Below are 144,179 nucleotides of genomic sequence, written 5' to 3'. Positions count from 1 at the left end.
GTTCTATGGCAGAATCACTGACTGGGTGGATCAGGGAAATGCTGTAGATATAGTATATCTTGACTTTAGCAAAGCATTTGACAAACAATATTTCACACAATCCTTATTGAAAAAATTATCAAGTATGGAATGGACAAGGCAACTTTTAGGTAGATTCATAACTGGCTTAGTGATTGGACCCAAAGAGTGGTCATAAATGGCTGCACATCCAGTTGGAAGAATGTCTCAAGTGGTGTACCACAGGGCTCTGTCCTGGGCCCTGTATTGATCAACATCTTTATCAACGATTTAGATGAAGGTATTGAGAGTAAACTGATTAAATTTGCTGATGACACAAAGCTAGGAGGGATAGCTAATACTAGAGAAGAGAGAAAGAAGATTCAAAAAGACATAAACAAACTGGAGCAGTGGGCAGCAACTAACATAATAATTTTTAACATGGAAAAATGCAAAGTACTACATCTGGGCAATAAAAATGAAAAAAGCATATATAGAATGGGAGGAATAGGGCTAAGCAACAGACTGAACATGATTCAACAATGTGATGCAGCAGCAAAAAGGGCAAATACAATTCTGGGATCTATTAACAGAAGCATACAGTCTAGATCACGTGAAGTCATTATTGCCCTCTATTTTAAAAAAGACATCAACAAACTGGAGCAAGTTCAGAGAAGAGCGACCAGAATGGTGACTGGTCTGCAAACTATGTCCTATGAGGAACGTTTACAGGATTTGGGAATGTTTAGCTTGCAAAAAAGAAGACTAAGAGGAGACTTAATAGCTGTCTACAAATATCTCAAAGGCTGTCACATTGTAGAAGGATCATCTTTATTCTCATTTGCACAAGGAATGACTAGAATCAATGGGATGAAACTGAATGGGAGGAGACACAGATATTAGAAAAAACTTTTTGACAGGGTGATCAATGAGTGGAAGCGGCTGCCACGAGAGGTGGTGAGTTCTCCTTCAATGGAAGTCTTCAAAAAGAGGCTGGACAGACACCTGTCTGGAATGATTTAGTGAATCCTGCTTTGAGCAGGGGGTTGGACCAGATGACCCAGAAGGTCCCTTCCAACTCTAACATTCTATGATTTATCATCCCCACCACTCACACCAATAATTCATGAACAGGGGTTGATTGTTTGCCCCTGGTTCTTTTCTGAAGGGGATTTATCTATCTCGCACTTCCCAGTTCCGGTTTGGAACTTGCACCTCTCTGGCACCCCCTTACCCTCAGGTCAGACAGGGTACTGCACCTAGGATAATTAGTCACCAGAAAGGCTGCCTTACTTTGTACTGGCTAATGGGCACACTGCAGCGAGGGCAATATAACTACTCCCACTCAGGAGAGAACAATAACTATCAACGCCGTCCATCGCTACCAGTTCCCCAAATGCGCAGGACAAGTCCGCTGCCACCAGCTCTGATTCCTTAATTAATAATGGGTCCAGAGCCAACCCAAATTAGTAGAGTGATTCACTTCAGAGGACTTGACAGTACGTTATAGAGCAAGGAGAAACAAAACTAGTAATTTTATATATTTTACTCCAAAAGGTAGGCAGTGTTTACAAAAGGATAAAGGATATTATAAAAGAAGACAAGTATCATATGTACTAACAATTACAAATAAAAAGGGACTAATGTTGAAAAAAACCCACAGTTCTCTCATATCATTTCAGGTCATGGCAAACCATGTAGCTGGGGGAGGTGCGAGCATCAGAATGCATTACAGAGCATCTCAGCTAGTTTTCTGGTAAAAGCCTAGTGAAAAATTAGCTCTCATGGTCTTATACCTCTTGGTCGTGACATCACTGAGTGGCGTAGCTATGGAAAGCACTCCTACTTTCTCAGTGGGACTCAGAGTTATGGAACATTCATATACACTGTAGCTCCAGAATAGCGACGACAGAATTATCATTGATCTTGTTTTGTGACTAGCATTCTATTAGGACCAAACATGACCTGGCTATGCACCGCGAGTAAGCAGTAATTCGTTTCTCGGATAGCAAGGGTGCAGGAAATTGGAAAACCCACTGGGTGATGGCGCGGCCGATGCACATATCAAATATATAACTTTCATATCTCTGTCACTAATTGGGGTCAAATTATGTCTTACTATTAAGTTTGCATATGAACAAAAGAGCACATGGTTTCAGACAAAAGACTGGTTTGCTGCACACTCCTGCCTTCGAGAGAGAGGGGGCACAGAGTCCCACACTGGAGTTTCAAGTTACAGCTGTATTGTCAGCAGGGAGCAAGAGTTGGGAGGAAGGGGGGTCAGAAAGCCCGCAGCGTGTGTCTGTGATCAGCTTTAATGGACGTAGCAGAGCTCAGTGTGCATGATCATAGACAATCAAATATATCACATTCCTGACAGCCAGTTATTCCAAACGCTTGATTGCAGTTGTTGTTGCTAAGGGCGGCCCAACCAGTTATCAGGTTTAGAGACAATGACTTTTTCACACAGGGCCCAGTAGGGTTCGATTTATTTTTCCCTTCATTTAAAAACTGCATTTTGTGATTACTTGTGTTATTTTTGTCTAATATTTACATATGTTTGGTGATCTGAAACATTTAAGTGTGACAATCATGCATAAGAATAGGAGATAAAAAAGGGGGGCAAACACTTTTTCAGACAACTGTATATACCCTGGCATGGTCACTGCTAATTTCCCGATAACCCAAGAACTACTCGCTACCACCACCAATCGTTTTCCTGCCGTTTTAGGTAGCGTATAGTTTCATAAGTGTGCATAAGTGTGGTTTACAGAACAAAAGGAACATAACTATAACATTTTATAATTAACCCCTTAATGTCCACCAATGCATCTTTTTACCGACCTGAGATATAAGAGGATAGCATCCCCATACAGGTAACAATCCATCAGCTGTTGGCTGTCCACTATAGCTGACAACTTGCTGCATCAGCCACGATCAGTGTTGGCACCATCCATATCTGGGTAACCCCTTAGATGCTGCTGTCAATAATGACTACATCATATAAATTGTTAACAGAGTGTGAGGGCTTCCTCTTTATCCCCATCGGTGCCCTCAGACCATGATTGTGTGCTCCTGATGTTTGCCATGCCAATTCACAACCAAATAGCTGCCTTAAGACTCTGCCGGCTACAGCAGCCTGTTCAGAAGTTAGCGACATTTAGGTGGTGAAAATCCACATTTTCATTCCTATCATGTCACTTTGCATTAATTCCTGAAAATCACCTGAAGGATTAATAAACTACCTGTAAGCAGTTTTCAATATGCTGGTGTCACGATATGGTATGAAATATCATAAGTAGTTCTCTTGCTAACCTGCGTGGGCTAAGCCCCCTTCTTGGAGTGATGCTGCAACAGTTTGTAGCTTCAAATTCCTTCCCTCTCACTCAGCCAAGAGCTGCTTTGCCAATGTAGATGGGGGAGGAAGAGTTTATTACCTCTAGCTCAGAGAGCCGAAGTATTTACGACCGGAATTCTTGCAGTGGAAAGTGACAGGCTAGAACTGGATTCTAACTTTCCAGAAATGCATGGAAGTCCTTTGTCTTGTTTTGTTAAGATATTACACAACCCGTTTACGTAAAAAACACGAAAATATATATTCTTTACACCCCTCGGTGGATCTATTTACCACGTAAAACCTGAGCTTCTAACTCCATCTGGTAAAGAAGTAGGGTTTTCTCTGTAAATATGTATCCCAGATAGGACATATTTGATCTCATTAGAATGCTCACGTTAATCCGAGATGAATGCTAGGTTTGTTATGACTCTGACATGTTTTGTAGTGAAGTTATAGAAATCAGAGAAAATAGTTTAAAGTTTACCCAGAATGTAGAGAGAGTAGGGTCTGGATAAGCCAGCCTTTCTGTGATGTCACAGCCTTAAAGTTTTAAGTTTGTGGCAGGCTCCCCAGCTCAGTCTTGTGCTTGATTTCTTCTTCTGGACTTCTTGTCTTCTCCTGAAGCCAGCAGCACGTCCAAATGAGCTGGGACGTATGGTTGCCTGCCATGCTTTGAACATGTGAGTGTTATCTTTTCTCCTTTATTCCCTTTGTTATAATTACCCGTGTACATATTTGCAATTGTCTCATTTGTAACATCTTTATAAAATATTTTTGATAAAGCACTGCCTAATTTTTATGGAATATAATATTTAATATTAGTTCGTTCTCCTGTTCTAAACCGTACCCTAAGTCTTCTGAATGGTAATACGCTACTGTTACTGTTGTGTTGGGTTAGCTTCGGACCCGTTTAATCGAAGCTGGTGGCAGTGATACCGATAGTGTGCAGACTTTTGGGTGATGCTGAAGCGGCTGCGGGGTTGATAATTATTGTTCCTGCCTGAGTGGGAGTAGTTTATCGCGTCGCTGCAGCGTGCCCAATAGCCAGTACATAGCAGGCAGCCTTTCTGGCGACTAATTACCCAGAGTGCAGTACCTAATCTGACCTGAGAGTAAGGGGGGCGCCAGAGAGCTGCAAGTGTTAAGTGGAACTGTAAGCGGGATATACATAAATCCCTGCAGTTGGTGGTATATTGAAAGCAGTGGGATACCTAGAATAAGCCCCTGCTGTAAACTAAGAGGTTAATAGCCTTGTGTGTGTTTTCTCATCACATTGTTAGCAGTGGAGGGATAACTAAGATTGGTGTCAGCAGTCAGGGGAATCCTGATAGCTGGTTTTAAAATGGTATGACTTTTGGGGGTTTTCCAATGTATAGGACCCTCAAAGTCACTTCAAACATGGATAGGTCCCTAAAAAAATTAATTTTGTAAATTTCCTTGAAATAATAAAAATTGCTGCTACATTTGTAAACCTCTTAAAATGTTAACAGAATAAGAGAACATTTTACAGATGGTGCTGACATGTGGGAAATATTATTCATTAATGTTTTTCTATGGTATGACTATCTGGATTAAAGGGAAAATCATTCAAAGTTTGAAAATTGCTATCTTTTTATACACTTTTGTCAAATTTGTGTTTATTTATAAAAGCTATCAGAAAACATATTGATCTAAATTTACCATTATCGTAAATTATAATGTTCCACAAAAAACAATCTTATAGGGAAGGTGCCACCAGTTTTCTTGTATTTTGTGAAATTAAGCTTAAAATAGTAATTTAAATGTATTAATGCAATGTTTGCACTGTTTGCAAACATTTCTATATGAAAAATATTATATATTTTTCTACAAATATACATATTTACCACTAGGGGGAGCATTTTCCGTTTTAGACCTCAAGCAGCTATAGTAAGATTTAGCAGCTTTACTCTTTGCTGGAAAATTGGGGCAGTAACTACTGACATCACCATTTCCCTCCCCTTTTAGGTGGTCTAATATCCCTGGGGCAGAATGAAGAGCAGCATCACAGGGCAGCACCATTTTGTGTGTGACTGCCCTGTGACCTGCTATCACCAGCAGTTACTGCATCAGAGGCACAGCTTGGTTACAGAGGAGCAGAACACAGTGGGCTCAGCAGCATTCTTTGTGAATAACATTCTTGCCATCCCCCTTCCCCCACCTTAATCCCTGTCCTGTCAGCTCCCCTGCTCTCTCTCCAGGTGTCACCTCCCTCTCTGCAGGCTGTGAGTGCAGCTTACCAGAGATCACAGGGACTGTGTGTAAGGCTACGTTCAGATTAGCGTTTCCCGACGCTGCGTCGGGAAACGCAGCGGCGACGCACGCGTCATGCGCCCCTATGTTTTACATGGGGGACGCATGCGTTTTTCTTGTTGCGTTTTCCGACACGTGCGTCGTTTTAGACGCTAGTGTCGGACGCAAGAAAACGCAACAGGTTGCATTTTTCTTGCGTCCGATTTCGTCAAAAAAACGACGCACGCGTCGCAAAACGCAGCGTTTTTGCGTGCGTTTGCACGCGTTTTTTCGTGCGTCGTGCGTTGCGTCGCCGACGCAGCAGCGCGCAACGCTAATCTGAACGTAGCCTAAGGGGGAGGCAGAGACACAGCAGGAGAAGCACACAGGGCAGCTTGTGAGGAGCAGAGGACGTGCCTGCCTGGAGTACAGAGGAGCAGTGAGGGCTTCTTCTGTCCTGTGATAGAGAGCACAGGGCTATAGTAAAATGGCAGCCAGTCAGACCTACAGCAGTGAGTTGTGCAGCCCACAGAGGCGTGCCCAGCTCACTGCTAATGCTGCTGCAATGTTACAGATGGGGTCCGTGCTGGTCTATTATCTCCTATGTCCATGGGGTGCCGTAATCTGACACTGATAGTGCCCTGCTACTGCTGCAAAACCAAGATGTCAGCCCCCAGTGCATTCTTTAAACTCATATAACACATGAAATCTGTTTCACATGCATTTCAAACTTGCTTATAGCAGCATGTTATGCTACATTACAGTGATTTATTAATGACCTACAAACGCGGTACCTTCCCTTTAAAATCACTGGGATATCTTGAAGCGTTCCAGAGTTATTACCATATTAAATGACATTGGTCAGATTTCAAAAACTTGGCCCGGTCACTAAGGGGTTAATCCAGAATAATAAGCAGGGTTTATAAAAACTATACAAAAGATTTTACAAAGGGGACAAAACATTGCAGCATATAGTTACTGTATGGAAAGTATTCAGATCCCTTTAAATTTTTCGCTCTTTATTTCATTGCAGTCATTTGGTAAATTCAAAACAGTTCATTTTTTTTCACATTAATGTACACCAGTTCCTATTTCTTATGATTTATAGCAGGTCAGGAGCCAAGCCAATCAGTAGCAATGGCTTAGATCGGACGACTTAGGGTATGTTTTAGAGCAGTGGTCCCCAACTCCAGGCCTCGAGGGCCGCCAACAGTGCAGGTTTTCAGGATTTCCTTAGTATTGCACAGGGGTTGGAATCATCACCTGTGCAGATGATCACATTACCACCGATGCAATACTAAAGAAATCCTGAAAACCTGCACTGTTGGCGGCCCTCGAGGCCTGGAGTTGGGGACCCCTGTTTTAGAGTAAGGAGAACAACACTAGTAAATAGTATAGCTTTTACTCCAAAAAGATTAGGCAGTGTTTACAAAAGGTAAAACAAAACAATATTACAAGATGAGACAATTATAGTATGTACAGAACGATTACAAAATAAAAGGGATTAAAGATGAAAAGCACTTACAGTTCTCTCAGATAATGGCAGGCCATGTGGCTGGGGGAAGGGCGACACATTCCAATGCATCAGAGCAGATTGCAGAGCTTCTGTTTGCTGACTCCCTAGGTAAAAGACTACCTTCTAAAATGAGGTTCCATATTTTATACCCTCTGCTCGTGACATCACTGAGGAGCTGGATATGCCCCCTTTGAAAAGGTATGGAAAACCATCTATTAAACATAACTCGGGGTATGAACCTCGTAGAAGGAATCCAAAACTATAATTCTCCCGAGCATGAGATGGGTGTTAATTTGAGCCCAAACATGAAGTATCTGTATGACCCGGTTAAGTAGTAATCCATTTTTTGAATTCTGCTGGTACGGGAAATTAGAAAACGCACTGGTGTGTTGACCCGGCCAGGGCTGCCACTAGAAATTTCGGGGCCCCATACTGGCAAAATTTTCGGGGCCGCCTTGAGACTCCACCCCAGCCCCGCCTCCACCCCTCGAACTGTCCACAGTCCCACCGCTCTCTCTTGGAAAAACTACACTTCTCTCCTATCACACATTAATAGTTCCCATCACCAGATCACACATATAGCCAGCAGCTTTTGATTTGGCCAAAAGATTTTTTAAGACACCACCATAACACGGTAGACACTTTTGGCCGGGCCCTACTCTGCTGTAACCTACTAAATATTTGTTAAAATATGCAATACAATTTAGGTATATTTTTATTTATTTTTCAATTTTTAAGATGACCAATAATATCACGTACAAGGAACAAATACCACCGCACCATGACCAGACCACATATTACCACCACATAGTGACTGAATACAATACTGATCAGTAATAAAAAAACCCCACAATACTAATATCACCATCAGTGCCATTATACACAGGAGATGTGTACTTAGTATGCAGTGTCTGTGTACAGGTTATACAGTGATCACCGGTGACATTATACACAGGACCTCTGTATATAGTATACAGTGTATAGTGTCAGTGTTTAGGTAACACACTGACTCACTAGTGACGTCTCTAGGTGAAGTCCTTCATCTTTCCTCCAGCACAGACCGCCATCACTTCATCCAGCCAGGACTTGTCTCTGTAGGAAATAACACAGTTATCTCGAGCTCCGCTTGCAGAACACATTACTTAATTTTTTCCAACTTCTACATTACACCACATGAAGAAAAAAAGGTGAGATAGTGTCACTCTACACAGTAACAGGACCGCCCCCCCCCCCCCCCCCCCATTTAAATTAGTGTCCTCAAGAAATAAAATAAATACATCACTGGAGTAATAATATCCCTTAATTAGCCCCTATGGTAATAATAATATCCCCCACCCTGGCACCGTGTGTTTCATTCCTGGCTTCAGCCATATGTTCACCCATCCTGCCCTCATGAGTATCCATCCTGCCCCATATGATCTCCCCATCCTGCCCCATCAGTCTCCATCGTATCCATCCTGTCCCATGATCCTGCACGATCTGTCTCCAACCCTGCTCCATCTGTCTCCAGTAATGCCCCCATGTCTTTCATCCTGCACCGTGTCTCCAATCATACCGTGTATCTCCATTCTGCCCCGTGTCTCCAATTATGCCCATATCTCCATTCTGCCCCCTATGGCTCCAATAATGCCATATACCCCCGTGTCCAGCATTCTGCCCCCATGTCTCACAGTCTTTCCCTGTGTCCAGCATTCTGCCCGTGTCTAGCATTCTGCCCCCGTGTCCAGCATTCTGCCCCGTGTCCAGCATTCTCCCCCCATGTCTCACTGTCTTTCCCCGTGTCCAGCATTCTGCCCCTGTGTCCAGCATTCTGTCCCCCGTGTCCAGCAGTTTGTCCCCCATGTCCAGCAGTTTGTCCCCCGTGTCCAGCATTCTGCCCCCCATGTCCTGCAGTCTGTTCCCCATGTCCATCATTCTGCCCCCCGTGTCCAGCATTCTGCCCCCGTGTCCAGCATTCTGCCCCTGTGTCTCACAGTCTGCCCCTCGTGTCCAGCCTTCTGCCCCTCGTGTCCAGCTTTCTGCCCCCGTGTCCAGCATTCTGCCCCCGTGTCTCAGTCTGCCCCTCGTGTCCAGCATTCTGCCCCTGTGTCCGCATTCTACCCCCGTGTCTCACAGTCTGCCCCTCGTTGCCAGCATTCTGCCCCTCGTGTCCAGCATTCTGTCCCTGTGTCCAGCATTCTGCCCCTGTGTCCAGCATCTCTGCCCCAGCGTGTCCAGCATTCTGCCCCGGGGTCCCCTGGATCGCCGCTCTCAAAAAAACCAAAACACGAGTTCTTACCTAGCTGCGCTCCTGCGGCGGGTGAAGCTCACTCCCTCCACGCAGGTGAAGCACGCACTCGCCGGCGGCAGACAATAACGTCATACGCTGGCGAAGTGCGCACTGCGGCTCAAGTCAGCTGCCAGCTTCCGACTGGCTGGCGGCTGTTAACTATTGACGTGCGGGCACGGGCACGCAGCGCCTGTAGGGGGGGCCCGGTGAGCAGATGACATGGGGCCCGATGCGGGCCCCCTCTGCCCACCGGGCCCCATATGACAGTCATGGCTGTAATGCCCTGATGGCGGCCCTGGACCCGGCCGATGCAGAGGCCAAAAATGTATTTGTCCTGCTTTCAGACCTAATATGCGCGATTATATACCAGTTTAAGAGAACAAAGGGAATGCCATGAGGCTGTAGGCTCATTTCAACCAGTTCTCTCCAGCTTCCAGGACCGAGGGGGGAGGAAGTCACACACTGGAGTCTCACGTTACAGCTATATTGTCAGCATGGTGAGGAGAAAAGCTGTGGGGGAAAGAGGGGGGTCAAATCTGCTGCATGTGTCTAGGCTGGCATGTCACTTACAAAGGCAGGAAGATGCAGCAGCCCTGAATGTGTGTATGTACTTTACACAGACCTAATGGGTGTAGCAGAGCTGTGTATGTTCATGACAGAAGATTACAGATGTTCGATATCCCCATCACATTTTTTATCAGTGTCAGAAAATATATAAATCTCTGGGATCCCACCCCCTTCTCACACAGATTTCTAGTAAGGAAACATATGGCTGACAGTCTGAGTCTCTTAGGCATGGACTAGTATAATGGACATAAAGAAGTAGGAAACTGGATATATTTGTGAAGTGACCATCCTAATTAAATTGAAGGCAGTTCCGTTTGAACCAAAAGACACTTGCAGTACGAACAAGGATGTCTACTGTGCAAAGAAAAAGGTACATAGATTGGGCAGGTAGTTAAGGCAGGAAAGGTCAGAGGGTTGGATAACAAAGGTGCATGTGTTTACACGTAGATAGAGAAGTGACAGAGCACCTTTTGTCCCCAAGAAATACTTTTTTCACTTCAGGAGAAATGTTATACATTGTCCCCAGACTTCTCTCTGTAACTTTTTTATGAATATTGGAGTTCGTATCGATCAGATAGTGATGAGACATACATTTTCAGCTTCAGGATGAATCAGGGAAGATGCTTTTCATAACTGTAACCCCTGCCTAAAAGCCACAAATCAATAGTGGGCAGATAACTAACGACAGCCTTGTCAAGTTTGGTCTCTGGTTAAAATGAACCTGTCACCCCCAAAAATGGAAGGTGAGCTAAGCCCACCGGCATTCTGGAATGCTGTAGATAAGCCCCCGATGTATCCTGAAAGATGAGAAAAAGAGATTAGATTGTACTCACCCAGGGGCGGTCCCGCTGCGGTTCTGGTCCGATGGGCGTCTGGGTCCGGTCCAGGGCCTCCCATCTTCATAGGATGACATCCTCTTGTCTTCACGCTGGGGATCCGGCGCAGACATACTTTGCCTGCCCTGTTGAGGGCAGAGCAAAGTACTGCAGTGCGCAGGCGCCGGGAAAGGTCAGAGAGGCCCGGCGCCTGCGCACTGCAGTACTTTGCTCTGCCCTCAACAGGGCAGACAAAGTATGCCTGTGCGTGAAGACAAGAGGATGTCATCCTATGAAGATGGGAGGCTCCGGACCGGATCCAGATGCCCATTGGACCAGAACTGCAGCGGGACCACCCCTGGGTGAGTATAATCTAACCTCTTTTTCTCATCTTTCAGGATACATCGGGGGCTTATCTACAGCATTACAGAATGCTGTAGATAAGCCCCTGATGCCAGTGGCTTAGTTCACTTTCGATTTTGGAGGTGACAGGTTCCCTTTAATGGTAAAATCCCAGTAAATATGGCTTTGATCTCGAACTTCTGCAATTATGAGGAGTGAAGTTATCTCATAAGTTGGGAATTTAAAAAAATCCTTAAGGGCTGAGTACATCCCAAATCCCAGCCTACATGAGCTAATCAGGAAGGGGGTGTGTGGGTGTAAATCAGGTGCTGATAAAAGATCTAGACAAATTATGATTTGTGTTTATATAGAGTGATACATATCAGTGTATGAATTAATCCCATTCGCTGGACGTTTTTCAATTAATGTAACATAGTAACATAGTAACATAGTTAGTAAGGCCGAAAAAAGACATTTGTCCATCCAGTTCAGCCTATATTCCATCATAATAAATACCCAGATCTACGTCCTTCTACAGAACCTAATAATTGTATGATACAATATTGTTCTGCTCCAGGAAGACATCCAGGCCTCTCTTGAACCCCTCGAGAATGTACTCTCCTTTGCTAGGCCGAATCAGATCTGTGATCAGCGTTATAAGTTTCTTATGTTTTATCTGTTTTATTCTATCTAATTGTAAATGCTGTGTAGTTTTGACCCCTTTGTAAAATCTTTTGTATATTTTTATAAACACTGCCTACTGTTTTGGATTAAATATAAAATCTAATAGTTCTGTTCATTTTGCTCTGTAACCCGCACCCCTGAAGCCATATGCTACCTGAACCAGGCCTCCAGTCAGCCTGCATAAAACACGACTGATGGTGGAATCGAGTAGCATGGGGTTATCTTGGACTTCGCAGTCACTTTATCTGGGGTATATACAGATATTACATAGGTTGGAATAGGAGGCGTATATAACATACTCTCACTGTTAGTTTCCCGACAACCGACCTATTAGTGGAAACAGTCTGCAGCCTTGTCCGTTGATTGTCGGTTAATTGCGACATGGGGCAGTAGAGCTGTTTGCTCCAAAGATAACAGGGGCTGGATCTGCATGATCTCCCAGGCTGCAATCATTTGACAAATTGGTGTCAGCAGTGAGATTGTGTGATCTCTCTGCTGCCCCCTCCTCGATAAATTGGCGGCAAGGGGTGGGATCTTACACAACATCAGTGATCTGGTTTAAGAAATCATCCCTGTCATGGGTACGGTACATGCAACCTTCAAGGCCACCATTGCTGATCTCAACCTATCCGCGGAGCGGGAGCTCCACCTCATGGTCAAATGGTTGGGTCCAGAATCCACAAACCGCATTAAAGGGAACCTGTCACCCCGAAAATTGCGGGTGAGGTAAGCCCACCGGCATCAGGGGCTTATCTACAGCATTCTGTAATGCTGAAGATAAGCCCCCGATGTTACCTGAAAGAGGAGAAAAAGACGTTAGATTATACTCACCCAGGGGCGGTCCCGCTGCTGGTCCGGTCAAACGGGTGTGTCTGGTCCGCTCCGACGCCTCCCATCTTCATTACAAGACGTCCTCTTCTGATCTTCAGCCACGGCTCCGGCGCAGGCGTACTTTGCTCTGCCCTGTTGAGGGCAGAGGATAGTACTGCAGTGCGCAGGCGCCGGAAAGGTCAGAGAGGCCCGGCGCCTGCGCACTACAGTACTTTACTCTGCCCTCAACAGTCTAACACTGTAACCTTAGTGTCAGGAATATGATGTATTTGATTGTCCATGATCATGCACACTGAGCTCTGCTACGTCCATGAACGCTGAGCACAGACACATGCTGCAAGCTTTCCGACCCCCCTTCCTTCCAGCCCTTGCTCCCTGCTGTGACAATACAGCTGTAACTTGAAACTCCAGTCCTTTATCTGAAACCATGTGCTCTTTTGTTCATGTACAAACTTAATAGTAAGGCATAACTTGACCCCAATTAGTGACAGAGATATGAAAGTTATATATTTGGTATGTGCATTTTCCTATTTCCTGTACCCATGGTATCCAAGAAACGAATTACTGCTTACTCACGGTGCATAGCTAGGTCATGTTTTGTCTTAACAGAATGCTAGTCGCAAAGCAAGATCAATGGTAATTCCATCGTCGCTATACGTGGTTGCATCCTGTAGCTATGCTGGATATGAATATTCCATAACTCTGAGTCCCTCTGAGTCAAGTTAATGGACAACGAGCTCCTTAAGGACGAGACTAATCACTGGGGTTTTCCCCTACTCTTCCGAGCTACTGGGGTAAGGCTCCCGAACGATTGTTAACAAGCCTTGTCCAGATTCAACTCTCTGCAGCGCACACTAAGCAACAAGCCGGAGATGAAAGAACACATCGTCACCTTTATGGGTAAAATATTCCATAACAACCATGGGGAGCCAGTGCCTCCCTTAAAGGAAAACGAGGAGTGCTAGTACCTACCCTCATTCGAAAACCTAAGCAAATTAAAGTTGTCTTTGATTCAAGCGCCAAACATCAGGGCATATTTCTCAACAACGTCCTCCTCACAGGTCCTAAACTGACAAACAACCTAGTAAGAGTGTTGATGAGGTTCAGAAAAGAGCCGATTGCCCTCACCGCTGACATTGAACGGATGTTCCACTGTTTCATACTCAGAAAGGACCACAGGAATTTCCTCAGGCTCCTGTTGCACAGGGGCAACGACCCCAGTAAAGAGATGGTGGAGTATAGCATGAGGGTGCACGTATTCGGGAACAGTCCTTCGCATGCTGTAGCAACCTATGGCCTGAACCGCACTAGAAGAAGAGTCCGAATATGGAACAGACGCGAGAGACTTTGTAGACAAAGACTTCTATGTAGATGATGGACTAAAATCTCTACCCATAGAAGAAGCGGCAATCGACCTACTTAGGAGGACCCAAGGTATGTTGTACCGAGCTAAGCTTAGACTGCACAAAATTGCTTCATGGCTGTCATGAGAGCCTTTGAGTCAAGTGACTACGCACCAGGATTCAAGTACATAGACCTGGGACCAGACCATCCGCAGAGAAACTTAGGTCTGAGGTGGAACCTGTCAGCCGACGCCTTCGGTTTCCAAATTAACTGTGCAAACCACTAAATGTGGTGCCTTTCAGTGGTAAATAGCTTATACGATCCACTAGGATTCATAGCACCAATTACCATACAAGGTAAATCCCTTCTGAGACAGCTTTCCAAATCCCTCAAGGACTGGGGTGCCCCACTCCCTCCTGATAAGGAACCAAAATTTGGAAACCTGGAAGCAGTCTTTGCTCTGGATGAAATCCACATACCGAGATGCTATGCCAGAATCTCACTTGCTGCTAGCACTAGGACAGAACTCCATGTGTTCTTGGATGCATCCACGGAGGCAGCTGTTGTCTACCTGAAGATGACAGGATCGGACAGTCGAGATCATGTTGGGTTCATTTTCGGCAAGGCCAAGTTGGCTCCCAAGCATGACTACACTATTCCCAGGCTTGAACTCTGTGGGACCATGCTTGCAGTAGAACCCGCAGACTTTATACAGCATGAGCTGGACACCAACATAGATGACGTACGATACTACAGTGACAGTAAGGTCGTCTTTGGTTACATCTACAACCAAACAAGGCACTTCTACGTGTACGTCAGTAACCGCATCGAGAGAATAAGGAGGTTTTCCAAGCCTGAACAGTGGCACTGTATCCCATCTGAGCTTAATCCAGCCGACCATGTTACTAGACCTATGTCTATAAGTTCTTTTGCTGACTCTTCTTAGGGTTCAGGTCCGAAGTTTCCGCTGGAGCCGAAGGGGAGTGAATGTTTCCAGGAAGCTTTCAGCATCCAGGATCCGGATGACGGTCCAGAAGTCCGTACGACGTCAGTGCTCTGGCCACGACCGCTAAACCAACCTCCAGCCTCGGTTGCCAGCGCTTCGAACGCTTCTCCAATTGGATGAAACTCATCAAGACTATCGCAAGGTTAGTCCACACTGCGAGATCTTGTCACACCTCACATGGAGACAAAGACGGTCATGGTTGGCACATGTGCCATAAACCGCTCTCTGCTGAGGACATTTCTCACTGCGAGACTCTCATAATACGCTATGTATAGCAGAGAATATTCAATACTGAAAGGTAATGCTTTAACCACAAACAGGATATCCCTCCGAAAAGCCCCATTGCCAATTTGAATCCAGTAATGGACAGCTTTGGTTTGCTGAGGGCCGGTGGTCGATTAAATCGAGCCAAGCTAGGGGTATTATACTTCCTTATATCTTTAGACACCAGCATATCAAAAGAATGAGAGTAAGGCAAAATTGTTCCAATTTGGTCGACTATAATAAAGAAGCCAACCACTTGACAAAACAATTTATAGATAAAGGCTACTCTAGACCCCTATTGGAAAAAGTACATAAAGACATAGCCCTTCTACCAAGGGAGTCTCTAGTAAAGAGAAACAGTAATGACAATGATAGTAATGGGAAGAAGAACCACGTTAGTAATGGGAACCTGCAAGAACAAATTTTAAAGCTTCCATTTATAACACAGTTCCATGCGGGGTATAAAAAAAATTGTTAACATTATACGGGGCAGCACGGTGGCGCAGTGGTTAGCACAGCAGCCTTGCAGCGCTGGGGTCCTGGGTTCTAATCCCACTAAGGACAACATCTGCAAAGAGTTTGTATGTTCTCTCCGTGTTTGCATGGGTTTCCTCTGGGCACTCCGGTTTCCTCCCACATTCCAAAGACATACTGATAGGGAATTTAGATTGTGAGCCCCAATGGGGACAGCAATGATAATGTGTGTAAAGCGCTGCGGAATATGTTAGCGTTATATAAAAATAAAGATTATTATTATACGGAAGCATTGGCCAATTCTAAAAAAGGATAAAATAGTAGGAGAACTTCTCCCCACCAATCCCAGACCCAATCGCTAGGCCACCTTAGAGCTCCCACAACCAAGATGACCCGTATGAAAACGGTGGATAATGCAGTAACCTTGAACAAATGAATATCTGGATTTCTACCTTGTGGGGGTTGCTTCGCATGTGTACATACTGCTTTGCTTTTAAAAAGACAAGGCAGCTGACATTTCTAGATTCGGATGGAACTAAGGAATTTGCTATTAAAGATAACATTTCATGTAACTCCAGGGGAGTAATTTATAAAATTCAATGCCCATGCAAAAAACTCTATGTGGGTCGCACGAAAAGACAACTCAGTGAATATATGAAAGAACATTTTAAGAATATTTTGAAAGGCTTTACGGGACACCCCCCCTCACGTCAATTTAGAGAGAAACATGGAAAATCACTTAAAGGCAGGGCCGGACTGGCCATCGGGCAGTTCTGGCAAATGCCAGAAGGGCTGGTGGCAGTAGTGGGCCGCTCGAGTGTGTCGCTGTCGGCACACTCCCCCCGCTGTCAGCACACTCCCCCCGCTCTCGTCACACTCCTCCCCGCTGTTGGCACACTCCCCCCACTCTCGGCACACTCCCCCCCCTCTCGACACACTCCCCGGCGCCCCGCATTCAACTGTACCGGCGTCTATGACGCCGGTACAGTTGAATGTAATGATGGAGGAGAGAGCGTCTGCTGACGCTTTCTCTCCCATCATTCCCCACTCTGCCTCTGACACTGCGGGTGCGCGATGACGTCATATCATCGCGCACCTGCTGTGTGTCGGGCGGGCAGACTGTAGCTGCTGAGACCAGAGCTTGGAGCAGCACGGGGCAAGAGGAAAGGTGAAGAGAGTGTTTTTTTTTCTTCTTATACAGTGGGGCAAAAAAGTATTTAGTCAGTCAGCAATAGTGCAAGTTCCACCACTTAAAAAGATGAGAGGCGTCTGTAATTTACATCATAGGTAGACCTCAACTATGGGAGACAAACTGAGAAAAAAAATCCAGAAAATCACATTGTCTGTTTTTTTAACATTTTATTTGCATATTATGGTGGAAAATAAGTATTTGGTCAGAAACAAAATTTCATCTCAATACTTTGTAATATATCCTTTGTTGGCAATGACAGAGGTCAAACGTTTTCTGTAAGTCTTCACAAGGTTGCCACACACTGTTGTTGGTATGTTGGCCCATTCCTCCATCCAGATCTCCTCTAGAGCAGTGATGTTTTTGGCTTTTCGCTTGGCAACACGGACTTTCAACTCCCTCCAAAGGTTTTCTATAGGGTTGCGATCTGGAGACTGGCTAGGCCACTCCAGGACCTTGAAATGCTTCTTACGAAGCCACTCCTTCGTTGCCCTGGCGGTGTGCTTTGGATCATTGTCATGTTGAAAGACCCAGCCACGTTTCATGTTCAATGCCCTTGCTGATGGAAGGAGGTTTGCACTCAAAATCTCACGATATATGGCCCCATTCATTCTTTCATGTACCCGGATCAGTCGTCCTGGCCCCTTTGCAGAGAAACAGCCCCACAGCATGATGTTTCCACCACCATGCTTTACAGTAGGTATGGTGTTTGATGGATGCAACTCAGTATTCTTTTTCCTCCAAACACGACAAGTTGTGTTTCTACCAAACAGTTCCAGTTTGGTTTCATCAGACCATAGGACATTCTCCCAAAAATCCTCTGGATCATCCAAATGCTCTCTAGCAAACTTCAGACGGGCCCGGACATGTACTGGCTTAAGCAGTGGGACACGTCTGGCACTGCAGGATCTGAGTCCATGGTGGCGTAGTGTGTTACTTATGGTAGGCCTTGTTACATTGGTCCCAGCTCTCTGCAGTTCATTCACTAGGTCCCCCCGCGTGGTTCTGGGATTTTTGCTCACCGTTCTTGTGATCATTCTGACCCCACAGGGTGGGATTTTGCGTGGAGCCCCAGATCGAGGGAGATTATCAGTGGTCTTGTAAGTCTTCCATTTTCTAATTATTGCTCCCACTGTTGATTTCTTCACTCCAAGCTGGTTGGCTATTGCAGATTCAGTCTTCCCAGCCTGGTGCAGGGCTACAATTTTGTTTCTGGTGTCCTTTGACAGCTCTTTGGTCTTCACCATAGTGGAGTTTGGAGTCAGACTGTTTGAGGGTGTGCACAGGTGTCTTTTTATAATGATAACAAGTTTAAACAGGTGCCATTACTACAGGTAATGAGTGGAGGAAAGAGGAGACTCTTAAAGAAGAAGTTACAGGTCTGTGAGAGCCAGAAATCTTGATTGTTTGTTTCTGACCAAATACTTATTTTCCACCATAATATGCAAATAAAATGATAAAAAAACAGACAATGTGATTTTCTGGACTTTTTTTTCTCAGTTTGTCTCCCATAGTTGAGGTCTACCTATGATGTAAATTACAGACGCCTCTCATCTTTTTAAGTGGTGGAACTTGCACTATTGCTGACTGACTAAATACTTTTTTGCCCCACTGTATATACATCAATGAGTGATAACTGGATTGTGGGGCTATGGGGGGGGGGCTGCATTACATTCTATGAGGGCTGTGCTGCATTACATTCTATGAGGGCTGGCTGCAATACATTCTATGGGGGCTGTGCTGTATTACATTCTATTGGGGCTGTGCTGTATTACATTCTATGGGGGCTAGCTGCATTACATTCTATGGGGCTGTGCTGCATTACGTTCTATGGGGCTGTGCTGCATTACATTTTATGGGGGCTGGCTGCATTACATTCTATGGGGCTGTGCTGCATTACATTCTATGGGTCTGTGCTGCATTACATTCTATGGGGGCTGGCTGCATTACATTCTATGGGGGCTGGCTGCATTACATTCTATGGGTGCTGGCTGCATTACATTCTATGGGGGCTGGCTGCATTACATTCTATGGGGGCTAGCTGCATTACATTCTATGGGGGCTGGCTGCATTACATTTTATGGGGGCTGGCTGCATTACATTCTATGGGGCTGTGCTGCATTACATTCTATGGGGGCTGTGCTGCATTACATTTTATGGGGGCTGGCTGTATTACATTCTATGGGGGCTGTGCTGTATTACATTCTATGGGGGCTGTGCTGTATTACATTCTATGGGGGCTGTGATGTATTACATTCTATGGGGGCTGTGCTGTATTACATTCTATGGGGGCTGTGCTGCATTACATTCTATGGGGGATGTGCTGCATTACATTCTATGGGGGCTGTGCTGCATTACATTCTATGGGGCTGTGCTGTATTACATTTTATGGGGGCTGTGCTGTATTACATTCTATGGGGGCTGGCTGCATTACATTTGATGGGGGCTGTGCTGCATTACATTCTATGGGGGCTGGCTGCATTACATTCTATGGGGGCTGTGCTGTATTACATTCTATGGGGGCTGTGCTGTATTACATTCTATGGGGGCTGGCTGTATTACATTCTATGGGGGCTGTGCTGCATTACATTCTATGCAGGGGCGGATTATCAGAGGGTCAATATGGGCGGTAACCCAGGGCCCAGTGGTCTGGGGGGCCCTGGGCTACCGCACAGATTGACCCTCCGCTAATTGTCTGAATGCCCGCCGGCATTTGTGTGCCCCCGGACCCGGTGGGCAGAGAGAGGGGGCCCGCATCGGGCCCCTTCTCATCTGCTCACCGGGCCCTTTCCGGCGCTGCGGCGTTTTCCTATTGACGTGCTGGCGCGCGCCCGCACGTCAAAAGTTAACAACAACAGCCGCCAGCCAATTGGAGGCTGGCAGCTGAAGTCGGCCGCAGCGCACACGTCGCCGGCGTCTGACGTCATTGTCAGTCGCCTGCGAGTGTGCGCTGCTGAAGGGAGCTCGCCGCCTGGAGCGCGGACAGGTGAGGAGACTGGTTTTTTTTTTATCAGTTAACGGTGGACACACTGGGGGGCAATGCTGGAGGACATACTGGGGGGCAATGCTGGAGGACACACTGGGGCAATGCTGGAGACAGTGGGGCAGATTGCTGGAGGACACACTGGGGGTAATGCTGGAGACAGTGGGGCAGATTGTTGGAGACAGTGGGGCAATGCTGGAGACAGTGGGGCAATGCTGAAGACAGTGGGGCAATGCTGGAGACAGTGGGGCAGATTGCTGAAGGACACACTGGGGGCAATGCTGGAGACACTGGGGCAGATAGCTGGAGGACACACTGGGGGCAATGCTGGAGACACTGGGGCAGATTGTTGGAGACAGTGGGGCAATGCTGGAGACAGTGAGGCAATGCTGGAGACAGTGGGGCAGATTGCTGGAGGACACACTGGGGGCAATGCTGGAGACACTGGGGCAGATTGTTGGAGACAGTGGGGCAATGCTGGAGACAGTGGGGCAATGCTGGAGACAGTGGGGCAGATTGCTGGAGGACACACTGGGGGCAATGCTGGAGACACTGGGGCAGATTACTGGAGACACTGGGGCAGATTGCTGGAGACAGTGGGGCAATGCTGGAGACAGTGGGGCAATGCTGGAGACAGTGGGGCAGATTGCTGGAGACAGTGGGGCAATGCTGGAGACAGTGGGGCAATGCTGGACACAGTGGGGCAGATTGCTGGAGGACACACTGGGGGCAATGCTGGAGACAGTGGGGCAGATTGCTGGAGACAGTGGGGCAGATTGCTGGAGACAATGGGGCAGATTGCTGGAGACAGTGGGGCAATGCTGGAGACAGTGGGGCAATGCTGGAGACAGTGGGGCAGATTGCTGGAGACAGTGGGGCAATGCTGGAGACAGTGGGGCAATGCTGGAGACAGTGGGGCAGATTGCTGGAGACAGTGGGGCAGATTGCTGGAGACAGTGGGGCAATGCTGGAGACAGTGGGGCAATGCTGGAGACAGTGGGGCAGATTGCTGGAGGACACACTGGGGGCAATGCTGGAGACAGTGGGGCAGATTGCTGGAGACAGTGGGGCAGATTGCTGGAGACAGTGGGGCAGATTGCTGGAGACAGTGGGGCAATGCTGGAGACAGTGGGGCAATGCTGGAGACAGTGGGGCAGATTGCTGGAGACAGTGGGGCAGATTGCTGGAGACAGTGAGGCAATGCTGGAGACAGTGGGGCAATGCTGGAGACAGTGGGGCAGATTGCTGGAGGACACACTGGGGGCAATGCTGGAGACAGTGGGGCAGATTACTGGAGACAGTGGGGCAGATTGCTGGAGACAGTGGGGCAGATTGCTGGAGACAGTGGGGCAATGCTGGAGACAGTGGGGCAATGCTGGAGACAGTGGGGCAGATTGCTGGAGGACACACTGGGGGCAATGCTGGAGAGAGTGGGGCAGATTGCTGGAGACAGTGGGGCAGATTGCTGGAGACAGTGGGGCAGATTGCTGAAGACAGTGGGGCAATGCTGGAGACAGTGGGGCAATGCTGGAGACAGTGGGGCAATGCTGGAGACAGTGGGGCAGATTGCTGGAGACAGTGGGGCAATGCTGGAGACAGTGGGGCAATGCTGGAGACAGTGGGGCAATGCTGGAGGACACACTGGGGGCAATGCTGGAGACAGTGGGGCAGATTGCTGGAGACAGTGGGGCAATGCTGGAGACAGTGGGGCAATGCTGGAGGACACACTGGGGCAATGCTGGAGGACACACTGGGGCAATGCTGGAGGATACACTGGGGCAATGCTGGAGACAGTGGGGCAGATTGCTGGAGACACTGGGGCAGATTGCTGGAGACACTGGGGCAATGCTGGAGACACTGGGGCAGATTGCTGGACACACTGGGGGTAATATGCTGGACACACTGGGACAGATTGCTGGACACACTGGGGGCAATATGCTGGACATACTGGGGCAGATTGCTGGACCCACTGGGGGTAATATGCTGGACACACTGGGGCAGATTGCTGGACACACTGTCTGGGGGCAATATGCTGGACATACTGGGGCAGATTGCTGGACACACTGGGGGTAATATGCTGGAGACACTGGGGGTAATATGCTGGACACACTGGGGGTAATATGCTGGACACACTGGGGGCAAGACTGGAGGCATGGGCAGAATTGAGACACGGGGTAGAATGAAAGACATTGGGTAGGATTGGATCATGGGGCAGGATGGATATGATGGGACAGATGGGGCAGGATGGGGAGATCATATGGTGTAGAATGGATACTCATGAGTGCAGGATGGGAGAACATATGGCTGGAGCCAGGAATGAGACACACGGGGCCAGGATGGGGAATATTATTACCATAGGGGCTAATTAAGGGATATTATTACTGCAGTGATGTATTTATTTTATTTTTTGAGTGTACTGTTTTAAATGGGGGGGCGGTCCTGTTACTGTGCAGAGTGACACTATATCGCCTTTTTTTCTTCATGTGGTGTAATTTAGAAGTTGTGAAAAATTAAGTAATGTGTTCTGCAAGCGGAGCTCGAGATAACTGTGTTATTTCCTGCAGAAACGAGTCCTGGCTGGAAGAAATGATGGAGGTCTGTGCTGGATGAAAGATGAAGGACTTCACCTAGAGACGTCACTGGTGAGTGAGTGTTACTTATACACTGACAATATACACTGTATACTATATACAGAGGTCCTGTGTACAATGTCACCAGTGATCACTGTATTACCTCTACACAGACACTGCATACTAAGTACAGATCTCCTGTGAATACTGGCACTTATGGTGATAGTATTGTGTTTGTTTGTTTTTTATTACTGATCAGTATTGTAGTATTCAGTCACTATATGGTGGTAATATGTGGTCTGGAAATGGTGTTGTGGTATTTGTCCCTTGTATGTGCTATTTGGTCACCAAGTGGTAATATGTGGTCTTGACACGGTGCGGTGGTATTTGTTCCTTGTATGTGATATTATTCGATCACTGTGGTTGTAATTTGTGGTCTGGTCATGGTGCGGTGGTATTTGTTCCTTGTATGTTATATTATTGGTCAAGATATACCTAAATTGTATTGCAGATTTTAACAAATATTTAATAGGTTACAGTAGAGTAGGGCCCGGCCCTTTTTCTGGAATAATCTGGTTCGGGTATATCATGACCCCCGTCACATGACCCCCGTCACATGACCGGGGGGGGGGCACAGTGTGTGAACAGCCCGGGGCCCTGGCTACCCTTAATCCACCCCTGATTCTATGGGGTCTGTGCTGCATTACATTCTATGGGGGCTGGCTGCATTACATTCTATGGGGGCTGGCTGCATTACATTCTATGGGGGATGTGCTGCATTACATTCTATGGGGGATGTGCTGCATTACATTCTATGGGGGCTGTGCTGCATTACATTCTATGGGGCTGTGCTGTATTACATTTTATGGGGGCTGTGCTGTATTACATTCTATGGGGGCTGGCTGCATTACATTCTATGGGGGCTGTGCTGCATTACATTCTATGGGGGCTGGCTGCATTACATTCTATGGGGCTGTGCTGCATTACATTCTATGGGGGCTGTGCTGTATTACATTCTATGGGGGCTGTGCTGCATTACATTCTATGGGGGTTGTGCTGCATTACATTCTATAGGAGCTGTGCTGTATTACACTCTATGGGGGCTGGCTGCATTACATTCTATGGGGGCTGTGCTGTATTACATTCTATAGGAGCTGTGCTGTATTACACTCTATGGGGGCTGTGCTGTATTACATTCTATGGGGGCTGTGCTGTATTACATTCTATGGGGCTGTGCTGCATTACATTCTATGGGGGCTGTGCTGCATTACATTCTATGGGGGCTGTGCTGTATTACATTCTATGGGGGCTGTGCTGCATTACATTCTATGGGGGCTGGCTGCATTACGTTCTATGGGGCTGTGCTGCATTACATTCTATGGGGGCTGTGCTGTATTACATTCTATGGGGCTGTGCTGCATTACATTCTATGGGGGCTGTGCTGCATTACATTCTATGGGGCTGTGCTGCATTACATTCTATGGGGGCTGTGCTGTATTACATTCTATGGGGGCTGTGCTGCATTACATTCTATGGGGGCTGTGCTGCATTACATTCTATGGGGGCTGTGCTGTATTACATTCTATGGGGTCTGTGCTGCATTACATTCTATGGGGTCTGTGCTGCATTACATTCTATGGGGGCTGTGCTGTATTACATTCTATGGGGTCTGTGCTGCATTACATTCTATGGGGGTTGTGCTGCATTACATTCTATGGGGACTGAGCTGTAATGCTGGATACAGCTGTAATTATATGCTGTATAGTCGTGTTACACTCCTCACTTCTAGGGTTGAGCGACCTTGACCTTTTTAGAGTCGAGCCGTGTTTCGCGAAACCCGACTATCTTAGAAGTCGAGTCGAGTGGAATCGGCCGATTATCGCGAAAAGTCGGGTATCGCCCGAAACACGAAACCCAATGCAAATCAATGGGGGAGAATAGTCGGCAGTGAGTGGAGGCCAGGAAAACACCTACACTGCCCATTTTAATGGCAAAAACATCCATTCTTGTTAAAGAAGCTTGTCAATCGTAATTTACCTTATAATAATTGGAAGGCATTTGAAATTGGGGGTCATTTGGCTAAAGTTGTGGGGGGTAGGGCTGGTTCAAGTAATTAGTGGGCCCAGTAAATCTGGACCACGTCACGGCAGTGGAGCAGGGAGAGGTAAGTATTTCAACTTTGCAAGTGCTGTGATCCTGAGCAAGCAGGGGGGGCCCACTCGTTGGCATTGGCACTGGCACAGGGCCCCTCAAAGTACAGCGGTGTGTTTGCACGGCGGGGGCGCCTCCCACCGGCAGCAACACTTTTGCGTACTATGAGAGGCCCTGCGCCAGTGACGTCGCCAACTAGTATTCCTCCCCCCACCTGATGAAGGAACCTGCACTTTCATCTGCACCTTCCTCTTTGTCCCCGTGTAAGGTGGTATGGTATGCGTGAAGAGGAACCTGACTTTCAGCAGGGTCACAATCTTGCTGTGTAGCGTGCACGGGGAATTTTGCGTTATGGGTCAATGTACCAGCAGACTCATCTATCACTGGCTGGGCAATGGGCAGGATGAGGAGGAAACACAGATATAGGCCCAAAGAATAAAGTGGGCTAAATGCAGTTCAAAATTGGTAACACAGGACTAACCAGGGGGCATTGCAGTGGAGGACAACTGGAATGAGAGGCTGACACAGAGAGTAGGCCCAAATCAGTAAGTAGTCGACATGCAGTTCAAAATTGGCAACCGTAGTAAACAGGCGACCCAGCTTTGTTCAGTTGAGGAGAACAGCAAGGAGTGGCAGACACCGATAGTAGGCCCCAACCCAACTAGTAGGCCAAATGCAGTCTAACATTAACAACTACTTAACAAGAGCCTGAAAATGGAATTTCAGGACAGGAAACCAGGAGAACAGCAAGGAGTGGCAGACACCGATAGTAGGCCCCAAACCAACTAGTACGCCAAATGCAGTTGTTCCATTTAACTACAATTTAATGAGAGCCTGAAGATAGAAGTTCAGGAAAGGCAACCTGGAGAACACCTTGGAGTGGAACACACCATCTCTCTACACCCCATACCCAATTTGTAGGCCTAATGCAGCGTAGTTTCCAACAACTACTAAACGAGAGCATGAAGATCGAAGCAATGGCGAGGAAACCTGGGGAACACCTTGGAGTGGAACACACCATCTCTCTACACCCCATACCCAATTTGTAGGCCTAATGCAGCGTAGTTTCCAACAACTACTAAACAAGAGCATGAAGATCGAAGCAATGGCGAGGAAACCTGGGGAACACCTTGGAGTGGAACACACCATCTCTCTACACCCCATACCCAATTTGTAGGCCTAATGCAGCGTAGTTCCAACAACTACTAAGCGAGAGCATGAAGATCGAAGCAATGGCGAGGAAACCTGGGGAACACCTTGGAGTGGAACACACCATCTCTCTACACCCCATACCCAATTTGTAGGCCTAATGCAGCGTAGTTCCAACAACTACTAAACGAGAGCATGAAGATCGAAGCTCAGGAAAGGCAACCTGGAGAACACCTTGGAGTGGAACACACCATCTCTCTACACCCCATACCCAATTTGTAGGCCTAATGCAGTGTAGTTTTCAACAACTACTAAACGAGAGTCGGAAGATCGAAGCAATGTGGACGAAACCTGGGGAACACCTTGGAGTGTAACACACCGTCTCTCTACACCCCATACCCAATTTGTAGGCCTAATGCAGTGTAGTTTTCTACAACTACTAAACGAGAGTCGGAAGACCGAAGCAATGTGGACGAAACCTGGGGAACACCTTGGAGTGGAACACACCATCTCTCTACACCCCATACCCAATTTGTAGGCCTAATGCAGTGTAGTTTTCTACAACTACTAAACGAGAGCATGAAGATCGAAGCAATGGAGAGGAAACCTGGGGAACACCTTGGAGTGGAACACACCATCTCTCTGCACCCCATACCCAATTTGTAGGCCTAATGCAGCGTAGTTTCCAACAACTACTAAACGAGAGCATGAAGATCGAAGCTCAGGAAAGGCAACCTGGAGAACACCTTGGAGTGGAACACACCATCTCTCTACACCCCATACCCAATTTGTAGGCCTAATGCAGCGTAGTTTCCAACAACTACTAAACGAGAGCATGAAGATCGAAGCAATGGCGAGGAAACCTGGGGAACACCTTGGAGTGGAACACACCATCTCTCTACACCCCATACCCAATTTGTAGGCCTAATGCAGCGTAGTTTCCAACAACTACTAAACGAGAGCATGAAGATCGAAGCTCAGGAAAGGCAACCTGGAGAACACCTTGGAGTGGAACACACCATCTCTCTACACCCCATACCCAATTTGTAGGCCTAATGCAGCATAGTTTCCAACAACTACTAAACGAGAGCATGAAGATCGAAGCAATGGAGAGGAAACCTGGGGAACACCTTGGAGTGGAACACACCATCTCTCTACACCCCATACCCAATTTGTAGGCCTAATGCAGCGTAGTTTCCAACAACTACTAAAAGAGAGCATGAAGATCGAAGCAATGGCGATGAAACCTGGGGAACACCTTGGAGTGGAACACACCATCTCTCTACACCCCATACCCAATTTGTAGGCCTAATGCAGCGTAGTTTCCAACAACTACTAAACGAGAGCATGAAGATTGAAGCTCAGGAAAGGCAACCTGGAGAACACCTTGGAGTGGAACACACCATCTCTCTACACCCCATACCCAATTTGTAGGCCTAATGCAGTGTAGTTTCCAACAACTACTAAACGAGAGCATGAAGATCGAAGCATTGGCGAGGAAACCTGGGGAACACCTTGGAGTGGAACACACCATCTCTCTACACCCCATACCCAATTTGAAGGCCTAATGCAGTGTAGTTTCCAACAACTACTAAACGAGAGCCGGAAGATCGAAGCTCAGGAAAGGCAACCTGGAGAACACCTTGGAGTGGAACACACCATCTCTCTACACCCCATACCCAATTTGTAGGCCTAATGCAGTGTAGTTTCCAACAACTACTAAACGAGAGCATGAAGATCGAAGCATTGGCGAGGAAACCTGGGGAACACCTTGGAGTGGAACACACCATCTCTCTACACCCCATACCCAATTTGAAGGCCTAATGCAGTGTAGTTTCCAACAACTACTAAACGAGAGCATGAAGATCGAAGCATTGGCGAGGAAACCTGGGGAACACCTTGGAGTGGAACACACCATCTCTCTACACCCCATACCCAATTTGTAGGCCTAATGCAGTGTAGTTTCCAACAACTACTAAACGAGAGCATGAAGATCGAAGCATTGGCGAGGAAACCTGGGGAACACCTTGGAGTGGAACACACCATCTCTCTACACCCCATACCCAATTTGTAGGCCTAATGCAGCGTAGTTTCCAACAACTACTAAACGAGAGCCGGAAGATCGAAGCTCAGGAAAGGCAACCTGGAGAACACCTTGGAGTGGAACACACCATCTCTCTACACCCCATACCCAATTTGAAGGCCTAATGCAGTGTAGTTTCCAACAACTACTAAACGAGAGCATGAAGATCGAAGCTCAGGAAAGGCAACCTGGAGAACACCTTGGAGTGGAACACACCATCTCTCTACACCTCATACCCAATTTGAAGGCCTAATGCAGTGTAGTTTCCAACAACTACTAAACGAGAGCCGGAAGATCGAAGCTCAGGAAAGGCAACCTGGAGAACACCTTGGAGTGGAACACACAATCTCTCTACACCCCATACCCAATTTGTAGGCCTAATGCAGTGTAGTTTCCAACAACTACTAAACGAGAGCATGAAGATCGAAGCATTGGCGAGGAAACCTGGGGAACACCTTGGAGTGGAACACACCATCTCTCTACACCCCATACCCAATTTGTAGGCCTAATGCAGCGTAGTTTCCAACAACTACTAAACGAGAGCCGGAAGATCGAAGCTCAGGAAAGGCAACCTGGAGAACACCTTGGAGTGGAATACACCATCTCTCTACACCCCATACCCAATTTGAAGGCCTAATGCAGTGTAGTTTCCAACAACTACTAAACGAGAGCATTAAGATCGAAGCAATGGCGAGGAAACCTTGGGCACACCTTGGGGAGGCAGACACCGTTAGTAGGCCCTACCAAAGTTGTACCCCCAATGCAGTTTTAAAATTCCTAGAGGCTGAAAACAAGACTATTGACGCTCAGCTTTTTTCAAAGGAGCACAGCTGAATTGAGTGGCGCAGACAGACACAGGTAGTAGGACTTAACCCAAAAATGTGGCTCACTGCAGCTTAAAAAAGTTACAGGGGTACACAAGCAGCAGTGCTCTGGGCAGTGGAGGACAATTTCAATAGTGGACCGCAGACAGACTTTGTACGCCTACTATTAAAAAAAGGATGCTCTATGCAATTAAAAATAGGTTCCAGGGGTCCACGGGCAGCAGTGGTGTGGTCAGTGGACGAGTATTGGAAGGAGGGACCGCAGACAGGCGTAGTAGGCCTAACCTAACAAACTTAGGCTGTAGACACTGTAAAATTGGTTCCAGGGGTACACGGGCAGCAGTGGTGTGGTCAGCGGAGGAAAATTGGAATTAGGGACTGCAGACAGACTTTGTAGGCTGTCCCCTGTGGACCATGCATCCAACACATTAACCCAGTGCGCCGTAATGGACACGTAACTTTTTATGGACATGCCTACTGGTCCATGCGTCTCTTGTCAGGTGCACCTTTCTACTGTTTGATTGCCTGAGTGCTATGACAATGCAGACTTTTTCATGCCGGTGGAGGGCTGGGATGGCTTTTCTCGCAAAAGAAATGTCGACTGGGTAGCTTGAACCGTTGCACAGCGTAGTTCATCTCGGCTTTCTAAATATAAAACAAAGAAAAAAAGGAGGCTACATGCACTTTCAGCTGGGTTCCAGGGGTACACGGCCAGCATTGGTCTGGTCAGTGGAGAACTATTGGAAGGAGTGACCGCAAACAGGCATCGAAGGCCTAACATAATAACACATTGCTGTTGGCAATTTTAAATTGGTTCCAGGGGAACACGGGCAGCAGTGGCCTGGTCAGTGTAGTAGTAGTAGAAAGAATGGACCGCAGACAGGCATCGAAGGCCTAAAATAAAAAAATTGGGCTGGCTGTAGGCAATTTTAAATTGGTTCCAGGGGTACACGGGCAGCAGTGGTGTGGTCAATGGAGGCATAGTGTAAGGAGTGACCGCAGACAGGCATCGAAGGCCTAAAATAATAACACATGGCTGTAGGCAATTTTAAATTGGTTCCAGGGGTACACGGGCAGCAGTGGCCAGGTCAGTGTAGTAGTAGTAGAAAGAACGGACCGCAGACAGGCATCGAAGGCCTAAAATAAAAAAATTGGGCTGGCTGTAGGCAATTTTAAATTGGTTCCAGGGGTACACGGGCAGCAGTGGTGTGGTCAGTGGAGGCCTAGTGGAAGGAGTGACCGCAGACAGGCATCGAAGGCCTAAAATAATAACACATGGTTGTAGGCAATTTTAAATTGGTTCCAGGGGTACACGGGCAGCAGTGGCCTGGTCAGTGTAGTAGTAGTAGAAAGAATGGACCGCAGACAGGCATCGAAGGCCTAAAATAAAAAAATTGGGCTGGCTGTAGGCAATTTTAAATTGGTTCCAGGGGTACACGGGCAGCAGTGGTGTGGTCAGTGGAGGCATAGTGTAAGGAGTGACCGCAGACAGGCATCGAAGGCCTAAAATAATAACACATGGCTGTAGGCAATTTTAAATTGGTTCCAGGGGTACACGGGCAGCAGTGGCCTGGTCAGTGTAGTAATAGTAGAAAGAATGGACCGCAGACAGGCATCGAAGGCCTAAAATAAAAAAATTGGGCTGGCTGTAGGCAATTTTAAATTGGTTCCAGGGGTACACGGGCAGCAGTGGTGTGGTCAGTGGAGGCATAGTGTAAGGAGTGACCGCAGACAGGCATCGAAGGCCTAAAATAATAACACATGGCTGTAGGCAATTTTAAATTGGTTCCAGGGGTACACGGGCAGCAGTGGCCTGGTCAGTGTAGTAGTAGTAGAAAGAATGAACCGCAGACAGGCATCGAAGGCCTAATATAAAAAAATTGGGCTGGCTTTAGGCAATTTTAAATTGGTTCCAGGGGTACACGGGCAGCAGTGGTGTGGTCAGTGGAGGCATAGTGGAAGGAGTGACCGCAGACAGGCATCGAAGGCCTAAAATAATAACACATGGCTGTAGGCAATTTTAAATTGGTTCCAGGGGTACACGGGCAGCAGTGGCCTGGTCAGTGTAGTAATAGTAGAAAGAATGGACCGCAGACAGGCATCGAAGGCCTAAAATAAAAAAATTGGGCTGGCTGTAGGCAATTTTAAATTGGTTCCAGGGGTACACGGGCAGCAGTGGTGTGGTCAGTGGAGGCATAGTGTAAGGAGTGACCGCAGACAGGCATCGAAGGCCTAAAATAATAACACATGGCTGTAGGCAATTTTAAATTGGTTCCAGGGGTACACGGGCAGCAGTGGCCTGGTCAGTGTAGTAGTAGTAGAAAGAATGGACCGCAGACAGGCATCGAAGGCCTAAAATAAAAAAATTGGGCTGGCTTTAGGCAATTTTAAATTGGTTCCAGGGGTACACGGGCAGCAGTGGTGTGGTCAGTGGAGGCATAGTGGAAGGAGTGACCGCAGACAGGCATCGAAGGCCTAACATAATAACACATTGCTGTTGGCAATTTTAAATTGGTTCCAGGGGAACACGGGCAGCAGTGGCCTGGTCAGTGTAGTAGTAGTAGAAAGAACGGACCGCAGACAGGCATCGAAGGCCTAAAATAAAAAAATTGGGCTGGCTGTAGGCAATTTTAAATTGGTTCCAGGGGTATACGGGCAGCAGTGGTGTGGTCAGTGGAGGCCTAGTGGAAGGAGTGACCGCAGACAGGCATCGAAGGCCTAAAATAAAAAAATTGGGCTGGCTTTAGGCAATTTTAAATTGGTTCCAGGGGTACACGGGCAGCAGTGGTGTGGTCAGTGGAGGCATAGTGGAAGGAGTGACCGCAGACAGGCTTCGAAGGCCTAACATAACAAAAATGTCAATACAATGGTATTGTCAGTGGCAGGCATTGAAGGATGTCAGCGCATAGACTAAACATTGGTGGAGCTGTGAGATAATTTTGCAAGTGGTAGAGCACTGTTTGAGCTGGGGGGGGGGGAACTGTCTTGTGGCCGGCGGTACAGGCCCAGGGCCCCTCATATTACAACGGTGTGTCTGACGTTGGGTGCGCACCACCACCGCCAGAGACACTTTATTGTACTAGGAGGGACCCAGTGGCAGTGCCGTCGACCAAAAGCGGGCACACCCACCTCTTCAGACAAACAGCACTCTCACGGGTGCTGTCGCCAAGTGTCGATACCATGGCCCCGTGTGGGGAGTTTGGCCATTTAGTGAGGTGTAAACATGTCGTATGCTGGACAATCAGGTGCAGAAAATTACGAGATTGGAAAAGGCATTCAGAATAGTCCACAGGCAAGACCTTTTCATAGGAAAGCTAGGTGTCAGCCGGGCAAGGTGGGGCAAAAGATTTCGAAATCCAGTTGTGGTTCATTTTAATGAAGGTTAGATCATCTACATTTTGGGTAGCCAGACGAGTCCTTTTTTCTGTTAGTATTGAACCTGCAGCACTGAATACTCTTTCTGATAGGACACTAGCTGCCGGGCAAGCAAGCTTCTGCAATGCATATTCTGCCAATTCTGGCCAGGTGTCTAATTTTGATGCCCAGTAATCAAATGGGAATGACGGTTGAGGGAGAACATCGATAAGGGATGAAAAATAGTTTGTAACCATACTGGACAAATGTTGTCTCCTGTCACTTTGAATTGATGCTGTAGTACCTGTCCTGTCTGCGGTCATAGCAAAATCACTCCACAATCTGGTCAGAAAACCCCTCTGGCCAACGCCACTTCTGATTTCTGCCCCTCTAACTCCTCTGGTCTGATGGCCCCTGCAGCTCGTGTGAGAACGATCACGGGCGCTGTGTGCAGGGAATGCCAGAAGCAAACGGTCAACAAGAGTTGATTGTTTGGTTGCTAATATTAGTTCCAAGTTCTCATGTGGCATTATATTTTGCAATTTGCCTTTATAGCGAGGATCAAGGAGGCAGGCCAACCAGTAATCGTCATCGTTCATCATTTTAGTTATGCGTGTGTCCCTTTTGAAAATACGTAAGGCATAATCCGCCATGTGGGCCAAAGTTCCAGTTCTCAAATCTGCGGTTGTGCTTGGTTGAGGGGCAGTTTCAGGCAAATCCACGTCACTTGTGTCCCTCCAAAAACCAGAACCCGGCCTTGCCGCACCACCAATTTCCAGTGGCCCCGGAAAAGCTTCCTCATTAAAAATATAATCATCCCCATCATCCTCCTCGTCCTCCTCCTCCTCTTTGCCCGCTAACTCGTCCTGTACACTGCCCTGGCCAGACAATGGCTGACTGTCATCAAGGCTTTCCTCTTCCTCAGCTGCAGACGCCTGATCCTTTATGTGCGTCAAACTTTGCATCAGCAGACGCATTAGGGGGATGCTCATGCTTATTATGGCGTTGTCTGCACTAACCAGCCGTGTGCATTCCTCAAAACACTGAAGGACTTGACACATGTCTTGAATCTTCGACCACTGCACACCTGACAACTCCATGTCTGCCATCCTACTGCCTGCCCGTGTATGTGTATCCTCCCACAAAAACATAACAGCCCGCCTCTGTTCGCACAGTCTCTGAAGTATGTGCAGTGTTGAGTTCCACCTTGTTGCAACGTCTATGATTAGGCGATGCTGGGGAAGGTTCAAAGAACGCTGATAGGTCTGCATACGGCTGGAGTGTACGGGCGAACGGCGGATATGTGAGCAAAGTCCACGCACTTTGAGGAGCAGGTCGGATAACCCCGGATAACTTTTCAGGAAGCACTGCACCACCAGGTTTAAGGTGTGAGCCAGGCAAGGAATGTGTTTCAGTTGGGAAAGGGAGATGGCAGCCATGAAATTCCTTCCGTTATCACTCACTACCTTGCCTGCCTCAAGATCTACAGTGCCCAGCCACGACTGCGTTTCTTTCTGCAAGAACTCGGACAGAACTTCCGCGGTGTGTCTGTTGTCGCCCAAACACTTCATAGCCAATACAGCCTGCTGACGTTTGCCAGTAGCTGCCCCATAATGGGAAACCTGGTGTGCAACAGTGGCAGCTGCGGATGGAGTGGTTGTGCGACTGCGGTCTGTGGACGAGCTCTCGCTTCTGCAGGAGGACGAAGAGGAGGAGGAGGGGGTGCGAACGGCTACAGCCAACTGTTTCCTAGACCGTGGGCTAGGCAGAACTGTCCCAAACTTGCTGTCCCCTGTGGACCCTGCATCCACAACATTCACCCAGTGTGCCGTGATGGACACGTAACGTCCCTGGCCATGCCTACTGGTCCATGCATCTGTTGTCAGGTGCACCTTTGTGCTCACAGATTGCCTGAGTGCATGGACGATGCGCTCTTTAACATGCTGGTGGAGGGCTGGGATGGGTTTTCTGGAAAAAAAGTGTCGACTGGGTAGCTCGTAGCGTGGTACAGCGTAGTCCATCAGGGCTTTGAAAGCTTCGCTTTCAACTAACCGGTAGGGCATCATCTCTAACGAGATTAGTCTAGCTATGTGGGCGTTCAAACCCTGTGTACGCGGATGCGAGGCTAAGTACTTCCTTTTTCTAACCATAGTCTCATGTAGGGTGAGCTGGACTGGAAAGCTGGAGATCGTGGAACTAGTGGGGGTGCCGGTGGACATTGCAGACTGAGAGACGGTGGGAGATGGTATTGTTGCCGCCGGTGCCCTAGATGCAGTGTTTCCTACTACGAAACTGGTGATTCCCTGACCCTGACTGCTTTGGCATGGCAAAGAAACCTGCACAGATACTGCAGGTGGTGCGGAAAATGGTGGCCCTACACTGCCGGAAGGGATGTTGCGTTGCTGACTAGCTTCATTGGCCGAGGGTGCTACAACCTTAAGGGACGTTTGGTAGTTAGTCCAGGCTTGCAAATGCATGGTGGTTAAATGTCTATGCATGCAACTTGTATTGAGACTTTTCAGATTCTGTCCTCTGCTTAAGGTAGTTGAACATTTTTGACAGATGACTTTGCGCTGATCAATTGGATGTTGTTTAAAAAAATGCCAGACTGCACTCTTTCTAGCATCGGATACCTTTTCAGGCATTGCAGACTGAGCTTTAACCGGATGGCCACGCTGTCCTCCAACAGGTTTTGGCTTTGCCACGCGTTTTGGGCAAGATACGGGCCCGGCAGATGGAACCTGTTGCGATGTTGATGCCTGCTGCGGCCCCTCCTCCTCCGCTTCAGAACTGCTGCCGCCTGCACCCTGTTCCCCCAATGGCTGCCAATCGGGGTCAAGAACTGGGTCATCTATTACCTCTTCTTGTAGCTCGTGTGCAACTTCGTCTGTGTCACCGTGTCGGTCGGTGGTATAGCGTTCGTGATGGGGCAACATAGTCTCATCAGGGTCTGATTCTTGATCATTACCCTGCGAGGGCAATGTTGTGGTCTGAGTCAAAGGACCAGCATAGTAGTCTGGCTGTGGCTGTGCATCAGTGCACTCCATGTCAGATTCAACTTGTAATGGGCATGGACTGTTAACTGCTTCACTTTCTAAGCCAGGGACGGTATGTGTAAAGAGCTCCATGGAGTAACCCGTTGTGTCGCCTGCTGCATTCTTCTCTGTTGTTGTTTTTGCTGAAGAGGACAAGGAAGCGACTTGTCCCTGACCGTGAACATCCACTAACGACGCGCTGCTTTGACATTTACCAGTTTCACGAGAGGAGGCAAAAGAGCTAGAGGCTGAGTCAGCAAGATAAGCCAAAACTTGCTCTTGCTGCTCCGGCTTTAAAAGCGGTTTTCCTACTCCCAGAAAAGGGAGCGTTCGAGGCCTTGTGTAGCCAGACGACGAACCTGGCTCCACAGCTCCAGACTTAGGTGCAATATTTTTTTTCCCACGACCAGCTGATGCTCCACCACTACCACTACCCTCATTACCAGCTGACAATGAACGCCCCCGGCCACGACCTCTTCCACCAGACTTCCTCATTGTTTTAAAAACGTAAACAAACTAACGGTATTTGTTGCTGTCACACAACTTACACGGTGAACTATAACTTCAGTATGATTTAGCTACCCCTTTACAGGTGAGTGAGACCACAACGAAAATCAGGCACAATGTTACACACTCTGTTGTTGGTGGCAACAAATGAGAGAGATGCCACACACGCTGGACTGTCACTGAAGCACAAATGTAAATATTAATCTCCCACTGATTTTTTTTTTTTTTTTTTCAGGGAGACTTTAGGAGAAAAAAATAATAGAATAAAATGATTTTTTCAGGAAGAATTTAGAAACCAAATAAAATAAAATGATTTTTTCAGGGAGAATTTAGAAAACAAATAAAACAAAAAAAGGCTTTCTATGGCCCACTGAGTGAGAGATGACGCACACAGGAGTCAGGAGTGGCACACAAGCCCAGAGGTCAATATTTATCTCCCACTGATTGATGTAGTGATTTTTTCAGGTAGATTTTGGAACCCAAATCAAGCTAAAAAAATATTAGGCTTTCTATGGCCCACAATTGGAGAGAGAGAGAGAGATGGCACACCCAGGAGTCAAGACTGGCACACAAGCAGAAAGGGCAATATTAATCTCCCACTGATTTGTTTTTGTTTGTTTTTTCAGGGAGACTTTAGGAGAAAAAAATAATAGAATAAAATGATTTTTTCAGGAAGAATTTAGAAACCAAATAAAATAAAATGATTTTTTCAGGGAGAATTTAGAAAACAAATAAAACAAAAAAAGGCTTTCTATGGCCCACTGAGTGAGAGATGACGCACACAGGAGTCAGGAGTGGCACAGAAGCCCAGAGGCCAATATTTATCTCCCACTGATTGATGTAGTGATTTTTTCAGGTAGATTTTGGAACCCAAATCAAGCTAAAAAAATAATAGGCTTTCTATGGCCCACAATTGGAGAGAGAGAGATGGCACACCCAGGAGTCAAGACTGGCACACAAGCAGAAAGGGCAATATTAATCTCCCACTGATTTGTTTTTTTTTTTTTTTTCAGGGAGACTTTAGGAAAAAAAAATAATAGAATAAAATGATTTTTTCAGGAAGAATTTAGAAACCAAATAAAATAAAATGATTTTTTCAGGGAGAATTTAGAAAACAAATAAAACAAAAAAAGGCTTTCTATGGCCCACTGAGTGAGAGATGACGCACACAGGAGTCAGGAATGGCACACAAGCCCAGAGGCCAATATTTATCTCCCACTGATTGATGTAGTGATTTTTTCAGGTAGATTTTGGAACCCAAATCAAGCTAAAAAAATAATAGGCTTTCTATGGCCCACAATTGGAGAGAGAGAGAGAGATGGCACACCCAGGAGTCAAGACTGGCACACAAGCAGAAAGGGCAATATTAATCTCCCACTGATTTGTTTTTTTTTTTTTTTTCAGGGAGACTTTAGGAAAAAAAAAAATAGAATAAAATGATTTTTTCAGGAAGAATTTAGAAACCAAATAAAATAAAATGATTTTTTCAGGGAGAATTTAGAAAACAAATAAAACAAAAAAAGGCTTTCTATGGCCCACTGAGTGAGAGATGACGCACACAGGAGTCAGGAGTGGCACACAAGCCCAGAGGCCAATATTTATCTCCCACTGATTGATGTAGTGATTTTTTCAGGTAGATTTTGGAACCCAAATCAAGCTAAAAAAATAATAGGCTTTCTATGGCCCACAATTGGAGAGAGAGAGAGAGAGATGGCACACCCAGGAGTCAAGACTGGCACACAAGCAGAAAGGGCAATATTAATCTCCCACTGATTTGTTTTTTTTGTTTTTTTTTCAGGGAGACTTTAGGAAAAAAAAAATAGAATAAAATGATTTTTTCAGGAAGAATTTAGAAACCAAATAAAATAAAATGATTTTTTCAGGGAGAATTTAGAAAACAAATAAAACAAAAAAAGGCTTTCTATGGCCCACTGAGTCAGAGATGACGCACACAGGAGTCAGGAGTGGCACACAAGCCCAGAGGCCAATATTTATCTCCCACTGATTGATGTAGTGATTTTTTCAGGTAGATTTTAGAACCCAAATCAAGCAAAAAAATAAATAGGCTTTCTATGGCCCACTATTTGTGAGAGAGATGGCACGCTCAGGACTGGCACACAAGCCCAGAGGCCAATATTAATCTCCCACTTTTTTTTTTTTTGTTCCAGGGAAAATGTATAAACCCAATAAAAAAAATAATAAATAGGCTTTCTATGGCCCACTATCTGAGAGAGAGAGATGGCACGCTTAGGACTGGCACACAAGCCCAAAGGCCAATATTAATCTCCCTCTGATTGATTTATTGATTTTTTCAGGTTGCATTTAGAACCCAAATAAAGCAAAAAAAAAAAAAAAAAAAAAAAGGGCTTTCTATGGCCCACTGAGTGAGTGATGATGCACACAGGAGTCAGGAGTGGCACACAAGCCCTGGGGCCAATATTTTTCTCCCACTGATTGATGTAGTGATTTTTTCAGGTAGATTTTAGAACCCAAATCAAGCAAAAAAATAAATAGGCTTTCTATGGCCCACTGAGTGAGAGATGTCACAGACCGGGATGGCACTCTAGCAGAAATGTCAATCTTAATCTCCCACAAAAAAAAAAAAAAAAAAAAAAAACAGGGAGTGTCCTTCAATTACTATCTCCCTGCAGTAATCTCAGCCAGGTATGGCAGGCAGCAATAAGGAGTGGACTGATGCACAAATTAAATAAAAAGTGTGGACAAACAAACAAGATAGCTGTGCAGAAAGGAAGGAACAAGAGGATTTGTGCTTTGAAAAAAGCAGTTGGTTTGCACAGCGGCGTACACACAGCAATGCAGCTATCAGGGAGCCTTCTAGGGCAGCCCAATGAGCTACAGCGCTGAGGGGGAAAAAAAAAATGTAGCTTCCACTGTCCCTGCACACCGAAGGTGGTGTTGGGCAGTGGAAATCGCTACAGCACAAGCGGTTTGGTGGTTAATGGACCCTGCCTAACGCTATCCCTGCTTCTGACGAAGCGGCAGCAACCTCTCCCTAAGCTCAGATCAGCAGCAGTAAGATGGCGATCGGCGGGAACGCCCCTTTATAGCCCCTGTGACGCCGCAGACAGCAAGCCAATCACTGCAATGCCCTTCTCTAAGATGGTGGGGACCAGGACCTATGTCATCACGCTGCCCACACTCTGCGTTTACCTTCATTGGCTGAGAAATGGCGCTTTTCGCGTCATTGAAACGCGACTTTGGCGCGAAAGTCGCGTACCGCATGGCCGACCCCGCACAGGGGTCGGATCGGGTTTCATGAAACCCGACTTTGCCAAAAGTCGGCGACTTTTGAAAATGAACGACCCGTTTCGCTCAACCCTACTCACTTCTTGTAACCTAAAGATATTATACAGTCACTATGTGACAAGTGGGCCTGTGTGACTTCAAATGCCAGGGCTGAATTTTAGTCCCAGTCTGGCCCTGCTTAAAGGTGTCCAATTTTGTGGGATTCAGGTGGTACATCAAAACTGGAGAGGGGGGGAGGAGGAGGGGGGATTTCATTAAACAAATGTCCAGAAGAGAATCGCAAAGGATCTTTACTTTAGTAACCTTAGTCCCTAAAGGTCTCAATTGTGAACTAGCGTTATATGCCTTCTAAAATACCACCTGGAGCAATGTAGATTATTGACCTAGAAGACATATCAGGACGTACTCGGATATAACCAATGGACCTTAGTAAAGATAACAAGGTGTGATCAATATTGGTTACATTGCTATGTTTGCCAGCATTGTTAGGGCTATTAAAAGCAATGCAATTAGTAACACAAGTACCATGACTTTTATAGGTATTTTTGGATGTATTATGGGCATTATTAGACTGATGTATTCCTCTTTTAATTTGAGATTGCAATAGCATATCAGTTTTTAATAAATCAGGAATCAATAGGGTATTTTAAATGTGGCTTTTAAAAAAACGTAATCGTAACTTCTTTACAAGGCTTTTTATCCTCTTTTTTATATCTTCTATTTATAATAAAGGTACATTTTAAATAAGCCAATTAAAGATTTAATTTTATGGAATAACATATTAAACAACTTCTTCACCGCAATGTGTAGCTGTGTTTCTGGCATGTGGAGGGTTAATGGGAGCAGACAGGTCACGCGACTGATCCTCTTGTATAAACGGAGCTACCGACAAGGCCGTAACCCTGACGAAGAAGTGCGGCACACTTCGAATCGCGTTGGTTGTTTCTGGCTCTCGTTAGACTCCGTAGACTTGTGACGTCACATGTGACAGAGCGGCTGAGCGGTATCGGCCATTTTTTTCCTTTTTCCGTGCAAACAGGGACGCCACCGGCCGGGACGTCTCTGGCTCTGCACGCACTTGGAATTACCCTCCACCTACCGTACTATCCCTGAGACCGTGCACGCACGATATCCACCAACAAAGCTCTGCGCGCACCCATAGTAAGTTTCCATCTACTAGGGGGCGCCGAACACCTGCACATCGCTTAATCTTTCACCTGCCAGATTGGGATATTTAACCGAACCGACTTCCATGCAATTCTCAGGTATGTTAAATATATAGATGTGCAATCTCAAACGTAATTAAAAAGACTATATCCATCAGTGCTTTGGTCACTAAGGTGGCACACACATCCGTGTATGGCAAAGTTCTAGTTTGACTATAGGGTAACAGACAAAAGTGTTGGATTTGAGTTGTACTTGGGAGCATGTGCATATGCAATTGTTTGTCTGAGTTACTAGCCTCAATTGAACCTTCATAGCGCGGTATTTCTAACCTTTTCATTGTTTATAACTGACGGAAATTGGCACAGTGTCTGTCGAATACCTGCAGCTTTTTCTCCTCTTCCCCTCCCCTTTTATTAGATTGTGTGTAGTGCCAGTGTGTTTTTATATATCCAGACGGGGAGTGTGCTGATCCGTGTAAGGCTAGTTTCACACTAGCATTTTGAGAAGCTGCGGACTTCCTCTGTGAAGCCCCGCCCGCGGCCGCTAGCTCCGCCTACTTCTGCATGCGGCCTGTGTACCTATCTTTAACATGCTTCAGCATGTGTTGTTTTGATGCGGAGAAGCAAAAATTGCTACCAGCTGCTTCCTACGCTGGTCGCCGCATCGTCAAAACGACGCATGTGGAAGCATCCGCATACAGCCGCACGACCTGCGTACCTAATGTTAAAGATAGGTACGCAGGCCGCATGCAGAAGTAGGCGGAGCTAGTGGCGAGGGCGGGGCTTCACTGAGGAAGTCCCCAGCTCATCAAAACGCTAAGTCCTCTTTCACACTTCAGTTGTTTGGCGTCAGTCACTACCAACATAGTGACGGATTGACGGATCCGTCACAATTGTTGAGAAAACGGTTCTAACGGATCCGTTTTTTTGACGGATCCGTTACTTGGGGGCTGTCTGGGAAAAGTATCTACTTTTTGGAGCATGCGCAATTGAAAAAACGGATTGGGGCGACGGATCCGCCAAAATGGCGGTTGTGACGGATCCGTCGCCCATAGTCGCGATCCGCCATTTCGGCGTTGACAAAAAAGTTTCAATGTCCGTCTATGTCCAGAAAACGTCCGCCAAATTTCGACGGATCCGTCGCATGGCGGATGGAACGGACGACCATCCGTCACAATCCGTCGCTAATGCAAGTCTATGGGAAAATAACGGATCCGTCAAAAAAAATTGACATCCGTTATTTGAGGAAAATGGCGGTTTTAGACTGACGCCAAACAACTGAAGTGTGAAAGAGGCCTAATGTGAAACCGGCCTTAGTTATGCTCTTCAGTTTCTATGTGTTGTTTTTTCATGTTATGTATGGTATGTTACATGCTGCTCTGCTGCCACCTAATGGCCCCTTTGTGTATAGCACTCTGTAATTAGTTTTTGTGGGTGTGCCTTCCACTTACGGTTCAATGGTCACCTTTTCATCCCAGCATCCATGTCAGTTTAGTTTCACTATCTGTGGGAGAGACAACCCTGAACTGAGCTGAGGAAGGCATCAGTTTTCGATCTCTTGCTGCTCACACTTGCGGCCACACTTGGTGCTGCACCTAGTTTACACCTGCATTCCTGTAAAATTACTGTATTGCCAATCATATGCTCTATGTCCAGATTTCCAAAATAAACAAGTCTGAACTGCGCAATTCCTGGTATGCATCAGCTCACCAGATGCTGAACAGCATCGGTCCTGTCTGCTCTGCATTGAGGAAAATGGAGGTAGGAACTCTCCCAGCACCAATTAATCAGCCACATCTTCATTCGCCTCATGTGGGAACAGAACAGTGATGACTTCTAGGCTCGGTATATGTGATCGGTGGCACTAGTGATGACTTCTGGGCTCGGTATATGTGATCGGTGGCACTAGTGATGACTTCTGTGCTCAGTATATGTGATCGGTGGCACTAGTGATGACTTCTGGGCTCGGTATATGTGATCGGTGGCACTAGTGATGACTTCTAGGCTCGGTATATGTGATCGATGGCACTAGTGATGACTTCTGGGCTCGGTATATGTGATCGGTGGCACTAGTGATGACTTCTAGGCTCAGTATATGTGATCGGTGGCACTAGTGATGACTTCTAGGCTCGGTATATGTGATCGATGGCACTAGTGATGACTTCTGGGCTCGGTATATGTGATCGGTGGCACTAGTGATGACTTCTAGGCTCGGTATATGTGATCGGTGGCACTAGTGATGACTTCTGGGCTCGGTATATGTGATCGGTGGCACTAGTGATGACTTCTAGGCTCAGTATATGTGATCGATGGCACTAGTGATGACTTCTGGGCTCAGTATATGTGATCGGTGGCACTAGTGATGACTCCTAGGCTCAGTATATGTGATCGGTGACACTAGTGATGACTTCTGGGCTCGGTATATGTGATCGGTGGCACTAGTGATGACTTCTAGGCTCAGTATATGTGATCGGTGGCACTAGTGATGACTTCTGTGCTCAGTATATGTGACCGGTGGCACTAGTGATGACTTCTAGGCTCAGTATATGTGATCGGTGGCACTAGTGATGACTTCTGGGCTCAGTATATGTGATCGGTGGCACTAGTGATGACTTCTGTGCTCAGTATATGTGATCGGTGGCACTAGTGATGACTTCTAGGCTCAGTATATGTGATCGGTGGCACTAGTGATGACTTCTGGGCTCAGTATATGTGATCGATGGCACTAGTGATGACTTCTGGGCTCAGTATATGTGATCGGTGGCACTAGTGATGACTCCTAGGCTCAGTATATGTGATCGGTGACACTAGTGATGACTTCTGGGCTCGGTATATGTGATCGGTGACACTAGTGATGACTTCTAGGCTCAGTATATGTGACCGGTGGCACTAGTGATGACTTCTAGGCTCAGTATATGTGATCGGTGGCACTAGTGATGACTTCTGTGCTCAGTATATGTGACCGGTGGCACTAGTGATGACTTCTAGGCTCAGTATATGTGATCGGTGGCACTAGTGATGACTTCTGTGCTCAGTATATGTGATAGGTGGCACTAGTGATGACTTCTGGGCTCAGTACATGTGATCGGTGGCACTAGTGATGACTCCTAGGCTCAGTATATGTGATCGGTGACACTAGTGATGACTTCTGGGCTCGGTATATGTGATCGGTGGCACTAGTGATGACTTCTAGGCTCAGTATATGTGATCGGTGGCACTAGTGATGACTTCTAGGCTCAGTATATGTGATCGGTGGCACTAGTGATGACGTCTAGGCTCAGTATATGTGATAGGTGGCACTAGTGATGACTTCTGTGCTCAGTATGTGTGATAGGTGGCACTAGTGGTGACTTCTGTGCTCAGTATATGTGATAGGTGGCACTAGTGATGACTTCTGGGCTCAGTATATGTGATAGGTGGCAATAGTGATGACTTCTGGGCTCAGTATATGTGATCTTTGGCACTAGTGACGACTCCTGGGCTCAGTATATGTGATCGGTGGCACTAGTGACGACTTCTGGGCTCAATATATGTGATCGGTGGCACTAGTGAGAACTCCTGGGCTCAGTATATGTGATCGATGGCACTAGTGATGACTTCTGTGCTCAGTATATGTGATCGGTGGCAATAGTGATGACTTCTAGGCTCAGTATATGTGATAGGTGGCACTAGTGATGACTTCTAGGCTCAGTATATGTGATCGGTGGCACTAGTGAGGACTTCTAGGCTCAGTATATGTGATAGGTGGCCCTAGTGATGACTTCTGGGCTCAGTATATGTGATCGATGGCACTAGTGATGACTTCTAGGCTCAGTATATGTGATCGGCGGCACTAGTGATGACGTCTAGGCTCAGTATATGTGATAGGTGGCACTAGTGATGACTTCTGGGCTCAGTATATGTGATCGGTGGCACTAGTGATGACTTCTGTGCTCAGTATATGTGATAGGTGGCACTAGTGATGACTTCTGGGCTCAGTATATGTGATAGGTGGCACTAGTGATGACTTCTGGGATCAGTATATGTGATTGGTGGCAATAGTGATGACTTCTGGGCTCAGTATATGTGATCAGAGACACTAGTGATGACTTCTGGGCTCGGTATATGTGATCGATCGCACTAGTGATGACTTCTAGGCTCGGTATATGTGATCTTTGGCACTAGTGATGACTCCTGGGCTCAGTATATGTGATCGGTGGCACTAGTGACGACTTCTGGGCTCAATATATGTGATCGGTGGCACTAGTGATGACTTCTGGGCTCAGTATATGTGATCGATATCATAAGTAGTTCTCTTGCTAGCCTGCGTGGGCTAAGCCCCCCTTCTTGGAGTAACAGTTTGTAGCTGCCAATTCCTGGCTTTCCTTCTCAGAGAGTGTGGGGAGTTTTATGGCCGAACGGAATTTACGACCAGGTTAGAATCTTCCACTAGCTGGACAATGGAAAAGTGGCTCCAAAAATTCATGAAAGATTCTTTGTTTAGTTTTTGTTAGATATTAGGCAAACGATTTAAGCTAGAAATACGAAAATATATATTCTTATTCTCACTCGGTGTATCTACACATCCCTTGAAACTCGGGCTTCTAACTCCGTCTGGTAAAGAAGTAGGGTTTTCTCTGTAAATATGTATCCCAGATAGGACATATTTGATCTCATTAGAATGCTCACGTTAATCCGAGATGAATGATAGGTTGAGTCTGACTCTGTCATCTTTTGTAGCGAAGTTATAGCAAGTAGATAAATTTAAGATTGAAATACTCAGAATGTAGAGAGGAGGGTCTGGATAAGCCAGCCCTTCTGTGATGTCAAAGCCTTAAGGTATTAAGTTGTGGCACACATCCCCAGCTCAGTCCTTCTGCTTGATTTCTTCTTCTGGACTTCTTGTCCTATTGTCCTGGAAGAGCTGAGTACATCCCATGGACTGGGATGTATGGAAACTGCACTAGCCTGGGGTGTCCGCCATGCTTTTAACATGTGAGTGTTATCTTTTCTCATTTATTCCCTTTATGTTATAATTACCCATGTACATATTTGCAATTATCTCATTTGTAACATCTTTATAAACTATTTTTGATAAAGCACTGCCTAATTATTTTTATGGGATATAATATTTCATATTAGTTCGTTCATCCATGCTCTAAACGTACCCTGTCTCTTGAAGAGAATTACGCTACTGTGTTGGGTTAGCTTCGGACCTGTTTAATCGAAGCTGGTGGCAGCGAGAAGTGTGCAGACTTTTGGGTTATGTTGTAGCGGCTGCGGCGTTAATAATTATTGTTCCTGCCTGAGTGGGAGTAGTTATCGCGTCGCTGCAGCGTGCCCAATAGCCAGTACATAGCAGGCAGCCTTTCTGGCGACTAATTACCCAGGGTGCAGTACCTAATCTGACCTGAGAGTAAGGGGGCGCCAGAGAGCTGCAAGTGTTAAGTGGAACTGTAAGCGGGATATACATAAATCCCTGCAGTTCGTGGTATATAGAAAAGCAGTGGGATACCTAGAATAAGCCCCTGCTGTAAACTAAGAGGTCAATAGCCTTGTGTGTGTTTTTTCATCACATCGTGGAGTGGAGGGATAACTAAGATAAGCCCCCCTGCACATGTGATAGCCGTCTGTTGGCCTACAGTCACCTCAATCTGTGACGTAGGGGTGACGGTCACGGTGGGAATCCTGACCAATTGGTGACAGCGGTCAGGGGAATCGTGACAATTGGTGGCAAGGCGGTGGGATATCTTAGAGCATTAGTGATTTGGTTTGAGTAATCATTCCTCTCACTAAAAACTTGCAGAAAGTTCTTGCGAGGACTCTGCGCAAATAAGTTTGGAGAACGAACTCAGTGTTTTATTAGTCTTGAGACAATTGCGTACTGGTAATTATCCCCTCCCTTTCTCTTCGTTTTTCTATCCTATCTTTTATTTGGCAACCATGGTTGTGCTGGGAGAAACCTTTTATGAGCAGCAGACCAGAGACACCCTTGTTGCCTTATGCAAGACACAGCACATTGACTTTGCAAGCAAAAACAAAGCCCAACTGGTCGCAGATCTGGTGCAATGGGAAGCCGCTCGAGACCGCTCTCAGAGCGCAGAGGCCGCAGAAGCCAGCACGAGCAGAGGTGCTGCAGCAGAGGTCCAACCACTGAATGCTGGCCTGTTAGCAATCCGGGCGAATTGGACCCCCATCTGCAGGCGGCCTTGAAAGAATTCCCCATTGACGACCATGAGGGACGTCGGCAGCTGATTCAGCAATACCGGCAGGAGGCCCAGGCCCAGCAAGCCGAGAGAGAGGCCCGAGCTGAGCGAGAGGCCCAGGCCCAGCGAGCCGAGCGGCAAGCGGAGCGGGAGTACCAGCTGCAGATGGCCCGACTGCAAATGCAGGGGTCGTCCCAGTCCAGCCGTGAGCCCAGCAGCGCTCAGATGCCTAAGCCCCGGCCCGATCACTTCCCTGTTATGGAGAAGGATGGAGACTTGGACACTTTTCTGCGGGCCTTTGAGAAAGCCTGCAGACAGTACCGGCTGCCTACAGATGAATAGGCAAGATACCTGACACCAGGGCTGAGAGGTAAAGCTCTGGAGGCGTTTGCTGCCCTCCCTCAAGAACAAGATGGTGACTATGAGGCCATCAAGCAGGCTCTGATAGCCAAGTACCAGCTTACACCCGAGGTGTACCGTAGAAAGTTCCGGACCCTCCAACGTGGCCCACACGACAGTTACAGTGATGTGGTGCATGGACTGGGAACCCACTTTGACCAGTGGATGCAAGGACTGTCAGTGACCACCTTTGCACAGCTGCGAGACCTGATGATCAAAGACCAGTTCTTTCATCTTTGCCCAGCTGAGGTGCGACAGTTCGTGATGGACAGAGAACCCAAAGACGTGACGAAAGCAGCGCAGATTGCCGATGCCTATGAGGCCAACCGTAGATCGGAAGTGCGGAAGCCAGTCACCACCAGCTGGAGAGGGGGTAAGCCTGCAACCAACACCAGTATCCCTGCCAGCCAACACACCAGAGGTCCTGGCCCTGTGGCCAACAACACCAGACCTACCACCGAACCTCGCACGTGTTTCACCTGCCATCAGACTGGTCATATCAGTCCCTCCTGCCCAACCAAGCAGAAGAACACCCCAGCCAAGGCCCCAGGGCCTAATGCAGCAGTTCTTTTGGTGGGTGGTGTGGTTGGGAGGGTGTGTGACAACGTACAGCCCGTCACTGTGGGAGGCCATGTTGCTACAGGCCTCAAGGACACCGGGGCTGAACAAACCCTCATCCGACCCGAACTGGTGGCCCCTGAAGAAATCATTCCGGGGAAAACCCTAACTGTCACTGGGTTTGGGGGCATCAGCTGTCCCTTACCGATGGCCCGGGTTTTTATTGATTGGGGTGCCAGGAGCGGGGTGAAGGAAGTGGGGCTGTCTGATAATTTGCCCACTGATGTTTTGTTGGGGACTGATTTGGGGAGGATGGTTGCATACTACTTCATTGATACCCCTCCCCAATCTACTAATAAGGGTAAAGTTAACGCTGATGATGATGATGATGGGAAATCGCATGTGTTACCTGACCATGCTTTATCTTGTAATGATGCATCTATTAACCATTTTTTTTCCTAGGATTGATGGTGAAAATGTTGTACCTGTGCCAGCTGAACCTGATAATGATTTTTCTGTGAAGGTTAATGTGTCCTTAGGTACAGGCGTGCCCAGCCACGTCGCTCTGCGGAGTGAGACGGCTGAGAAACCCCTAACAGGGGCAAGTGTCGGTGCTACAGGAAATGGGGAGATGCATGGGAACCGTGAGGAAGGTGATGCCATGAAAGTGACCAGTGCCACCGAGGAAGGTAACTGGCCCATAAGTAGCACTGCCCCTGGAGTGTTGGGGGTGGATGGGGAGGTAGAGCCCATAGCAGCGCCGGCTGATGGGCCTGTAGAAACCCCCGGGGAGACAGCCTACGTAGCTGCTGTCACCCGCAGTCAGAGTGCCCGGAACGCAGATAACCGTCAGCCTTCCGGACCCTCCTCAGTCACCACTGTGACTGAACCAGAGGTGGACCCAGAGCAGGTCCAAGAGGGTTCCCGTGGGGAAGGGACCCTGACATCGCTTCTGGCTTCCCCTAGCCAGGAGTTTCAGGCCGCTCTGCACACAGATGCAAGCCTAGAGAGTTTGAGACAACTTGCCGGGACGCACTTCTCCGAGGCTGATAAGGAGAAGGTGTTCTGGGAACAATGAAGGTTGTACCGGGAGACAATACCCGGAGAATCACAAAAGGAGTGGTTGAGGGAAAGACAGCTGGTCGTCCCACAGCAATTCCGGGGTGAGTTGTTGCGGATTGCCCATGAGATCCCGCTAGCTGGACACTTGGGGATCAGCAAAACTAAGGCCCGGCTGTCTCAACACTTCTATTGGCCTAAGATGGGGACAGATGTGTCAAACTACTGCCGCTCCTGTATCACTTGTCAAAGAGTGGTGAAGGCGGGGCCTGCTCTTAAGGCTCCCCTGATCCCTTTGCCAGTGATAGAGGAGCCTTTCCAGAGGATCGCGGTGGACATTGTGGGCCCGCTGGCCGTCCCCAGCAGCTCTGGAAAGCAATACATCCTTACTGTGGTAGACTATGCTACCCGGTACCCAGAGGCAGTAGCTCTGTCCTCAACTAGGGCAGATAAGGTGGCAGATGCCCTGTTGGCCATCTTTTCACGTGTAGGATTTCCCAGGGAAATGCTTACTGAACAAGGGACCCAATTTATGTCTCGCTTAATGGAGGCTCTCTGTAAGAGAATGCAGGTGAAGCACCTGGTATCGAATGCGTATCACCCACAGACCAATGGCTTGTGTGAACGCTTCAATGGTACCCTCAAACAGATGCTACGCATGCTGGTTGAGACCCAAGGGCGCGACTGGGAGCGGTACCTCCCACACCTGCTGTTCGCTTACCGAGAGGTTCCGCAGGCCTCGACGGGGTTCTCCCCCTTCGAGCTCCTGTACGGCAGGCGAGTCCGGGGACCACTTGGGTTGGTAAGAGAATCCTGGGAAGAGGAGCCGAACCCTTCTGAAGTGTCCATAGTGGAGTATGTCATGCGCTTCCGTGACAAGATGCAGACCTTGACGCAGTTGGTGCATGACAACATGACGCAGGCTCAGGCTGATCAGAAGCACTGGTACGACCAGAACGCCCGGGAGCGGACCTACCACGTGGGTCAAAAGGTGTGGGTGCTGGTCCCCGTACCAACGGATAAGCTTCAGGCAGCCTGGGAGGGCCCATACATCGTCCACCAACAGCTCAACCCGGTCACTTACGTGGTCACGCTTGACCACGCTCGGGGTAGGCGAAAGGCCTTTCACGTCAACATGATGAAGGCTCATCACGAACGTGAACCTTTCCTCCTACCGGTCTGCAGCTTGCCCGAAGACGGGAAGGAAGACACCCTCCTGGACATGCTGGCCCAAGCCAAGGCCAATGGGTCCATCGAGGACGTGGAGGTAAGCCCCTCGTTAACTGAACCCCAGCGGGTGCAGTTGCAAACCACACTGGAACCCTTCCGGGTCGTGTTCTCCAACCGACCTGGGAGGACTGAGTTAGCAGTCCACGAGGTGGACACCGGGAATCACGCCCCACTACGGCGAACACCCTATCGAATCTCTGACCAGGTGCAGCAGATTATGCGCCAAGAGATCGATGAGATGTTACAGCTGGGGGTGATTCGACGGTCAAAGAGCGCGTGGGCATCACCTGTAGTTCTCGTGCCAAAGAAGGACCGGACCACCCGGTTCTGCGTGGACTACAGGGGGCTCAACGCCATTACAGCCTCTGACGCGCACCCCATGCCGCGCATCGAGGAGTTGCTTGAGAAGTTAGCTGGCGCAAATTACCTAACAATAATGGATCTGAGTCGAGGATACTGGCAGATTCCCCTGAGCCCTGAGGCACAGGAGAAGTCCGCCTTTATCACACCCTTTGGACTGTACGAGTCCACGGTCATGCCCTTCGGCATGAAGAATGCCCCTGCCACTTTCCAGCGGATGGTCAACCTCCTGCTTCAGGGACTGGAGACGTACGCCGTGGCGTACTTGGATGACATTGCCATCTTCAGTTCCTCCTGGGAGGAACACCTGCAGCATCTCGAGGAGGTGCTCAGGCAAATTCACCAAGCAGGACTGACTATCAAGCCGGGAAAGTGTCAGATGGGCATGAGGGAGGTTCACTACCTGGGAAACCGGGTAGGCGAAGGCACCATGGAGCCAGAGCATGGCAATGGTGATGGGTTGGCCCACCAGGGTGAACCTGCTGAGGTGCGCATGGAGGAGAACCATCAGGTCCTGCCTCCCTAGCGCACACCAAAAGGGGGAGGTGTCACGATATGGTATGAAATATCATAAGTAGTTCTCTTGCTAGCCTGCATGGGCTAAGCCCCCCATCTTGGAGTAACAGTTTGTAGCTGCCAATTCCTGGCTTTCCTTCTCAGAGAGTGTGGGGAGTTTTATGGCCGAACGGAATTTACGACCAGGTTAGAATCTTCCACTAGCTGGACAATGGAAAAGTGGCTCCAAAAATTCATGAAAGATTCTTTGTTTAGTTTTTGTTAGATATTAGGCAAACGATTTAAGCTAGAAATACGAAAATATATATTCTTATTCTCACTCGGTGTATCTACACATCCCTTGAAACTCGGGCTTCTAACTCCGTCTGGTAAAGAAGTAGGGTTTTCTCTGTAAATATGTATCCCAGATAGGACATATTTGATCTCATTAGAATGCTCACGTTAATCCGAGATGAATGATAGGTTGAGTCTGACTCTGTCATCTTTTGTAGCGAAGTTATAGCAAGTAGATAAATTTAAGATTGAAATACTCAGAATGTAGAGAGAGGAGGGTCTGGATAAGCCAGCCCTTCTGTGATGTCAAAGCCTTAAGGTATTAAGTTGTGGCACACATCCCCAGCTCAGTCCTTCTGCTTGATTTCTTCTTCTGGACTTCTTGTCCTATTGTCCTGGAAGAGCTGAGTACATCCCATGGACTGGGATGTATGGAAACTGCACTAGCCTGCGGTGTCCGCCATGCTTTTAACATGTGAGTGTTATCTTTTCTCATTTATTCCCTTTATGTTATAATTACCCATGTACAGTTAGGGCCAGAAATATTTGGACAGTGACACAAGTTTTGTTATTTTAGCTGTTTACAAAAACATGTTCAGAAATACAATTATATATATAATATGGGCTGAAAGTGCACACTCCCAGCTGCAATATGATAGTTTCCACATCCAAATCGGAGAAAGGGTTTAGGAATCATAGCTCTGTAATGCATAGCGTCCTCTTTTTCAAGGGACCAAAAGTAATTGGACAATGGACTCTAAGGGCTGCAATTAACTCTGAAGGCGTCTCCCTCGTTAACCTGTAATCAATGAAGTAGTTAAAAGGTCAGGGGTGGATTCCAGGTGTGTGGTTTTGCATTTGGAAGCTGTTGCTGTGAGCAGACAACATGCGGTCAAAGGAACTCTCAATTGAGGTGAAGCAGAACATCCTGAGGCTGAAAAAAAAGAAAAAATCCATCAGAGAGATAGCAGACATGCTTGGAGTAGCAAAATCAACAGTTGGGTACATTCTGAGAAAAAAGGAATTGACTGGTGAGCTTGGGAACTCAAAAAGGCCTGGGCGTCCACGGATGACAACAGTGGTGGATGATCGCCGCATACTTAATTTGGTGAAGAAGAACCCGTTCACAACATCAACTGAAGTCCAGAACACTCTCAGTGAAGTAGGTGTATCTGTCTCTAAGTCAACAGTAAAGAGAAGACTCCATGACAGTAAATACAAAGGGTTCACATCTAGATGCAAACCATTCATCAATAACAAAAATAGACAGGCCAGAGTTAAATTTGCAGAAAAACACCTCAAGAAGCCAGCTCAGTTCTGGAAAAGTATTCTATGGACAGATGAGACAAAGATCAACCTGTACCAGAATGATGGGAAGAAAAAAGTTTGGAGAAGAAAGGGAACGGCACATGATCCAAGGCACACCACATCCTCTGTAAAACATGGTGGAGGCAACGTGATGGCATGGGCATGCATGGCTTTCAATGGCACTGGGTCACTTGTGTTTATTGATGACATAAGAGCAGACAAGAGTAGCCGGATGAATTCTGAAGTGTACCGGGATATACTTTCAGCCCAGATTCAGCCAAATGCTGCAAAGTTGATTGGGCGGTGCTTCATAGTACAGATGGACAATGACCCCAAGCATACAGCCAAAGCTACCCAGGAATTCATGAGTGCCAAAAAGTGGCACATTCTGCAATGGCCAAGTCAATCTCCAGATCTAAACCCAATTGAGCATGCATTTCACTTGCTCAAATCCAGACTTAAGACGGAAAGACCCACAAACAAGCAAGACCTGAAGGCTGCGGCTGTAAAGGCCTGGCAAAGCATTAAGGAGGAAACCCAACGTTTGGTGATGTCCATGGGTTCCAGACTTAAGGCAGTGATTGCCTCCAAAGGATTTGCAACAAAATATTGAAAATAAAAATATTTTGTTTGGGTTATGTTTATTTGTCCAATTACTTTTGACCTCCTAAAATGTGGAGTGTTTGTAAAGAAATGTGTACAATTCCTACATTTTCTATCAGATATTTTTGTTCAACCCTTCAAATTAAACGTTACAATCTGCACTTGAATTCTGTTGTAGAGGTTTCATTTCAAATCCAATGTGGTGGCATGCAGAGCCCAACTCGCGAAAATTGTGTCACTGTCCAAATATTTCTGGCCCTAACTGTACATATTTGCAATTGTCTCATTTGTAACATCTTTATAAACTATTTTTGATAAAGCACTGCCTAATTATTTTTATGGGATATAATATTTCATATTAGTTCGTTCATCCATGCTCTAAACGTACCCTGTCTCTTGAAGAGAATTACGCTACTGTGTTGGGTTAGCTTCGGACCCGTTTAATCGAAGCTGGTGGCAGCGAGAAGTGTGCAGACTTTTGGGTTATGTTGTAGCGGCTGCGGCGTTAATAATTATTGTTCCTGCCTGAGTGGGAGTAGTTATCGCGTCGCTGCAGCGTGCCCAATAGCCGGTACATAGCAGGCAGCCTTTCTGGCGACTAATTACCCAGGGTGCAGTACCTAATCTGACCTGAGAGTAAGGGGGGCGCCAGAGAGCTGCAAGTGTTAAGTGGAACTGTAAGCGGGCTATACATAAATCCCTGCAGTTCGTGGTATATAGAAAAGCAGTGGGTTACCTAGAATAAGCCCCTGCTGTAAACTAAGAGGTCAATAGCCTTTTGTGTGTTTTTTCATCACATCGTGGAGTGGAGGGATAACTAAGATAAGCCCCCCTGCACATGTGATAGCCGTCTGTTGGCCTAAAGTCACCTCAATCTGTGACGTAGGGGTGACGGTCACGGTGGGAATCCTGACCAGTTGGTGACAGCGGTCAGGGGAATCGTGACACTAGTGATGACATCTAGGCTCAGTATATGTGATCGGTGGCACTAGTGATGACTTCTAGGCTCAGTATATGTGATCGGTGGCACTAGTGATGACTTCTGTGCTCAGTATATGTGATCGATGGCACTAGTGATGACTTCTGTGCTCGGTATATGTGATCGATGGCACTAGTGACAACTTCTAGGCTCAGTATATGTGATAGGTGGCACTGGTGACGACTCCTGGGCTCAGTATATGTGATCGGTGGCACTAGTGACGACTTCTGGGCTCAATATATGTGATCGCTGGCACTAGTGAGAACTCCTGGGCTCAGTATATGTGATCGGTGGCACTAGTGACGACTTCTGGGCTCAATATATGTGATCGGTGGCACTAGTGACGACTCCTGGGCTCAGTATATGTGATCGGTGGCACTAGTGACGACTTCTGGGCTCAGTATATGTGATCGGTGGCACTAGTGACGACTTCTGGGCTCAGTATATGTGATCGGTGGCACTAGTGACGACTTCTGGGCTCAGTATATGTGATCGGTGGCACTAGTGACTTCTGGGCTCAGTATATGTGATAGGTGGCACTAGTGACGACTTCTGGGCTCAGTATACGTGATCAGAGACACTAGTGAGGACTTCTAGGCTCAGTATATGTGATCGGTGGCACTAGTGATGACTTCCAGGCTCAGTATATGGGATCGGTGGCATTGGCTCTTAGCCCCAGTGCGGGTTGATGAACGTTGCAGAAGACGTGGCCTCATACTTCTTGTAGACAACCTCCATCCTTTATTTGCTCATTCACATGTAACCGAGGAGTCGCAGCTACAACCATTTACAGACGTGGTCTTCAGTGTTGTCGGTCCTCAGAACAGAGAGCCATTCCGAATCTCCCAGAATATCAAGGTGTAACACTGATACAGAGACATGCCGCGGGCACAGCCCCCTTCTCCCGATGTCGGCCATCAGCCATGGTAAAGGGCATTATACAGGACCTGCCAGAGAAGCCCCTCTGAATGGGTGGGGGGGGGGGGGGGGGTATATACAGTTTGTGGCTTCACTTCTGCCTTTTGTAGATTTTACGTGCCAGCCCCAGGAAAATCTCTTTGGACAGACCATTGGCATGCTGAGAGATGAGGGTCTGCAGTCTCTGGTAACTGTCCTCCTTGTACTTCGTGTAAACCGCCGAGAGGCCCAGCTCCTCATACAACTGCTTCACCCGCTGCACCTTCTCTGGGTCATCCTGCCCATAGTTCTCCTGGTAACAAAAGCAAGGGTTTTGAACAATATATGCGATGACTTTTGGGATAAAAATAAGAACGCCCAGAATAGGTCGGAGGGGCACACTACAACATTTGGAACCTATGTGCGTGAATTAGGCATGATTGATCTATGGAGAGTCAGACATGTTGGGGAGAGAGGATACTCGTGCTATTCGCCGGCTCATGCTACGCTGTCCAGAATTGATATGGCACTGGGTAACCGCCTGTTGGACACAATGGTGGGGGAGGTGCGTTATCTGCCGAGGGCCCTTTCGGATCATAGTCCAATTGAGGTGGAGGTTAGGTTGTTGGGGACACGGACTACAAGCGGGAGAGAATGGAAGATCCACCCTAACTGGTTACAGAGTATTGACTTGGACGGTATAGGGAAAGAGGTGACGGAATTCTTTGCGTTAAATGATGGGAGTACTGATGCTCTGACTGTTTGGGATGCAATGAAAGCGTACCTGAGAGGGCTACTTTTTAGAGACATTAGTAGGTGTAAGAGGAGGACAAGGGAAGCGGAGGGAGTGGCATTGGAAGAGTTGAAAGCCGCGGAGGACGAGATGGTAGTACTGGGGACCTCCGAGGCAGAGAAAAGGTTGAGAACAGCGCAAAATTGTATGGAAAAGATTCTGCTGGGAAAAGCTGAAAGGAAGCGGGAGTTTCAGAGGGTGGCTTATTTTCAGGAGGGAGAAACAGTGGGACACATGCTATCGGTGGTAGCCGCGGCTCAGCGTAGTACCTCATATGTACACTCGTTGGTTTCGGATGGGGGGAGCAGGGTATCTGAAACACCTGATATTATAAAGGTCTTTGCGGACTTTTACGCGGACTTATATTCCTCCAGGGTCAATGAGTCAGCCGGAGATACGGAGACTTTCCTTGAGAGTCTGGGTCTTCCGAAATTGAGTGAGGAGGATAGGGTGAGCCTCGATGCCCCTATCACCGAGGAGGAACTGAGTCGGGCGCTGAAGTCTATGGCCAATGGGAAGGCACCTGGGGTTGATGGGTTACCAGCCGAAATCTATAAAAGTTTGGAGGAAGTGCTGATTCCCAGATTAAAGTTAGTACTGGAGGAGGCTGGATGTAAAGGGTATCTCCCAGCATCTATGAGGGAGGCTATTATAGTGGTTATTCCGAAGGAGGATAAGGATCTGGGGAAGCCTGAGTCATATCGGCCAATCTCTCTGTTAACCATTGATGTCAAACTCTTGGCCAAGGTGTTAGCTACCCGTCTGTCTAGTGTCATTACTAACCTTGTGCATCCGGATCAGTCTGGTTTTATGCCTGACAGATCTACAGCGGTTAATCTGCGGAGGCTGCATATGAACCTGCAGCTGAAGTCTGACAATTGTGGCCGAAGGGTTATTGCATCCTTGGACGCCCATAAGGCGTTTGACAGTGTGGAGTGGGGATATCTCTGGCGGGTGTTGAAATGTATGGGTATTGGCCCGCAATTTGTGGCGTGGACTCAACTGTTATATTCACTACCAACAGCTAGAATTAGAGTGAATGGGGAACTTTCTCAGCCTATAAAGCTGGCCAGGGGTACGAGGCAGGGTTGCCCACTGTCGCCCCTTCTGTTTGCCTTAGCTGTGGAGCCATTGGCCGCCAAGATCCGACAGTCGGATGAAGTCCCTGGGTTCAGTTATGGGAGTGTTGAGGAGAAGATTGCGTTATATGCAGACGACATCCTACTGTTCCTAGCGGACCCGGATGAAGCCTTGAATGGGGCTATCGAGATCGTTGGGAAATTTGGAGACTTATCGGGATTGAGGATAAACTGGGATAAATCGGTCCTCTTTGAGGTGGATGGGGTGGAGGAGAGCAGAAGTGAGCCATTGGGAGAGGGGCGGCTTAGGGTGGTATCCCTTTTCAGATACCTGGGAATATGGATCTCGATGCCAGTTACAGAGTTTCTGTATAGGAATTTGACACCTCTCGTGGGCGCCCTTAAAGCAAAAGTGGATGCATGGAATAAATTGCACTTATCGGTGGTGGGGAGGGTTAATCTAATTAAAATGGTTCTGATGCCCAAATTACTCTACGTCCTACATAACGCGCCAGTTTGGATTCCACGTGGGAAATTCCGGCAGATTAATGCTCTATTTAGAAGTCTGATATGGGGGAGGCGGTACCCACGTATTCGCCTGGAGACGCTTCAGCGACCCAAGGAAGATGGAGGATTGGCTTTACCCAATCCTGAGTTATACTTTCTTGCAGCCCAGAGCCAGCATTTGAAGGGCTGGGCGCGGGAGGCGTCTGCCAGTGCGCTGCAGCACTTGATGGAGAGGGTGACAGACCGACGACCGGTAGCGCAGTGTCTGGAGGATGGTTCCTTGGGAGTATTGGGGAAATTATACCCAACTATGTTTTTGATATATAAATTATGGACCAGACTGCGACAGATTCGGGGGGTTACGGGGCTGACTAAATTTACACCGATATGGTTTAATAATAATTTGGTTGAGTTTGCGGCCCTTGGAGTGCTGGCGGAGTGGAGGGCCAAAGGAATCCACTTGGTGGCTCAGATAGTTCAACAACGAGGATTAAAGTCCTTTTCGCAGCTGCAAGGGGAGTTTGGACTGAGACCGACTGGGGAGTATCAATATGCTCAGATGAAACATGCTTTTAAAGCTCAAAACAGGGGCGGTGGTGTTGAGATCCAAGAGGACATAGTTCTGGAATACGTGTGTGGGGAAGGGTCCACAAGGGGAGTCATTACCACCCTTTATAAGGACCTTCTACATGCATATTTGTTAGACTTCCCTTTAAAAGCGAGAGCGAAATGGGAAAGAGATTTAGGCCCAATGGAGGATGAAACCTGGGAATCGGTGTTGGAGTCGGTTCCACGAGTGTCGCTGAGCGAGCCGTATAGACTATCGCAGCTGTACATCTTGCACAGAGTCTATAAATCACCGGAAGTGTTGTGCAGAGCGGGGTTGCGAGCTGACTCTGAGTGCCCGAGATGTAAGACTGGGAATGCAGGAATATACCACATGATGTGGACATGTCCAAGACTGGTTGCTTTCTGGTTGGTGGTAATGAGCCGTGTGGAAGGGGCGTATAAATGCAGAGTGCCGAGAGATCCGATAGTGTGTATACTAGGATATGTAGAGGAAATTAGAGTGGATAACATCTGGAAGATAGCAATAGCTAGGCTATTATACATGGCAAGGAAGGTAATAGCAAGGAACTGGATCAAGGAGGAGCCGCCTACGAGGGGTGAATTCCTGAATTATGTTAAACATGGTCTCAATCTGGAAAAGGGGGTCTATAAAAGACGTGGGAAAATAGAAACGTTTGACAAAATGTGGTCTCCGTGGCTCGAGCTGGGATGAATAGTTATGGGAAACGGGAGAGTGAGAGCCTCTGAAAGGAAGAGAGTGCCAAAGGAACAAGCGAACATAAGTGAGTCAAATGGCTCAAGGAACCATCAATACTGGTAACAAAAGTATAACTGGGAAGGAGCTGTCAGGGGAGGGGGAGGTTTGGGTATGGTTGGGATTGTTGGGGGTTTGGAAAATGTTAAAATTTTTGTAAAATACTGGACAGTGCATAAATTGTATTGTGCATGTTTGCTTTCAATAAAAAACTATTTAAACAAAAAAAAACAAAAGCAAGGGTTAATGCACGGGGTGGGAGATGGCGTGAAGCCCACCAGGCCTGATAGCAGGTGGGGTGTGATGAAGTGTACAGCGGAGGTGATAGCTGCTCTCTGTGGAGTGTGATGTAGTGTACGGCGGAGGTGACAGCTCCTCTCTGGTGGGGTGTGATGTAGTGTAGGGTGGAGGTGACGGACGATCTATGGTGGGGTGTGTTCTAGCATATGGCTGAGGTGACGGCTGCTCTCTAGTGGGGTTTGATGTAGTGTATGGCGGAGGACACGGCAGCTCTGTGGTGGAGTGTGATGTTTTGTACGGCGGAGGAGACGGCTACTCTCTGGTGGGGTGTGATGTAGTGTACGGCTGAGGAGATGACTTCTCTCCGGTGGGGTGTCATGTAGTGTACGGCGGAGGAGATGGCTGTTCTCTGGTAGGGTGCGACATAGTGTACGGCAGAGGTGATGGCAGCTCTCTGGTGGGGAGTGATGTAGTGTATGGCGGAGATGATGGCAGCTCTCTGGTGGGGAGTGATGTAGTGTACAGCGGAGGTGACGGCTGCTCTTTGGTGTAGTGTGATGTAACGTATGACAGGGTTGGGTTGACTGCACCCCTCTTTACCCGGATGACATCCCGCTGTTCGGGGGTCACTCTCTTCAGGGCCTCCACCACCAGCCAACAGCACTTGTTGTCCTGGATGTCGGTCCCGATCTTCCCTGTGATGCTGGGGTCCCCGTAACAGTCCAGATAATCGTCCTGGCCACACACAAGGACATTAACACCAGTAGATATTGTGGTCACCGCAGCCCACCATCACCCACATCACCTGGATCTGGAAGAACTCGCCCATTTCCAGCAGGATAGTTTTGGCGTTCTGGTGATCATCCTCAGTGTCTATCCCGGCCTGTGAGGAGAGAAGACGGATAACATCTGACTGCCCAATCCTCCACCGAAGCAGCAGCCCCATATACTCACCATATACATGGCGGCAGCCACCGGCAGGTAGAAGGAGTAGAAGGCTGTCTTGTACTTCACAATGGACTTATACCTAAAATGGAGATGGGTGTGAGATGCTGAAGGGCAAAAACAGGGCAAGAAAATGGGTCATCGCTCACCTACTCTCTGTGTACCGATCCAAATCAACCTTCCCCGGATGAGCCGTAATCAGATCCAGTGCCTGCCCCAGCTCTGTCTGATAGGAGGTCTGCGAACAGAAGAGAGAACGTGACTGCCAGGCACAGCGCCTCCTACATGCACAGTGGTATGTACCGCCTGTCCCAGCTCTGTCTGATAGGTCTATGAGCAGAAGAGAAGTGGCAGGCACAACACCCCTCCCGTGGCACCAGGCACAACACCCCTCCCGTGGCACCAGGCACAACACCCCTCTCGCACAGTGGAACGTGACACCTCCCAAGATCTGGGGGTGACGATTGGAGGTCCCTTATCACCTCCAGAAAAAGCTCCAGCAGGCTGAGGTAATATGGATGCCGTTGGCAGTACTTCTTCAGGACACGGTATATGGAGGCCTCCAGTAGGAAGGAATCATTGATGGCGTCCAGTCCGATGCCGGCCTACAGGAGAAGTAAGATCAGGATATCCATCGTGTAACAGCATATCCCCCTCATCTCTATAACCACCTACCCTCCTGTACCAGCATGGCTGCCCACGACGGGTCACAGAGTTATCCATAATGTCATCAGCAACCAGGAAGAAAGCCTGGAGCTAAAAGAAGAGAAGATGAGGATGAAGAGGTCCAAGAATAGCAGGGCAGGAGCCACAGGGCAGGCACACCTACCAGCTCCACACACCAGCCCACCGCCAGTGCCCTCTGGATATTCTCGTCCTTCTGCAGCTCGGGACCCACCAATTCTAGATACGAGGCCAGAACGGTCATCCCGCGATTACATTTACCCCCAGGAGCGTTATATTCCAGTACCTGCACAATAAACTGCCATGTTAGACACAGAAGGACCGTGGCAAATAATCTCTGCGCAACAACCAATCATGAATCTCACCTGCCGCAAACGAAGCACCGCATCGCCAATCTCAGGGTGACCCCAATCCTCCGCAGTCAGATCCTGCACAATCTGATCAAAGAAACCACAGAACTCCTGATGCTCATCAGATGCGAAAGTTCCAGCCATTGAGCTCAAAGTCCAGTCCTGCGGGGAAAGAGAAAGCTAGAGCAGGAGAGGACCACCCGAGGCCAGATCATCTACTCAACCAGAAGAGACCGTCCTTCTAATACCTCTACATCTAAAATGTCTTCATCTATATTCTAGACATCTAATACTTCTATACACCTCCTACATGTAATACCGCTATATTTCCCCCCCAAGAGATAATGCCTCTACTCACCTACATGTAATACCGCTATATCTCCCCCCAAGAGATAATGCCTCTACTCACCTACATGTAATACTGCTATATATCTACACCTCCAAGATATAATGCCTCTATACACCTACATGTAATACAGCTATATCAACAGTCTGGCACATAATGCCTCTATACACCTACATGTAATACTGCTATGTCTACACCATGACATATAATGCCTCTATACACCTCCTACATGTAATACTGCTATATCTACACCCCGACATGTCTCTATACACCTACATGTAATATTGCTATATCTACACCATGACATATAATGCTCCTATTCACCTACATGTAATACTGCTATATCTACACCCCGACATATAGTGCCTCTGTACATCTCCTACATGTAATACCTCTATATCTACACCCCGACATATAGCAGTATTACATGTAGGTGTATAGAGGCAGTATATGACGGGGTGTAGATATAGCAGTATTACATGTAGGAGGTCTACATAGGCATTATATGTCAGAGTGTAGATATAGCGGTATTACATGTAGGTGTATAAAGGCATTATATGTTGTGGTGTAGATTTAGCAGTATTACATGTAGATGTATAGAGGCCTACACCTTGACATATAATGCCTCTATACACCTCCTACATGTAATACCGCTATATATACACCCCAAAATATAATGCCTCTATACACCTCCTACATATAATTCCGCTATAACTACACCCCGACATATAATGCCTCTATACACCTATATGTAATACCGCTATATCTACACCCCGACATATACTTCTATAAACCTCCTACATGTAATACCGCTATATCTACACCCTGACATATAATGCTTCTATAAACCTATATGTTAAACCGCTATATCTACACCCCAACATATAATACCTCTATACATCTCCTACATGTAATACCGCTATATCGACACCCCAACATATAATTCCTCTACATCCACAACTCAACGTCTCTATATCTACAGATTATACCTCTTGTTTTTCTGAATAGTCAACCTGCTTGGACTTGTTCCTATGTTGAATGCTTGGCTTTTTGGATCCAATTCTTCTTTTTCTGGACGCAATTCTCTTGAGTGGTGAGTGTGCATACAGACCATGGTGATTGAGTGTATTACTAATCGTTTTCTTTGAAACAATTGTTCCTTCTGATTCCAGGTCTTTCTGTAGCTCTCCACAGGTGGTCCTTGGCTCTTGGACTACTTTTCTGATCATGGTTTTCACTCCTTTGGCTGAAATCTTGCGGGGAGCCCCTGGCCGTGGCCGGTTTATGGTAAAATGATGTTTTTTCCACTTCCGGATTATGGCCCCAACGGTGCTCACTGAAACCTTCAGTAGTTTTGAAATTTTTTTGTAACCAATGCCATCAGTATGTTTTGCAACAATAAGTTTGCGAAGGTCTTGAGACAGTTCACTGGTTTTACCCATCATGAGATGTTTCTTTCCCTGTGTGGATTGGATGAGTTGTTACTAACATCTGTGGAGAATTCCATGTCAATAGCATCTTTACCAATATATTTACTTATAAAATTGATGACGTGTTCACTACTTATTTCTCCTGCTAAATGTAAAGTAATGGATATGTGTATATGCACTACATATGTGTGTAATGTAGGGCTGTGTGCAATATATACTGTATATGTATAGTGTAGCTCTACACTGTACATGTGTGTAATGTAGGGCTGTGTGTAATATATACTGTATATGTATAGTGTAGCTCTACACCGTACATGTGTGTAATGTAGGGCTGTGTGTAATATATACTGTATATGTATAGTGTAGCACTACACCGTACATGTGTGTAATGTAGGGCTGTGTGTAATATATACTGTATATGTATAGTGTAGCTGTACACCGTACATGTGCGTAATGTAGGGCTGTGTGTAATATATACTGTATATGCATAGTGTAGCTCTACACCGTACATGTTTGTAATGTAGGGCTGTGTGTAATATATACTGTATATGCATAGTGTAGCTCTACACCGTACATGTGCGTAATGTAGGGCTGTGTGTAATATATACTGTATATGTATAGTGTAGCTCTACACTGTACATGTGTGTAATGTAGGGCTGTGTGTAATATATACTGTATATGTATAGTGTAGCTCTACACCGTACATGTGTGTAATGTAGGGCTGTATGTAATATATACTGTATATGTATAGTGTAGCTCTACACTGTACATGTGTGTAATGTAGGGCTGTGTGTAATATATACTGTATATGCATAGTGTAGCTCTACACCGTACATGTGTGTAATGTAGGGCTGTGTGTAATATATACTGTATATTTATAGTGTAGCTACACCGTACATGTGTGTAATGTAGGGCTGTGTGTAATATATACTGTATATGTATAGTGTAGCTCTACACCGTACATGTGTGTAATGTAGGGCTGTATGTAATATATACTGTATATGTATAGTGTAGCTCTACACCGTACATGTGTGTAATGTAGAGCTGTGTGTAATATACTGTATATGTATAGTGTAGCTCTACACCGTACATGTGAGTAATGTAGGGCTTTATATAATATATACTGTATATGTATAGTGTAGCTCTACACTGTACATGTGTGTAATGTAGGGCTGTGTGTAATATATACTGTATATGCATAGTGTAGCTCTACACTGTACATGTATGTCAGAAAAATTTCACTTTTAGGCTATGTGCACACGTTCAGGAATTCATGCAGAAAATTCCTATGGAAATCCGGACATTTCTGCCAGATTTCCGCATGAAATCCGCATGCTTTTTTTGCGCGTTTTTTGCGCGGTTTTTCCCAGACATTTCCCAATGCATTAGACAGTGGGAAAACCGCGAAAAAAACGCAAAATTAATGAGCAGGTTCATTATTTTTCCGCAATGCATTTTTCATGCGGAAAAACGCACATCATGTGCACAGAAATTGCGAATTTCATTAAAAATGATAGGATGCTTAATGTATGCAGATTATTTGCGGTTTTATAGCGTTTTTATAGCGCAAAAACGCTAAAAAACCGCAAATAATCTGCAACGTGTGCACATAGCCTTAGTCATGAACTTGCAGCTCCCTTGCGCCCCCCTACCCTGCTGGCCAATAAGTGTATTGAAAGAGGATAAGAAAAAGGACGTGGCAGCTCTAACTAGTCGAATATTGTGGCACGTGAAGTGACGAGATGTATATACACCACTGGATAGATAGATATATATATATATATATATATATATATATATATACATATATATATATATATATATCTATATATACACATAGTGGGGCAAAAATGTATTTAGTCAGTCAGCAATAGTGCAAGTTCCACCACTTAAAAAGATGAGAGGCGTCTGTAATTTACATCATAGGTAGACCTCAACTATGGGAGACAAACTGAGAAAAAAAAAATCCAGAAAATCACATTGTCTGTTTTTTTAACATTTTATTTGCATATTATGGTGGAAAATAAGTATTTGGTCAGAAACAAACAATCAAGATTTCTGGCTCTCACAGACCTGTATCTTCTTCTTTAAGAGTCTCCTCTTTCCTCCACTCATTACCTGTAGTAATGGCACCTGTTTAAACTTGTTATCAGTATAAAAAGACACCTGTGCACACCCTCAAACAGTCTGACTCCAAACTCCACTATGGTGAAGACCAAAGAGCTGTCAAAGGACACCAGAAACAAAATTGTAGCCCTGCACCAGGCTGGGAAGACTGAATCTGCAATAGCCAACCAGCTTGGAGTGAAGAAATCAACAGTGGGAGCAATAATTAGAAAATGGAAGACATACAAGACCACTGATAATCTCCCTCGATCTGGGGCTCCACGCAAAATCCCACCCTGTGGGGTCAGAATGATCACAAGAACGGTGAGCAAAAATCCCAGAACCACGCGGGGGGACCTAGTGAATGAACTGCAGAGAGCTGGCACCAATGTAACAAGGCCTACCATAAGTAACACACTACGCCACCATGGACTCAGATCCTGCAGTGCTAGACGTGTCCCACTGCTTAAGCCAGTACATGTCCGGGCCCGTCTGAAGTTTGCTAGAGAGCATTTGGATGATCCAGAGGAGTTTTGGGAGAATGTCCTATGGTCTGATGAAACCAAACTGGAACTGTTTGGTAGAAACACAACTTGTCGTGTTTGGAGGAAAAAGAATACTGAGTTGCATCCATCAAACACCATACCTACTGTAAAGCATGGTGGTGGAAACATCATGCTTTGGGGCTGTTTCTCTGCAAAGGGGCCAGGACGACTGATCCGGGTACATGAAAGAATGAATGGGGCCATGTATCGTGAGATTTTGAGTGCAAACCTCCTTCCATCAGCAAGGGCATTGAAGATGAAACGTGGCTGGGTCTTTCAACATGACAATGATCCAAAGCACACCGCCAGGGCAACGAAGGAGTGGCTTCGTAAGAAGCATTTCAAGGTCCTGGAGTGGCCTAGCCAGTCTCCAGATCTCAACCCTATAGAAAACCTTTGGAGGGAGTTGAAAGTCCGTGTTGCCAAGCGAAAAGCCAAAAACATCACTGCTCTAGAGGAGATCTGCATGGAGGAATGGGCCAACATACCAACAACAGTGTGTGGCAACCTTGTGAAGACTTACAGAAAACGTTTGACCTCTGTCATTGCCAACAAAGGATATATTACAAAGTATTGAGATGAAATTTTGTTTCTGACCAAATACTTATTTTCCACCATAATATGCAAATAAAATGTTAAAAAAACAGACAATGTGATTTTCTGGATTTTTTTTTCTCAGTTTGTCTCCCATAGTTGAGGTCTACCTATGATGTAAATTACAGACGCCTCTCATCTTTTTAAGTGGTGGAACTTGCACTATTGCTGACTGACTAAATACTTTTTTGCCCCACTGTATGTATATATATATATATATATATATATATATATATATATATATATATATATATATATATATATATATATATATATATATATATATATATATACACCTCGATCCACTCACCACCAAGTCCCCAACCCCTCATAAATAGAAGAACTATGCTGCTACCATTGACCTCTTATAGGTGGATCGGACACGCGTTTGGTAACGTGACTGATGTGGCGGATTGCTCATAGAACAAGAAGAACTACCAAATTTATAAGTTTACTTCAGGGAAAAAAAAAAAAAAATCGGCAGTTTACAAAAATGTCACGATACCCGGGTATTAATGCTGCAGGGTAAACTGCACCCAGCAGCAACAGAGCTGGACCAGAAACCGGGTAACTAACCTGATCACCAATGGGACCTTTCACATGAGACAGAGTGAGCAGGAAAAGCAAAAGGACCTACGATCATGCGACAGAGTGGGAGGTGGTCACGTGGGCGGAGCCAGATGCTGGGGAAACAGAGAAGGGACAGGCATAAAAGAATAGTGAAACAAGCCGAGGTCATAGCCAGGAGATTACAAGATACAAACAGGCAGAGTCAGAGAATAGCCAAGCCAGGGGTCAGTAATCCAGGAAAGCGAATAAAGCAGGTAACAGCAAGACACTAAGCAAGCCAGCATACACTACAGAAGTCAAGCATACAGACTGCTGAAAACCTACAGCTGACTAGGATACCAGGTAAGGAGCGAGTATAAATAGCCCTCCCATCTTGAAAGAGAAGCTAAGAAAATTAACCCTGATAGTACAAGAGATAACCTTGTCCTAACCATGACAAAAATGATACAAATGATATTACAAAAGAGACAAAATACAAGTATGTACAAACAATTATGAAATAAAAGGGATGAAAATATGAAACGTACTAAATCTCAGTCACAAGTATGACGTGTCGATAAAGGGGAGGAGAGATCCCAAAGAAATGATCCAGTACCCCAGCATGGTGTTCAGCTGTCTCTCCTGGCTTTGATAATTGCCAAAGATGGACGTTCCTGTTTTATGCTTCGGCCATAAAATTAGGAACTACCACTTTGCTGACCTCACATATGGGCTGTTTTCTGGGAGGTACACATAACTTGGAAAGTTATGGATAACTCCTTTTCATTATATCTTTGGTCTGGAACCTCACAGGCCAACAGTTTGCATTATTTTTCCTGTGATTTTACTGTTCTTTAGCGTCCAAACACAATATGTCTGAGATTTGCTGGTGGGTAGAAATTCATTTCCCAAGTTTCTGATGGCCCTAAATGCCGCAAAACGCTGCCGTACCTAACCCCAAGTGCCCCAATCCTGGAAATCTAATTTTCATGTTTCTAGGATTAATGTGTGTTATTGAATTTGACTATCAGGCTCCTGTCAGCACAGGCGCACTGCCACGGCTGAACAGGGTGACTCACCCACACTGCGGGAGTACCCGGGGTCAGATACCACAGGGAATGCTCAGGCAGACGGGACCTGAGCAGCATGCTGAGGATGGCAGAAAATAGAAGGACCTGCGATCATGTGACCACAAGGGGCGGGGCGTAGCGTCCTGCTGCTGCAGAGGAGTGCAGGATTCTACAGGGACACAGAAGTACAGGAGAGGGAAACTCAGGTCAGACAGGTGGGGGTCATACATGGAGAGGGCAGCGCGGTACAGGAGGGGCGAGCAGAGAATAGTTAGAACGTAAGCAAGGAGTCATACACTGAGATAGCAGCGCAGTACAGGAGGAACAGACAGAACCAGATCAGAACCAGACAAGAATAAATTAGCACAGGCACAAAGCACAAGCACAATGCACACAGTCACAACAGGGTCACACACACTCGGCCAAGGGTCAGAGTATAAGCGACGAGGAATGACCTCACACTGATGCTATGAGAAGCCTCCCAGAATCCCATAGTGAGGCCGCCAAATTTAACTTCTGAACTACCTAATCCCACAAACTAAGCAGATCATGACATTGACTTTGAGCATTATGGCTAGAAGACAAAGGGATTTTTGGAGGGAGAACTCATTCAGCTCTGCTAGTCCTGGCAGGCAATAAAAACTCTGCATTCCAAACTGACCATTTGCTGGAAGGGAAGGGGTTGGAAATTCACAGAGAGAGAGAGGGAGCTGTATGCAAGACTTGGTCCTACAGAAACCAATGGTGGGTGGAGCAGTAGGCCAGCTCTGGTGGTGTGCCCAGAACCATGGAAAATACACTACCTGTCACAACTCACAGGGAAGATATCTTTATCATCCCCACCGCTCACACTAATGTGTCATGAACCGGGGTTGTTTGGTTGCCCAGTTCTTTTCTGAAGCGGAATTATCTATATCCCACTTCCCAGTTCCGGTTTGGAACTTGCAGCTCTCTGGTGACCCCCTTAGGCTACTTTCACACTTGCGTTTTGTGCAATCTGTCGTTTTGGGCAAAAAACGGATCCTGCAAATGTGCTCGCAGGATGCGTTTTTTGCCCATAGACTTGTATTAGCAATGGATCGCGACGGATGGCCACACGTCACGTCCGTCATGCGACGGATCCGTCGTGTTTTGGCAGACCGTCGTCACAAAAAAGTTCAATGTAACGTTTTTTTGTCTGTCGCGTCCACCATTTTCTACCGCACATGCGCGGCCGAAACTCCGCCCCCTCCTCCCCGGACTTCAGAATAGGCAGCAGATGAAAAACTGCATCCGCTGCCAACGTCGTGCACAAATTTCACAACGTGCGTCGGTACGTCGCCCCGACGCATAGCGACCGACCCGTACCGACGCAAGTGTGAAAGTAGCCTTACCCTCAGGTCAGACCGGGTACTGCACCTAGAATAATTAGTTGCCAGAAGGGCTGCCTTAGGCCGGAGTCACACTCAGCGTAGGGAAATACGGTCCGTATTTTACATGCGTAATACCCGGAAATTATCCCAAAACAGTGATCCGTATGTCATCCGTAGGCAGGGTGTGGCAGCGTATTTTACGCATGTCATCCTCCGTATGTAATCCGTATGGCATCCGAGATTTTCTCAATGGATCCATGTTCTCAAAAAATCATAAAAACATATATACTGTCTATATGTATGTATGTATGTATGTATGTATGTATGTATGTATGTGTATGTATGTATGTGTATGTATGTATGTGTATATATATATATATATATATATATATATATATATATATATATATATATACATACATACAGTGGGGCAAAAAAGTATTTAGTCAGTCAGCAATAGTGCAAGTTCCACCACTTAAAAAGATGAGAGGCGTCTGTAATTTACATCATAGGTAGACCTCAACTATGGGAGACAAACTGAGAAAAAAAATCCAGAAAATCACATTGTTTGTTTTTTTAACATTTTATTTGCATATTATGGTGGAAAATAAGTATTTGGTCAGAAACAAACAATCAAGATTTCTGGCTCTCACAGACCTGTAACTTCTTCTTTACGAGTCTCCTCTTTCCTCCACTCATTACCTGTAGTAATGGCACCTGTTTAAACTTGTTATCAGTATAAAAAGACACCTGTGCACACCCTCAAACAGTCTGACTCCAAACTCCACTATGGTGAAGACCAAAGAGCTGTCAAAGGACACCAGAAACAAAATTGTAGCCCTGCACCAGCCTGGGAAGACTGAATCTGCAATAGCCAACCAGCTTGGAGTGAAGAAATCAACAGTGGGAGCAATAATTAGAAAATGGAAGACATACAAGACCACTGATAATCTCCCTCGATCTGGGGCTCCACACAAAATCCCACCCCGTGGGGTCAGAATGATCACAAGAACGGTGAGCAAAAATCCCAGAACCACGCGGGGGGACCTAGTGAATGAACTGCAGAGAGCTAGGACCAATGTAACAAGGCCTACCATAAGTAACACACTACGCCACCATGGACTCAGATCCTGCAGTGCCAGACGTGTCCCACTGCTTAAGCCAGTACATGTCCAGGCCCGTCTGAAGTTTGCTAGAGAGCATTTGGATGATCCAGAGGAGCTTTGGGAGAATGTCCTATGGTCTGATGAAACCAAACTGGAACTGTTTGGTAGAAACACAACTTGTCGTATTTGGAGGAAAAAGAATACTGAGTTGCATCCATCAAACACCATACCTACTGTAAAGCATGGTGGTGGAAACATCATGCTTTGGGGCTGTTTCTCTGCAAAGGGGCCAGGACGACTGATCCGGGTACATGAAAGAATGAATGGGGCCATGTATCGTGAGATTTTGAGTGCAAACCTCCTTCCATCAGCAAGGGCATTGAAGATGAAACGTGGCTGGGTCTTTCAACATGACAATGATCCAAAGCACACCGCCAGGGCAACGAAGGAGTGGCTTCGTAAGAAGCATTTCAAGGTCCTGGAGTAGCCTAGCCAGTCTCCAGATCTCAACCCTATAGAAAACCTTTGGAGGGAGTTGAAAGTCCGTGTTGCCAAGCAAAAAGCCAAAAACATCACTGCTCTAGAGGAGATCTGCATGGAGGAATGAGCCAACATACCAACAACAGTGTGTGGCAACCTTGTGAAGACTTACAGAAAACGTTTGACCTCTGTCATTGCCAACAAAGGATATATTACAAAGTATTGAGATGAAATTTTGTTTCTGACCAAATACTTATTTTCCACCATAATATGCAAATAAAATGTTAAAAAAACAGACAATGTGATTTTCTGGATTTTTTTTTCTCAGTTTGTCTCCCATAGTTGAGGTCTACCTGTGATGTAAATTACAGACGCCTCTCATCTTTTTAAGTGGTGGAACTTGCACTATTGCTGACTGACTAAATACTTTTTTGCCCCACTGTATATATAATATAACGCTGGGAGCGTCACTCTATCCGAAGCCTTTATAGACTGCGCAAGCGCCGGCGCAGTCTGGCCCCCACAGAGTGACACTCCCAGGAGATCGCGGTATGCGTAAACACTGAACGCACACCGCGATCTCCAACAGAGAAGCAGGGACCGCCAGGAGGGTAAGTATCGGCTATATTCACCTGGCCCCGTTCCACCGCTGCGCGCCGCCATCTTCTGGGTCCTCTGCCTGTGACGTTCAGTTCAGAGGGCGCGATGACGCGCTTAATGCGCGCCGCCCTCTGAGTGACCAGTCACAGCCAGAGGACCCGGAAGATGGCGGCGCGCAGCGGTGGAACGGGGCCAGGTGAATATAGAAAGTGCTGGGGGGTGTCTGCCTGCTCAGGCCCCCCAGCACTCGGCGCACAGCGACGATAGGTGAGTATGGTATTTTTTTTTTTTTCATTTATTGCAGCAGGATACAGGGCATATACCATGGAGCATCTTATGGGGCCATAAACCATAATGGAGCAGTGTACGGGGGCATATACAATGGAACATCTTATGGGGGCCATAAACCTTTATGGGGCAGTGTACAGGGGCATATAATATGGAGCATCTTATGGGGCCATAAACCATAATGGAGCAGTGTACGGGGTCATATACAATGGAGCATCTTATGGGGCCATAAACCATAATGGAGCAGTGTACGGGGGCATATACCATGGAGAATCTTATGGGGCCATAAACCTTTATGGAGCAGTGTACGGGGGCATATACAATGGAGCATCTTATGGGGGCCATAAACCATAATGGAGCAGTGTACGGGGGCATATACAATGGAGCATCTTATGGGGCCATAAACCATAATGGAGCAGTGTACGGGGGCATATACAATGGAGCATCTTATGGGGCCATAAACCATAATGGAGCAGTGTATGGGGGAATATACCATGGAGCATCTGACGGGGCCATAAACCATAATGGAGCAGTGTACGGGGGCATATACAATGGAGCATCTGACAGGGCCATAAACCATAATGGAGCAGTGTACGGGGGCATATACAATGGAGCATCTTATGGGGCCATAAACCATAATGGAGCAGTGTACAGGGGAATATACCATGGAGCATCTTATGGGGGCCATAAACCATAATGGAGCAGTGTACGGGGGCATATACCATGGAGCATCTTATGGGGGCCATAAACCTTTATGGAACAGCGTACGGGGACATATACTATGGAGCATCTTATGGGGGTCATCAACCTTTATGGAGCAGTGTACGGAGCATATACTATGGAGCATCTTATGGGGCCATCAACCTTTATGGAGCAGTGTACGGGGCATATACTATGGAGCATCTTATGGGGGCCATAAACCTTTATGGAGCAGCATATGGATGGGCGCAGCAAATTAAAGAACGGTGGCGCAGGATGGGAGCAGCACATGTCAGAATGGAGGCGCAGGATGGGTGCAGCACATGTCAGAATAGAGGCGCAGGATGGGAGCAGCACATGACAGGATGGGGGCGCAGGATGGGTGCAGCACATGACAGAATGGGGGTGCAGGATGGGTGCAGCACATGACAGGATGGGGGCGCAGGATGGGTGCAGCACATGACAGAATGAGGGTGCAGGATGGGAGCAGCACATGACAGAATGAGGGTGCAGGATGGGAGCAGCACATGACAGGATGGGGACGCAGGATGGGTGCAGCACATGACAGGATGGGGGCGCAGGATGGGTGCAGCACATGACAGAATGGGGGCGCAGGATGGGTGCAGCACATGACAGGATGGGGACGCAGGATGGAGCAGCACATGGCAGGATGGGGACGCAGGATGGGTGCAGCACATGACAGGATGGGGGCGCAGGATGGGTGCAGCACATGACAGAATGGGGGCGCAGGATGGGTGCAGCACATGACAGGATGGGGACGCAGGATGGAGCAGCACATGGCAGGATGGGGGCGCAGGATGGAGCAGCACATGACAGGATGGGGACGCAGGATGGAGCAGCACATGGCAGGATGGGGACACAGGATGGGAGCAGCACATACCAGGATGGAGACCATATACCAATATAAATGCTCGACACCCGGGCGTAGAACGGGTTCAATAGCTAGTATATATATATATATATATATATATATATATATATATATATATATATATATATATATATATAATGTCAGTGAGACACACACATTATAAATAAATATATGTATGTATATATATATATATATATATATATATATATATTTTACAGACCAAAAGTTTGGACACACCTTCTCATTTAAAGATTTTTCTGTAGAATTTGTATTATGGCAAGAAAAAAAGCAGCTAACAGTCTATTCAGTAGGACTATCAGCTGTGTACCCACCAGACTTCTGCACAACACAACTGATGGTCCCAACCCCTTTTATGAGGCAAGAAATCCCACTTATTAAACCTGACAGGACACACCTGTGAAGTGAAAACCATTCCCGGTGACTACCTCTTGAAGCTCATCAAGAGAATGCCAAGAGAGTGCAAAGCAGTCATCAAAGCAAAATGTGGCTACTTTGAAGAACCTAGAATATAAGACATATTTCAGTTGTTTCACACTTTTTTGTTAAGTATATAATTCCACATGTGTTAATTCATAGTTTTGATGCCTTCAGTATGAATGTACAATTTTCATAGTCATGAAAATACAGAAAAATCTTTAAATGAGAAGGTGTGTCCAAACTTGTGGTCTGTACTGTATATATGTCAGTGAGACAGTAAACTATTTCATATCCCTTATTTTTGTATTATATATATATATATTCCTCATTAGTAATGTTACAAGTGTATGTGTGTAAAATTGCTGCTGCTGCTGCGCCCCCTGCTGGTATAACCTCATATGAACTCGAGCGTGGGAATTTTTCTGAATATTTTCTTACGCTCGAGTTCATATGCGGCTATACCAGCAGAGGGCGCAGCACCGCAAGTCTAGGTAGCTACGTTCCCCTTCTTCACATTCATTCCCCAGTTTTTACAGGCAGGGGCGGCTGCATTACCAGAGCTCCTGCTTGTAAAATTATTTAACCCCTTCAGATGGATTTACAGCGTGGGACATGACTGAGCATCGGAGAGGTATGGGATATTGTTATTTTTTTATTTTAACTTTGTTTCAGGTGACAAGGGTCTTCAATTGGATTGAGAGTATAATAAATTATTACAACACCCTGTGTATTTATTTCAATAAAATACTTTTATCATAATATGTGTGTTTTATTAACCATGTACTACTATTGGATTAATAATGGATAGGTGTCTTATTGACGCCTCTCCATTATTAACCTGGCTTAATATCACCTTACAATAGCAAGGTGACATTAACCCTTTATTACCCCATATCCCACCGATACAGGGGAGTGGGAAGAGAGGGGCTAAGTGCCAGAATAGCCGCATCCTACAGATGTGCCTTTTCTGGGGTGGCTGGGGGCAGATGTTTTTAGCCAGGGGGGGGGGGGCAATAACCATGGACCCTCTTTAGGCTATTAATATCTACCCTCAGTCACTGGCTTTCCCACTCTGACGGATAAAATTGCGCGGGAGCCCACACCAATTTTTTCTGTGATTTAACCCTTTATTGTAACAGCCAGAGCCTCCAAATTTTACACACATACACTTGTAACATTACTAATGAGGAATATGTACAAAAATAAGGGATATGAAATGGTTTACTGTATGTAATCCATGCCTCATATCCTGTTGGGTTTGAGCAGGAGATAGAAAAACCCGGCAATTGAATTTCTGCTATCTAGCGCTCTACGAAATATAAATATATACAGGCCCTTCTCAAAAAATTAGCATATAGTGTTAAATTTCATTATTTACCATAATGTAATGATTACAATTAAACTTTCATATATTATAGATTCATTATCCACCAACTGAAATTTGTCAGGTCTTTTATTGTTTTAATACTGATGATTTTGGCATACAACTCCTGATAACCCAAAAAACCTGTCTCAATAAATTAGCATATTTCACCCATCCAATCAAATAAAAGTGTTTTTTAATAACAAACAAAAAAACCATCAAATAATAATGTTCAGTTATGCACTCAATACTTGGTCGGGAATCCTTTGGCAGAAATGACTGCTTCAATGCGGCGTGGCATGGAGGCAATCAGCCTGTGACACTGCTGAGATGTTATGGAGGCCCAGGATGCTTCAATAGCGGCCTTAAGCTCATCCAGAGTGTTGGGTCTTGCGTCTCTCAACTTTCTCTTCACAATATCCCACAGATTCTCTATGGGGTTCAGGTAAGGAGAGTTGGCAGGCCAATTGAGCACAGTAATACCATGGTCAGTAAACCATTTACCAGTGGTTTTGGCACTGTGAGCAGGTGCCAGGTCGTGCTGAAAAATGAAATCTTCATCTCCATAAAGCATTTCAGCCGATGGAAGCATGAAGTGCTCCAAAATCTCCTGATAGCTAGCTGCATTGACCCTGCCCTTGATGAAACACAGTGGACCAACACCAGCAGCTGACATGGCACCCCACACCATCACTGACTGTGGGTACTTGACACTGGACTTCAGGCATTTTGGCATTTCCTTCTCCCCAGTCTTCCTCCAGACTCTGGCACCTTGATTTCCGAATGACATGCAAAATTTGCTTTCATCAGAAAAAAGTACTTGGGACCACTTAGCAACAGTCCAGTGCTGCTTCTCTGTAGCCCAGGTCAGGCGCCTCTGCCGCTGTTTATGGTTCAAAAGTGGCTTTACCTGGGGAATGCGGCACCTGTAGCCCATTTCCTGCACACGCCTGTGCACGGTGGCTCTGGATGTTTCCACACCAGACTCAGTCCACTGCTTCCTCAGGTTCCCCAAGGTCTGGAATCGGTCCTTCTCCACAATCTTCCTCAGGGTCCGGTCTCCTCTTCTCGTTGTACAGCGTTTTCTGCCACATTGTTTCCTTCCAACAGACTTACCATTGAGGTGCCTTGATACAGCACTCTGGGAACAGCCTATTTGTTGAGAAATTTCTTTCTGGGTCTTACCCTCTTGCTTGAGGGTGTCAATGATGGCCTTCTTGACATCTGTCAGGTCGCTAGTCTTACCCATGATGGGGGTTTTGAGTAATGAACCAGGCAGGGAGTTTATAAAAGCCTCAGGTATCTTTTGCATGTGTTTAGAGTTAATTAGTTGATTCAGAAGATTAGGGTAATAGGTCGTTTAGAGCAGGGGTCCCCAACTCCAGTCCTCAAGGCCCACCAACAGGTCATGTTTTCAGGATTTCCTTTGCATTGCACAGGTGATGCAATTATTACCGGGGCAAGACTAAGGAAATCCTGAAAACATGACATGTTGGTGGGCCTTGAGGACTGGAGTTGGGGACTCCTGGTTTAGAGAACCTTTTCTTGATATGCTTATTTATTGAGACAGGTTTTTTGGGTTATCAGGAGTTGTATGCCAAAATCATCAGTATTAAAACAATAAAAGACCTGACAAATTTCAGCTGGTGGATAATGAATCTATAATATATGAAAGTTTAATTGTAATCATTACATTATGGTAAATAATGAAATTTAACACTATATGCTAATTTTTTGAGAAGGACCTGTATATATGTATGTGTCTCACTGACATTATACAATCTCCAGGTAGGCCGTGCTATCCATCTTCCCATGGATGCGGACCAGATGGCCAGGCCCCTTGGCTGACTGTAGGGATGGTATTCTTGGGGTCGTATGCAGTGCCATCCAGTCTCCAAACGTCACGTGTGTGGTTGGCACCAAAGATCTCGATCTTGGTTTCATCAGACCAGAGAACCTTGAACCAGTCAGTCTCAGAGTCCTCCAAGTGATCATGAGCAAACTGTAGACGAGCCTTGACATGACGCTTTGAAAGGTACCTTACGGGCTTGTCTGGAACAGAGACCATTGCGGTGGAGTACGTTACTTATGGTATTGACTGAAACCAATGTCCCCACTGCCATGAGATCTTCCCGGAGCTCCTTCCTTGTTGTCCTTGGGTTAGCCTTGACTCTTTGGACAAGCCTGGCCTCGGCACGGGAGGAAACTTTCAAAGGCTGTCCAGGCCGTGGAAGGCTAACAGTAGTTCCATAAGCCTTCCACTTTCGGATGATGCTCCCAACAGTGGAGACAGATAGGCCCAACTCCTTGGAAAGGGTTTTGTACCCCTTGCCAGCCTTGTGACCCTCCACGATCTTGTCTCTGATGGCCTTGGAATGCTCCTTTGTCTTTCCCATGCTGACCATGTATGAGTGCTGTTCACAAGTTTGGGGAGGGTCTTAAATAGTCAGAAAAGGCTGGAAAAAGAAATAATTAATCCAAACATGTGAAGCTCATTGTTCTTTGTGCCTGAACTACTTCTTAATACTTTAGGGGAACCAAACAGAATTCTGGTGGGTTGAGGGGTTGAATAATAAATGACCCACTGAAAAGACTTTTCACAATAAAAAAAAAAAAAATAAACAAAGAAATAACATTCTTTTTTGCTGCAGTGCATTTCACACTTCCAGGCTGATCTACAGTCCAAATGTCACAGTGCCAAGTTAATTCCAAATGTGTAAGTAAACCTGCTAGTATATTGCCCAGCCACGTAGTATATTGCCCAGCCACATAGTATATTGTCCAGTCACGTAGTATATTGCCCAGCCACGTAGTATATTGCACAGCCACGTAGTATATTGCACAGCCACGTAGTATATTGCCCAGTCACGTAGTATATTGCCCAGTCACGTAGTATGTTGCCCAGCCACGTAGTATATTGCCCAGCCACGTAGTATATTGCCCAGCCACGTAGTATATTGCCCAGCCACGTAGTATATTGCCCAGCCACGTAGTATGTTGCCCAGCCACGTAGTATATTGCCCAGTCACGTAGTATATTGCCCAGTCACGTAGTATGTTGCCCAGCCACGTAGTATATTGCCCAGCCACGTAGTATATTGCCCAGCCACGTAGTATATTGCCCAGCCACGTAGTATATTGCCCAGCCACGTAGTATATTGCCCAGCCACATAGTATATTGCCCAGTCACGTAGTATGTTGCCCAGCCACGTATGTTACAGGTTAAAAAATAAAAAATAAACATATACTCAACTTCCAAGGGCCCCTTGTAGTTCGGTCACATGACCGTGACGTCATGACAGGTCCTTCTCGCGCAGGCGCGCAGGACCTGTGATGACGTCCCGGTCACATGACCGTGACGTCACGGCAGGTTGCTCTCGCGCAGGCCCTGTGATGACGTCGCGGTCACATGACCGTGACGTCATGGCAGGTCCTTCTCCCATACCAATCTTGGTCGCGAAAGGTGAGTATATAATGATTTGTTATTTTTTTTATTATTTTTAACATTAGATGTTTTTTCTATTGACGCTGCATAGGCAGCATCAATAGTAAAAACTTGGTCACACAGGGTTAATAGCGGCGGTAACGGAGTGAGTTACCCGCGGCATAACGCAGTCCTTTACCGCTGGCATTAACCCTGTGTGAGCGGTGACTGCGGGGAGTATGGAGCGGGCGCCGACAGCAGGGGAGTAGGGAGGGACTAATCGGACTGTGGCCGTCGCTGATTGGTCGCGGCAGCCATGACAGGTATCTGGCGAGACCAATCAGCGACTTGGATTCCATGACAGACAGAGGCCGCGACCAATGAATATCCGTGACAGACAGAAAGACAGAAGGACAGAAAGACGGAAGTGACCCTTAGACAATTATATAGTAGATTCTAATAAAACCTGTCAGTGTGATTTTACTGTACACCACACTGAATTGCCGGCTTTTCTCTAGAACACCGCTGCGTATTTCTCACACTGTTGGTCCGTGTGTAATCCGTATTTTTCTCGCACCAATAGACTTTCATTGGTGGATTTTTTGCACAATACACTGACAAACGCAGCATGCTGCGATTTTCTACGCCCGTAAAATACGGCCGAGAAATATACGGCAGATAGGAGCTGCCCCATATAGAATCATTGGTCTGTGTGCAATGCGTAGTTTTTGCGCCTCTCATATGTCCGTAAAACTTGCTAGTGTGACACCGGCCTCATTTTGTACTGGCTAATGGGCACATATAACTGCTCCCACTTAGGCGGTAACAGTAATTATCAATGCCGTCTGTTGCTACCAGGTTTTCCAAATGCGCAGGACAAGTCTGCTGCCACCAGCTCCGATTCCTTAATTAATAACGGGTCCAGAGCCAACCCAAATTAGTAACGTAATTCACTTCAGAGGACTTGACAGTACGTTATAGAGCAAGGAGAAACAAAGCTAATAATTTTATATATTTTACTCTAAAAAGGTAGGCAGTGTTTACAAGAGGGTAAAAAGATATTATAAAAGAAGACAAGTATCGTATGCACAAACAATTACAAATAAAAAGGGATTAAAGTTGAAAAAACACTTTCAGTTCCGTATGTCATTTCATAGCAGAACATGCGGTGCGGGGGAGGGGCGATACATCAAGATGCATTACAGAGCATCTCTCAGCTAGCTTCCTGGTCAAAGGCTAGTGAAAAATTAGCTCTCAAGGTCTTATACCCCTTGGTCGTGACATCACTGAGTGGGCGGAGCTATGGAATGCATTCCTACTTTCTCAGAGGGACTCAGAGTTATGGAACATTCCTATCCACCGTAGCTCCAGGATGCAAATTCATATAGTGACGACGGAAATACCATTGATCTTGTTTTGCGACTAGCATTCTATTAAGACCAAACATGACCTGGCTATGCACCATGAGCAAGCAGTAATTTGTTTCTCGGATACCAAGGGTACAGAAAATTGGAAAACTCAGTGGGTGATGACCCGGCCAATGCACATACCAAATATATAACTTTCATATCTCTGTCACTAATTGGGGTCAAGTTATGCCTTACTATTAAGTTTGTACATGAACAACAGAGCGCATGGTTTCAGACAAAGGACTGATTTTCTGCACACTCCTGCATTCGAGAGGGAGGGGAGACAGAGTCCCACACTGGAGTTTCACGCTACAGCTGTATTGTCAGCAGGGTGCAAGAGCTAGAAGGAAGTGGGGTCGGAAAGCATGCAGCATGTGTCTGTGCTCAGCTTTAATGGATGTAGCAGAGCTCAGTGTGTGGGATCATAGATAATCAAATACATCATATTCCTGACACTACCGCTCAAAATTTAGGGTCACTTAGAAACCTCCTTATTTTTGAAAGAAAAGCACAGTTTTTTTCCAACGAAGCTAACATTAAATGATTCATAAATACACTCTATACATTGTTAATGTGGTAAATTCTAGCTGCAAACGTCTGGTTTGTAATGCAATATCTTCATAGGTGCATAGAGTCCAGTGTTTTTATGGGACTTTGTCTTGGCTGTGTAAAAAGGGAGACTCCCTGATGAAATGTGCGATGGAGTGGTGTGTGCAGGGGCAGATGAGTGTCAGGCCGTCTGGTATGTGACCTTTTATGTATTACTATTGTGAAGGAACAAATTAAGAAGGATTCTCCATTTTGTGCTTTTCGACTCCATTTTGTTGTTTTGAATATAAATTTTGTTAGTAGACTAAAGTTTACAGATGTTATGAGACCTTGATGAGACCTTGATTGTTGCAATCTGCCAGGACATGAGACTGAGGGTGTATTGTTCTACGAGACTTTGACGTACAGACTGTTCCTGCATTCTTATAGGTTAAGAACTGTGAACGTGTTCTTATGCTGATTGGTTGAAGTATAATTTCTATGACTATGAAAAGTCAGAGAATAAACGGGGGCCCAGAGATCTGCTCGATCCCCCACACAGAGGCACGAGTCTCCGTCTGGTCATTTTCAGTTGCCGGCAACGCCCTTTAGATTAATTTGGAAATCACTGAGTCAACCGTGAAGGATCACTTTAGATCCTCCCTCAACAGCTTGGCGCCCAAAAACGTGGGGCCCCAAACAGGAACGCCTCTGCCCCCTGGAGGACAACAAGACAAAGGACCCTCGGAGCGGACACAGGCACTGGAAAATTGGGACTGATCATCCCCCACAACAACCACGGTAAGTTGGCAGTTATACTGTCCAGACTGACCGTTTGGTGTGGTTTTCCTGTGTTTGTTGCTGCAAAGAGGATCTGAGGTTTGTCCCCGATGGTGGGGTGATTCTTGGGTGGAATCATATAGAGGTGTAGTTCCGTTGGGAGCCCAGTGCTCGAACCGTACCTCATAAGGGACGGACACCCCGGATTGACCAGTGATGTAATTCTCTTTATAGTCAAAATATCCTGAATTCCTGATCACTGTTAGAATCAGGCGCGGTGAGGTGATCGAAGATGGGTAGGATGCGTAACTCAGGAATATATAGATATATATATGTATTTCTAGAGGTATCCGGAGGGTTAGTTTGAAACACCCTCCTCCTTTCGCTGAGTACCGCGTTTTTGGGTTGTCCCAGAGGGGGACAGGTAAACCTAGTGGAACAAAACGAATACAGCTGCTCTGGTATTGTGCACGACTAAGTAAGGATATTTAGCTCTAAAGTAGAATCAGTTTCCGTGTGTGTGATGAATCTGATATTTTTAGCCCAAAGACGGGGAAAGAACTCTGTCAGGAATGCAGGAAAATATTCTGAATCATTGGTTTTTCTAAGGTGTTCTGGCATGTGAATTGTGTGATGAAGGTTTTGTAGAAATTAATTAAGTCTGAGAACTGCTGTATTCTGCTTCTGTGTGTAGATTTCCAAAATATCCGATGGGAGGGGTAGGTCAAACCGCTGCGCTATTGCTTTCTTTTGTGTTGAGGAATGCTGTAAATTCTTATCTGTTCCGTGTTTCTGGTATGGAGGGGGCGAGTCGCTGCCTCCTCTCCTTGTGTAGTAAGAATTATTGTAAATTTAAAGTAAAATATGGTGTCTTGTTTTAGAAGGAAACCTGTAAATGATAGTTTGGTTTTGTTTTTGTTATGTTGAAAAAGGGAAGCTGTCTACTACTATGACAAAGACTGAGAAAGTGGCTGAATGTTTTGTGGTGCAGGAAGGAATTGAGAAAGTGATTGAGGGTAATGTGTTAGAAAGACAAATAATTAAAAAAATAATAATCTGAAACAGGGGGGCTCCCTGTTAGATGATATGGTCCCTCCCCAGGAAATCAAGCCTCTCCTCCCGACTGTAAGCTCCGTGCCCCTCAATCCCAAAGTACCAATATATTCTGGGTTGCCAAAACTCAGTGCGCACCCACCCTATGATCCTGCCGGGTGGATTTGTGATGTATGCGGAGTTATTAATTCTCAGTGGAGACAGGTCTGTTACAATTGTGGAGCGAGGAGACTCGGGGTCGTAGCCCCCACCTTTCCCTTGCTAAACGCTGACGGCACCTATCGGCCGCCGCCAGCACCAGCTCCTGTTATGCCTAGTATTGCGAGTGGTTATGAGTATCCGCCCCCACCTACCTTAGTCACTCGGTCAGAGACAGGATACACAGAGGAGATAGAAGATTTCCAGGAAATGTATTCTAATGTTATTCCTGGACCCCACAGCCATGATGTGCTCTTTAGGATAGGGACAGGGGATCTCACAAGACAACATGTTGGGGCCATAGTAAATGCCGCAAACAATCAACTCCACCATGCTGGAGGACTGGCTGCAATGATTTCACAGAAAGGCGGACCCATGATACAGGAAGAATCTAATTCGTATATACAAACTTATGGCCAGGTAGAAACAGGACAGGTCGCAGCAACCAGAGCAGGACAGCTGCCGTGCCAATATGTGATACATGCAGTGGGACCACGATATAATCCTACCAACATTCCCAGGTCCCAACAATTACTTACTGAGGCTGTCCAGAATGCAATCCTGTATGCCTCCTCTGTTCCCCCCGGTACGATGCCTCAGCGTACAATGGCCATACCATTAATCTCTGCCGGTATCTTTCAATATCCCAGGAAGGATGCCGCTATGGTCATAGTATCAGCAATAGAGCGCTGTATACAGGAAAACCCCATAAAATTGGAGGAGGTCCGATTTGTTCTCGATAGCCACCTAACGGCCCATCAGGCAATACAATTTGTAACTGTAACAGAGCCTCCTGCCCCGCTTCTGCAGCAGATGCCTCTTACCGCACCTCCTCCCGCCCCTGAGTCAGTAATATCAGAGCTTGAAGAAGATGATGTGAAACCTACTCCTGACAGGCCAAAGTATACCCCCTTTTCTCCATCCCAGATAGACCTTCCCCATGGCCTTCTATAGACAAATGGCAGCGAATCGAGAGATTTATTCCACTCCCCGGATAGATCTGTTACTTACTCCAGGTGAAGGCTGGAGAGGGATATTTTCCAATTATTGAGGGTGGCATAACCTATAATGTAAATTTGGACGAGGGAACCTATGAGAGTGGTGTTGATTTCTGTAATGCTTTAAAAGTTTGGGCACAAGATAGATTAGCGGACCAAGCTACCTCCCTCACAGATGTCACACAGGACAAGGGGGAGACTGCCGAGAAGTTTTATGGGCGTCTTATGGTAGTGTTTAAAGATTTGGGATTCTCATTGTATAATAAAGCCCATTCACACCTTTTTGCAGTAGTTTTGACTTCCGAGCCTTAAATCTGAATTGAAAGAGGCAATAATGTCAGTTAGACCTGACATTGAGACTTCCACTCCAGATGATGCATTAAAAATAGTAAAGAGTTTTCAAAAGAACTTAGCCCGTTCTGCATCAGCAGGAAAGGCAAAGGTTAAACCAGTAGCCACAGCGATCTCCACTCCAACTCTAGCCCCCACCCCAGGAACAAGGTCGCAGCTGGTTCCTTATCAGTGGCACACACAACAGACTTCAGCTCCAGTCCTCCCACCATACACGAATTCAGCTCTCTACTCCAGTATTCCTTTTAACCCTATGTCCGGGAATCTCACTCTCCAGCCCCGCCCTGCCAATTCTCGCTTGCAGTGTTGGCGCTGTGGCCGGCCCGGTCACTTTCAGAGAGATTGTCATACCCCTGCTGACAGATGTTACCTTCCAGTTCCCCCTTCTACCCGTAATCTGAATACTGGGAACTCTGGGGGATACTCTGGTTACAGACAGTCTCAAAATCCTGATAATCGCCCATACTGACGGGGTGGCAAACCAGGGTCTGCCATCACAATGTCCTCCACCAAGCCTGGGGCATGCTCATCCGTCACGCTTCCTGTCGGGGACACCCTTGTCAAGTTTATGGTAGACACTGGGGTGGCCAATTCCATAATCAAGTCATCAGATGTACCTACGGATATCCCTATTCAATTCTCAGACCAAGAGCTTGTTTTAATTGGAGTAGATGGCAGACCCAATAAACATACTCTCACAAAACCCATCCCTGTGGGACCTTTCCCTGAAGTTACTGCTCAGTTCGTAATCTCTCCCTCATGTCCGGTAAATTTACTGGGGGCAGATGTATCATCACAGTTCCGCTCCAGAATATAATTCCAAGATGATAGTGAGATGGTATTTATGTTATATAACCCCTATGCAGATGAACATAATGAGATGTATATCTTATATGCCCTTCCCACGGTTATGATGGCCCTGATAGGCCCAGATCCACCCCCAATAATGCCTGTTGAACCAGTAAAAGTGTTTCTCAAACCTGGTGCCCCTTTTCCCAAAGTCCATCAGTACCCTTTGAAACATGATCAGGAGCGGGGCCTCAAGGGTCAAATACAAACGTTACTCGATAATGGTACTGTGTTTCCCCATGTAACACGCCTTTGTTTCCCGTTAAGAAAAAGACCCCACCCGGCCAACCCCCTGTGTACCGGCTGGTACAAGACCTATGGGCAGTTAATGCAGCTACTGTTCTAGAAACTCCGGTGGTGCCTAATCCACATACTTTTGTCCCAGATATCTCAGGATGCTGCTTGGTTCACAGTTATCGACCTCGCCAATGCCTTCTTCAGCATTGCATTACACCCAGATTGCCAGTTTCTGTTTGTATTCACTTATCAGGGACAACAATTGATGTGGACAGTTATGTCACAAGGGGCCCAAAACAGTCCCAATCAGTTTGCAAAAAAATATGGGCGAGTGTCTTTTACCCTGGCAGTTAGAATATCCTTATGTCACGCTGCTTCAGTATGTGGGTAATCTTTTGTTGTGTGCACAGACAGAGCAGGAAGCCATTGTTGCCACTGTTAGTCTTCTCAAGTATCTGGTAGATCTGAACTGTCGGGTTTCGGCCTCGAAACTTCGGTTCTGCCTTGGTCAAGTGATATTTTTGGGTCACTGTCTCCTTCAGGGTGCCAGACACCTCACAGAAGAAAGAAAAATAGCCGTCAGCTCCCTTTCTTTCCCAAAAGATGAGACTGAACTCCAGCGTTTTCTTGGACTATGTACTTATTGTTATCAGTGAATGCCGGACACATCCCGCATAATGCAATCTCTCTACAATGCCCTGAAAGACTGTTCAAGATATGCTGATGATTTTGGCAGATTCCACACAGGATACGCTGTTACTACGGAAGACACCGTAGTGCACGCAGCTGCACTCACTCCCTCACTGTCAGGACAAGAAGTAGAATTTCAGGATCTGTCTACTGCATGTGTTCTGGCCAAAGACAGGCGGGCTAATATACACGGACTCACAGTATGCATTTGGTATTGCTCATGATTTCGGAGCCCTATGGGCTAATCGAGGATTTGTTACTACCGCCGGGACTCAGTGAAGAATGCTGAAGCTGTTAAAACCCTCATGGGCTCAATCGAATTACCTACCCAGGTGGCCATTATCAAAGTTAAGGAGCACGGTACTATGGAACAGTCCACAGACTGTTGGTAACGCCTCTGCGGATATGCAAGTAAAAGCCGCTGCTCTCCTACCCGTTGAACCGACCATACCAGCTATGGTGACCACACGCTCTCAGTGTAAACAGTTACAAGAAACACTGACTCTACAGGAACCTGATGATCCATGCCAGACTGAGGTTTTCTGCCGGACCCCGCGAGACCGTTTAATGACGATGCAGAGAATGTCCCCAAAGGAAGAAGTGACGCAGTGGAAGGCTGATGGAGCATGTATGGACATGGTCTCTGGAAAAAGGACCAACTTGTGTGTCTCCCTAAGCGGATGTACCCTGCTATTGCCATGTGGGCACATGGGCCCACACATCGAGGAAAAAAACAGGCCCTAGCACAAAAATTCTACTGGACTCCAGGTATTTCTACAGTCCTGACAGCACTCAACCGTGCATGTAATATCTGTCTGCAATCCCGGTCAACTTCAACGTGTACCCCCGAAGCACCTTGCTACGCTCGACTATCCTTTCCAAAGGCTCCAAGAGGACCACATCACGTTGCCTAAGTCTGGAAGGTATAAATATTGTCTGGTGGTTGTCGACATGTTCTCCAGTTGGCTGGAAGCATTCCCGGTTACCAACATGACTGCAAAAACTACAGCAAAGAAACTGGTGATGGAAGTTATATGCAGATATGGTGTTCCAGAAGTTGCTGAAAGTGACCAAGGCCCGGTCTTTTCTTCTCATGTGTATCAGGAGGTTCTGACAATGCTTGGATCCACTGTAGCCCTCCATGCTCCGTACCATCCACAATCCAGTGGGAAAGTTAAGAGGCTGAACGGCACACTGAAGGGACAATTGACCAAAATGATGCAGGAGACTACGGCTCCATGGCCAGGGCTCTTACACATTCGTACTACCCCTATTGCAAAACATGGCCTGTCCCCATAGGAGATATTGTTTGGTGCTAGGTCCTCAGTTGCAAATTTCCAGTCTCAGTAGTTGTCAGAAGAAACTGACCGTGCTGTTCAATATGTTATTCAGCTTAGTAAAAATGTTGCTAACACCCATGTTTTAGTTTCTTCTTCCTTTCCAGATTAAGCAGAAACCGACACTTGTCACAATTTGAAGCCTGGTGGTTTATGGTCGTGAAAAGCTATGTCAGAAGACACGGACTAGAACCCTTGTATGATGGTCCCTACCAAGTTCTCCTCATTACTCCTATGTCAGTAAAGCTGGAAGGAAGGCCGACATGGATCCACGTATCGCAGTGCAAGCTGGTCAAACAGACTAGTAGCAAATAAGGGGGACAATGTTTTGTTTTTTTGTATTTCTATATAATAATATTGATAACCACATGGGACAGCCTAAATTCCCCAACATCCTTGAATAATAAGTTTGTACAATATCATGAAAGATTAGTAGTACAGATGGGTATAGCTAATAAAATTGTCAGTTCTATTTCCATTTACCCTATCATTACACAAATGTGGGATAAATTGCTTAGGGTCACAGATTATCTAGATGATCAAATTTGGGATATATTGGATATACTTAATACTACTGTTGCTGTCCAAAACCCACTTATTATAGTCACTAATCAACATACTGTAGTACTGGACTACTTAACAGGAGCACAGGGTGGTATGTGTCAGGTTATTGGACCCGCTTTCTGTTATTATACAGATCCCAATAGTACTCTAAAGTTAAAGTTAGAAGATATTCAAAGACTCAGAGATCAATATGATAAAGACAATGACTGTAATAAGGACAGTTGGTGGGCAGACACCTTCTCCTTTTTAATCCAGCCAATTGGTTTGAGGGATTTGGGGGCTGGATAGCTGGAATCTTGCAAAGTTTGTTTCACATCGCTGCCTTTATCCTTGTCATGTATGTAATACTAAAACTTGTTCTTTGGTGTATTTCTGTATGTATTAGGAAATTCTGCACTAAGACAACTAATGATGAAACCAAAAGCGTTGCCACCCCTGCTCTTCTCTACACCGATTTCACAAAGTTATCAGATGAAGATGTTGAAGCCAAGCGTATGGCTATCTTCAAAAGATCCCCACCACCGTTATCAACAATTGTTATTCGTAAATTCTAGTATACAGGGGGGACGGGTACGCCGCAACAGCCATGGCTGGTAACATGGCACCAGTCATGTGAAGACCAGTACCCCTCGAGCTTATAGCTTGGGATAGTACCTCTGATGCTGGACATTAATTAACAAAATTTATCTAGGGGGGAATGTGAAGGAACAAATTAAGAAGGATTCTCCATTTTGTGCTTTTCGACTCCATTTTGTTGTTTTGAATATAAATTTTGTTAGTAGACTAAAGTTTACAGATGTTATGAGACCTTGATGAGACCTTGATTGTTGCAATCTGCCAGGACATGAGACTGAGGGTGTATTGTTCTACGAGACTTTGACGTACAGACTGTTCCTGCATTCTTATAGGTTAAGAACTGTGAACGTGTTCTTATGCTGATTGGTTGAAGTATAATTTCTATGACTATGAAAAGTCAGAGAATAAACGGGGGCCCAGAGATCTGCTCGATCCCCCACACAGAGGCACGAGTCTCCGTCTGGTCATTTTCAGTTGCCGGCAACGCCCTTTAGATTAATTTGGAAATCACTGAGTCAACCGTGAAGGATCACTTTAGATCCTCCCTCAACACTATTATCTTCACTGCAGGTAGTTCTTTTCCTTTGCTGGCCACTTGGGTGTTCATAATGCTCATTACAGCTATCTTCCATTAATGTGCACTATTTCACCTTTTGGTGATATTGATTTTTGATTAATTTCTTAAATAATTTATATATTATTTAAAATATATTGATTCTTATTAGTTTTTTTGGATGCACTTTTTGTGATTGTATTTACCAATGGGTATTTAATATTCATTATAATTTTTTTTTATAATAATTTTGTGTATTATAATTTTTCACGTTTTTGTTTTTTTTATGGAGTAGCTTTTTGTGCCACATTTTTTTTGCCATCAAGGTTCTTTTGTATGCTTTTATGGTGTGTCTGATATTCTTTGCCCCGTTACACATAGGTTTGCTATCATTCTTTTATGCTGTCTCTTTTTAACCCTTTCACGACATGCGCAGTAATAGTACGGCGCATGTCGTGTCTCCCCCTTTGATGTGGACTCCGGCGGTGAGCCTACATCAAAGTCGCGACATGTCAGCTGTTTTGTACAGCTGACATGTGCGCGCAATAGCGGCGGGTGAAATCACTATTCACCCGCCGCTATTAACCTGTTAAATGCCGCTGTCAAACGCAGACAGCGGCATTTAACCGGCGCTTACGGCCGGAAATGATGTCATCGCTGACCCCCGTCACATGATCGGGGGTCTGCGATGCATCAGGAAGGTAACCATAGAGGTCCTTGAGACCGCTATGGTTACTGATGCAGGCCTGCTGTGAGCGCCCCCCTGTGGTCGGCGCTCACAGCACACCTCAATTTCTGCTACATAGCAGCGATCTGATGATCGCTGCTATGTAGCAGAGCCGATCAGGCTATGCCAGCTTCTAGCCTCCCATGGAGGCTATTGAAGCATGGCACAAGTAAAAAAAAAGTTTTTAAAAATATGAAAAAAATATACAAAATATAAAAGTTTAAATCACCCCCCTTTCGCCCCATCCTAAATAAAACAATAATAATAAAAAAAAACCTACACGTATTTGATATCGCCGCGTTCAGAATCGCCCGATCTATCAATAAAAAAAATCATTAACCTGATCGCTAAACAGTGTAGCGAGAAAAAAATCCAAAACGCCAGAATTACGTTTTTTTGGTCGCTGCGACATTGCATTAAAATGCAATAACGGGCGATCAAAAGAACGTATCTGCACCGAAATGGTATTATTAAAAACGTCAGCTCGGCACACAAAAAATAAGCCCTCACCTAACCACAGATCACGAAAAATGGAGACGCTTCGGGTATCGGAAAATGGCACTTTTTTTTTTGTAAGCAAAGTTTGGAATTTTTTTTCACCACTTGGATAAAAAATAATCTAGACATGTTAGGTCTCGTGAACTCGTAATAACCTGGAGAATCATAATGGCAGGTTAGTTTTAGCATTTAATGAACCTAGCAAAAAAGCCAAACAAAAAAAAAAGTGTGGGATTGCACTTTTTTTGCAATTTCACTGTACTTGGAATTTATTTCCCGTTTTCTAGTAAAAGACATGGTAAAACCAATGGTGTCGTTCAAAAGTACAACTTGTCGCGCAAAAAATAAGCCCTCACATGGCCAAATTGACGGAAAAATAAAAAAGTTATGGCTCTGGGAAGGAGGGAAGTGAAAAATGAAAACACAAAAATGAAAAAGGGCCGCGACTTGAAGGGGTTAATAAAGATTCTTTTTATGTCAATTTCCTTGTAGCCAAAGATTTTGTTTTTTGGTATTCTTGTGTATAATCAGGTATTTTTAATAAACGTCAATATAATTTTTCATTGGTTTATCTTTGAATACTTTTTTTGGGTGATATATTATGTTTGGTATTCTTTGTTTTTTATGAACAATATATTTATGGTATTTATTTTCTATATAGGTGTTTTACCTCAGCAAATTAACTGCACTAGATTTTCAATTCATTTGGCAACTCACGTGATTAATAAAAGTATGAGTTTTCATGGAGAACACAAAATTGTCTGGGTGACCTTAAACGTGTGTGTGTCCCTGCACTGTATATACGGCTCCCTGCAATACATATATAGGTCACTGCAATGTATATAGGGCTTCCCACAATGTATACGGCCTGCAGTGTATATATTGGGCAATGCACTGTATACATCCTGCAGTGTATATATAGGGCACTGCGCTGTATACGGCCTGCAGTGTATATATAGGGCACTGCGCTGTATACGGCCTGCAGTGTATATATAGGGCACTGCGCTGTATATAGCCTGCAGTGTATATATAGGGCACTGCGCTGTATACGGCCTGCAGTGTATATATAGGGCACTGCGCTGTATATAGCCTGCAGTGTATATATAGGGCACTGCGCTGTATACGTCCTGCAGTGTATATATAGGGCACTGCGCTGTATACGTCCTGCAGTGTATATATAGGGCACTGCACTGTATACGGCCTGCAGTGTATATATAGGGCACTGCGCTGTATACGGCCTGCAGTGTATATATAGGGCACTGCGCTGTATATAGCCTGCAGTGTATATATAGGGCACTGCGCTGTATACGGCCTGCAGTGTATATATAGGGCACTGCGCTGTATACGGCCTGCAGTGTATATATAGGGCACTGTATACGGCCTGCAGTGTATATATAGGGCACTGCACTGCATACGGCCTGCAGTGTATATATAGGGCACTGCACTGTATACGGCCTGCAGTATATATAGGGCACTGCAATGTATACGGCCTGCATTGTATATATAGGGCACTGCAATGTATACAGCCTACAGTGTATATAGGGCACTGCAATGTATACAGCCTACAGTGTATATAGGGCACTGCACTATATATGGCCTGCAGTGTATCTACAGTTACATGAAAAAGTTTGGGCACCCCTATTAATCTTAAGCTTAATGTTTTATAAAAGTTGGGGGTTTTTCAACAGCTATTTCAGTTTCACATATCTAATAACTGTTGGACACAATAATGTTTCTGCCTTGAAATGAGGTTTATTGTACTAACAGAAAATGTGCAATCTGCAATCAAACAAAATTTGACAGGTGCATAAGTATGGGCACCCTTATCATTTTCTTGTTTTAAATACTCCTACCTACTTTTTACTGACTTACTAAAGCACTTTTTTTTGGTTTTCTAACCTCATTGAACTTTGAACTTCATAGCCAGGTGTATGCGATCATGAGAAAAGCTACTTAAAGTGGCCACTTGCAAGTTGTTCTCCTGTTTGAATCTCCTCTGAAGAGTGGCATCATGGGCTCCTCAAAACAACTGTCTAATGATCTGAAATCAAAGATTATTCAACATAGTTGTTCAGGGGAAGGATACAAAAAGCTGTCTCGGAGATTTAACCTGTCAATTTCCACTGTGAGGAACATAGTAAGGAAATGGAAGAACACAGGTACAGTTCTTGTTAAGGCCAGAAGTGGCAGGCCAAGAAAAACATCAGAAAGGCAGAGAAGAAGAATGGTGAGATCAGTCAAGGACAATCCTCAGACCACCTCCAGAGAGCTGCAGCATCAACTTGCTGCAGATGGTGTCACTGTGCATCGGTCAACTATACAACGCACTTTGCACAAGGAGAAGCTGTATGGGAGAGTGATGCGAAAGAAGCCGTTTCTGCAAGCACGCTACAAACAGTCGGCTGAGGTATGCAAAAGCACATTTGGAGAAGCCAATTTCTTTTTGGAAGAAGGTCCTGTGGACTGATGAAACCAAGATTGAGTTGTTTGGTCATACAAAAAAAGTTATGCATGGCGGCCAAAAAACACAGCATTCCAAGAAAAACACTTGCTACCCACAGTAAAATTTGGTGGAGGTTCCATCATGCTTTGGGGCTGTGTGGCCAATGCCGGCACCGAGAATCTTGTTAAAGTTGAGGGACGCATGGATTCCTCTCAATATCAGCAGATTCTTGACAATAATGTTCATGAATCAGTGACAAAGTTGAAGTTACGCAGGGGATGGATCTTTCAGCAAGACAATGATCCAAAACACCGCTCCAAATCTACTCAGGCATTCATGCAGAGGAACAATTACACTGTTCTGGAATGGCCATCCCAGTCCCCAGACCTGAATATCATTGAACATCTGTGGGATCATTTGAAGAGGGCTGTCCATGCTCGGCGACCATCAAACGTAACTGAACTGGAATTGTTTTGTAAAGAGAAATGGTAAAAAATACCTTCATCCAGGATCCAGGAACTCATTAAAAGCTACAGGAAGCGACTAGAGGCTGTTATTTTTGCAAAAGGAGGATCTACTAAATACTGTATACGGCCTGCAGTGTATATATAGGGCACTGCACTGTATACGGCCTGCAGTGTATATATAGGGCACTGCACTGTATACGGCCTGCAGTGTATATATAGGGCACTTCACTGTATACGGCCTGCAGTGTATATATAGGGCACTGCACTGTATACGGCCTGCAGTGTATATATAGGGCACTGCGCTGTATACGGCCTGCAGTGTATATATAGGGCACTGCACTGTATACGGCCTGCAGTGTATATATAGGGCACTGTATATGGCCTGCAGTGTATATATAGGGCACTGCACTGTATACAGCCTGCAATGTATATATAGGGCACTGCACTATATACTGTTATGATACGGTGGTCTAGGAGCAACATGGAACGAGCTCTGAAGGAAGTGGTAACTGTACTGACCGCAGTCCCTAAGCTCAACACAACACTAGAAGTAGCCGTGGAATGCTCCTAACTCTCCCTAGGCATCTCGTCACAGCCTAAGAGCTAACTACCCCTAAAGAAAGAAGCAGGAAAGCTATCTTGCCTCAGAGAAAATCCCCAAAGGATAGATTAGCCCCCCACAAATAATGACTGTGAGTGGAGAGGGAAAAGACATACACAGAATGAAACCAGGATGAGCACAGGAGGCCAGTCTAGCTAAATAGATAGGACAGGATGGAATACTGTGCGGTCAGTATAAAACACTACAAAAATCCACGCAGAGTTTACAAAAAAACTCCACACCTGACTAAAGGTGTGGAGGGCAAATCTGCCTCCCAGAGCTTCCAGCAAGACAGAATTAATTCACACTGATAAGCTGGACAAACATAGAAAGCACAGAATGGATAAGTCCACAAACTATGGACAGAAAAGAGCAAGCAAAAACTTAGCTTTGCTGAACTGGTCAGGATAACAGGGAACTCCAAAGAGATGTGAATCCAACCAGGAACCATTTACAAGTGGCACTGGCTGAAGAAAGAGCCAGGCCTAAATAGCAGAGCAGAAGAGACGATAAGTGGAGGCAGCTGATGACAGCTAACTCCAAGGAGCAGCCATACCACTAGAAACCACAAGAGGGAGCCCAAGAGCAGAACTCACAAAAGTGCCACTTACAACCCCCGGAGGGAGCCCAAGAGCGGAATTCACAACAATATACGTCCTGCAATGTACATACAGAGTACTGCAATGTATACATCTTGCATTGTATATATAGGGCACTGCACTGTATATGGTGTGTCAGAATTTTTTTTCACTTTTAGTCATGAACTTGCAGCTCTCTGGCTCCCCCCTACCCTGCTGGCCAATAAGGGTATTGACAGAGGATAAGAAAAGGGGCACAGCTGCTCTAATTTATGTTGCATATTGCAGCATGTGAGGTGACAGGATGTATATATACCACCGGTTCCTGATAGGAACACATATATATATATATATACCTCGATCCAGTCACCACCAAGTCCCCAACACCACATAAATACGAAAACTCTTACAGGTGGATCGGACACCCGTTTGGTAACGTGAATTTGCGTGGAGTACGTGGTGGATCGCTTATAGAGCAAAAAGGAGGAAACTAGCAAATTTATACGTTTACTCCAGAAGAATCGGCAGTGTTTAGAAAAGATACAAATGATATTACAAAAGAGACAAAATACAAGTATGTACAAACAGTTATGAAATAAAACAGGATGAAAATATGAAACGTACTAAATCTCAGTCACAGCTATGACGTGTCGATAAAGGGGAGGAGAGATCCCACACAAATGATCCAGTACCACAGCATGGTGCTTCAGCTGTCTCTCCTGGCTCTGAATAATTGCCAAAGATGGACGTACCGGTTTTATGTTTTAGCCATAAAATTAGGAACTACCACTTTGATGACCTCACATATGGGCTGTTTTGTGAGAGGTAAACATAACTTGGAAAGTTATGGATAACTCCTTTTTCATTCATATCCTTGGCCTGGAAGCTCGCAGGCCAACGATATTGGCATTATTTTTTCCCTTGCGAATTTACCGTTCTTTAGAGTCCAAACATGGTATGTCTGAGATTTGCTGGTGGGCAGAAATTAATTTCCCAGGTTTCTGATGGCCCTAAATGCTGCAAAAGGTTGCCATGAGTAACCCCAAATGCCGAGATCCTGAAAATCTAATTTTCATGTTTCTGGGTTTAATGTGTGTTATTGAATTTGACTTTGAGTATTTAGCTTATAAGACAAAGGGATCTTTGGGGGAAAAACACACTCAACCCTGCTAGTTCTAGCAGGCAATAAAAACTTACATTCCACACTGACCATTTGCCTGAAAAGGGGGGGGGGGATTCGCAGAGAGGGAGAGGGTCTGCAGGAAGGATTTGGTCCTACAGAAACCAAGGACGAGACGAGGAGTAGGCTAGCTCTGGTTGTAGCCCCCAATGGAAAATAATTAATATCTTCCTGACATAGGGAACCCTGCACTGTATATGTCCTTGTGTAGTGAGTTATCTTTAATGGATACAAACACTCCAATTAATTAATACTAATTATTGATATATATTGATATTGTTTTCAATCAGTTATAATATTCAGTATATCCTTAATTATGGAGTTTGCATAAGTGTCATGATCCCAATGGCAGGGGATCACAAAAAGGACAAGCACAGATACAAACAAGCTCTAGGGCGATGGAACCTGAGCTGACCGCGACCCTGAACCTAACACACAAATAAAAGTAGCCGGGGAACGTGCCTACGATGATCCTAGACGTCTCGCTCCAGCCGAAGATCTAACTTCCCCTATCAGAAGAAACACAGACCTCTCTTGCCTCCAGAGAAATACCCCACAGCAAACAGCAGCCCCCCACATATAATGACGGTGAAATGAGAGGAAAGCACATACGTAGTATGAAAACAGCTTCAGCAAAATGAGGCCCGCTAAAGCTAGATAGCAGAGGATACAAAAGTGAACTGCGCGGTCAGCGAAAAACCCTTCAAAAAACCATCCTGAAATTACTTGAACTCATGTGCCAACTCATGGTACATGAAAAGCAATTTCAGCCCACTAGAGCAACCAGCAGCAGAGAATCACATATCTGCAGGCTGGACTAAAAACCAAATTAAGCAAAACACAAAACAGGAAAATCCAAACTTAGCTTGTCCAGAAGGTTCTAGGAGCAGGGAGCAGAGGTAACAAGACACACTGGATACATTGATAACCGGCGAGGAAATGCCAGCAAAGCCAGGTTAAATAGGAAACTCCCATATGCTGATGGAACAGGTGGAACCCAGAAACCCAGGAAAGACAAGTCACCCAGTACCATCAGTAACCACCAGAGGGAGCCCAAAAACAGAACTCACAACAGTACCCCCCCTTGAGGAGGGGTCACCGAACCCTCACGAGAACCACCAGGGCGACCAGGATGAGCCCTATGAAAAGCGCGAACCAAATCATCAGCATGAACATCCGAGGCAACCACCCAAGAATTATCCTCCTGACCATAACCCTTCCACTTGACCAAATACTGGAGTTTCCGTCTGGAAACACGAGAATCCAAGATCTTCTCCACAACATACTCCAATTCTCCCTCCACCAGCACTGGAGCAGGAGGCTCAAGAGAAGGAACAACAGGTACCTCATACTTCCGCAACAACGACCGATGAAACACATTATGAATAGCAAACGATGCCGGGAGATCCAAACGAAACGACACAGGGTTAAGAATTTCCAAGATCCTATAGGGACCGATGAACCGAGGCTTGAACTTAGGAGAAGAGACCTTCATAGGAACAAAACGAGAAGACAACCACACCAAGTCACCAACAAGAAGTCGAGGACCCACGCGGCGACGGCGATTAGCAAACTGCTGAGCCTTCTCCTGGGACAACTTCAAATTGTCCACCACATGACTCCAAATCCGATGCAACCTATCCACCACCATGTCCACTCCAGGACAATCAGAAGGTTCCACCTGACCAGAGGAAAAACGAGGATGAAACCCCGAATTACAAAAGAAAGGAGAAACCAAGGTAGCAAAACTAGCCCGATTATTAAGCGCAAACTCGGCCAGCGGCAAAAAGGTAACCCAGTCATCCTGATCAGCAGAAACAAAACACCTTAAATAAGTTTCCAAGGTCTGATTAGTTCGTTCAGTCTGGCCATTCGTCTGAGGATGGAATGCAGACGAAAAGGACAAATCAATGCCCATCTTAGCACAGAAAGTCCGCCAAAATCTAGACACAAACTGGGATCCCCTGTCAGAAACGATGTTCTCAGGAATCCCATGCAAACGAACCACATTCTGAAAAAACAGAGGGACCAACTCAGAGGAGGAAGGCAACTTAGGCAAGGGTACCAGATGAACCATTTTAGAAAAGCGATCACACACAACCCAGATGACGGACATTTTTTGAGAGACAGGGAGATCCGAAATAAAGTCCATGGAAATGTGCGTCCAAGGCCTCTTCGGGATAGGCAAAGGTGACAACAATCCACTGGCCCGAGAACAGCAAGACTTAGCCCGAGCACAAACCTCACAAGACTGCACAAAAGAACGCACATCCCTCGACAAGGAAGGCCACCAAAAAGACCTGGCCACCAAGTCTCTAGTACCAAATATTCCAGGATGACCTGCCAACGCAGAAGAATGGACCTCGGAGATGACTCTACTGGTCCAATTATCCGGAACAAACAGTCTCTCAGGCGGACAACGATCAGGTTTAGCCACCTGAAACTCCTGCAAAGCACGTCGCAAGTCTGGGGAGACAGCAGACAAAATCACCCCATCCCTAAGGATACCAGAGGGCTCAGAATTTCCAAGGGAGTCAGGCACAAAACTCCTAGAAAGAGCATCCGCCTTCACATTCTTTGAACCTGGCAGGTATGAAACCACAAAATTGAAACGAGAGAAAAACAGTGACCAACGAGCCTGTCTAGGATTCAGACGCCTGGCAGACTCAAGGTAAATCAAATTTTTGTGATCAGTCAAGACCACCACACGATGTCTAGCACCCTCTAGCCAATGACGCCACTCCTCAAATGCCCACTTCATGGCCAAAAGTTCCTGATTACCAACATCATAATTCCGCTCAGCCGGCGAAAACTTTCTAGAAAAAAAACGCGCATGGCTTCATCACTGAGCCATCGGAGCTTCTCTGTGACAAAACCGCCCCCGCTCCAATCTCGGAAGCATCAACCTCAACCTGAAAAGGGAGCGAAACATCTGGCTGACGCAACACAGGAGCAGAAGAAAACCGGCGCTTAAGTTCCTGAAAGGCCTCCACAGCCGCAGGAGACCAATTAGCAACATCAGCACCCTTCTTAGTCAAATCCGTCAAAGGCTTAACAACACTAGAAAAATTAGTTATAAAACGACGATAGAAATTAGCAAAGCCCAAGAACTTCTGTAGACTCTTAAGAGATGTAGGCTGCGTCCAGTCACAAATAGCCTGAACCTTGACGGGATCCATCTCAATAGTAGAAGGGGAAAAAATATACCCCAAGAAAGAAATCTTCTGGACTCCAAAGAGACACTTTGAGCCTTTTACAAACAAGGAATTGGCCCACAGGACCTGAAACACCTTCCTGACCTGCTGAACATGAGACTCCCAGTCATCAGAAAAAAACAAAATATCATCCAAATACACAATCATAAATTTATCCAGATATTCACGGAAAATATCGTGCATAAAGGACTGGAAGACTGAAGGAGCATTAGAAAGTCCAAAAGGCATTACCAAATACTCAAAATGGCCCTCAGGCGTATTAAATGCGGTTTTCCACTCATCACCTTGCTTTATTCGTATAAGATTATACGCACCCCGAAGATCAATCTTAGTGAACCATTTAGCCCCCTTAATGCGAGCAAACAAATCAGTCAACAATGGCAAAGGATACTGATATTTTACGGTAATCTTATTCAAAAGACGATAATCTATACAAGGCCTCAAGGAACCATCTTTCTTGGCCACGAAAAAAAAACCTGCTCCCAAAGGGGACAAAGATGGACGGATATGTCCCTTTTCCAAGGACTCCTTAACATAATCCCGCATAGCAGTATGCTCTGGCACTGACAGATTGAACAAACGACCTTTAGGAAATTTACTGCCCGGAATTAAATTTATAGCACAATCGCAATCCCTGTGAGGAGGAAGCGAACTGAGCTTAGGCTCCTCAAAAACATCCCGATAGTCAGACAAAAACACAGGAATCTCAGAAGGAGTAGATGAAGCGATAGAAATCGGAGGTGCATCATCATGAACCCCCTGACAACCCCAGCTTAACACAGACACTGATTTCCAGTCAAGGACTGGATTATGAGTTTGTAACCATGGCAGACCAAGTACTAGAACATCATGCAAATTATACAGTACCAGGAAGCGAATCACCTCCTGATGAACGGGAGTCATACGCATGGTCACTTGTGTCCAGTACTGAGGTTTATTCATAGCCAAAGGTGTAGAGTCAATTCCCTTCAAAGGAATAGGGACTTCCAGAGGCTCCAGACTAAACCCACAGCGATTGGCAAATGACCAATCCATAAGACTCAGGGCAGCGCCTGAATCCACATAGGCATCGACGGAAATGGATGATAATGAACAAATCAGAGTCACAGACAGAATGAACTTAGACTGTAAAGTACTAACCCCTGACGAAGCCACTGAGTGTGGCGACACGCGTCGGGTCAGCGTATCCCCTGTCTCCACTCCCCAGGTGGTCCTGAGTGTGTCCAGCAGCCCTTGGCTCTATTTTACATGCCGTGATTGAGCTTTGGTCATCTAGCCCCAGAGGCTTTGGTAACTGTGTGCATGCCTCTTCAGCATGGGAGTCTCTGCAGCTTTGGCACATTGAGTCTCGTACTTACTCTGCTAATAGATCTATTAGTCTTTGAACCTGATTCTGCGCTCAGCTGGGCTGGTTATCTGCACCTCCATATGTATCTTTATTCATTTCTATGGCAATTGGGGTTCATGTCTAGATGACTTTTTTTTTTTTTTTTTTTTTTTTTTTTTATGTGTTTGCACCATGGATACTGCCTTCACTATAACATGGTGCATCTAGGCATTGTGGATCTCCTTACAAGTCATTGTGACATATGCTGAATGTGCTAGCTATATGACTATTTGTGTACTTGCCATTTAGCTCTCTTTTTCAATATATTTTTTGTATGATAAAATAAGGTGCTGTTCACATAGACATCACACTCGGTAATAGTTAGGATTTTCTTTATATTTGTCATCTATTGATACTGGGGAGTTGGTTCATACAGGGGGATGGCTCTATTTTGGGCCTAAGTGTACCATGTGTAGGTCACATGGATGACCAATGTTTTAACCCCTTCATGACCAGGGGATTTTTCGTTTTTCCGTGTTCGTTTTTCGCTCCCCTCCTTCCCAGAGCCATAACTTTTTTATTTTTCCGTCAATTTGGCCATGTGAGGGCTTATTTTTTGCGGGACGAGTTGTACTTTTGAACGACATCATTGGTTTTAGCATGTCGTGTACTAGAAAACGGGAAAAAAATTCCAAGTGCGGTGAAATTGCAAAAAAAGTGCAATCCCACATTGGTTTTTTGTTTGGCTTTTTTGCTAGGTTCACTAAATGCTAAAAATGACCTGCCATTATGATTCTCCAGGTCATTACGAGTTCATAGACACCAAACATGACAAGGTTATTTTTTATCTAAGTGGTGAAAAAAAATTCCAAACTTTGCTAAAAAAAAAAAAAAAAAAAAAAATTGCGCCATTTTCCGATACTCGTAGCGTCTCCATTTTTCGTGATCTGGGGTCGGTTGAGGGCTTATTTTTTGCGTGCCGAGATGACGTTTTTAATGATAGCATTTCGGTGCAGATACGTTCTTTTGATCGCCCATTTTAATGCAATGTCGCGGCGACCAAAAAAACGTAATTCTGGCGTTTCGAGTTTTTTTCCCGCTACGCTGTTTAGCGATCAGGTTAATACTTTTTTTTATTTGATAGATCGGGCAATTCTGAGCGCGGCGATACCAAATATGCGTAGATTTGATATTTTTTTTATTGATTTATTTTGATTGGGGCGAAAGGGGGGTGATTTAAACTTTTATGTTTTTTTTATTTTTTTCACATTTTTTTAAACTTTTTTTTTAACTTTTGCCATGCTTCAATAGCCTCCATGGGAGGCTAGAAGCAGGGACAGCACGATCGGCTCTGCTACATAGCAGCGATCTGCTGATCGCTGCTATGTAGCAGAATTGCACGTGTGCTGTGAGCGCCGACCACAGGGTGGCGCTCACAGCGACGGGCAATCAGTAACCATAGAGGTCTCAAGGACCTCTATGGCTACAATGGAGACGCATCGCCGACCCCCGGACATGTGACGGGGGTCGGCGATGACGTCATTTCCGGCCGCCCGGCCGGAAGCGGTAGTTAAATGCCGCTGTCTGCGTTTGACAGCGGCATTTAACTAGTTAATAGGTGCGGGCAGATCGCGATTCTGCCCGCGCCTATTACGGGCACATGTCAGCTGTTCAAAACAGCTGACATGTCCCGGCTTTGGTGCGGGCTCACCGCGGAGCCCTGCATCAAAGCAGGGGAGCCGGCATCGGACGGTATAGTACGTCCGATGCCGGTAAGGGGTTAAATGTTTTTAATGTGTGCTCTATGTGGTTTTCTGTGTCCGTTTATACACTTTTGAATAAAATTTGCCTTTTTTTACTTGATCCGTGCCTCCGGTGATCCCCGATTTTTGGTCTATTTCTTTCTCTTCTTTTTTGAGACTGTAAAGTACTAATGGCAACAGACTTATCAACCTTTTTTGTGCGTTTAGAGCATGCTGATATAACATGAGCTGAATCACCACAATAAAAGCACAACCCTTTTTTCCGCCTATACTTTTGCCGTTCACTTCTGGACTGAATTCTATCACATTGCATTATCTCAGGTGACGGTTCAGACGACACCGCCAAATGATGCACAGGTTTGCGCTCCCGTAAACGCCGATCAATCTGAACAGCCATAGTCATAGACTCATTCAGACCAGCAGGCGCAGGGAACCCCACCATAACATCTTTAATGGCCTCAGAAAGGCCATCTCTAAACTTTGCAGCCAGAGCGCACTCATTCCACTGAGTAAGTACCGACCACTTCCAAAATTTTTGACAATAAACAAAATATAACAGAAAGCATGGAAAGTCTACTTCTAAAGCAGATAGATGAAGCTGCAACCCATAATGAGGTCCTGGTTATGGGGGACTTTAACTACCCGGATATTAACTGGGAAACAGAAACCTGTGAAACCCATAAAGGCAACAGGTTTCTGCTAATAACCAAGAAAAATTATCTTTCACAATTGGTGCAGAATCCAACCAGAGGAGCAGCACTTTTAGACCTAATACTATCTAATAGACCTGACAGAATAACAAATCTGCAGGTGGTTGGGCATTTAGGAAATAGCGACCACAATATTGTACAGTTTCACCTGTCTTTCACTAGGGGGACTTGTCAGGGAGTCACAAAAACATTGAACTTTAGGAAGGCAAAGTTTGACCAGCTTAGAGATGCCCTTAATCTGGTAGACTGGGACAATATCCTCAGAAATGAGAATACAGATAATAAATGGGAAATGTTTAAGAACATCCTAAATAGGCAGTGTAAGCGGTTTATACCTTGTGGGAATAAAAGGACTAGAAATAGGAAAAACCCAATGTGGCTAAACAAAGAAGTAAGACAGGCAATTAACAGTAAAAAGAAAGCATTTGCACTACTAAAGCAGGATGGCACCATTGAAGCTCTAAAAAACTATAGGGAGAAAAATACTTTATCTAAAAAACTAATTAAAGCTGCCAAAAAGGAAACAGAGAAGCACATTGCTAAGGAGAGTAAAACTAATCCCAAACTGTTCTTCAACTATATCAATAGTAAAAGAATAAAAACTGAAAATGTAGGCCCCTTAAAAAATAGTGAGGAAAGAATGGTTGTAGATGACGAGGAAAAAGCTAACATATTAAACACCTTCTTCTCCACGGTATTCACGGTGGAAAATGAAATGCTAGGTGAAATCCCAAGAAACAATGAAAACCCTATATTAAGGGTCACCAATCTAACCCAAGAAGAGGTGCGAAACCGGCTAAATAAGATTAAAATAGATAAATCTCCGGGTCCGGATGGCATACACCCACGAGTACTAAGAGAACTAAGTAATGTAATAGATAAACCATTATTTCTTATTTTTAGTGACTCTATAGCGACAGGGTCTGTTCCGCAGGACTGGCGCATAGCAAATGTGGTGCCAATATTCAAAAAGGGCTCTAAAAGTGAACCTGGAAATTATAGGCCAGTAAGTCTAACCTCTATTGTTGGTAAAATATTTGAAGGGTTTCTGAGGGATGTTATTCTGGATTATCTCAATGAGAATAACTGTTTAACTCCATATCAGCATGGGTTTATGAGAAATCGCTCCTGTCAAACCAATCTAATCAGTTTTTATGAAGAGGTAAGCTATAGGCTGGACCACGGTGAGTCATTGGACGTGGTATATCTCGATTTTTCCAAAGCGTTTGATACCGTGCCGCACAAGAGGTTGGTACACAAAATGAGAATGCTTGGTCTGGGGGAAAATGTGTGTAAATGGGTTAGTAACTGGCTTAGTGATAGAAAGCAGAGGGTGGTTATAAATGGTATAGTCTCTAACTGGGTCGCTGTGACCAGTGGGGTACCGCAGGGGTCAGTATTGGGACCTGTTCTCTTCAACATATTCATTAATGATCTGGTAGAAGGTTTACACAGTAAAATATCGATATTTGCAGATGATACAAAACTATGTAAAGCAGTTAATACAAGAGAAGATAGTATTCTGCTACAGATGGATCTGGATAAGTTGGAAACTTGGGCTGAAAGGTGGCAGATGAGGTTTAACAATGATAAATGTAAGGTTATACACATGGGAAGAGGGAATCAATATCACCATTACACACTGAACGGGAAACCACTGGGTAAATCTGACAGGGAGAAGGACTTGGGGATCCTAGTTAATGATAAACTTACCTGGAGCAGCCAGTGCCAGGCAGCAGCTGCCAAGGCAAACAGGATCATGGGGTGCATTAAAAGAGGTCTGGATACACATGATGAGAGCATTATACTGCCTCTGTACAAATCCCTAGTTAGACCGCACATGGAGTACTGTGTCCAGTTTTGGGCACCGGTGCTCAGGAAGGATATAATGGAACTAGAGAGAGTACAAAGGAGGGCAACAAAATTAATAAAGGGGATGGGAGAACTACAATACCCAGATAGATTAGCGAAATTAGGATTATTTAGTCTAGAAAAAAGACGACTGAGGGGCGATCTAATAACCATGTATAAGTATATAAGGGGACAATACAAATATCTCGCTGAGGATCTGTTTATACCAAGGAAGGTGACGGGCACAAGGGGGCATTCTTTGCGTCTGGAGGAGAGAAGGTTTTTCCACCAACATAGAAGAGGATTCTTTACTGTTAGGGCAGTGAGAATCTGGAATTGCTTGCCTGAGGAGGTGGTGATGGCGAACTCAGTCGAGGGGTTCAAGAGAGGCCTGGATGTCTTCCTGGAGCAGAACAATATTGTATCATACAATTATTAGGTTCTGTAGAAGGACGTAGATCTGGGTATTTATTATGATGGAATATAGGCTGAACTGGATGGACAAATGTCTTTTTTCGGCCTTACTAACTATGTTACTATGTTACTATGTTGCTTCATCTTGCCCCTGAGAGAGGGCCAACAAAGCTTTTTCAGCCTGAATCTCTTGGTTAGGTTCCTCATAGAGCAAACCCAATGCCAGAAAAAACGCATCTGCATTAAGCAACGCAGGGTCCCCTGGTGCCAATGCAAATGCCCAATCCTGAGGGTCACCCCGCAGGAAAGATATAATTATCTTGACTTGCTGAGCAGGGTCTCCAGAGGAGCGAGATTTCAAAGAAAGAAACAACTTGCAATTGTTGCTAAAATTCAGAAAACGAGATCTATCTCCAGAAAAAAACTCTGGGACAGGAATTCTAGGTTCAGACATAGGAGCATGTACAACAAAATCCTGTATATTTTGAACCTTAGTGGCAAGATTATTCAGGCTGGAAGCCAAACTCTGGACGTCCATGATAAACAGCTGAGATCAGAGCCATTCAAAGATTAAGAGGAGGAGGAAGTAGCCAGGCTGCAATAAGGCTAGGCAGCAAACTCTGAGGGGGAAAAAAAAAAAAAAAAAAAAACTTCCTCAGACTACTTATCCTCCTACTTCAGCCAATACAATTAACACTTTGTGGGCCGGTTATACTGTCATGATCCCAATGGCAGGGGATCACAAAAAGGACAAGCACAGATACAAACAAGCTCTAGGGCGATGGAACCTGAGCTGACCGCGACCCTGAACCTAACACACAAATAAAAGTAGCCGGGGAACGTGCCTACGATGATCCTAGACGTCTCGCTCCAGCCGAAGATCTAACTTCCCCTATCAGAAGAAACACAGACCTCTCTTGCCTCCAGAGAAATACCCCACAGCAAACAGCAGCCCCCCACATATAATGACGGTGAAATGAGAGGAAAGCACATACGTAGTATGAAAACAGTTTCAGCAAAATGAGGCCCGCTAAAGCTAGATAGCAGAGGATACAAAAGTGAACTGCGCGGTCAGCGAAAAACCCTTCAAAAAACCATCCTGAAATTACTTGAACTCATGTGCCAACTCATGGTACATGAAAAGCAATTTCAGCCCACTAGAGCAACCAGCAGCAGAGAATCACATATCTGCAGGCTGGACTAAAAACCAAATTAAGCAAAACACAAAACAGGAAAATCCAAACTTAGCTTGTCCAGAAGGTTCTAGGAGCAGGGAGCAGAGGTAACAAGACACACTGGATACATTGATAACCGGCGAGGAAATGCCAGCAAAGCCAGGTCAAATAGGAAACTCCCATATGCTGATGGAACAGGTGGAACCCAGAAACCCAGGAAAGACAAGTCACCCAGTACCATCAGTAACCACCAGAGGGAGCCCAAAAACAGAACTCACAACACATAAGGTCATTGAAGTTTAAATGTCAAACCAGATGACCCATCTTGTAGAAGGTCATTTGTTGTTTAGTAACTGACCAGTTATTTATTAGTAAATGTACGTATTTGTTGTCAGTAACTGACTGGTTTAAGGGTATGTGCACTGTTATGATCCGGTGACCTTGGAGCAGCATGAAAACTTTCACTGGAGTAAGTGGTAACTATACTGACCGCAAATCCTGATCTTAACACCACAACTAGAAGTAGCCGTGGGATGTACCTAACAACCTAGACACCTCGTCACAGCCGGAGGACTAAATACTCCTATAGATGGAAATAGGAAGACTATCTTGCCTCAGAGCAGAACCCCAAAGGATAGGCAGCCCCCCACAAATATTGGCGGTGAGTAGGAGAGGAAAGACACACACAGGCAGAAAAACAGGATTTAGCACAAGAGGCCACTCTAGCTAAAATAGGAAAGGATAGGACAGAGTTCTGTGCGGTCAGTATTAAAACCCTTCCAAAAATATCCACAGCAGATTATACAAAAATTCCTCCATCTAACTAAAGACGTGGAACGTATATCTGCTGCAACTCCAGAGACTAATACACTCAGAGCAGGAATACAATCAAAAACAAAGCACACAGCTTGTGTGCCATGGAAAAAGAAACATACACTTATCTTTGCTGAATTGGCAGCTAAGCAGGAGAAGCCAGGCAGAGATCCAACACTTCCCAAGAAACATTGACAACTGACAAGGACTAATGAGTCCTGCAAACCTAACTACCCCAGTCAGAATTGCAATTAGCAGATACACCTGTCCAGGACTGCAGCCCCGGGACAACTGCATTACCACCTACAACCACCGGAGGGAGCCCAAAAGCAGAATTCACAACAGTGCACACGTTGCGGATTCTGCTGTGGATTTTTCCGCAGCGGATTTGGAAAATCCGCAGTGCAAAACCACTGCGGTTTTCACTGCGGGTTTTGTAGCGGTTTCTTCTGCGGATTCCACTGCGGTTTTACAACTGCAGTTTCCTATTGGTGCAGGTGTAAAACCGCTGCGGAATCCGCACAAAGAATTGACATGCTGCGGAAAATAATCCGCTGCGTTTCCGCGCGGATTTGTCCGCAGCATGTGCACAGCGTTTTTTTTTCCCCATAGGTTTACATGGTACTGTAAACTTATGGAAAACTGCTGCGGATCCGCAGCGTCAAATCCGCTGCGGATCCGCAGCAAAATCCGCAGCGTGTGCACATACCCTAAGGAGGTTTCCTCCTGGCATTCCAATGACCATCAAAGTTTTTTACTGAAATACATTAGACAGTATCTACTATATAATTGTCTAGGGGTCACTTCCGTCTTTCTGTCCTTCTGTCTGTCCTTCTTTCTGTCATGGATATTCATTGGTCGCGGCCTCTGTCTGTCATGGAATCCAAGTCGCTGATTGGTCTCGCCAGCTGCCTGTCATGGCTGCTGCGACCAATCAGCGAAGGCCACAGTCCGATTAGTACCTCCTTACTCCCCTGCAGTTAGTGCCCGGCGCCCACTCCATACTCCCCGCAGTCACCGCTCACACAGGGTTAATGCCAGCGGTAACGGACCGCGTTATGCCGTGGGTAACTCACTCCGTTACCGCCGCTATTAACCCTGTGTGACCAAGTTTTTATTATTGATGCTGCCTATGCAGCGTCAATAGTAAAAGGATCTAATGTTAAAAATAATAATAATAAAAAAAATCATTATATACTCACCTATATACTCATGTGACTGCGACGTCATCACGGATCCTGCGCTACCAATCCTGGGACCGGAAGCTGCCGAATGCACCGCACACAGGCGACATGACTACAAGGGCTCCGTCGGAAGGTGAGTATATGTTTATTTTTTTATTTTTTAACCTGTGACATACGTGGCTGGGCAATATAGTACGTAGCTGGGCAATATACTACGTGGCTGTGTGCTGTATATTACTTCGCTGTGCAATATACTACGTGGCTCTATGCTGTATACTACGTCACTGGGAAGTATACTACGTCACTGGGCAATATACTACGTCGCTGTGCAATATACTACGTGACTGGCCAATATACTACGTGGCTGGGCAATATACTACATAGCTGGGCAATATACTATGTAGCTGGGCAATATACTAAGTGACTGGGCAATATACTACGTGACTGGCCAATATACTACTTGGCTGGGTAATATACTACGTAGCTGGGCAATATACTACGTAGCTGGGCAATATACTACGTGAGTGGGCAATATACTACGTGACTAGGCAATATACTACGTCGCTGGGCAATATACTACGTCGCTGGGCAATATACTACGTGACTGGCCAATATACTACGTGGCTGGGCAATATACTACGTGACTGGGCAATATACTACGTGACTGGGCAATATACTACGTGACTGGGCAATATACTACGAGGGCTGTGCAATATACTACGTGGCTGGGCAATATACTACGTTGACATGCATATTCTAGAATACCCGATGCGTTAGAATCGGGCCACCATCTAGTAAGATATAAAAGGGAGACATGCAACAGGGAGAGGGGCTGACAAGGAACACTCACATGGAAGAGAGATGAGAGAGAGAGAGAGAGACAGACTGATGACCTGTACCATAATGTAATGTAAGAATAGTGTTATTTTACTGTTTTTAGTGACTGTGTATTTTCTTATTATTCATCACAATTCTTTGAACCGTAACAAAACAGTCCTGCAGTGTAAATATATGGGGAACTGCACTTTATACGTCCTGCACTGTATATATAGGGCAGTACACTGTATATATAGGGCACCCTGCACTGTATATATAGGGCAGTACACTGTATATAGGGCACCCTGCACTGTATATATAGGGCAGTACACTGTATATAGGGCACCCTGCACTGTATATATAGAGCAGCACTGTATATAAGGCACCCTGCACTGTATACATCCTGCAGTGTATATATAGGGCAGTACACTGTATATAGGGCTCCCTGCATTGTATACGTCCTGCAGTGTATATATAGGACATCCTGCACTGTATATATAGGGCAGTGCACTATATATAGAGCTCCCTGCACTGTATATATAGGGCTGTACAATGTACTGTATATAGTGCACCCTGCAATGTATATATAGGGCAGTACACTGTATATAGTGCACCCTGCAATGTATATATAGGGCAGTACACTGTATATAGGGCACCCTGCAATGTATATATAGGGCAGATCACTGTATACAGGGCACCCTGCACTGTAACCGTCCTGCACTGTATATATACAGTCATGGCCAAAAGTATTGACACCCCTGCAATTCTGTCAGATAATACTCAGTTTCTTCCTGAAAATGATTTTAAACACAAATTCTTTGTTATTATTATCTTCATTTAATTTGTCTTAAATGAAAAAACACAAAAAGAATTGTCCTAAAGCCAAATTGGATATAATTCCACATCAAATATAAAAAAGGGGGTGGACAAAAGTATTGGCACCGTTCGAAAAATCATGTGATGCTTCCCTAAATTGTGTAATTAACAGCACCTGTAACTTACCTGTGGCACCTAACAGGTGTTGGCAATCACTAAATCACACTTGCAGCCAGTTGACATGGATTAAAGTTGACTCAACCTCTGTCCTGTGTCCTTGTGTGTACCACATTGAGCATGGAGAAAAGAAAGAAGACCAAAGAACTGTCTGAGGACTTGAGAAACCAAATTGTGAGGAAGCATGAGCAATCTCAAGGCTACAAGTCTATCTCCAAAGACCTGAATGTTCCTGTGTCTACCGTGCGCAGTGTTATCAAGAAGTTTAAAGCCCATGGCACTGTGGCTAACCTCCCTAGATGTGGATGGAAAAGAAAAATTGACAAGAGATTTCAACGCAAGATTGTGCGGATGTTGGATAAAGAACCTCGACTAACAGCCAAACAAGTTCAAGCTGCCCTGCAGTCCGAGGGTACAACAGTGTCAACCCATACTATCAGTCAGCGTCTGAATGAAAAGGGACTGTATGGTAGGAGACCCAGGAAGACCCCACTTCTTACCCCGAGACATGAAAAAGCCAGGCTGGAGTTTACCAAAACTTACCTGAAAAAGCCTAAAACGTTTTGGAAGAATGTTCTCTGGTCAGATGAGACAAAAGTAAAGCTTTTTGGGCAAAGGTATCAACAGAGAGTTTACAGGAGAAAAAAAGAGGCATTCAAAGAAAAGAACACTGTCCCTACAGTCAAACATGGCGGAGGTTCCCTGATGTTTTGGGGTTGCTTTGCTGCCTCTGGCACTGGACTGCTTGACCGTGTGCATGGCATTATGAAGTCTGAAGACTACCAACACATTTTGCAGCATAATGTAGGGCCCAGTGTGAGAAAGCTGGGTCTCTCTCAGAGGTCATGGGTCTTCCAGCAGGACAATGACCCAAAACACACTTCAAAAAGCACTAGAAAATGGTTTGAGAGAAAGCACTGGAGACTTCTAAGGTGGCCAGCAATGAGTCCAGACCTGAATCCCATAGAACACCCGTGGAGAGATCTAAAAATGGCAGTTTGGAGAAGGCACCCTTCAAATATCAGGGACATGGAGCAGTTTGCCAAAGAAGAATGGTCTAAAATTCCATCAGAGCATTCTAAGAAACTCATTGATGGTTACCAGAAGCGGTTGGTCGCAGTTATTTGGGCTAAAGGTTGTGCAACCAAGTATTAGGCTGAGGATGCCAATACTTTTGTCTGGCCCATTTTTGGAGTTTTGTGTGAAATGATCAATGTTTTGCTTTTCGTTTCATTCTCTTTTGTGTTTTTTCATTTAAGACAAATTAAATGAAGATTATAATACTAAATAATTTGTGATTGCAATCATTTTCAGGAAGAAACTGAGTATTATCTGACAGAATTGCAGGGGTGTCAATACTTTTGGCCATGACTGTAGGGCAGATCACTGTATATAGGGCACCCTGCACTGTATATATAGGGCAGTACACTGTATATAGGGCACCCTGCACTGTATATAGGACAGTACACTGTATATAAGGCACCGTGCACTGTATATATAGGGCAGTACACTGTATATAGGGCACCCTGCACTGTATATAGGGCAGTACACTGTATATAGGGCACTACACTGTATATAGGGCACTACACTGTATATAGGGCACCCTGCACTGTATATAGGGCAATACACTGTATATAAGGCACCGTGCACTGTATATATAGGGCAGTACACTGTATATAGGGCACCCTGCACTGTATATAGGGCAATACACTGTATATAGGGCACCCTGCACTGTATATATAGGGCAGTACACTGTATATAGGGCACCCTGCACTGTATATATAGGGCAGTACAGTGTATATAGGGCTCCCTGCACTGTATATATAGGGCACCCTGCACTGTATATAGGGCACCCTGCACTGTATATAGGGCACTGTGCACTGTATATAAGGCACCGTGCACTGTATATATAGGGCAGTACACTGTATATAGGGCACCCTGCACTGTATATAGGGCAATACACTGTATATAGGGCACCCTGCACTGTATATATATAGGGCAGTACACTGTATATAGGGCACCCTGCACTGTATATATAGGGCAGTACAGTGTATATAGGGCTCCCTGCACTGTATATATAGGGCACCCTGCACTGTATATAGGGCAGTACACTGTATATAAGGCACTGTGCACTGTATATAAGGCACCGTGCACTGTATATATAGGGCAGTACACTATATATAAGGCACCGTGCACTGTATATATAGGGCAGCACACTGTATATAGGGCACCCTGCACTGTATATAGGGCAATACACTGTATATAGGGCACCCTGCACTGTATATAGGGCAGTACACTGTATATAGGGCACCCTGCACTGTATATATAGGACAGTACACTGTATATAGGGCACCCTGCACTGTATATAGGGCAGTACACTGTATATAGGGCACCCTGCACTGTATATATAGGGCAGTACAGTGTATATAGGGCACCCTGCACTGTATATATAGGGCAATACACTGTATATAAGGCACCGTGCACTGTATATATAGGGCAGTACACTGTATATAGGGCACCCTGCACTGTATATATAGGGCAGTACACTGTATATAGGGCACCCTGCACTGTACATATAGGGCAATACACTGTATATATAGGGCACCCTGCACTGTATATAGGGCAGTACACTGTATATAGGGCACCCTGCACTGTGTATATAGGGCAGTACACTGTATATAGGGCACCCTGCACTGTATATATAGGGCAATACACTGTATATAAGGCACCGTGCACTGTATATATAGGACAGTACACTGTATATAGGGCACCCTGCACTGTATATAGGGCACCCTGCACTGTATATAGGGCAGTACACTGTATATAAGGCACCCTGCACTGTATATATAGGGCAGTACAGTGTATATAGGGCACCCTGCACTGTACATATAGGGCAATACACTGTATATAGGGCACCCTGCACTGTGTATATAGGGCAGTACACTGTATATAGGGCACCCTGCACTGTATATAGGGCAGTACACTGTATATAAGGCACTGTGCACTGTATATATAGGGCAGTACACTGTATATAGGGCACCCTGCACTGTGTATATAGGGCAGTACACTGTATATAGGGCACCCTGCACTGTATATAGGGCAGTACACTGTATATAGGGCACCCTGCACTGTGTATATAGGGCAGTACACTGTATATAGGGCACCCTGCACTGTATATAGGACAGTACACTGTATATAAGGCACCGTGCACTGTATATAGGGCAATACACTGTAGATAGGGCACCCTGCACTGTATATAGGGCACCATGCACTGTATATAGGGCAATACACTGTATATAGGGCACCCTGCACTGTATATATAGGGCAATACACTGTATATAGGGCACCGTGCACTGTATATATAGGGCAGTACAGTGTATATAGGGCACCCTGCACTGTATATAGGGCACCGTGCACTGTATATAGGGCACCCTGCACTGTATATATAGGGCAGTACACTGTATATAAGGCACCGTGCACTGTATATATAGGGCAGTACACTGTATATAGGGCACCCTGCACTGTATATATAGGACAGTACACTGTATATAGGGCACCCTGCACTGTATATAGGGCAGTACACTGTATATAGGGCACCCTGCACTGTATATAGGGCAATACACTGTATATAGGTCACCCTGCACTGTATATAGGGCAGTACACTGTATATATAGGGCAGTACACTGTATATAAGGCACCGTGCACTGTATATATAGGGCAGTACAGTGTATATAGGGCTCCCTGCACTGTATATATAGGGCAGTACAGTGTATATAGGGCTCCCTGCACTGTATATATAGGGCAGTACACTGTATATAGGGCTATACACTGTATATAGGGCACCCTGCACTGTATATATAGGGCAGTACACTGTATATAGGGCACCCTGCACTGTATATAGGGCACCCTGCACTGTATATATAGGGCAGTACACTGTATATAGGGCACCCTGCACTGTATATAGGGCAGTACACTGTATATAGGGCACCCTGCACTGTATATAGGGCAGTACACTGTATATAAGGCACCGTGCACTGTATATATAGGGCAGTACAGTGTATATAGGGCTCCCTGCACTGTATATAGGGCAGTACACTGTATATAAGGCACCGTGCACTGAATATATAGGGCAGTACACTGTATATAGGGCACCCTGCACTGTATATATAGAGCAGTACACTGTATATAGGGCACCCTGCACTGTATATAGGGCAGTACACTGTATATAGGGCACCCTGCACTGTATATATATAGAAGTACACTGTATATAAGGCACCGTGCACTGTATATATAGGGCAGTACACTGTATATAGGGCAGTACACTGTATATATAGGGCAGTACACTGTATATATAGGGCAGTACACTGTATATAGGGCAGTACACTGTATATAGGGCACCCTGCACTGTATATAGGGCAATACACTGTATATAGGGCACCCTGCACTGTATATATAGGGCAGTACACTGTATATAAGGCACCGTGCACTGTATATATAGGGCAGTACACTGTATATAGGGCAGTACACTGTATATATAGGGCAGTACACTGTATATAAGGCACCGTGCACTGTATATATAGGGCAGTACACTGTATATAGGGCACCCTGCACTGTATATAGGGCAATACACTGTATATAGGGCACCCTGCACTGTATATATAGGGCAGTACACTGTATATAAGGCACCGTGCACTGTATATATAGGGCAGTACACTGTATATAGGGCAGTACACTGTATATATAGGGCAGTACACTGTATATAAGGCACCGTGCACTGTATATATAGGGCAGTACACTGTATATATAGGGCAGTACACTGTATATAAGGCACCGTGCACTGTATATATAGGGCAGTACACTGTATATAGGGCAGTACACTGTATATAGGGCACCCTGCACTGTATATAGGGCAATACACTGTATATAGGGCACCCTGCACTGTATATATAGGGCAGTACACTGTATATAAGGCACCGTGCACTGTATATATAGGGCAGTACACTGTATATAGGGCAGTACACTGTATATATAGGGCAATACACTGTATATAGGGCACCGTGCACTGTATATAGGGCAGTACACTGTATATATAGGGCAATACACTGAATATAGGGCACCGTGCACTGTATATATAGGGCAGTACACTGTATATAGGGCAATACACTGTATATAGGGCACCGTGCACTGTATATATAGGGCAGTACACTGTATATAGGGCTCCCTGCTGCACTGTATACACCCATCTCTCTCTTACAGCATCCAGTGTGGCTCTGGGCTTCCGTACTTCTAGTCTCACCTGGCCAGTACTGCGGCGCTGGGCGGAGACAGCGACACCCGGAGGAGCAGATGATACTGGACTAGTGGACTGATGTCTCGATGAGAACAGGAGCGGTGCACGCCGGGAGCAGCTGGAGCTGACCGCTGATTGGCTGACACTGCCGAGTCCTGCGGTGCCGCCAACACCCAGGAGCTCGCTACACGTCAGCGCATGCGCAGTACATATAAACGGGAAAGCCTCCGTATATAGAAGCCAATCACCGCGCAGCATAGAGAAACACCCCGCCCACCAGTGCGTCTGATGACGGCGAGAGGCGTGAGGAAACAGCGGTGACGTCATCAGTAATCCATATAGTGTCATGGATCCGAGTCACTCACAGGGAGGGCCGCTGTCAGAGCGTCACTACCCGCACTGGGGTCTGTGGGCCCGGACATGGGAGCTGCCGGGAGCGTGTGTCACCCAGCAGGGCCGCCCGTCTGTGCCTCTGCTCTCCGAGCCCCAGGACGGGAGCGTCACTAGGAGCAAAAGCTACTGACTGCTGTATGTGTGTGCTGCACAGGAGAGGAGCTGCACCACAGCGGGGGCACTGCTGTACTGACTGCTGTATGTGTGTGCTGCACAGGAGAGGAGCTGCACCACAGCGGGGGCACTGCTGTACTGACTGCTGTATGTGTGTGCTGTACAGGAGAGGAGCTGCACCACAGCGGAGGCACTGCTGTACTGACTGCTGTATGTGTGTTCTGCACAGGAGAGGAGCTGCACCACAGCGGAGGCACTGCTGTACTGACTGCTGTATGTGTGTGCTGCACAGGAGAGGAGCTGCACCACAGCGGGGGCACTGCTGTACTGACTGCTGTATGTGTGTGCTGCACAGGAGAGGAGCTGCACCACAGCGGAGGCACTGCTGTACTGACTGCTGTACGTGTGTGCTGCACAGGAGAGGAGCTGCACCACAGCGGGGGCACTGCTGTACTGACTGCTGTATGTGTGCTGTACAGGAGAGGAGCTGCACCACAGCGGGGGCACTGCTGTACTGACTGCTGTATGTGTGTCCTGTACAGGAGAGGAGCTGCACCACAGCGGGGGCACTGCTGTACTGACTGCTGTATGTGTGCTGCACAGGAGAGGAGCTGCACCACAGCGGGGGCACTGCTGTACTGACTGCTGTATGTGTGTGCTGCACAGGAGAGGAGCTGCACCACAGCGGGGGCACTGCTGTACTGACTGCTGTATGTGTGTGCTGCACAAGAGAGGAGCTGCACCACAGCGGAGGCACTGCTGTACTGACTGCTGTATGTGTGTGCTGCACAGGAGAGGAGCTGCACCACAGCGGGGGCACTGCTGTACTGACTGCTGTATGTGTGTGCTGTACAGGAGAGGAGCTGCACCACAGCGGAGGCACTGCTGTACTGAATGCTGTATGTGTGTGCTGCACAGGAGAGGAGCTGCACCACAGCGGGGGCACTGCTGTATGTGTGTGCTGCACAAGAGAGGAGCTGCACCACAGCGGGGGCACTGCTGTACTGACTGCTGTATGTGTGTGCTGCACAGGAGAGGAGCTGCACCACAGCGGGGGCACTGCTGTACTGACTGCTGTATGTGTGTGCTGCACAAGAGAGGAGCTGCACCACAGCGGGGGCACTGCTGTACTGACTGCTGTGTGTGTGTGCTGCACAGGAGAGGAGCTGCACCACAGCGGGGGCACTGCTGTACTGACTGCTGTATGTGTGTGCTGCACAAGAGAGGAGCTGCACCACAGCGGGGGCACTGCTGTACTGACTGCTGTATGTGTGTGCTGTACAGGAGAGGAGCTGCACCACAGTGGGGGCACTGCTGTACTGACTGCTGTATGTGTGTGCTGCACAAGAGAGGAGCTGCACCACAGCGGGGGCACTGCTGTACTGACTGCTGTATGTGTGTGCTGCACAAGAGAGGAGCTGCACCACAGCGGGGGCACTGCTGTACTGACTGCTGTATGTGTGCTGCACAGGAGAGGAGCTGCACCACAGCGGAGGCACTGCTGTACTGACTGCTGTATGTGTGTGCTGCACAGGAGAGGAGCTGCACCACAGCGGGGGCACTGCTGTACTGACTGCTGTATGTGTGTGCTGTACAGGAGAGGAGCTGCACCACAGCGGGGGCACTGCTGTACTGACTGCTGTATGTGTGTGCTGCACAGGAGAGGGGCTGCACCACAGCGGGGGCACTGCTGTACTGACTGCTGTATGTGTGTGCTGCACAGGAGAGGAGCTGCACCACAGCGGGGGCACTGCTGTACTGACTGCTGTATGTGTGTGCTGCACAGGGGAGGAGCTGCACCACAGCGGAGGCACTGCTGTAATGACTGCTGTATGTGTGTGCTGCACAGGAGAGGGGCTGCACCACAGCGGGGGCACTGCTGTACTGACTGCTGTATGTGTGTGCTGCACAGGAGAGGAGCTGCACCACAGCGGGGGCACTGCTGTACTGACTGCTGTATGTGTGTGCTGCACAGGAGAGGGGCTGCACCACAGCGGGGGCACTGCTGTACTGACTGCTGTATGTGTGCTGTACAGGAGAGGGGCTGCACCACAGCGGGGGCACTGCTGTACTGACTGCTGTATGTGTGTGCTGCACAGGAGAGGAGCTGCACCACAGCGGGGGCACTGCTGTACTGACTGCTGTATGTGTGTGCTGCACAGGAGAGGAGCTGCACCACAGCGGAGGCACTGCTGTACTGACTGCTGTATGTGTGTGCTGCACAGGAGAGGAGCTGCACCACAGCGGGGGCACTGCTGTACTGACTGCTGTATGTGTGTGCTGTACAGGAGAGGAGCTGCACCACAGCGGAGGCACTGCTGTACTGACTGCTGTATGTGTGTTCTGCACAGGAGAGGAGCTGCACCACAGCGGAGGCACTGCTGTACTGACTGCTGTATGTGTGTGCTGCACAGGAGAGGAGCTGCACCACAGCGGGGGCACTGCTGTACTGACTGCTGTATGTGTGTGCTGCACAGGAGAGGAGCTGCACCACAGCGGAGGCACTGCTGTACTGACTGCTGTACGTGTGTGCTGCACAGGAGAGGAGCTGCACCACAGCGGGGGCACTGCTGTACTGACTGCTGTATGTGTGCTGTACAGGAGAGGAGCTGCACCACAGCGGGGGCACTGCTGTACTGACTGCTGTATGTGTGTCCTGTACAGGAGAGGAGCTGCACCACAGCGGGGGCACTGCTGTACTGACTGCTGTATGTGTGCTGCACAGGAGAGGAGCTGCACCACAGCGGGGGCACTGCTGTACTGACTGCTGTATGTGTGTGCTGCACAGGAGAGGAGCTGCACCACAGCGGGGGCACTGCTGTACTGACTGCTGTATGTGTGTGCTGCACAAGAGAGGAGCTGCACCACAGCGGAGGCACTGCTGTACTAACTGCTGTATGTGTGTGCTGCACAGGAGAGGAGCTGCACCACAGCGGGGGCACTGCTGTACTGACTGCTGTATGTGTGTGCTGTACAGGAGAGGAGCTGCACCACAGCGGAGGCACTGCTGTACTGAATGCTGTATGTGTGTGCTGCACAGGAGAGGAGCTGCACCACAGCGGGGGCACTGCTGTATGTGTGTGCTGCACAAGAGAGGAGCTGCACCACAGCGGGGGCACTGCTGTACTGACTGCTGTATGTGTGTGCTGCACAGGAGAGGAGCTGCACCACAGCGGGGGCACTGCTGTACTGACTGCTGTATGTGTGTGCTGCACAAGAGAGGAGCTGCACCACAGCGGGGGCACTGCTGTACTGACTGCTGTATGTGTGTGCTGTACAGGAGAGGAGCTGCACCACAGTGGGGGCACTGCTGTACTGACTGCTGTATGTGTGTGCTGCACAAGAGAGGAGCTGCACCACAGCGGGGGCACTGCTGTACTGACTGCTGTATGTGTGTGCTGCACAAGAGAGGAGCTGCACCACAGCGGGGGCACTGCTGTACTGACTGCTGTATGTGTGCTGCACAGGAGAGGAGCTGCACCACAGCGGAGGCACTGCTGTACTGACTGCTGTATGTGTGTGCTGCACAGGAGAGGAGCTGCACCACAGCGGGGGCACTGCTGTACTGACTGCTGTATGTGTGTGCTGTACAGGAGAGGAGCTGCACCACAGCGGGGGCACTGCTGTACTGACTGCTGTATGTGTGTGCTGCACAGGAGAGGGGCTGCACCACAGCGGGGGCACTGCTGTACTGACTGCTGTATGTGTGTGCTGCACAGGAGAGGAGCTGCACCACAGCGGGGGCACTGCTGTACTGACTGCTGTATGTGTGTGCTGCACAGGGGAGGAGCTGCACCACAGCGGAGGCACTGCTGTAATGACTGCTGTATGTGTGTGCTGCACAGGAGAGGGGCTGCACCACAGCGGGGGCACTGCTGTACTGACTGCTGTATGTGTGTGCTGCACAGGAGAGGAGCTGCACCACAGCGGGGGCACTGCTGTACTGACTGCTGTATGTGTGTTCTGTACAGGAGAGGAGGAGCTGCACAGCAGCGGGGGCACTGCTGTACTGACTGCTGTATGTGTGCTGCACAGGAGAGGAGCTGCCCCACAGCGGGGGCACTGCTGTACTGACTGCTGTATGTGTGCTGCACAGGAGAGGAGCTGCACCACAGCGGGGCACTGCTGTACGTGTGTGCTGTACAGGAGAGGAGCTGCACCACAGCGGGGCACTGCTGTACTGACTGCTGTATGTGTGTGCTGCACAGGAGAGGAGATGCACTACAGCGGGGGCACTGCTGTACTGACTGCTGTATGTGTGCTGCACAGGAGAGGAGCTGCACCACAGCGGGGGCACTGCTGTACTGACTGCTGTATGTGTGTGCTGTACAGGAGAGGAGCTGCACCACAGCGGGGGCACTGCTGTACTGACTGCTGTGTGTGTGTGCTGCACAGGAGAGGAGCTGCACCACAGCGGGGGCACTGCTGTACTAACTGCTGTGTGTTCTGTACAGGAGAGGAGCTGCACCACAGCGAAGGCACTGCTGTACTGACTGCTGTATGTGTGTGCTGCACAGGAGAGGGGCTGCACCACAGCGGGGGCACTGCTGTACTGACTGCTGTATGTGTGTGCTGCAGAGGAGAGGAGCTGCACCACAGCGGGGGCACTGCTGTACTGACTGCTGTGTGTGTGTGCTGCACAGGAGAGGAGCTGCAACACAGCGGGGGCACTGCTGTACTGACTGCTGTATGTGTGTGCTGCACAGGAGAGGAGCTGCACCACAGCGGGGGCACTGCTGTACTGACTGCTGTATGTGTGTGCTGCACAGGAGAGGAGCTGCACCACAGCGGAGGCACTGCTGTACTGACTGATGTATGTGTGTGCTGCACAGGAGAGGAGCTGCACCACAGCGGGGGCACTGCTGTACTGACTGCTGTATGTGTGTGCTGCAGAGGAGATGAGCTGCACCACAGCGGGGGCACTGCTGTACTGACTGCTGTATGTGTGTGCTGCAGAGGAGAGGAGCTGCACCACAGCGGGGGCACTGCTGTACTGACTGCTGTATGTGTGTGTGCTGCACAGGAGAGGAGCTGCACCACAGCGGAGGCACTGCTGTACTGACTGCTGTGTGTGTGTGCTGCACAGGAGAGGAGCTGCACCACAGCGGGGGCACTGCTGTACTAACTGCTGTGTGTTCTGTACAGGAGAGGAGCTGCACCACAGCGGAGGCACTGCTGTACTGACTGCTGTATGTGTGTGCTGCACAGGAGAGGAGCTGCACCACAGCGGGGGCACTGCTGTACTGACTGCTGTATGTGTGTGCTGCACAGGAGAGGGGCTGCACCACAGCGGGGGCACTGCTGTACTGACTGCTGTATGTGTGTGCTGTACAGGAGAGGAGCTGCACCACAGCGGGGGCACTGCTGTACTGACTGCTGTATGTGTGTGCTGCACAAGAGAGGAGCTGCACCACAGCGGGGGCACTGCTGTACTGACTGCTGTATGTGTGTGCTGTACAGGAGAGGAGCTGCACCACAGTGGGGGCACTGCTGTACTGACTGCTGTATGTGTGTGCTGCACAAGAGAGGAGCTGCACCACAGCGGGGGCACTGCTGTACTGACTGCTGTATGTGTGCTGCACAGGAGAGGAGCTGCACCACAGCGGAGGCACTGCTGTACTGACTGCTGTATGTGTGTGCTGCACAGGAGAGGAGCTGCACCACAGCGGGGGCACTGCTGTACTGACTGCTGTATGTGTGTGCTGTACAGGAGAGGAGCTGCACCACAGCGGGGGCACTGCTGTACTGACTGCTGTATGTGTGTGCTGCACAGGAGAGGGGCTGCACCACAGCGGGGGCACTGCTGTACTGACTGCTGTATGTGTGTGCTGCACAGGAGAGGAGCTGCACCACAGCGGGGGCACTGCTGTACTGACTGCTGTATGTGTGTGCTGCACAGGGGAGGAGCTGCACCACAGCGGAGGCACTGCTGTAATGACTGCTGTATGTGTGTGCTGCACAGGAGAGGGGCTGCACCACAGCGGGGGCACTGCTGTACTGACTGCTGTATGTGTGTGCTGCACAGGAGAGGAGCTGCACCACAGCGGGGGCACTGCTGTACTGACTGCTGTATGTGTGTGCTGCACAGGAGAGGAGCTGCACCACAGCGGGGGCACTGCTGTACTGACTGCTGTATGTGTGTGCTGCACAGGAGAGGGGCTGCACCACAGCGGGGGCACTGCTGTACTGACTGCTGTATGTGTGCTGTACAGGAGAGGGGCTGCACCACAGCGGGGGCACTGCTGTACTGACTGCTGTATGTGTGTGCTGCACAGGAGAGGAGCTGCACCACAGCGGGGGCACTGCTGTACTGACTGCTGTATGTGTGTGCTGCACAGGAGAGGAGCTGCACCACAGCGGAGGCACTGCTGTACTGACTGCTGTATGTGTGTGCTGCACAGGAGAGGAGCTGCACCACAGCGGGGGCACTGCTGTACTGACTGCTGTATGTGTGTGCTGCACAGGAGAGGAGCTGCACCACAGCGGAGGCACTGCTGTACTGACTGCTGTATGTGTGTGCTGCACAGGAGAGGAGCTGCACCACAGCGGGGGCACTGCTGTACTGACTGCTGTATGTGTGTGCTGCACAGGAGAGGAGCTGCACCACAGCGGGGGCACTGCTGTACTGACTGCTGTATGTGTGTGCTGCACAGGAGAGGGGCTGCACCACAGCGGGGGCACTGCTGTACTGACTGCTGTGTGTGTGTGCTGCACAGGAGAGGAGCTGCACCACAGCGGGGGCACTGCTGTACTGACTACTGTATGTGTGTTCTGTACAGGAGAGGAGCTGCACAGCAGCGGGGGCACTGCTGTACTGACTGCTGTATGTGTGTGCTGTACAGGAGAGGAGCTGCACCACAGCGGGGGCACTGCTGTACTGACTGCTGTATGTGTGTGCTGCACAGGAGAGGAGCTGCCCCACAGCGGGGGCACTGCTGTACTGACTGCTGTATGTGTGCTGCACAGGAGAGGAGCTGCACCACAGCGGGGCACTGCTGTACGTGTGTGCTGTACAGGAGAGGAGCTGCACCACAGCGGGGCACTGCTGTACTGACTGCTGTATGTGTGTGCTGCACAGGAGAGGAGATGCACTACAGCGGGGGCACTGCTGTACTGACTGCTGTATGTGTGCTGCACAGGAGAGGAGCTGCACCACAGCGGGGGCACTGCTGTACTGACTGCTGTATGTGTGTGCTGTACAGGAGAGGAGCTGCACCACAGCGGGGGCACTGCTGTACTGACTGCTGTGTGTGTGTGCTGCACAGGAGAGGAGCTGCACCACAGCGGGGGCACTGCTGTACTAACTGCTGTGTGTTCTGTACAGGAGAGGAGCTGCACCACAGCGAAGGCACTGCTGTACTGACTGCTGTATGTGTGTGCTGCACAGGAGAGGGGCTGCACCACAGCGGGGGCACTGCTGTACTGACTGCTGTATGTGTGTGCTGCAGAGGAGAGGAGCTGCACCACAGCGGGGGCACTGCTGTACTGACTGCTGTGTGTGTGTGCTGCACAGGAGAGGAGCTGCAACACAGCGGGGGCACTGCTGTACTGACTGCTGTATGTGTGTGCTGCACAGGAGAGGAGCTGCACCACAGCGGGGGCACTGCTGTACTGACTGCTGTATGTGTGTGCTGCACAGGAGAGGAGCTGCACCACAGCGGAGGCACTGCTGTACTGACTGATGTATGTGTGTGCTGCACAGGAGAGGAGCTGCACCACAGCGGGGGCACTGCTGTACTGACTGCTGTATGTGTGTGCTGCAGAGGAGAGGGGCTGCACCACAGCGGGGGCACTGCTGTACTGACTGCTGTATGTGTGTGCTGCAGAGGAGATGAGCTGCACCACAGCGGGGGCACTGCTGTACTGACTGCTGTATGTGTGTGCTGTACAGGAGAGGAGCTGCACCACAGCGGAGGCACTGCTGTACTGACTGCTGTATGTGTGTTCTGCACAGGAGAGGAGCTGCACCACAGCGGAGGCACTGCTGTACTGACTGCTGTATGTGTGTGCTGCACAGGAGAGGAGCTGCACCACAGCGGGGGCACTGCTGTACTGACTGCTGTATGTGTGTGCTGTACAGGAGAGGAGCTGCACCACAGCGGGGGCACTGCTGTACTGACTGCTGTATGTGTGTGCTGTACAGGAGAGGAGCTGCACCACAGCGGGGGCACTGCTGTACTGACTGCTGTATGTGTGTGCTGCACAGGAGAGGAGCTGCACCACAGCGGGGGCACTGCTGTACTGACTGCTGTATGTGTGTGCTGTACAGGAGAGGAGCTGCACCACAGCGGAGGCACTGCTGTACTGACTGCTGTATGTGTGTTCTGCACAGGAGAGGAGCTGCACCACAGCGGAGGCACTGCTGTACTGACTGCTGTATGTGTGTGCTGCACAGGAGAGGAGCTGCACCACAGCGGGGGCACTGCTGTACTGACTGCTGTATGTGTGTGCTGTACAGGAGAGGAGCTGCACCACAGCGGGGGCACTGCTGTACTGACTGCTGTATGTGTGTGCTGTACAGGAGAGGAGCTGCACCACAGCGGGGGCACTGCTGTACTGACTGCTGTATGTGTGCTGCACAGGAGAGGAGCTGCATCACAGCGGGGGCACTGCTGTACTGACTGCTGTATGTGTGTGCTGTACAGGAGAGGAGCTGCACCACAGCGGGGGCACTGCTGTACTGACTGCTGTATGTGTGTGCTGCACAGGAGAGGAGCTGCACCACAGCGGGGGCACTGCTGTACTGACTGCTGTATGTGTGTCCTGTACAGGAGAGGAGCTGCACCACAGCGGGGGCACTGCTGTACTGACTGATGTATGTGTGTGCTGCACAGGAGAGGAGCTGCACCACAGCGGGGCACTGCTGTACTGACTGCTGTATGTGTGTGCTGCACAGGAGAGGAGCTGCACCACAGCGGGGGCACTGCTGTACTGACTGCTGTATGTGTGTGCTGCACAGGAGAGGAGCTGCACCACAGCGGGGGCACTGCTGTACTGACTGCTGTATGTGTGTGCTGTACAGGAGAGGAGCTGCACCACAGCGGAGGCACTGCTGTACTGACTGCTGTATGTGTGTTCTGCACAGGAGAGGAGCTGCACCACAGCGGAGGCACTGCTGTACTGACTGCTGTATGTGTGTGCTGCACAGGAGAGGAGCTGCACCACAGCGGGGGCACTGCTGTACTGACTGCTGTATGTGTGTGCTGCACAGGAGAGGAGCTGCACCACAGCGGAGGCACTGCTGTACTGACTGCTGTACGTGTGTGCTGCACAGGAGAGGAGCTGCACCACAGCGGGGGCACTGCTGTACTGACTGCTGTATGTGTGTGCTGCACAAGAGAGGAGCTGCACCACAGCGGAGGCACTGCTGTACTGACTGCTGTATGTGTGTGCTGCACAGGAGAGGAGCTGCACCACAGCGGGGGCACTGCTGTACTGACTGCTGTATGTGTGTGCTGTACAGGAGAGGAGCTGCACCACAGCGGAGGCACTGCTGTACTGAATGCTGTATGTGTGTGCTGCACAGGAGAGGAGCTGCACCACAGCGGGGGCACTGCTGTATGTGTGTGCTGCACAAGAGAGGAGCTGCACCACAGCGGGGGCACTGCTGTACTGACTGCTGTATGTGTGTGCTGCACAGGAGAGGAGCTGCACCACAGCGGGGGCACTGCTGTACTGACTGCTGTATGTGTGTGCTGCACAAGAGAGGAGCTGCACCACAGCGGGGGCACTGCTGTACTGACTGCTGTGTGTGTGTGCTGCACAGGAGAGGAGCTGCACCACAGCGGGGGCACTGCTGTACTGACTGCTGTATGTGTGTGCTGCACAAGAGAGGAGCTGCACCACAGCGGGGGCACTGCTGTACTGACTGCTGTATGTGTGTGCTGTACAGGAGAGGAGCTGCACCACAGTGGGGGCACTGCTGTACTGACTGCTGTATGTGTGTGCTGCACAAGAGAGGAGCTGCACCACAGCGGGGGCACTGCTGTACTGACTGCTGTATGTGTGTGCTGCACAAGAGAGGAGCTGCACCACAGCGGGGGCACTGCTGTACTGACTGCTGTATGTGTGCTGCACAGGAGAGGAGCTGCACCACAGCGGAGGCACTGCTGTACTGACTGCTGTATGTGTGTGCTGCACAGGAGAGGAGCTGCACCACAGCGGGGGCACTGCTGTACTGACTGCTGTATGTGTGTGCTGTACAGGAGAGGAGCTGCACCACAGCGGGGGCACTGCTGTACTGACTGCTGTATGTGTGTGCTGCACAGGAGAGGGGCTGCACCACAGCGGGGGCACTGCTGTACTGACTGCTGTATGTGTGTGCTGCACAGGAGAGGAGCTGCACCACAGCGGGGGCACTGCTGTACTGACTGCTGTATGTGTGTGCTGCACAGGGGAGGAGCTGCACCACAGCGGAGGCACTGCTGTAATGACTGCTGTATGTGTGTGCTGCACAGGAGAGGGGCTGCACCACAGCGGGGGCACTGCTGTACTGACTGCTGTATGTGTGTGCTGCACAGGAGAGGAGCTGCACCACAGCGGGGGCACTGCTGTACTGACTGCTGTATGTGTGTGCTGCACAGGAGAGGGGCTGCACCACAGCGGGGGCACTGCTGTACTGACTGCTGTATGTGTGCTGTACAGGAGAGGGGCTGCACCACAGCGGGGGCACTGCTGTACTGACTGCTGTATGTGTGTGCTGCACAGGAGAGGAGCTGCACCACAGCGGGGGCACTGCTGTACTGACTGCTGTATGTGTGTGCTGCACAGGAGAGGAGCTGCACCACAGCGGAGGCACTGCTGTACTGACTGCTGTATGTGTGTGCTGCACAGGAGAGGAGCTGCACCACAGCGGGGGCACTGCTGTACTGACTGCTGTATGTGTGTGCTGTACAGGAGAGGAGCTGCACCACAGCGGAGGCACTGCTGTACTGACTGCTGTATGTGTGTTCTGCACAGGAGAGGAGCTGCACCACAGCGGAGGCACTGCTGTACTGACTGCTGTATGTGTGTGCTGCACAGGAGAGGAGCTGCACCACAGCGGGGGCACTGCTGTACTGACTGCTGTATGTGTGTGCTGCACAGGAGAGGAGCTGCACCACAGCGGAGGCACTGCTGTACTGACTGCTGTACGTGTGTGCTGCACAGGAGAGGAGCTGCACCACAGCGGGGGCACTGCTGTACTGACTGCTGTATGTGTGCTGTACAGGAGAGGAGCTGCACCACAGCGGGGGCACTGCTGTACTGACTGCTGTATGTGTGTCCTGTACAGGAGAGGAGCTGCACCACAGCGGGGGCACTGCTGTACTGACTGCTGTATGTGTGCTGCACAGGAGAGGAGCTGCACCACAGCGGGGGCACTGCTGTACTGACTGCTGTATGTGTGTGCTGCACAGGAGAGGAGCTGCACCACAGCGGGGGCACTGCTGTACTGACTGCTGTATGTGTGTGCTGCACAAGAGAGGAGCTGCACCACAGCGGAGGCACTGCTGTACTAACTGCTGTATGTGTGTGCTGCACAGGAGAGGAGCTGCACCACAGCGGGGGCACTGCTGTACTGACTGCTGTATGTGTGTGCTGTACAGGAGAGGAGCTGCACCACAGCGGAGGCACTGCTGTACTGAATGCTGTATGTGTGTGCTGCACAGGAGAGGAGCTGCACCACAGCGGGGGCACTGCTGTATGTGTGTGCTGCACAAGAGAGGAGCTGCACCACAGCGGGGGCACTGCTGTACTGACTGCTGTATGTGTGTGCTGCACAGGAGAGGAGCTGCACCACAGCGGGGGCACTGCTGTACTGACTGCTGTATGTGTGTGCTGCACAAGAGAGGAGCTGCACCACAGCGGGGGCACTGCTGTACTGACTGCTGTATGTGTGTGCTGTACAGGAGAGGAGCTGCACCACAGTGGGGGCACTGCTGTACTGACTGCTGTATGTGTGTGCTGCACAAGAGAGGAGCTGCACCACAGCGGGGGCACTGCTGTACTGACTGCTGTATGTGTGTGCTGCACAAGAGAGGAGCTGCACCACAGCGGGGGCACTGCTGTACTGACTGCTGTATGTGTGCTGCACAGGAGAGGAGCTGCACCACAGCGGAGGCACTGCTGTACTGACTGCTGTATGTGTGTGCTGCACAGGAGAGGAGCTGCACCACAGCGGGGGCACTGCTGTACTGACTGCTGTATGTGTGTGCTGTACAGGAGAGGAGCTGCACCACAGCGGGGGCACTGCTGTACTGACTGCTGTATGTGTGTGCTGCACAGGAGAGGGGCTGCACCACAGCGGGGGCACTGCTGTACTGACTGCTGTATGTGTGTGCTGCACAGGAGAGGAGCTGCACCACAGCGGGGGCACTGCTGTACTGACTGCTGTATGTGTGTGCTGCACAGGGGAGGAGCTGCACCACAGCGGAGGCACTGCTGTAATGACTGCTGTATGTGTGTGCTGCACAGGAGAGGGGCTGCACCACAGCGGGGGCACTGCTGTACTGACTGCTGTATGTGTGTGCTGCACAGGAGAGGAGCTGCACCACAGCGGGGGCACTGCTGTACTGACTGCTGTATGTGTGTTCTGTACAGGAGAGGAGGAGCTGCACAGCAGCGGGGGCACTGCTGTACTGACTGCTGTATGTGTGCTGCACAGGAGAGGAGCTGCCCCACAGCGGGGGCACTGCTGTACTGACTGCTGTATGTGTGCTGCACAGGAGAGGAGCTGCACCACAGCGGGGCACTGCTGTACGTGTGTGCTGTACAGGAGAGGAGCTGCACCACAGCGGGGCACTGCTGTACTGACTGCTGTATGTGTGTGCTGCACAGGAGAGGAGATGCACTACAGCGGGGGCACTGCTGTACTGACTGCTGTATGTGTGCTGCACAGGAGAGGAGCTGCACCACAGCGGGGGCACTGCTGTACTGACTGCTGTATGTGTGTGCTGTACAGGAGAGGAGCTGCACCACAGCGGGGGCACTGCTGTACTGACTGCTGTGTGTGTGTGCTGCACAGGAGAGGAGCTGCACCACAGCGGGGGCACTGCTGTACTAACTGCTGTGTGTTCTGTACAGGAGAGGAGCTGCACCACAGCGAAGGCACTGCTGTACTGACTGCTGTATGTGTGTGCTGCACAGGAGAGGGGCTGCACCACAGCGGGGGCACTGCTGTACTGACTGCTGTATGTGTGTGCTGCAGAGGAGAGGAGCTGCACCACAGCGGGGGCACTGCTGTACTGACTGCTGTGTGTGTGTGCTGCACAGGAGAGGAGCTGCAACACAGCGGGGGCACTGCTGTACTGACTGCTGTATGTGTGTGCTGCACAGGAGAGGAGCTGCACCACAGCGGGGGCACTGCTGTACTGACTGCTGTATGTGTGTGCTGCACAGGAGAGGAGCTGCACCACAGCGGAGGCACTGCTGTACTGACTGATGTATGTGTGTGCTGCACAGGAGAGGAGCTGCACCACAGCGGGGGCACTGCTGTACTGACTGCTGTATGTGTGTGCTGCAGAGGAGATGAGCTGCACCACAGCGGGGGCACTGCTGTACTGACTGCTGTATGTGTGTGCTGCAGAGGAGAGGAGCTGCACCACAGCGGGGGCACTGCTGTACTGACTGCTGTATGTGTGTGTGCTGCACAGGAGAGGAGCTGCACCACAGCGGAGGCACTGCTGTACTGACTGCTGTGTGTGTGTGCTGCACAGGAGAGGAGCTGCACCACAGCGGGGGCACTGCTGTACTAACTGCTGTGTGTTCTGTACAGGAGAGGAGCTGCACCACAGCGGAGGCACTGCTGTACTGACTGCTGTATGTGTGTGCTGCACAGGAGAGGAGCTGCACCACAGCGGGGGCACTGCTGTACTGACTGCTGTATGTGTGTGCTGCACAGGAGAGGGGCTGCACCACAGCGGGGGCACTGCTGTACTGACTGCTGTATGTGTGTGCTGTACAGGAGAGGAGCTGCACCACAGCGGGGGCACTGCTGTACTGACTGCTGTATGTGTGTGCTGCACAAGAGAGGAGCTGCACCACAGCGGGGGCACTGCTGTACTGACTGCTGTATGTGTGTGCTGTACAGGAGAGGAGCTGCACCACAGTGGGGGCACTGCTGTACTGACTGCTGTATGTGTGTGCTGCACAAGAGAGGAGCTGCACCACAGCGGGGGCACTGCTGTACTGACTGCTGTATGTGTGCTGCACAGGAGAGGAGCTGCACCACAGCGGAGGCACTGCTGTACTGACTGCTGTATGTGTGTGCTGCACAGGAGAGGAGCTGCACCACAGCGGGGGCACTGCTGTACTGACTGCTGTATGTGTGTGCTGTACAGGAGAGGAGCTGCACCACAGCGGGGGCACTGCTGTACTGACTGCTGTATGTGTGTGCTGCACAGGAGAGGGGCTGCACCACAGCGGGGGCACTGCTGTACTGACTGCTGTATGTGTGTGCTGCACAGGAGAGGAGCTGCACCACAGCGGGGGCACTGCTGTACTGACTGCTGTATGTGTGTGCTGCACAGGGGAGGAGCTGCACCACAGCGGAGGCACTGCTGTAATGACTGCTGTATGTGTGTGCTGCACAGGAGAGGGGCTGCACCACAGCGGGGGCACTGCTGTACTGACTGCTGTATGTGTGTGCTGCACAGGAGAGGAGCTGCACCACAGCGGGGGCACTGCTGTACTGACTGCTGTATGTGTGTGCTGCACAGGAGAGGAGCTGCACCACAGCGGGGGCACTGCTGTACTGACTGCTGTATGTGTGTGCTGCACAGGAGAGGGGCTGCACCACAGCGGGGGCACTGCTGTACTGACTGCTGTATGTGTGCTGTACAGGAGAGGGGCTGCACCACAGCGGGGGCACTGCTGTACTGACTGCTGTATGTGTGTGCTGCACAGGAGAGGAGCTGCACCACAGCGGGGGCACTGCTGTACTGACTGCTGTATGTGTGTGCTGCACAGGAGAGGAGCTGCACCACAGCGGAGGCACTGCTGTACTGACTGCTGTATGTGTGTGCTGCACAGGAGAGGAGCTGCACCACAGCGGGGGCACTGCTGTACTGACTGCTGTATGTGTGTGCTGCACAGGAGAGGAGCTGCACCACAGCGGAGGCACTGCTGTACTGACTGCTGTATGTGTGTGCTGCACAGGAGAGGAGCTGCACCACAGCGGGGGCACTGCTGTACTGACTGCTGTATGTGTGTGCTGCACAGGAGAGGAGCTGCACCACAGCGGGGGCACTGCTGTACTGACTGCTGTATGTGTGTGCTGCACAGGAGAGGGGCTGCACCACAGCGGGGGCACTGCTGTACTGACTGCTGTGTGTGTGTGCTGCACAGGAGAGGAGCTGCACCACAGCGGGGGCACTGCTGTACTGACTACTGTATGTGTGTTCTGTACAGGAGAGGAGCTGCACAGCAGCGGGGGCACTGCTGTACTGACTGCTGTATGTGTGTGCTGTACAGGAGAGGAGCTGCACCACAGCGGGGCACTGCTGTACTGACTGCTGTATGTGTGTGCTGCACAGGAGAGGAGCTGCCCCACAGCGGGGGCACTGCTGTACTGACTGCTGTATGTGTGCTGCACAGGAGAGGAGCTGCACCACAGCGGGGCACTGCTGTACGTGTGTGCTGTACAGGAGAGGAGCTGCACCACAGCGGGGCACTGCTGTACTGACTGCTGTATGTGTGTGCTGCACAGGAGAGGAGATGCACTACAGCGGGGGCACTGCTGTACTGACTGCTGTATGTGTGCTGCACAGGAGAGGAGCTGCACCACAGCGGGGGCACTGCTGTACTGACTGCTGTATGTGTGTGCTGTACAGGAGAGGAGCTGCACCACAGCGGGGGCACTGCTGTACTGACTGCTGTGTGTGTGTGCTGCACAGGAGAGGAGCTGCACCACAGCGGGGGCACTGCTGTACTAACTGCTGTGTGTTCTGTACAGGAGAGGAGCTGCACCACAGCGAAGGCACTGCTGTACTGACTGCTGTATGTGTGTGCTGCACAGGAGAGGGGCTGCACCACAGCGGGGGCACTGCTGTACTGACTGCTGTATGTGTGTGCTGCAGAGGAGAGGAGCTGCACCACAGCGGGGGCACTGCTGTACTGACTGCTGTGTGTGTGTGCTGCACAGGAGAGGAGCTGCAACACAGCGGGGGCACTGCTGTACTGACTGCTGTATGTGTGTGCTGCACAGGAGAGGAGCTGCACCACAGCGGGGGCACTGCTGTACTGACTGCTGTATGTGTGTGCTGCACAGGAGAGGAGCTGCACCACAGCGGAGGCACTGCTGTACTGACTGATGTATGTGTGTGCTGCACAGGAGAGGAGCTGCACCACAGCGGGGGCACTGCTGTACTGACTGCTGTATGTGTGTGCTGCAGAGGAGAGGGGCTGCACCACAGCGGGGGCACTGCTGTACTGACTGCTGTATGTGTGTGCTGCAGAGGAGATGAGCTGCACCACAGCGGGGGCACTGCTGTACTGACTGCTGTATGTGTGTGCTGTACAGGAGAGGAGCTGCACCACAGCGGAGGCACTGCTGTACTGACTGCTGTATGTGTGTTCTGCACAGGAGAGGAGCTGCACCACAGCGGAGGCACTGCTGTACTGACTGCTGTATGTGTGTGCTGCACAGGAGAGGAGCTGCACCACAGCGGGGGCACTGCTGTACTGACTGCTGTATGTGTGTGCTGTACAGGAGAGGAGCTGCACCACAGCGGGGGCACTGCTGTACTGACTGCTGTATGTGTGTGCTGTACAGGAGAGGAGCTGCACCACAGCGGGGGCACTGCTGTACTGACTGCTGTATGTGTGTGCTGCACAGGAGAGGAGCTGCACCACAGCGGGGGCACTGCTGTACTGACTGCTGTATGTGTGTGCTGTACAGGAGAGGAGCTGCACCACAGCGGAGGCACTGCTGTACTGACTGCTGTATGTGTGTTCTGCACAGGAGAGGAGCTGCACCACAGCGGAGGCACTGCTGTACTGACTGCTGTATGTGTGTGCTGCACAGGAGAGGAGCTGCACCACAGCGGGGGCACTGCTGTACTGACTGCTGTATGTGTGTGCTGTACAGGAGAGGAGCTGCACCACAGCGGGGGCACTGCTGTACTGACTGCTGTATGTGTGTGCTGTACAGGAGAGGAGCTGCACCACAGCGGGGGCACTGCTGTACTGACTGCTGTATGTGTGCTGCACAGGAGAGGAGCTGCATCACAGCGGGGGCACTGCTGTACTGACTGCTGTATGTGTGTGCTGTACAGGAGAGGAGCTGCACCACAGCGGGGGCACTGCTGTACTGACTGCTGTATGTGTGTGCTGCACAGGAGAGGAGCTGCACCACAGCGGGGGCACTGCTGTACTGACTGCTGTATGTGTGTCCTGTACAGGAGAGGAGCTGCACCACAGCGGGGGCACTGCTGTACTGACTGATGTATGTGTGTGCTGCACAGGAGAGGAGCTGCACCACAGCGGGGCACTGCTGTACTGACTGCTGTATGTGTGTGCTGCACAGGAGAGGAGCTGCACCACAGCGGGGGCACTGCTGTACTGACTGCTGTATGTGTGTGCTGCACAGGAGAGGAGCTGCACCACAGCGGGGGCACTGCTGTACTGACTGCTGTATGTGTGTGCTGTACAGGAGAGGAGCTGCACCACAGCGGAGGCACTGCTGTACTGACTGCTGTATGTGTGTTCTGCACAGGAGAGGAGCTGCACCACAGCGGAGGCACTGCTGTACTGACTGCTGTATGTGTGTGCTGCACAGGAGAGGAGCTGCACCACAGCGGGGGCACTGCTGTACTGACTGCTGTATGTGTGTGCTGCACAGGAGAGGAGCTGCACCACAGCGGAGGCACTGCTGTACTGACTGCTGTACGTGTGTGCTGCACAGGAGAGGAGCTGCACCACAGCGGGGGCACTGCTGTACTGACTGCTGTATGTGTGCTGTACAGGAGAGGAGCTGCACCACAGCGGGGGCACTGCTGTACTGACTGCTGTATGTGTGTCCTGTACAGGAGAGGAGCTGCACCACAGCGGGGGCACTGCTGTACTGACTGCTGTATGTGTGCTGCACAGGAGAGGAGCTGCACCACAGCGGGGGCACTGCTGTACTGACTGCTGTATGTGTGTGCTGCACAGGAGAAGAGCTGCACCACAGCGGGGGCACTGCTGTACTGACTGCTGTATGTGTGTGCTGCACAAGAGAGGAGCTGCACCACAGCGGAGGCACTGCTGTACTGACTGCTGTATGTGTGTGCTGCACAGGAGAGGAGCTGCACCACAGCGGGGGCACTGCTGTACTGACTGCTGTATGTGTGTGCTGCACAAGAGAGGAGCTGCACCACAGCGGAGGCACTGCTGTACTGACTGCTGTATGTGTGTGCTGCACAGGAGAGGAGCTGCACCACAGCGGGGGCACTGCTGTACTGACTGCTGTATGTGTGTGCTGTACAGGAGAGGAGCTGCACCACAGCGGAGGCACTGCTGTACTGAATGCTGTATGTGTGTGCTGCACAGGAGAGGAGCTGCACCACAGCGGGGGCACTGCTGTATGTGTGTGCTGCACAAGAGAGGAGCTGCACCACAGCGGGGGCACTGCTGTACTGACTGCTGTATGTGTGTGCTGCACAGGAGAGGAGCTGCACCACAGCGGGGGCACTGCTGTACTGACTGCTGTATGTGTGTGCTGCACAGGAGAGGAGCTGCACCACAGCGGGGGCACTGCTGTACTGACTGCTGTATGTGTGTGCTGCACAAGAGAGGAGCTGCACCACAGCGGGGGCACTGCTGTACTGACTGCTGTATGTGTGTGCTGCACAAGAGAGGAGCTGCACCACAGCGGGGGCACTGCTGTACTGACTGCTGTATGTGTGTGCTGCACAAGAGAGGAGCTGCACCACAGCGGGGGCACTGCTGTACTGACTGCTGTATGTGTGTGCTGCACAAGAGAGGAGCTGCACCACAGCGGGGGCACTGCTGTACTGACTGCTGTATGTGTGTGCTGCACAAGAGAGGAGCTGCACCACAGCGGGGGCACTGCTGTACTGACTGCTGTATGTGTGTGCTGCACAAGAGAGGAGCTGCACCACAGCGGGGGCACTGCTGTACTGACTGCTGTATGTGTGTGCTGCACAGGAGAGGAGCTGCACCACAGCGGGGGCACTGCTGTACTGACTGCTGTATGTGTGTGCTGCACAAGAGAGGAGCTGCACCACAGCGGGGGCACTGCTGTACTGACTGCTGTATGTGTGTGCTGCACAGGAGAGGAGCTGCACCACAGCGGGGGCACTGCTGTACTGACTGCTGTATGTGTGTGCTGTACAGGAGAGGAGCTGCACCACAGTGGGGGCACTGCTGTACTGACTGCTGTATGTGTGTGCTGCACAAGAGAGGAGCTGCACCACAGCGGGGGCACTGCTGTACTGACTGCTGTATGTGTGCTGCACAGGAGAGGAGCTGCACCACAGCGGAGGCACTGCTGTACTGACTGCTGTATGTGTGTGCTGCACAGGAGAGGAGCTGCACCACAGCGGGGGCACTGCTGTACTGACTGCTGTATGTGTGTGCTGTACAGGAGAGGAGCTGCACCACAGCGGGGGCACTGCTGTACTGACTGCTGTATGTGTGTGCTGCACAGGAGAGGGGCTGCACCACAGCGGGGGCACTGCTGTACTGACTGCTGTATGTGTGTGCTGCACAGGGGAGGAGCTGCACCACAGCGGAGGCACTGCTGTAATGACTGCTGTATGTGTGTGCTGCACAGGAGAGGGGCTGCACCACAGCGGGGGCACTGCTGTACTGACTGCTGTATGTGTGTGCTGCACAGGAGAGGAGCTGCACCACAGCGGGGGCACTGCTGTACTGACTGCTGTATGTGTGCTGTACAGGAGAGGGGCTGCACCACAGCGGGGGCACTGCTGTACTGACTGCTGTATGTGTGTGCTGCACAGGAGAGGAGCTGCACCACAGCGGGGGCACTGCTGTACTGACTGCTGTATGTGTGCTGCACAGGAGAGGGGCTGCACCACAGCGGGGGCACTGCTGTACTGACTGCTGTATGTGTGTGCTGCACAGGAGAGGAGCTGCACCACAGCGGGGGCACTGCTGTACTGACTGCTGTATGTGTGTGCTGCACAGGAGAGGAGCTGCACCACAGCGGAGGCACTGCTGTACTGACTGCTGTATGTGTGTGCTGCACAGGAGAGGAGCTGCACCACAGCGGAGGCACTGCTGTACTGACTGCTGTATGTGTGTGCTGCACAGGAGAGGAGCTGCACCACAGCGGAGGCACTGCTGTACTGACTGCTGTATGTGTGTGCTGCACAGGAGAGGAGCTGCACCACAGCGGAGGCACTGCTGTACTGACTGCTGTATGTGTGTGCTGCACAGGAGAGGAGCTGCACCACAGCGGAGGCACTGCTGTACTGACTGATGTATGTGTGTGCTGCACAGGAGAGGAGCTGCACCACAGCGGGGGCACTGCTGTACTGACTGCTGTATGTGTGTGCTGCACAGGAGAGGGGCTGCACCACAGCGGGGGCACTGCTGTACTGACTGCTGTGTGTGTGTGCTGCACAGGAGAGGAGCTGCACCACAGCGGGGGCACTGCTGTACTGACTGCTGTATGTGTGTTCTGTACAGGAGAGGAGGAGCTGCACAGCAGCGGGGGCACTGCTGTACTGACTGCTGTATGTGTGCTGCACAGGAGAGGAGCTGCCCCACAGCGGGGGCACTGCTGTACTGACTGCTGTATGTGTGCTGCACAGGAGAGGAGCTGCACCACAGCGGGGGCACTGCTGTACTGACTGCTGTATGTGTGTGCTGCACAGGAGAGGAGCTGCACCACAGCGGGGGCACTGCTGTACTAACTGCTGTGTGTTCTGTACAGGAGAGGAGCTGCACCACAGCGAAGGCACTGCTGTACTGACTGCTGTATGTGTGTGCTGCACAGGAGAGGGGCTGCACCACAGCGGGGGCACTGCTGTACTGACTGCTGTATGTGTGTGCTGCAGAGGAGAGGAGCTGCACCACAGCGGGGGCACTGCTGTACTGACTGCTGTGTGTGTGTGCTGCACAGGAGAGGAGCTGCAACACAGCGGGGGCACTGCTGTACTGACTGCTGTATGTGTGTGCTGCACAGGAGAGGAGCTGCACCACAGCGGGGGCACTGCTGTACTGACTGCTGTATGTGTGTGCTGCACAGGAGAGGAGCTGCACCACAGCGGAGGCACTGCTGTACTGACTGCTGTATGTGTGTGCTGCACAGGAGAGGAGCTGCACCACAGCGGAGGCACTGCTGTACTGACTGATGTATGTGTGTGCTGCACAGGAGAGGAGCTGCACCACAGCGGGGGCACTGCTGTACTGACTGCTGTATGTGTGTGCTGCAGAGGAGAGGGGCTGCACCACAGCGGGGGCACTGCTGTACTGACTGCTGTATGTGTGTGCTGCAGAGGAGATGAGCTGCACCACAGCGGGGGCACTGCTGTACTGACTGCTGTATGTGTGTGCTGCAGAGGAGAGGAGCTGCACCACAGCGGGGGCACTGCTGTACTGACTGCTGTATGTGTGTGTGCTGCACAGGAGAGGAGCTGCACCACAGCGGGGGCACTGCTGTACTGACTGATGTATGTGTGTGCTGCACAGGAGAGGAGCTGCACCACAGCGGGGGCACTGCTGTACTGACTGCTGTATGTGTGTGCTGCAGAGGAGAGGGGCTGCACCACAGCGGGGGCACTGCTGTACTGACTGCTGTATGTGTGTGCTGCAGAGGAGATGAGCTGCACCACAGCGGGGGCACTGCTGTACTGACTGCTGTATGTGTGTGCTGCAGAGGAGAGGAGCTGCACCACAGCGGGGGCACTGCTGTACTGACTGCTGTATGTGTGTGTGCTGCACAGGAGAGGAGCTGCACCACAGCGGAGGCACTGCTGTACTGACTGCTGTGTGTGTGTGCTGCACAGGAGAGGAGCTGCACCACAGCGGGGGCACTGCTGTACTGACTGCTGTATGTGTGTGCTGCACAGGAGAGGGGCTGCACCACAGCGGGGGCACTGCTGTACTGACTGCTGTATGTGTGTGCTGCACAGGAGAGGGGCTGCACCACAGCGGGGGCACTGCTGTACTGACTGCTGTATGTGTGTGCTGTACAGGAGAGGAGCTGCACCACAGCGGAGGCACTGCTGTACTGACTGCTGTATGTGTGTGCTGCACAGGAGAGGAGCTGCACCACAGCGGGGGCACTGCTGTACTGACTGCTGTATGTGTGTGCTGCACAGGAGAGGGGCTGCACCACAGCGGGGGCACTGCTGTACTGACTGCTGTATGTGTGTGCTGTACAGGAGAGGAGCTGCACCACAGCGGGGGCACTGCTGTACTGACTGCTGTGTGTGTGTGCTGCACAGGAGAGGAGCTGCAACACAGCGGGGGCACTGCTGTACTGACTGCTGTATGTGTGTGCTGTACAGGAGAGGAGCTGCACCACAGCGGGGGCACTGCTGTACTGACTGCTGTATGTGTGTGCTGCACAGGAGAGGAGCTGCACCACAGCGGAGGCACTGCTGTACTGACTGATGTATGTGTGTGCTGCACAGGAGAGGAGCTGCACCACAGCGGGGGCACTGCTGTACTGACTGCTGTATGTGTGTGCTGCAGAGGAGAGGGGCTGCACCACAGCGGGGGCACTGCTGTACTGACTGCTGTATGTGTGTGCTGCAGAGGAGAAGAGCTGCACAGCAGCGGGGGCACTGCTGTACTGACTGCTGTATGTGTGCTGCACAGGAGAGGAGCTGCCCCACAGCGGGGGCACTGCTGTACTGACTGCTGTATGTGTGCTGCACAGGAGAGGAGCTGCACCACAGCGGGGCACTGCTGTACGTGTGTGCTGTACAGGAGAGGAGCTGCACCACAGCGGGGCACTGCTGTACTGACTGCTGTATGTGTGTGCTGCACAGGAGAGGAGATGCACTACAGCGGGGGCACTGCTGTACTGACTGCTGTATGTGTGCTGCACAGGAGAGGAGCTGCACCACAGCGGGGGCACTGCTGTACTGACTGCTGTATGTGTGTGCTGCACAGGAGAGGAGCTGCACCACAGCGGGGGCACTGCTGTACTGACTGCTGTATAAGTGTGTGCTGTACAGGAGAGGAGCTGCACCACAGCGGGGGCACTGCTGTACTGACTGCTGTGTGTGTGTGCTGCACAGGAGAGGAGCTGCACCACAGCGGGGGCACTGCTGTACTGACTGCTGTATGTGTGTGCTGCACAGGATAGGAGCTGCACCACAGCGGGGGCACTGCTGTACTGACTGCTGTATGTGTGTGCTGCACAGGAGAGGAGCTGCACCACAGCGGGGGCACTGCTGTACTGACTGCTGTATGTGTGTGCTGCACAGGAGAGGAGCTGCACCACAGCGGGGGCACTGCTGTACTGACTGCTGTGTGTTCTGTACAGGAGAGGAGCTGCACCACAGCGAAGGCACTGCTGTACTGACTGCTGTATGTGTGTGCTGCACAGGAGAGGGGCTGCACCACAGCGGGGGCACTGCTGTACTGACTGCTGTATGTGTGCTGCACAGGAGAGGAGCTGCACCACAGCGGGGCACTGCTGTACGTGTGTGCTGTACAGGAGAGGAGCTGCACCACAGCGGGGCACTGCTGTACTGACTGCTGTATGTGTGTGCTGCACAGGAGAGGAGCTGCACCACAGCGGGGCACTGCTGTACGTGTGTGCTGTACAGGAGAGGAGCTGCACCACAGCGGGGCACTGCTGTACTGACTGCTGTATGTGTGTGCTGCACAGGAGAGGAGATGCACTACAGCGGGGGCACTGCTGTACTGACTGCTGTATGTGTGCTGCACAGGAGAGGAGCTGCACCACAGCGGGGGCACTGCTGTACTGACTGCTGTATGTGTGTGCTGTACAGGAGAGGAGCTGCACCACAGCGGGGGCACTGCTGTACTGACTGCTGTGTGTGTGTGCTGCACAGGAGAGGAGCTGCACCACAGCGGGGGCACTGCTGTACTAACTGCTGTGTGTTCTGTACAGGAGAGGAGCTGCACCACAGCGAAGGCACTGCTGTACTGACTGCTGTATGTGTGTGCTGCAGAGGAGAGGGGCTGCACCACAGCGGGGGCACTGCTGTACTGACTGCTGTATGTGTGTGCTGCAGAGGAGATGAGCTGCACCACAGCGGGGGCACTGCTGTACTGACTGCTGTATGTGTGTGCTGCAGAGGAGAGGAGCTGCACCACAGCGGGGGCACTGCTGTACTGACTGCTGTATGTGTGTGTGCTGCACAGGAGAGGAGCTGCACCACAGCGGAGGCACTGCTGTACTGACTGCTGTGTGTGTGTGCTGCACAGGAGAGGAGCTGCACCACAGCGGGGGCACTGCTGTACTAACTGCTGTGTGTTCTGTACAGGAGAGGAGCTGCACCACAGCGGAGGCACTGCTGTACTGACTGCTGTATGTGTGTGCTGCACAGGAGAGGAGCTGCACCACAGCGGGGGCACTGCTGTACTGACTGCTGTATGTGTGTGCTGCACAGGAGAGGAGCTGCACCACAGCGGGGGCACTGCTGTACTGACTGCTGTATGTATGTGCTGCACAGGAGAGGAGCTGCACCACAGCGTGGGCACTGCTGTACTGACTGCTGTGTGTGTGTGCTGCACAGGAGAGGAGCTGCACCACAGCGGGGGCACTGCTGTACTGACTGCTGTATGTGTGTGCTGCACAGGAGAGGAGCTGCACCACAGCGGGGGCACTGCTGTACTGACTGCTGTGTGTTCTGTACAGGAGAGGAGCTGCACCACAGCGAAGGCACTGCTGTACTGACTGCTGTATGTGTGTGCTGCACAGGAGAGGGGCTGCACCACAGCGGGGGCACTGCTGTACTGACTGCTGTATGTGTGTGCTGCAGAGGAGAGGAGCTGCACCACAGCGGGGGCACTGCTGTACTGACTGCTGTGTGTGTGTGCTGCACAGGAGAGGAGCTGCAACACAGCGGGGGCACTGCTGTACTGACTGCTGTATGTGTGTGCTGCACAGGAGAGGAGCTGCACCACAGCGGGGGCACTGCTGTACTGACTGCTGTATGTGTGTGCTGCACAGGAGAGGAGCTGCACCACAGCGGAGGCACTGCTGTACTGACTGATGTATGTGTGTGCTGCACAGGAGAGGAGCTGCACCACAGCGGGGGCACTGCTGTACTGACTGCTGTATGTGTGTGCTGCAGAGGAGAGGAGCTGCACCACAGCGGGGGCACTGCTGTACTGACTGCTGTATGTGTGTGTGCTGCACAGGAGAGGAGCTGCACCACAGCAGGGCACTGCTGTACTTACTGCTGTATGTGTGTGCTGCACAGGAGAGGAGCTGCACCACAGCGGGGGCACTGCTGTACTGACTGCTGTATGTGTGTGCTGCACAGGAGAGGAGCTGCACCACAGCGGGGGCACTGCTGTACTGACTGCTGTATGTGTGTGCTGCACAGGAGAGGAGCTGCCCCAGAGCGGGGGCACTGCTGTACTGACTGCTGTATGTGTGCTGCACAGGAGAGGAGCTGCACCACAGCGGGGGCACTGCTGTACTGACTGCTGTATGTGTGTGCTGTACAGGAGAGGAGCTGCACCACAGCGGGGGCACTGCTGTACTGACTGCTGTATGTGTGTGTGCTGCACAGGAGAGGAGCTGCACCACAGCAGGGCACTGCTGTACTTACTGCTGTATGTGTGTGCTGCACAGGAGAGGAGCTGCACCACAGCGGGGGCACTGCTGTACTGACTGCTGTATGTGTGTGCTGCACAGGAGAGGAGCTGCACCACAGCGGGGGCACTGCTGTACTGACTGCTGTATGTGTGTGCTGCACAGGAGAGGAGCTGCCCCAGAGCGGGGGCACTGCTGTACTGACTGCTGTATGTGTGCTGCACAGGAGAGGAGCTGCACCACAGCGGGGCACTGCTGTACGTGTGTGCTGTACAGGAGAGGAGCTGCACCACAGCGGGGCACTGCTGTACTGACTGCTGTATGTGTGTGCTGCACAGGAGAGGAGCTGCACTACAGCGGGGGCACTGCTGTACTGACTGCTGTATGTGTGCTGCACAGGAGAGGAGCTGCACCACAGCGGGGGCACTGCTGTACTGACTGCTGTGTGTGTGTGCTGCACAGGAGAGGAGCTGCACCACAGCGGGGGCACTGCTGTACTAACTGCTGTGCGTTCTGTACAGGAGAGGAGCTGCACCACAGCGGGGGCACTGCTGTACTAACTGCTGTGCGTTCTGCACAGGAGAGGAGCTGCACCACAGCGGGGGCACTGCTGTATTGACTGCTGTATGTGTGTGCTGCACAGGAGAGGAGCTGCACCACAGCGGAGGCACTGCTGTACTGACTGCTGTATGTGTGTGCTGCACAGGAGAGGAGCTGCACCACAGCGGGGGCACTGCTGTACTGACTGATGTATGTGTGTGCTGCACAGGAGAGGAGCTGCACCACAGCGGGGGCACTGCTGTACTGACTGCTGTATGTGTGTGCTGCAGAGGAGAGGAGCTGCACCACAGCGGGGGCACTGCTGTACTGACTGCTGTGTGTGTGTGCTGCACAGGAGAGGAGCTGCACCACAGCGGGGGCACTGCTGTACTAACTGCTGTGTGTTCTGTACAGGAGAGGAGCTGCACCACAGCGGAGGCACTGCTGTACTGACTGCTGTATGTGTGTGCTGCAGAGGAGAGGAGCTGCACCACAGCGGGGGCACTGCTGTACTGACTGCTGTGTGTGTGTGCTGCACAGGAGAGGAGCTGCAACACAGCGGGGGCACTGCTGTACTGACTGCTGTATGTGTGTGCTGCACAGGAGAGGAGCTGCACCACAGCGGGGGCACTGCTGTACTGACTGCTGTATGTGTGTGCTGCACAGGAGAGGAGCTGCACCACAGCGGAGGCACTGCTGTACTGACTGATGTATGTGTGTGCTGCACAGGAGAGGAGCTGCACCACAGCGGGGGCACTGCTGTACTGACTGCTGTATGTGTGTGCTGCAGAGGAGAGGAGCTGCACAGCAGCGGGGGCACTGCTGTACTGACTGCTGTATGTGTGCTGCACAGGAGAGGAGCTGCCCCACAGCGGGGGCACTGCTGTACTGACTGCTGTATGTGTGCTGCACAGGAGAGGAGCTGCACCACAGCGGGGCACTGCTGTACGTGTGTGCTGTACAGGAGAGGAGCTGCACCACAGCGGGGCACTGCTGTACTGACTGCTGTATGTGTGTGCTGCACAGGAGAGGAGATGCACTACAGCGGGGGCACTGCTGTACTGACTGCTGTATGTGTGCTGCACAGGAGAGGAGCTGCACCACAGCGGGGGCACTGCTGTACTGACTGCTGTATGTGTGTGCTGTACAGGAGAGGAGCTGCACCACAGCGGGGGCACTGCTGTACTGACTGCTGTGTGTGTGTGCTGCACAGGAGAGGAGCTGCACCACAGCGGGGGCACTGCTGTACTGACTGCTGTATGTGTGTGCTGCACAGGATAGGAGCTGCACCACAGCGGGGGCATTGCTGTACTGACTGCTGTGTGTGTGTGCTGCACAGGAGAGGAGCTGCACCACAGCGGGGGCACTGCTGTACTAACTGCTGTGTGTTCTGTACAGGAGAGGAGCTGCACCACAGCGAAGGCACTGCTGTACTGACTGCTGTATGTGTGTGCTGCACAGGAGAGGGGCTGCACCACAGCGGGGGCACTGCTGTACTGACTGCTGTATGTGTGTGCTGCAGAGGAGAGGAGCTGCACCACAGCGGGGGCACTGCTGTACTGACTGCTGTGTGTGTGTGCTGCACAGGAGAGGAGCTGCAACACAGCGGGGGCACTGCTGTACTGACTGCTGTATGTGTGTGCTGCACAGGAGAGGAGCTGCACCACAGCGGGGGCACTGCTGTACTAACTGCTGTATGTGTGTGCTGCACAGGAGAGGAGCTGCACCACAGCGGAGGCACTGCTGTACTGACTGATGTATGTGTGTGCTGCACAGGAGAGGAGCTGCACCACAGCGGGGGTACTGCTGTACTGACTGCTGTATGTGTGTGCTGCAGAGGAGAGGGGCTGCACCACAGCGGGGGCACTGCTGTACTGACTGCTGTATGTGTGTGCTGCAGAGGAGAGGAGCTGCACCACAGCGGGGGCACTGCTGTACTGACTGCTGTATGTGTGTGTGCTGCACAGGAGAGGAGCTGCACCACAGCGGAGGCACTGCTGTACTGACTGCTGTGTGTGTGTGCTGCACAGGAGAGGAGCTGCACCACAGCGGGGGCACTGCTGTACTAACTGCTGTGTGTTCTGTACAGGAGAGGAGCTGCACCACAGCGGAGGCACTGCTGTACTGACTGCTGTATGTGTGTGCTGCACAGGAGAGGAGCTGCACCACAGCGGGGGCACTGCTGTACTGACTGCTGTATGTGTGTGCTGCACAGGAGAGGAGCTGCACCACAGCGGGGGCACTGCTGTACTGACTGCTGTATGTGTGTGCTGCAGAGGAGAGGAGCTGCACCACAGCGGGGGCACTGCTGTACTGACTGCTGTGTGTGTGTGCTGCACAGGAGAGGAGCTGCAACACAGCGGGGGCACTGCTGTACTGACTGCTGTATGTGTGTGCTGTACAGGAGAGGAGCTGCACCACAGCGGGGGCACTGCTGTACTGACTGCTGTATGTGTGTGCTGCACAGGAGAGGAGCTGCACCACAGCGGGGGCACTGCTGTACTGACTGCTGTATGTGTGCTGCACAGGAGAGGAGCTGCACCACAGCGGGGGCACTGCTGTACTGACTGCTGTATGTGTGTGCTGTACAGGAGAGGAGCTGCACCACAGCGGAGGCACTGCTGTACTGACTGATTTATGTGTGTGCTGCACAGGAGAGGAGCTGCACCACAGCGGGGGCACTGCTGTACTGACTGCTGTATGTGTGTGCTGCAGAGGAGAGGGGCTGCACCACAGCGGGGGCACTGCTGTACTGACTGCTGTATGTATGTGCTGCAGAGGAGAAGAGCTGCACAGCAGCGGGGGCACTGCTGTACTGACTGCTGTATGTGTGCTGCACAGGAGAGGAGCTGCCCCACAGCGGGAGACTGCTGTACTGACTGCTGTATGTGTGCTGCACAGGAGAGGAGCTGCACCACAGCGGGGCACTGCTGTACGTGTGTGCTGTACAGGAGAGGAGCTGCACCACAGCGGGGCACTGCTGTACTGACTGCTGTATGTGTGTGCTGCACAGGAGAGGAGCTGCACCACAGCGGGGGCACTGCTGTACTGACTGCTGTATGTGTGCTGCACAGGAGAGGAGCTGCACCACAGCGGGGGCACTGCTGTACTGACTGCTGTATGTGTGTGCTGTACAGGAGAGGAGCTGCACCACAGCGGGGGCACTGCTGTACTGACTGCTGTGTGTGTGTGTGTGCTGCACAGGAGAGGAGCTGCACCACAGCGGGGGCACTGCTGTACTGACTGCTGTATGTGTGTGCTGCACAGGATAGGAGCTGCACCACAGCGGGGGCACTGCTGTACTGACTGCTGTATGTGTGTGCTGCACAGGAGAGGAGCTGCACCACAGCGGGGGCACTGCTGTACTGACTGCTGTATGTGTGTGCTGCACAGGAGAGGGGCTGCACCACAGCGGGGGCACTGCTGTACTGACTGCTGTATGTGTGTGCTGCACAGGAGAGGAGCTGCACCACAGCGGAGGCACTGCTGTACTGACTGATGTATGTGTGTGCTGCACAGGAGAGGAGCTGCACCACAGCGGGGGCACTGCTGTACTGACTGCTGTATGTGTGTGCTGCAGAGGAGAGGAGCTGCACCACAGCGGGGGCACTGCTGTACTGACTGCTGTATGTGTGTGTGCTGCACAGGAGAGGAGCTGCACCACAGCAGGGCACTGCTGTACTTACTGCTGTATGTGTGTGCTGCACAGGAGAGGAGCTGCACCACA

The 144,179-nt window shown here is 48.7% G+C and overlaps 1 protein-coding gene across 7 annotated transcripts; it reads right to left on the bottom strand.

Annotated features, from left to right (window-relative positions):
• Positions 1-54,162: 54,162 nt before the first annotated feature.
• LOC138681656 (farnesyl pyrophosphate synthase-like) lies at positions 54,163-113,905 on the bottom strand. 7 transcript variants are annotated; one of them, XM_069769349.1, is made up of 12 exons: positions 113,719-113,905; positions 76,161-76,577; positions 61,599-62,069; positions 60,279-60,425; positions 60,059-60,199; positions 59,905-59,985; positions 59,712-59,834; positions 59,379-59,467; positions 59,239-59,311; positions 59,090-59,167; positions 58,885-59,019; positions 54,163-54,654 (listed from the first exon to the last, which is right to left on the bottom strand). In XM_069769349.1, exons 2-12 carry the CDS (start codon positions 76,524-76,526, stop codon positions 54,454-54,456), a joined length of 1,905 nt encoding a protein of 634 aa, XP_069625450.1. In that variant the 5' UTR covers positions 76,527-76,577; positions 113,719-113,905; the 3' UTR covers positions 54,163-54,453. The 7 variants fall into 7 exon arrangements, with proteins under 7 accessions (XP_069625450.1, XP_069625502.1, XP_069625476.1 ...); XM_069769401.1 differs by lacking the exon at positions 76,161-76,577 and adding an exon at positions 65,861-65,967 and having other exon boundaries at positions 113,719-113,832; XM_069769375.1 differs by lacking the exon at positions 76,161-76,577 and having other exon boundaries at positions 113,719-113,896.
• Between the last annotated feature and the right edge of the window lie 30,274 nt (positions 113,906-144,179).

This window comes from Ranitomeya imitator, chromosome 1 (genome assembly GCF_032444005.1).
Source record: "Ranitomeya imitator isolate aRanImi1 chromosome 1, aRanImi1.pri, whole genome shotgun sequence".
Lineage (NCBI taxonomy): Eukaryota > Metazoa > Chordata > Amphibia > Anura > Dendrobatidae > Ranitomeya > Ranitomeya imitator.
Note: the sequence above shows the minus strand (reverse complement) of the source record. Positions and strands in the feature narration are given on the sequence as shown.

What these genes read in the sequence shown, in the direction of transcription:
- LOC138681656 (XM_069769349.1), bottom strand. Translation starts at nt 76,526, where the DNA reads ATGGTCAGCATGGGAAAGACAAAGGAGCATTCCAAGGCCATCAGAGAC. An exon ending in ACTATTCAGAAAAACAAGAG is followed by an intron (nt 60,426 to 61,598) that starts GTATAATCTGTA and finishes CTTTCCCCGCAG; the next exon opens with GACTGGACTTTGAGCTCAAT. An exon ending in GCGAGTTCTTCCAGATCCAG is followed by an intron (nt 59,020 to 59,089) that starts GTGATGTGGGTG and finishes GTGTGTGGCCAG; the next exon opens with GACGATTATCTGGACTGTTA.